Source organism: Zophobas morio, unplaced genomic scaffold (genome assembly GCF_036711695.1).
Source record: "Zophobas morio isolate AGI-343-1 ecotype UQ-CSIRO unplaced genomic scaffold, CSIRO_AGI_Zmor_V1 ptg000033l, whole genome shotgun sequence".
Classification (NCBI taxonomy): domain Eukaryota; kingdom Metazoa; phylum Arthropoda; class Insecta; order Coleoptera; family Tenebrionidae; genus Zophobas; species Zophobas morio.
Genome location: NW_026972138.1, coordinates 2,139,502 through 2,254,389, shown reverse-complemented (window position 1 = coordinate 2,254,389; position 114,888 = coordinate 2,139,502). Strand labels below are relative to the sequence as shown.

The 114,888-nt window shown below is 28.1% G+C and overlaps 4 protein-coding genes across 5 annotated transcripts; 1 reads left to right on the top strand and 3 right to left on the bottom strand.

Annotated features, from left to right (window-relative positions):
- Nucleotides 1-24,042: 24,042 nt before the first annotated feature.
- Nucleotides 24,043-84,273, bottom strand: LOC135139770 (tyrosine kinase receptor Cad96Ca). The gene is made up of 8 exons (XM_064070104.1): nucleotides 83,905-84,273; nucleotides 54,285-54,526; nucleotides 53,675-54,223; nucleotides 53,499-53,624; nucleotides 53,132-53,267; nucleotides 47,145-47,479; nucleotides 41,003-41,284; nucleotides 24,043-24,533 (listed from the first exon to the last, which is right to left on the bottom strand). Exons 1-8 carry the CDS (start codon nucleotides 83,957-83,959, stop codon nucleotides 24,309-24,311), a joined length of 1,950 nt encoding a protein of 649 aa, XP_063926174.1. The 5' UTR covers nucleotides 83,960-84,273; the 3' UTR covers nucleotides 24,043-24,308.
- A 10,516-nt stretch (nucleotides 84,274-94,789) lies between these two features.
- On the bottom strand, nucleotides 94,790-97,892 carry LOC135139769 (nucleolar MIF4G domain-containing protein 1 homolog). The gene is made up of 9 exons (XM_064070103.1): nucleotides 97,496-97,892; nucleotides 97,243-97,444; nucleotides 96,760-97,181; nucleotides 96,072-96,712; nucleotides 95,850-96,025; nucleotides 95,615-95,802; nucleotides 95,400-95,564; nucleotides 95,211-95,342; nucleotides 94,790-95,144 (listed from the first exon to the last, which is right to left on the bottom strand). Exons 1-9 carry the CDS (start codon nucleotides 97,733-97,735, stop codon nucleotides 94,863-94,865), a joined length of 2,448 nt encoding a protein of 815 aa, XP_063926173.1. The 5' UTR covers nucleotides 97,736-97,892; the 3' UTR covers nucleotides 94,790-94,862.
- Nucleotides 97,893-98,141: 249 nt separating this feature from the next.
- On the top strand, nucleotides 98,142-99,456 carry LOC135139705 (uncharacterized). Its single transcript, XM_064070009.1, has 2 exons — nucleotides 98,142-98,356; nucleotides 98,407-99,456. Exon 2 carries the CDS (start codon nucleotides 98,419-98,421, stop codon nucleotides 99,208-99,210), a length of 792 nt encoding a protein of 263 aa, XP_063926079.1. The 5' UTR covers nucleotides 98,142-98,356; nucleotides 98,407-98,418; the 3' UTR covers nucleotides 99,211-99,456.
- A 9-nt stretch (nucleotides 99,457-99,465) lies between these two features.
- Nucleotides 99,466-110,857, bottom strand: LOC135139706 (uncharacterized). 2 transcript variants are annotated; one of them, XM_064070010.1, is made up of 6 exons: nucleotides 110,677-110,857; nucleotides 110,471-110,621; nucleotides 110,313-110,415; nucleotides 104,782-104,873; nucleotides 104,609-104,732; nucleotides 99,466-99,615 (listed from the first exon to the last, which is right to left on the bottom strand). In XM_064070010.1, the coding sequence occupies exons 2-6, from the start codon at nucleotides 110,538-110,540 to the stop codon at nucleotides 99,504-99,506; spliced, it is 501 nt and encodes a 166-aa protein (XP_063926080.1). In that variant the 5' UTR covers nucleotides 110,541-110,621; nucleotides 110,677-110,857; the 3' UTR covers nucleotides 99,466-99,503. The 2 variants fall into 2 exon arrangements, with proteins under 2 accessions (XP_063926080.1, XP_063926081.1); XM_064070011.1 differs by having other exon boundaries at nucleotides 110,691-110,857.
- Nucleotides 110,858-114,888: the final 4,031 nt, after the last annotated feature.

Here is a 114,888-nt window from a genome sequence, read left to right as displayed (position 1 = left end):
TATCAATATTTTGATATTTCAATTTTGAAAATTTTTCAATTTCTGTATTTTTCAATGTTTCCGTATTTCACTGTTGGGATTTTCCAATTTTTAGATGTATTGATTTTAAAATTTTTCAGTCATTAGTCTCTTCAATTTTTTTATTTTTCAATTTTTGGCGCCTAAATTTCCATCGATTTCGCAATTTCTCGATCAATCGATTTATTTGTTTTCTCATTTCTCGATTTTTCGAATTTCCAATGTTTCGAATTTTCAGGTTTTCGATTTTTTAAAATTGCGATTTTTGATTTCTCAATTTTGGATATTTCCGTTTTGGGATTTTTCAATTGTTGGTTTGCATTTTTTAATTTTTCATTATTTCAATATTAGAGTTTTCAAATTCTTAATGAATCGGTTTCTCAATCTCTCGTTTTTTCGACTTCCCGGATTTTCGATTTTTAATTTTTAGATTTTTGAATTTTTCGATTTTTTTAATTCTGAATTTTTCAATTTTTCCTTTAATTTTTCGATTTTTAGAATTTGTCCACTTCGATTTCTCAATTTTTCCAATTTCGATTTCTCGGATTTCCGCAATGCCCGAATTTTTCGTCATTTGAATTTTGGAATTTGAAAAGTTTCTCAACTTTAAAACATTAGATTTTTCAATTTTTCGTTTTTTGATTTTTGAAAGTTTTAATTTTATCCTTTTTCGATTTTTGATTTCTCAATTTTATAATTTTGCAATTTTTCCATTTTTTTATTCGAAAACACTATTCAGGGATGTAGATCTCGACTTGCTGATTCCAAAAATATAGAATGTTTAGGGTCACGGAGCAAAATTTTCGCTAGAATCGGTAAAAAATGCAAATTTTTGAAGATTTCTAAAAATTTCGAAATTTCAATTGTCGATTCTGAGAAAACGGTTGCAGCTATCAAAGAAATAAGGCCGAAAGTGAGTTCTGGAGCTCGAAATCTACAAGAAAATGTATTTAGTTGTGTTTCGAAAATGTCAAAATTTCGCCGAAATTTGAAGAAGGGGGGACCATTGGAAAATTTTCACTTTTAAAAACGTCTAATAATTCTAAACAAAATCAGGGATATAGATCTCCACTTGCTGATTCCAAAAATATAGAATGTTTAGGGTCACCGAGCCAAATTTTCGCTAGAATCGGTAAGAAATGCGAATTTTTGAAGATTTCTAAAAATTTCGAAATTTCAATTGTCGATTCTGAGAAAACGGTTGCAACTATCAAAGAAACGAGGCCGGAAGTGAGTTCTGGAGCTCGAAATCTACAAGAAAATGTTTTTAGTTGAGTTTCGAAAATGTTAAAATTTGGCCGAAATTTGAAGAAGAAAAAATTTCACTTTTAAAAAAGTCGTCTAAAAATTCTGAAATAATTCAGGGATATAGATCTCGACTTGCTGATTCCAAAAATATAGAATTTTTGCTGTCACGGAGCCAAATTTTCGCTAGAATCAGTAAGAAATGCGAATTTTTGAAGATTTCCAAAAATTTCGAAATTTCAATTGTCGATTCTGAGAAAACTTTTGCAACTATCAAAGAAACGAGGCCGGAAGTGAGTTCTGGAGCTCGAAATCAACAAGAAAATGTATTTAGTTGAGTTTCGAAAATGTCAAACTTTGGCCGAAATTTGAAGAAGGGGAGACCATTGGAAAAATTTCACTTTTAAAAAAGTCGTCTAAAAATTCTGAAAGAATTCAGGGATGTAGATCTCGACTTGCTGATTCCAAAAATATAGAATGTTTAGGGTCACGTAGCAAAATTTTCGCTAGAATCGGTAAGAAATGCGAAATTTTGAAGATTTCTAAAAATTTCGAAACTTCCGTTGTCGATTCTGAGAAAACGGTTGCAGTCATCAAAGAAACGAGGCTGGAAGCGAGTTCTAGAGCTCGAAATCTACAAGAAAATGTATTTAGTTGAGTTTCGAAAATGTCAAAATTTGGCCGAAATTCGAAGAAGGGGGGACCATTGGAAAAATTTCACTTTTAAAAAAGTCGTCTAAAAATTCTGAAAAAATTCAGGGATGTAGATCTCGAATTGCTGATTCCAAAAATATAGAATGTTTAGGGTCACGTAGCAAAATTTTCGCTAGAATCGGTAAGAAATGCGATTTTTTGAAGATTTCTAAAAATTTCGAAATTTCAATTGCCGATTCTGAGAAATCGGTTGCAGCTATCAAAGAAACGAGGCCGGAAGTGAGTTTTGGAGCTCGAAATCTACAAGAAAATGTGTTTAGTTGAATTTCGAAAATGTCAAAAATTGGCCGAAATTTGAAGAATTTCACTTTTAAAAAAGTCGTCTAAAAATTTTGAAAAAATTCAGGGATTTAGATCTCGACTTGCTGATTCCAAAAATATAAAATGTTTAGGGTCACGGAGCAAAATTTTCTCTAGAATCAGTAAGAAATGCGAATTTTTGAAGATTTCTAGAAATTTCGAAATTTCAATTGTCGATTCCGAGAAAACGGTTGCAGCTAACCTAAACGAAAAATTACAAAGCGAAAATTTGAAGAAATGAAAATTTAAAAATCGATAAATTTCAAAATCAAAATTATAAAGTCGAAAAACTGTAACATTGAAAAAAGTTTAAAAATCCAGTAATTGAAATATGGAAAATGTCTAAAAACGTAAATTCACATCTCACATTGAGAAATGGAAAAATTATAGATTCAGAACATTGAAAAACCGGAAAATTGAAAAAGTAAAGAAAATAAACAAAAATAAATTCGAAAAATTGAAAAATTAAAAATTGAAAACTCGAAGAAATTGAATAAACAAAAAATTATAAAATTGGAACATTGAAAAGTTGTAAAACTGTAGAAATAAAGAAAATATGAAACCTAAACGAAAAATTGCAAACCGAAAATTTGAAGAAGTGAAAATTTAAAAATCGAAAATTTCAAAATCGAAAAGTGAATTGAAGAAGTGAAAAAACGTAAAATTGAAACAATGAAAAACTAAACATCGAAAAAATTAATGAATCGAATAATTGGAAAGAAGAAAATGCGAACCGAATCAAAAGCATGGAAAATTCAAAATACGTAAAATCTGAAAAATTATAGAATTATCAAAATTATCAAGTCGAAAAACAGTAACATTGAAAAATCGAAAAATTAAAATATTAAATATCCAAAAATTCAAAAGTTGGAAAAATTAAATATATAGTTTTAAAATCCAGTAACTGAACAATGGAAAAATTCTAAAAACGTAAAACTGAAAATGTGAAAACAATTTTTAAAATTATTTATATTTCATAAAAAATGAAAACTAAAATAAATTGCAAATCGAAGTATTAAAGAAAGTAAAAATTGAAATTGAAAAATCGAAAAGTGAATCAAAATTATAAAGTGGGAAAACTGTAACATTGAAAGAAGTTTTAAAATCTAATAACTGAAATATGGAAAAGTTCTAAAAACGTAAATTCACATCTCAAATTGAGAAATAAAAAATTATAGACTCAGAACATTAAAAAAACGAAAAATTGAAAAAGTAAAGAAAATAAACAAAAATAAATTCGCAAAATTTAAAACTCATGAAACGGCAAACGGGAAATTGTTAAATCTAAAAATTGAAACATTCAAAAGTTATGAAATCGAAAAATTGGAAAATTTAAAATTGAAAATTCGAAGTAATTGAATACACAAAAAATTATAAAAATGGAACATTGAAAAATTACAAAATCGAAAAGTTAATTGAAGAAGTGAAAGAACGAAACACTGAAACAGTCAAAAACTAAAAATCGAAAAAATTAATGAATTGAATAATTGGAAAGAAGAAAAAGCGAATCGTATCGAAAACTTGGAAAATTCAAAAATGTAAAATCGGAAAAATTATAGAATCATCAAAATTATAAATTCGAAAAACTGTAAAATCGAAAGATCGAACCCAGTAACTGAAAAGTTGAAAGATTTTAAAAACGTAAAATTGAAAAATTGAAATTTTTTTTTTAAAAGTATTAATATTTCTTAAAAAATAAAAACTAAAAAACCTCAAACTGAGAAAAACACAAATTATAGACTCAGAACATTGAAAACCCGAAAAATTGACAAAATAAAGAAAATAAAATAAAAAAATTGAAACATTAAAAATTGAAAACTCAAACTATAAACGTGAAATTGCTAAATTTACAAATTGAAGAATTTTAAAATGAAGACATGAAGAACTGCATGTTGTGAAAACTGAAAAGATAGAAAAATATGAAAACTTGAGAAATTGCAAATCGAAATATTAGAGAAACGAAAAATTGAAAAAAATCGAAATTGAATAGACAAAAATTATAAAATTGTAAAAATAAAGAAAATAAAAACCTTAAACGCAAAATTGCAAACCGAAAGTTTGAAGAAATGAAAATTTAAAAATCTGAAAATTCCAAAACCGAGAAGTTGTGAAAACTTGAAAAATTGAAACATTGAAAAACTAAAAGTCGAAAAAATCAATGAGTCGAAAAATTAGAAAGAAGAAAAAATGAAACGATTCGAAAAATTATAGAATTGTCAAAATTGTATCAAAAAACTGTCACACTGGAAGACTGGAAAACAGAAAAATTAAATATCGAGAAATTGAAATATTAAAAATCGTAAAATTGAAAAAGTGAAAAAAATCAAAAATTATAATTAGATATTACATATTTAAAACGAAAACTAGAAAAATTGTAAAAATCGAGAAACTGAAAATCTAAAAGTTGCAAAATCGAGAAGTTGAAAAATTTTACATAGAAAAAAAAAACAGTGAGCAACCCAAAATTTGAAAAAATAAAGAAAATAAAAAACTGAAACGAAAAATTGCAAATCAACAAATTGAATAAAGGAGAGATTGAAACCCCATGAAATTGAAATTCTAAAAATTGCAAAATCTAAAAATTTTAAACTATTAAATTGAAAACTGGAAGAGTTGGATGTTGTGAAATTTGAAGAAACAAAAAAATATAAATAATTGAAAAATTGCAAAAATTGAAGAAAGAAAAAAATAAAGAAAATAAAATACCTAAACGAAAAATTGCAAACCGCAAATTTGAAGAAATGAATATTTAAAAACCAAAAAAATGAATCGAAGAAGTGAAAAAACGAAATATTCAAACACTGAAAATTAAAAGTCAAAAAAATTAATGAATCGAATAATTGGAAAGAAGGAAAAGCGAATCGAATCAAAAACTTGGAAGATCAAAAAGTTAAATATCGAAAAATTGAAAAAGTGAAAAAAAAATTATAGGTTCAGAACATTGAAAAACCGAAAAATTGAAAAAATATAAGAAATAAACCGAAACGGAAAATTCCAAATCGAAAAATTGAAACATCCAAAAGTTGGAAAATCAAAATACTGAAAACTGGAAGAGTTCTAAAACGTGGAATTGAAGAAAAAAATGAAAAATGGAATAATTGCAATTTGAAATTTAAACAAATGAACAATTGAGAAAATTAAAAATGAAACAATAACTGAAAAAATAAAAAAATTAAAATCCGGATGGAAAAACCAATAATTGAGAAATTAAAAACTGAAAACTCGAGAAACTCAATTCGAAAAATTGCGAAACCTAAAAATTAAAAAATTCGAAAGTTGGAAAATCGAAAGACTGAAGAAACAAAAAATTGAAAAACTTCTGTCGAAATAACCTTCGACCAATTTTGTTTGATCCGTATTTCTTAAAAAATTCAGTAAAAATTGTAGGACGTTTCGAACAGGAAGCGTCATTGGTATATTTTAACTAATACGAAAAATAATAATAGAAAAAATCCAAACTGAGGTCCACGTTTATCGAAGGTAAGCGAATAAGTTCCAAGATAAATAAAAAACTGATCTAATTTTAACGTCGTGTAACTTTTAAGAGCTCTTCCCAGCCCACACACACTTGTATCGGATCCACAGTGCCCTTTGCCATTTCTAGACCTTCTCTTCGATAAATTTTTTGCCAATAATAACCTGAAAAGTAGCAGTTGGCATTCAAGCGAACGCGGGAGCACGTATCAGATTCATAAATTTTTTTAAATAACGCACAGGACCCTATGTTGGGGATTTTTTACGTATGATAATGAGCTGGAAGCCCCATTTAAATAACATTGTTGACGTTATCTCTTATTGCCTTTTTTGCACACAGCAGCCGTCTGTAATTTTGTTCCAACAAGAGATAGAAAATTGTTTCGCACGTTCACCTCAGATTTCACCAGAGTTTTTTTGTCGACAAAAAAATTAAAGTTTTATGGTGGCACCAGCTGATGTTTATCTATATCTGGCGTGTAGTAAACTATCCACGCTGACGCTCAATTCGGTCAATAAAAACGATGGATTGTCTCAGTTTGGTTTAATAAAGACGTTAAATATTTAATTATCTTGGATGTTTTATAGTAGTTTATTGCATATTTGCGTGGCCACTGTCTTAATTATGCTAATGAGTTGGGTAAGTAACGACCCTTGGAGTGTCTCACTGACAACTCTGGAAGTTTCTAAGGTGGATGTTTTACGTTAGTTAATTAATTAAATATAAGCTCGGTTTTGTTAAAGATTCCAATTATAAGAACCTGTGTCTAAGTCGCTATACAATGCAGACAAAAACTCGGCTTGGTTTACATTGGATTACTTATGTAACCGAAAAATTTACATTTAGTGTGACGAGGGTAGAGATTTTTTTTATTATTGTACGTCTAACCCTGTTGCTCGGATCGATATGAAATGAGACCTCACGATTACAACTTCGTGGCTAGTTTACAGCGACATTATGTTACAAAACGTTCGAAATCAAAGTGTAGTGAACTAAGTTTACAGAAAAATGATCTCACTGTTTCTCATTCTTCAAATTTTCGATTTCCCGATTTCTTTATTTTTCAGTTTCTCAATTTTCCGAAACGATTTTTCAATTTATGTCCTCTACGATTTTTAAATATTTCGATTTTTCAATTTTTCAAATTTTGACGTTTCTAAATTTTCAGTTTTCTGAAGTAATTCTTTTTTTTATTTTCGCATTTCTCGACATCCCAGTTTCAATTTTTTTCAATTTTTCAATATTTGAGGTTTTTTGATTTTTCAGTATCTCGATTTTTGAGCTCCTGGAATTTTTAATTTCTTGATTTTTTACTTTTTTGATTTTCTATTTTTCGTTAAACTTGGTTTTTCTATTCGTCGACTGTTTTATACTTCGATTTTCAATTTTGTTTTGAATGTTCAACTTCTCCATTTATCAATTTTTCAATTTTTGATTTTTTTTCTCGGCTTTCCCTCCTCGATTCTCGATCCTCTGATTTTTCGATTCCTCGATGTCTCAGTTTTTAAATTTTCCGATGTTTGGATTTTTCAGTCATCCAATTTTCCAATTTTTTAATTTTTTAAATTCTGAGGTTTCGATTTCTCCATTTGTCGATTTTTCAGATTTTAGATTTTCAAATTTTTATTTTTTGACTTTTTGTTGTTTGGATTTCTCGATTGTTCAATATTTTAAATTTTAGATTTTTCGATTTCTGGATTTTTTGATTTTACAGTTCTTCAGTATTCTATTTTTCAATAATTCAATTACTGACGTCAAATTTTCGGTTTTCCGATTTCTCAATTAATCTATTTTTGATTTTTCGATTTTTCGAGTTTGCCTTTTTGGTTTTTGATTTCTCAATTTTCCAATTTTTTAAGTTCTCAATTTTTAGAATTTCTTTCAGTTTTGGGATTTTCCAATATTTCGATTCTTCGACTTTTCGATTTTTCGAATTCAGAATTTTTTGATTTTTCAGTTCTTCCGTTTTTCTAGTTTTCAGTTCAATTCTTTTTTGGATATTTTTTTCGGTTTTAGATTTTTCAGTATTTTGATTCTTCGACTTTTCGGTTGTTAGATTTCTGGATATTTCGATTTTTCAATTTTTTATTTTTTGTTTTTTTAATTTTTCAGTTTTTAAACATTTCAACTTTCGATTTTTAATTTTTCAATTTTTAAAATTCTAAATTTTTCGATTTCTCGAGTTTTCAGTTCTTAAAGACTAATTTTTTTGATTTTTGACTTTTCGATTTTGGGCCGTTTCGGTTTCTCAATTTTTCGATATTTCGACTCTCCGATTTCTCGATCTTTTGTTTTTTCTATTTTTCGATGTCTCAGTTTTTAAATTTTTCGATGTTTCGATTCCTGAATTATCCGAATTTTCAATTTTCCAATTTTTTAAATGTTCGAATTTCGATTTCTCGATTTGTTGATTGTTTGGTATTTCGATTTTTAAATTTTAGATTTTCGAATATTAATTTTTTCGATTTTTGATGGCCCGATTTCTCCATTTTTCAGTTTTACGATATTTTAATTTTTCGATGTTTTAAAGTTTAGATTTTTCGATTTTTGAGTTCTACAATATTTTTTAATTTTTCAAATTTTGACGTTTCTGAATTTTCAGTTTTCCGATTTCTTAGTTAAGCTATTTTTGATTTTCCCATTTTTCGACTTCCGAAAGTTTCGATTTTTCAGTTCTTCAGTTTTTCAATTCTTCGATTTTTCAGGTTTTTAAATTTTCAGTTTTTTACTTTCTGATTTATCATCCAATTTTGTGATTTTTCAGTTTTTCGGTTCTTGAATTTTTCTTCTATTTTTCAATTTTTCATTATTTCAGTTTTGGGATTTTTTTAGTATTTCGACTTTTCGATTATTTGAGTTCTGGATTTTTCGATTTTTTTTGAGATTTTCAATTTTTCGTTTCTAAAACTTTAGATTCCGATACGATTTTTCAATTTTTGTCCTCTGCGATTTTCCAATTTTTCAAATTTTGACGTTTCTAAAGTTTCAGTTTTCTGAAGTAATTCATTTTTTTTTGCATTTCTCGACTTCCCAGTTTCAATTTTTTTCAATTCTTCAATTTTTGAGGTTTTTTGATTTTTCAATATTTCGATTTTTTACTTTTTTGATTTTCAATTTTTCGTTAAACTTTAGGTTTTTCTATTTTTCGACTGTTTTATAGTTCGATTTTCAATTTTGTTTTGAATGTTCAATTTCTCCATTTATCAATTTTTCAATTTTTAATTTTTCTTCTCGGCCTTCCCTCCTCGATTCTCGATCCTCTGATTTTTCGATTCCTTGAAGTCTCAGTTTTTGAATTTTCCGATGTTTCGATTTCTCCATTTGTCGATTTTTCAGATTTTATATTTTCAAATTTTAATTTTTTGATTTTTTGTTATTTGGATTTATCGATTTTTCAATATTTTAATTGTTCAATATTTTAAATTTTAGATTTTTCTATTTCTTGATTTTTTGATTTTTCAGTTCTTCAGGATTTCTATTTTTCAATATTTTAATTACTGACGTCAAATTTTCGGTTTTCCGATTTCTCAATTAATCTATTTTTGATTTTTGATTTTTCGAGTTTGCTTTTTTGGTTTTTGATTTCTCAATTTTCCAATTTTTTAATTTCTCAATTTTTCAGTTTTAGGATTTCCAAATATTTCGATTCTTCGACTTTTCGATTTTTCGAATTCAGAATTTTTTGATTTTTCAGTTCTTCAATTTTTCTAGTTTTCAATTCTTCAATTCTTTTTTGGATATTTCTTTCGGTTTTGAGATTTCCTAGTATTTTGATTCTTCGACTTTTCGGTTGTTAGATTTCTGGATATTTCGATTTTTCAATTTTTTATTTTTTTGATTTATAATTTGTCGGTTTTTAAACATTAGATTTTTCAACTTTTCGACATTTTAATTTTCCAATTTTTAAAATCCTAAATTTTTCGATTTCTCGAGTTTTCAGTTCATAAAGAGTAATTTTTCCATTTTTGACTTTTCGATTTTGGCCCGTTTCGGTTTCTCAATTTTTCGATTTTTCGACTCTCCGATTTCTCGATCTTTTATTTTTTCTATTTTTCGATGTCTCAGTTTTTAAATTTTTCGATGTTTCGATTCCTGAATTATCCGATTTTTCAATTTTCCAATTTTTTAAATGTTCGAATTTCGATTTCTCGATTTGTTGATTGTTTGGTATTTCGATTTTTAAATTTTAGATTTTCGGATATTTATTTTTTCGATTTTTAATGTCCCGATTTCTCCATTTTTCAGTTTTACAATATTTTTTAATTTTTCAAATTTTGATGTTTCTGAATTTTCAGTTTTCCAATTTCTCAGTTGAGCTATTTTTGATTTTCCCATATCTCGACTTCCCAAAGCTTCGATTTTTCAGTTCTTCAGTTCTTCAATTCTTCGATTTTTCAGATTTTTGACTTTCTGATTTTTCGTCCAATTTTGTGATTTTTCAATTTTTCGGTTCTTGAATTTTTCTTCTATTTTTCAGTTTTTCGATACTTCAGTTTTGGGATTTTTTTAGTATTTCGACTTTTCGATTTTTTGAGTTCTGGATTTTTCGATTTTTTTGGATTTTCAATTTTTCGTTTCTAAAACTTTAGATTTTTCAATTTTTCGGCTGAAAACTTGAAAATACTTCGATTTTCTTTGATATGTTAACTTTTCAATTTTTAAAATTTTAAGTTTTTCGAATTTTTGAGTTTCCAGTTCAATTTTTCAATTTTCAGAATTTTCTAAATCTTCGGTTTTCCAATTTATTCTTTAATTTTTCGAGTTTCAATTTAGGGCGAAATCGAAACATCGAAAAGTTAAAAATGGAAAAATTGATAAATCGAGAGACTGAACAATCAAAACATCCCAGAAAGATCTCAGAAAATTGAAAAATTAAAAATTGAAAAGTTCGGAAAATTGAAAAATTAAAATATAGAAGAACTGAAAATTCGAGCAATCGAAAAATCTAGAATTTTAAAAATTGACAAATTAAAATATCGAAAAGTTGAAAAAGTGAGAAATCAAAGAATTGAAGAACTGAAAAATCGAAACTTTGTGAACTCAAGAAAAGGGAAAATCAAAATTAGGTTAATTGAGAAATCGGAAAATCTAAAATCCAAACATCAAAAAGTCAAAAAATGAAATTTCGAAAATCGAAAATTTAAAAATCGAGAAATCGAAAAAAAAAACAGAATAAAAAAAATTAAAAAATTGAAAACCGAACAACTGAAAAATCGAAACATCGAAAAATTGGAAAATCGAAAAAATGAAAAGCCCAGAAGCAAAAAATCGAAAAGACAAATCAAAAATTGAAAAATCTAAAAAAAAATTTGAAAATCGAAAATTTAAAAATTTTAAAATTGTTAAATATGCAAAATATGCAAAACTATGCATTTTGCATGTTATCCGAGCCTTAGACATAATCATACGATGTACTTATAGTTCTTCTGTGAGTGTGTACCTGTCAAATCAATGCCTCATATGTATTTCTAGGAGGAGATTAACATGTGATGAGACATCGTACAACTAAAAGTGATCAAGGATTTAATAGGAATGTCATTATTAACTCTGAACAACATGATTACTAAAACCTCTTCAGTCGATTCACAAAGATAACTGATTGTCACTGCCTGAAGTTTATTATTTCTTGACAATTTCAAGCGAAATTCCTCTAGTAGCTGCATTTTTGCTCAGCATATTATCTGAAAACTTCGGATTTCAGCTACTTGCACTGCTTTTAGAAAATTGCTCGCATTTTCACAGATAATCCAAATGTTTATTTATCATAACGGCTGCTAATCCTGCTAGTTACAATAACAATTTTCCTGCAGTTTCCGTTCATTATAAAATTTACATACATACATGTGAATAAGCGTATTTATTCCCTTGCGATTTTATCTTTCCCTTTCCGATATATTCCATCCCCAAACAAGACTATTTTTGCGATTTCTTACAACGAAAACATCATAAACCGCTACATTTTCCTGTCCTTGCAAAGAGATCGATTTTCTGTATTTGCGCCCTTCCGTTACCATATCCTCTAAGTATAATTAACCCAGTTCTAGAAATTAATTGGCCATCGAAGGATCCCCAAACCGGGTGGTCGCTTACCATAATCCTAGTTCAACGGAAGGTATCATGTGAGCGTCCCATCTCCACATTCTCGGGTTCACCCTCAGTAATAAAATTACGTTTTATTACTTCATATAACGAGTTTACAACATCAAATAGCGTCCACATATTACCTCGGCTTTATAAAGCTACGAATTAGATTTGTACAGATTTTTTTACTACTTTTTATTTATGATATACTCGAAGGATCGGCTCACTTTTCTGCAGTAATAAGGAATATTTATGTTCCGCTTTTATCGCCTTTGGAAGCGTATTATGTCGGTTTATTGTTATGGATGGTTGTGCAAAATAAGAAAAATTGGGTTTTGCGCGAATTTTGGGGAAGTACACACACATACACAGGTGTGAGTAATCACATGGAGCTTGCTTAGTGTATTATAATAAGGTCCACTTGATGAATGGTTCATTTCAAGTTTTCTTGATGTTCTATAACCCCTAGAGGATGAAAAAGTAGGTTTCGCGTTTGTCTCTCTGTCGTTAGTTAGAGATTTTATTGGACAGAGTACCTCCGAAACTACTGGACTGATTATTATGAAATTATATATTTTAGAAGTTGTCGCAAATTTCTCTTACTATCCACAGGATAAGAGAAAGGTAACTTTTTCGGATCAAATTATCCGTGGGTCGAGAAGGTGTCTTTTTTGGGTCCAGTTTTTGTAATTTTTTGTTACTTTTTTAACACCTGTTTTGTCTCTTTTGTGTGTTTTGGTATTTTTGCTCCCCTTTTTGTTGCCTTTTTGTGTTTTTTTCGCCAACTTTTTTACCTTTTTTGTCCACTTTTTACCCATTTTATTGTCGTTTTTGTCATTCTTGGCGGGGTTTGTTCGTTTGTTTTTTAAAACATCTTTGTTTTCGCTTTTTCAGTCGATATTTTTTTGTAGATTTTTTGGCGCTTTTTTCTTGCGTTTTTTGTTTTTGTTTAGCATTGTTTCTCCTTTTTCTGTCTCTTTTTTCTAATTTTTTTTTTTTTGAGAAGCTTTTTTGTCGCGTTTTTGATATTTTTAGTTCCCGAGCGTAGGCTAAGAAATTATGTAAACGAGTCCATCAGGTGACTAGCTACTTTTATGTTTTCTCGAAGTTTCATGGCTCTTAGAGTACGAAAAAATAGGTCTCCCGTTTCCGTCTGTCTTGTTAATTAAAATTGTAAAATAATTTTTCGATTTTTCCAAATTTTCGATTTTTCTATTTCTCAATTTTTCGATATTTTAGTTTTGAGATGTTCAATGTATTGATTCTTCAATTTTTCTATTTTTGGCATTTCTACGTTTTTGAATTTTCGATTTTTCAATTTTTTGATTTTTCAAATTGAGAAACTAAAAAACTGGAAAACGGAAAAAATTTAATACCGAGACATCAAAAAATAGGGATATTAAAAAATTGAAAAATTCCAAAATTGAAAAATCCAAAAATTTCAGAACTGAAACCTAGAAAAACTGGGAAATCGAAAGATCGAAAATTTAAAAAATCGAAAAACTGAATTGGAAAATCGAAAATTAAAAGATTCAAAAACTGACAAATCGAAAAATTGAGAAGTTGAAAAATCGAAACATTGAAAATTCAAAAAATTAAGAAATAGGAAAATCAAAAAATCGATAAATAGTATTTTTTGATTTTCCCGTTTCTTGATTTCTCGAATTTTTTTTTGACTTTTCGATTTCCAGTTTTTCGAAATTTCAGCTTTGGTATTTTTGCAATTTTTAGATGACTTTCATTTTTTAATTTTGATTTTACGATTTTTCCGTGGTTCGGTTTTTCGATATGTATTTCGATTTTTCGATTTATCGAGATTTCGATATTTCCATTTTTTAATTGTTCAATTTTTCGTTTTATAGATTTTTGAAATATTAAATTTTTCAATTTCAATTCATTTCTCAATGTATATTTCGAATTTTCGGTTTTTCTACTTTCAATTTCTCAATTTTTCGATATTTTAGTTTTGGGATTTTTTAGTGTTTCGATTCTCGAAATTTTCGATTTTTGGCATTTCCAAGTTTTGGATTTTTGATTTATCGATTTTTCAATTTTTCGACTTTTCGATTTGTCGATTTTTTGATTTATCGATTTCTTAATATTTTGAATTTTTGATGTTTCGATTTCTCAACTTCTCAATTTTTTTATTTTCCAATTCAATTTTTCGATTTTTTGATTTCTTGATTTTTCAATTTTTCTATTTGTTGATGTTTCGATTGCTCGATCTTCCGATGTTTTGTCTTCTTAATTTTTGCGGTTTGTCAATTTTTGAATTTTGATTTTATGATTTTTGAGTTTTTCGGTTCTTCCGTATTTCGATATTTCCATTAATTGTTCAATTGTCCGACATTTCAATTTTTCGTTCTACCGATTTTTTAGATATTGAATGTAATTTTTCGATTTTGGACTATTTCGATTCGACTTTCCGATTTCTTGATGTTTCCACTTTCGATTTTTCCGCTTAGGTATTTCACTATTTGAATTTTTCTTTTGATTCTTGAAATTTTCGATTTTTGGCATTTCCCAGTTTTTGACTTTTTGATTTATCGTTTTCTCAATTTCTCAATTTTTCGCCTTTTCGATTTATCGATTTTTTTAATTTCTCATTGCTTGATTTCTTGAATTTTTGATGTTTTGATTTCTCAACTTCTCAATTTTTCCATTTGTCAGTTTTTCAATTTTTGAATTTTCGATTTTCCGATTTATTGATTTTTCGATTTCCAGTTTTTCGAAATTTCAATTTTGGAATTTTTCAATATTTCGAGTTTTTTAACTTTCCGATTTTTTGATTTATCAATTTTTTAATTTATCAATATTTCGATTTTTTGATGTTTTGTCTTCTCGGTTTTAGTTTTTTCGGTTTGTCCATTTTTGAATTTTGATTCTACGATTTTTTAGTTTTTCGATTTTTCAATTTCTGGATTTTATCAATTTCGATTTCTCAAGTTTTCGATATTTTAGTTTTGGGATCTTTCAGTGTTTTGATTCTTAAAATTTTCGATTTTCCAATTCAGTTTTTTGATTTTTTAAATTTTCTTTTTTTTTGACTTTTCGATTTCCAGTTTTTCGAAGTTTCAGTTTTGTAATTTTTAAATATTTCGAATTTTTGAATTTTCGATTTTTCGATTTCTCGATATTTCCACTTTCGATTTGTCAATTTTTCAGTGTTTCAGTTTTGGCATTTTTCGGTGTTTTGATTCTTGAAATTTTCGATTTTTTTTTCCAAGCTTTCAATTTTTCGATTTATCGATTTTTCAATTTATCAATTTTTCGACTTTACGATTTATCGACTTTTTGATTTTCCCATTTCTTAATTTCTTGAATTTTCGATGTTTCGTTTTCGTAACTTCTCAATTTTTCGATTTGTCAATTTTTCAATCTTTCAATTTTCGATTTTCCATTTCAATTTTTCGTATTTTTAAATTTTCTATTTTTTTACATTTTTGAGATTTTTCGATTTTTCAATTTCTCGATTTGCAATTTTACGATATTTCAGTTTTTTGACTTCCAACTTTTTGATTTCTCGATTTTTGAATTTTTCAATTTTTTGACATCTCAGTTTTAATTTTTCGATTTGTCAGTTTTTCAATTTTTTAATTTTCGATTTCCCATTTAATTTTTCGATTTATTGTTTTTTCGATTTCCAGTTTTTCAAAATTTTAATTTTGGAATTTTTCAATATTTCGATTTTTTTAACTTTCCGATTTTTTGATTTCTCAATGCTTTAATTTATCAATATTTCGATTTATTTTGATTTTCCGATTTTTTGATTTCTCGATTATTCAATTTTTATATTTTTTGGTTTTTCGATTTTTCAATTTCTCGATTTTATCAATTTCGATTTCTCAATTTTTCGATATTTTAGTTTTGGGATCTTTCGGTGTTTTGATTCTCAAAATTTTCGACTTTTGCATTTCCAGATTTTTGATTTTTCGATTTATCGCTTTCTCAACTTCTCAATTTTTCGATTTGTCAGATTTTCAGTCTTTTAATTTTCGATTTTACAATTCAATTTTTTCGATTTTTTAAATGTTCTTTTTTGACTTTTCGATTTTTAGTTTTTCGAAGTTTCAGTTTTGCAATTTTTCAATATTTCGATTTTTTTGATATTCCGATTTTTTGATTTCTCGATTTTTCAATTTTTCTGTTTTTTGATGTTTCGAATGCTCGATCTTTCCATGTTTTGTCTTCTCGGTTTTAGTTTTTTTTTTCAATTTTTCAATTTTGATTTCTGGATTTATCGAGATTTCCATGTTTCCATTTTTTAATTGTCCAATTTTCAATTTTTCGTTTAATCGATTTTATAAATATGTATTAAATTTTTCAATTACTCACTTTTTCATTTTTCGATTTTGGACTATTTCTCAATATTTCGAATTTTTTAATTTTCGATTTTTCGATTTCTCGATTTTTCCACTTTCGATTTCTCAATGTTTCAGTATTTCAGTTTTGACATTTTTCGGTGTTTTGATTCTTGAAATCTTCGATTTTTTTCCAAGCTTTCAATTTTTCGATTTATCGATTTTTCAATTTGTCGATTTTTCGACTTTACGGTATATCGATTTTTTGATTTTCCCATTTCTTAATTTCTTTAATTTTCGATGTTTCGATTTCTCAACTTCTCAATTTTTCGAGTTGTCAGTTTTCCAATGTTTTAATTTTCGATTTTCCCATTTTTTTCCGATTTATTGATTTTTCGATTTCCAGTTTTTCGAAATTTTAATTTTGGAATTTTTCAATATTTCGATTTTTTTAACTTTCCGATTTTTTTATTTCTCAATTCTTTAATTTATCAATATTTCGATTTTTTGATTTCTCGATTATTCAATTGTTCTATTTTTTGATGTTCCTTTGCTGAATTTTTCGATGTTTTGTCTTCTCGGTTTTAGTTTTTTTGGTTTGTTCATTTTTGAATTTTGATTTTACGGTTTTTAGTTTTTCGATTTTTCAATTTCCCGATTTTTCCAATTTCGATTTCTCAATTTTTCAGTATTTTAGTTTTGGGATATTTCAGTGTTTTGATTCTTAAAATAAAATTTTCGATTTGTGCATGTCCAGATTTTTGATTTTTCGATTTATCGATTTCTCAACTTCTCAATTTTTCGATTTGTCAGATTTTCGATCTTTTAATTTTCGATTTTCCAATTCAGTTTTCGATTTTTTAAATGTTCTTTTTTGACTTTTCGATTTCCAGTTTTTCGAAGTTTCAGTTTTGCAATTTTTTAAAATTTCGATTTTTTGATATTCTGATTTTTTGATTTCTCGATTTTTCAATTTTTCTGTTTTTTGATGTTTCGAATGCTCATTCTTTCGATGTTTTGTCTTCTCGGTTTTAGTTTTTTTTTTGTTTTTCAATTTTTCACTTTTGGTTTTACGATTTTTCAGTTTTTCGGTTTTTCAATATTTCGATTTCGCGATTTGTCGAGATTTCCATGTTTCCATTTTTTAATGTTTCAATTTTCAATTTTTCGTTTAATGGATTTTTTAAATATGTTTAAATTTTTCAATTATTCACTTTTTAATTTTTCGATTTTGGGCTATTTCTTAATATTTCGAATTGTTCAATTTTCGATTTTTCGATTTCTCGATTTTTCCACTTTCGATTTCTCAATTTTTCAGTATTTCAGTTTTGGCATTTTTCGGTGTTTTGAGTCTTGAAATTTTCGATTTTTTTTCCAAGCTTTCAATTTTTCGATTAATCGACTTTTCAATTTGTCGATTTTTCGACTTTACGATTTATCAATTTTTTGATTTTCCCATTTCTTAATTTCTTGAATTTTCGATCTTTCGTTTTCTCAACTTCTCAATTTTTCGATTTGTCAGTTTTTCAATTTTTTAATTTTCGATTTCCCATTTAATTTTTCGATTTATTGATTTTTCGATTTCCAGTTTTTCGAAATTTTAATTTTGGAATTTTTCAATATTTCGATTTTTTTAACTTTCCTATTTTTTGATTTCTCAGTTCTTTAATTTATCAATATATCGATTTTTTTCATTTTCCGATTTTTTGATTTCTCAATTATTCAATTGTTCTATTTTTTGATGTTTGGTTTGCTCAATCTTTCGATGTTTTGTCTTCTCGGTTTTAGTTTTTTCGGTTTGTCCATTTTTGAATTTTGATTTTACGATTTTTTAGTTTTTCGATTTTTCAATTTCTCGATTTTTCCAATTTCGATTTCTCAAATTTTCAGTATTTTAGTTTTGGGATTTTTCAGTGTTTTGTGATTCTTAAAATTCTCGATTTTTGCATTTCCAGATTTTTGATTTTTCGATTTATCGATTTCTCAACTTCTTAAATTTTCGATTTCTCAAATTTCCAATCTTTAATTTTCGATTTTCCAATTCAGTTTTTAGATTTTTTAAATGTTCTTTTTTGACTTTCCGATTTTCAGTTTCTCGAAGTTTCAGTTTTGCAATTTTTCAATATTTCGATTTTTTTGTTATTCCGATTTTTTGATTTTTCGATTCTTCAATTTTTCTGTTTTTTGATGTTTCGAATGCTCGATCTCTCCATGTTTTGTCTTCTCAATTTTTCAATTTTGATATCTCGATTTATCGAGATTTCCATGTCTCCATTTTTCAATTTTTCAATTATTCACTTTTTAATTTTTCGATTCTGGACTATTTCTCAACATTTCGAATTTTTGAATTTTCGATTTTTCGACTTTCGATTTTTCAATTTTTCAGTATTTCAGTTTTGGCATTTTTCGGTGTTTTGATTCTTGAAATTTTAGATTTTTTTTTCAAGCTTTCAATTTTTCGATTTATCCATTTTTCAATTTGTCAATTTTTGGATTTTTAAATTTTTCGATTTGCAATTTTACGATATTTCAGTTTTTTTGACTTCCGACTTTTTGATTTCTCGATTTTTAAATTTTTCAATTTTTTGATGTTTTGACTTCTCAGTTTAATTTTTCGATTTGTCAGTTTTTCAATCTTTTACCTTTCGATTTTCCACTTCAATTCGTCGACTTTTTTAGTTTTCGATTTTTCGGTTTCCAGTTTTTCGGAGTTTCAGTTTTGAGATTTTTCGATTTTTTTTTGACTTCTTCATTTTTTTGATTTGTCTATTTTTCAATTTTTCTATTTTTTGATGTTTTGACTTCTCGGTTTTAGTTTTCGATTCTGGACTACTTCGATTCAACTTTCCGATTTCTTGATCTTTTCATGTTTCGATTTCTCCATGCTTCAATTTTTCGAGGTCTAGGTTTTTGATTTATCGACTTTTGGCTTTTCGATTTTCAAATTTTTCAATGTTTCGATTTTTCAGTTTTTCGATTTTTTTAATTCTAAATTTTTTGATGTTTTGATTTCCTGAGGTTTTTAATTTTTTAATACATACTTCAATTTTTTGATTTTTCGAGTTTTCATTTCCTGGATTTCGAGATTTTCAATTTTCAATATTTTATTTTTGGGAATTTTGCTATTTCTAGATTTTTCGTTTTTAGATTTTTTAATTTTTGGATTTTTAAATTTTTTTCCTCATTTTTGATGTTTTTTTTTATTTTGTGCTATTTTACGTTCTGTTTTGGCTCCTTTCACCCCGTTTTTTGTTTTTTTTTTCCTTTTTTGTCGACCATGCACGTTATACCTAGTCTTAATCGATTTCTTGAGGTGAAACAGCCTGTATAATATTAATAAATTTTGCAGCTGCTTCGAAATAATGGTCGTATATATGTCTGATGAAGCGAACTTCTTTAGTCGTTGTGGAAGCGCCTCGAACTTAATATTGTGTCATACAACATTACAGAGCTTCCGGGAATGTATATTTTTCCCACGTCTCAAATGTACGTACTTATGTAGAATATGAAACTATGCTTGAAGCTCTCATTCCATTAGGAAATCCGTTGATAAAGTCGAGCTTCATTCATGAGTTCATAACAGTTCCTAAATGGAGAAAGCTGAGCTTTTGGGTCAAAGATGCTTGTTCAGTAAATGAAAATGTTTATTTGAAACTGAATTTCCTGATTTTCATTCGTTTCTTAGCAGCCTCGAAACATTTTCCACTTGCACAAAAGTGCGACTTTTTAATATGTCGTCTCCACCCTTTAATAAAAGACACAAGGTTTCATATCGAATTAGGAGCACCTGGTGTTTTCATAAAATTTTAGCGGTTCGCTACACACCTAGCCAGACTTTCACTTCTCTTAGTCGGATTGTTCCTCTGAATTTAGTGCAGATAAAGGCTGCAAAATGGAGCTCGCCCGAATTGATTAAACACTTCAGGTTTGCACTACTCTTGATTTAATTGCCTGGCGGCGGAAAAATTCAATTAAGAACGTTTTAAATTTTTTCAATTATCACTTAATTTTTTGATTTTGGATTATTCCGAATTAACTCTCTGATTTGTTGATGTTTTTATGTTTCGATTACTCAATATAATTTTCGAATTTTGGCACTTATAAGTTTTCGATTTTTCAATTTCTCGATTTTTAGGTTTTCGATTTATCGATTTTTTGATTTTTCCATTTCTTAATTTCTTGAATTTTCGATGTTTTGATTTTCCAACTTCTCAATTTTTCGATTTGTCAGTCTTTTATTCCTTTAATTTTCAATTTGTCTTTTACGATTTCTCAGTTTTTTAGTTTTCCAATATTTCGATTTCTCGATTTATCGAGATATCCATGTTTCAATTTTATATTTGTTCAATTGCCCGACTTTTCAATTTTTCGTTTGATGGATTTTTTTAAATATTAAAATTTTCGATTATTCACTTTTTAATTTTTCGATTTTGGACTTTTATTCGATTGTCCAATTCAATTTTTCGTTTTTTAAATTTTTTACGATAGTTCAGTTTTGGAATTTGTCAATATTTCGAGTTTCTTGACTTCAGATTTTTTTATTTCTCGATTTTTCTATTTTTTGATGTTTCGATTGCTCGATCTTTTGAGATCTCGGTTTAAATTTTTTGGGTTTCTCAATTTTTCATTTCAGATTTTTCGATTTTGCAGTTTTTCGGTTTTCCAGTATTTCGATTTCTCGATTTTTCAACATCTCGATTATCCGATTTTCTCATTTCTTGATTTCTTGAATTTTTGATGTTTCGATTTCTGAACTTCTCAATTTTTCGATTTGTCAGTTTTTCATTCTCTTAATTTTCGATTTCCCAAATCAATTTTTCAATTTTTTCAATTTTTTGTTTTCCAACTTTTCGATTTTCAGTTTTTCGAAGTTTCAGTTTTGGGATTTTTCGATTATTCAATTTTTCGATTTAATAATAATAATAATAAGTTTTATTACGTTTTTACCATTTTTCAGTTTTGAAATTTTTCAATATTTCGATTTTTTTAACTTTCCGATTTTTTGGTTTCTCCATTTTTTGATATTTCGATTGATCAATCTTTAGATGTTTTGACTTCTCGGTTTGAATTTTTTAATTTTTCGGTTTTTCCATATAAATTGGATTTTTCGATTTTTCAACTTTTCTTATTATCAATTTTTTCATTTCTTCAATTTTTGATGTTTCGATTTCTCAATTTCGGTTTTTTAAATTTTTAGTTTTCGACTTTTCGAATTCCAGTATTTCGTTTATTGGATTTTTCGTTTTTCAATTTTTCCATTTACAATTTCACGATATTTCAGTTTTTTTGACTCTCCGATTTTCGATTTTTATACTTTTCAATTTTTCTATTTTTTGATGTTTTGATTGCTTGATCTTTCGATGTTTTGCCTTCTCGATTTTAACTTTTTGGTGTTTCAATTTTTCAACTTTGATTTTTCGATTTTTCAGTTTTTCGGTTTCTCAATATTTCGATTTTCCGATTTTTGGTTTTTCAACTTTCGGATTTTTCGATTTGTCAAGTTTTTCAAACTCTTAGTTTTCGGTTTCCCAATTCAATTTTTCGATTTTTTAAATTTTCGACTTTCCGATTTTTCAATTTTTCGATTTACAATCTTACTATATTTCTTTTTTGGAATTTTTCAAGATTTAGGTTTTTCTGACTTTCGGATTTTTTGATTTCTTAATTTTTCAATTTTTGTATTTTTTGATGTAACGATTTATAGATCTTTCGATGTTTTGACTTCTCGGTTTTAACGTTTTGATTTTTCAATTTTTCAACTTTGATTTTTCGATTTTTCAGTTTTTCGGTTTGTCAATATTTCGATTTTCCAATTTCTTGATTTTTCGACTCTCGGATTTTTCGACTTTTCGAATTATCGATTTTTTCATTTTCCCATTTCTTGATTTCTTGTTTTTTCGATGTTTCGATTTCTCAACTTCTCAATTTTTCGATCTGTCAGTTTTTCAATCTTTAAATTTTCGATTTTTCGATATTTTCAATTTTTCGGTATTTAAGTTTTGGAATTTTTCAGTGTGAATCTTGAAATTTTCGATTTTTGGTATTTGCAAGTTTTTGATTTTTCGATTTATTGATTTCTCAATTTATTAACTTTTCAGTTTTTCAATTCTGAGTTTCCGATTTTTCAGTTTTTCGGTTATTTCGGTTTCTCGATTTTTTAAATTATCGATTTTTCGATTTTTCAGTTATCAATTTTTTTATTTTTTCATTTCTTGATTTCATGAATTTTCGATGTTTCGATTTCTCAACTCCTCAATTTTTCGATTTGTCAGTTTTTCATTTTTTAATTTTCGATTTTCCAATTCAATTTTTCCATTTTTGAAATCTTCGATTTTTCGACTTTCCGATTTCCAGTTTTTCGAAGTTTCAGTTTTGGGACTTCTCGATTTTTCAATTTTTTTGATGTTTCGATTGCTCGAGCATTCGATGTTTTGACTTCTCGGTTTTAATTTTTTTGGTTTTTCAATTTTTCATTTTTGATTTTTCAGTTTTTTCATATTTCGATTTCCTGAGGTTTTTAATTTTTTAATAATTCAATTTTTCGATTTTTCGTTTTCAGTTTTTTCAATTTTTGGAACTGTAAAATTTTTGACATTGGGATTTTTTAGTTTTTCAATTCCGATTTTCCGATTTTTCAGTTTTTCGGTTATTCAATATTTCGATTTTTCGATTTCTCAACTCCCCAATTTTTCGATTTGTCAGTTTTCAAACTCTTAATTTTCGGTTTCCCAATTTAATTTTTCGGTTTTTTAAATCTTCGATTTTTCGACTTTTCGATTTCCAGTTTTCCTAAGTTTCAGTTTTGGGATTTCTCGGTTTTCAATTTTTCCATTTTTTGATAGTTCGATGTTTTCACTTCTCGGTTTTAACTTTCTGGTTTATCAATTTTTCAACTTTGATTTTTCGATTTTTCAGTTTTGATTTTCCGATTTGTAGTTTTTCGGTTTTTCAATATTTCGATTTCTCAATTTTCCGACTTTCCAAATTATTGAATTAATGATTTTCCCATTTATTTATTTCTTAAATTTTCGATGTTTCAATTTCTCAACTTTTTCAATTTTCCAATTCAATTTTTCCAATTTTTTGATTTCTCGATTTTTCGACTATTCGAGTTATTGATTTTTTGATTATCCCATTTCTTGATTTTTTGAAGTTTCGATGGTTTGCTTTCTCAACTTCTCGATTTTTCGATTTGTCAGTCTTTTATTCCTTTAATTTTCAATTTTTCTTTTACGATTTCTCAGTTTCTTAGTTTTTCAATATTTCGATTTCTCGATTTATCGAGATTTCGATGTTCCTATTTTATATTTCTTCAATTGCCCGACTTTTCAATTTTTCGTTCATGGATTTTTTAAATATTAAATTTTCTGATTATTCACTTTTTAATTTTTCGATTTTGGACTTTTTCGGTTCGGCTTCCCAATTTCTTGATGTCTTCATGTTTCGATTTCTCAATATTTCGAATTTTCGATTTTTCGATTTCTCGATTTTTCCACTTTCAATTTCTCAATTTATCAGTATTTCAGTTTTGGAATTTTCAGTGTTTGGATTTTTGGAATTTTCGATTTTGGACATTTTCAAGTTTTGGATTTTCGAATTATAGATTTTTTAATTTTCCCACTTTTTCATTTCTTGAATTTTCGATAGTTCAATTTCTCAGCTCCCATCATTTTTTTGTTGGGGGAAACGAATAGACGTAACGAAGTGCATTTATTAAATATTTTATTGCACAATGTAATCAAAATAGACATAATTTAATTATAGATTAATAATACCAGCAAGTAATTACAGGTACGTATCGACCTAGCTGTATCCTAAATAAGATTTACACTTAAATACATTTTAGTGCCTACAACGATTTCTAATAAAATTAAAGGGCACGCAACAAAAATAACCGCCTTAATCAACTTACAGTCTTCTTGCTAACTCTAACTACATAAATTACTTAATCGCATTAGCGTGAATTTTCCTAGCGGGCTGAAAACTCCTACTAGCGAAAATTCCATATTTCATAAGTTATCCGGAAGACCGCACTCTTCCGTAACAAATAACAAAACTTTGGTTATTTCTTTGTAACAACCACTGGGAGTGAGCTTACATCTTAACAATAAAACTGGAGAACACCACATGTTAGACTGCGCAAATTATATCCATTTTCCGAGTTTCTTCCACCGTTACAGTTTCTCTCCGCTTAAACTCATCATGTTGTAATAGGAGTGATCGGGAAAGCGCTCTAATTCTATGTAGTCGGTTTCTGTCATCAGGAGCTTCTCGAGCAACTGGACGCATTCGGTGAAGGTGGGCCTCTGCTTCGAATCCTTGTCCCAACAATAGTACATTATGTTGTAGAGTTCGCGTCTGCAGTGCTCGGGTTTGTCCAGTCGATATCCGTCCCTAACCTGGAAAATATAATCAAACTATGTAATTGGATTCGGATTCGGCTATTTCGTTGGACGCAACTACATCGGGATGAAATTTTAGGAAAATAACGAACATTCCTGGTGAATTTGTGAGGAGGAAGTTCATAATTCTCGAGATTTCTTTGACAGGGGAACTCGTTTTGCAACGAAGGCTTTAAGTTTTTGTAAAGGGATGAAGATTAAAGCGAAAGCTAAAGGTGTAGGTGGAAAAAGTGATAATTTCGAGCATTTACAGTGTTTCGGAATATTTTGTAAGGCGTAAGATCGGCCTACGCGGTCATGATTGAACCGTGGTAATCAACGATTATTTAGTGTTACTGGAGCTGTATCTTATAACAATATTTTGAAGGAATGTCTAATTTTCTAATTAATCTGAAAATGTTGTGGAAGATTAATACATTTTTCCCCTGGAAAACATTCTGTGCTCGCATTTGTAAACAACGCAGAAGTTTCCATTTGTGTCGTTGTTTACAGTATGAGATTTTTTTTGCACATTTTTTAGATGCTTTGCCATCTTGTTTCGCTGGTCTGTAATATGTTGCGTTGAAAATACGGATATTTTGTTGATATTTACAATTCGCTATTTATTCGAATGCTGTTTCTACGATAGTCTTCAAAATTTGGAGAAAACTTTTATCTCATAATATGAAAAAAAAAAACATTTTTCACCGTAGCATTTCTATATATTTCGAAAATTACTACTATTTTTCAAAATGAAATTTTATGAAAATTTTGTGTTTTTTCGAACGTCGAATATTACCTAAAGATTTTTTACGGATTTCGATCTCTAGAACTTATTTTTGGTTTCATTTCTAAGAAAATTCATAAATAGTACTTTTCAGGAATTGCTAAATTTTTGATTTTTTGGGTTTTCGATTTTTCCATTTCTCTTTGTCAATTTTTCTCGATTTTTCGATATTCCAGTTTTGGGATTCTTCTGTTTTTTGATCCTTCAATTTTCAATTTTTTAACTTTTTCCTTTCTTAATTTGCAAGTTTTTGCGTTTCTAAGTTTTGGATTTATCGATTTTTAATTTTCGATTATTCGATTTTTAGATTTTTCGGCTTTTCGATTTTTAATATTTTGATTTAACAATTTTTCAATATTTCAATTTTGGGATTCTCGATTCCTCAATGTCTCGATTTTTCAATTTTTCTATTCTTTGACGTTTCGATTGCTCAATCGTTCTCGGTTTTAATTTTTTCTTCAATTTTTCAATATTTCGATTTCTGGATTTTTCAACTTCTCGATTTTTCGACTTTTCGATTTATCTTATTACTACTTTTTACGTATTACTATTATTTTGTTTTCCCATTTTTTGATTTATCGAATTTTTGATGTTTCGATTTTTCAACTTCCCAATTTTTCAAGTTGTCAGTTTTTTAATCTTTTGATTTTCGATTTTCAAATCCAATTTCTAGATTTTTTGAATTTTCGATTTTTCTGAATTTCCGATTTTCTCGATTTGAATTTTTTCGGTATTTCAATTTCTCAATTCTGATTTTACGATTTTTCAGTGTTTTCCTTTTTTTAATTGTTCGATTTTTCGGTTTATCGATTTTTTTCCAATAAATTTTTCAATTAATCACTTTTTAATTTTTCGATTATGGACTATTTTCGAGGTCTCGGTTTTTCGATTTTTCAGCTTTTCGGATCTTTGATTTTACAATTTTTTAATATTTCGATTTTTCGATGTTTTAATTTTCTAATACACATTTCAATTTTTGATTTTTCGAGTTTTCATTTTCTCGATTTCTAGATTTTTCAATTTTCATTATTTCAATTTTGAAAATTTTTCTATTTCTGGATTCGTCAGTTTTCGATTTTTCGTTTTTAGTTAATTTTAGGTTTTTAAAATTTTTCCGATTTCTCCATCTTTTTATTTTTCGTTTTTTCGAGTTTCCGATGTTCCAGTTTTACGATTTTTCAATTTTTGATTCAATTTTCGACTTTTTGATTTTTTTCTTTCCTTAATTTTCAATTTTTGACGTTTCTAAGTTTTCGATTTGTGCGTTTTTCCAATTCTCGATTTTTCGATTTTCCAACTCTTCAGTTTTTGAATTTTCGATTTTCCGGTTTTTCGTTTTTCCGACCTTTTGTTCGATTTTGTATTCGATTTCAGAAGTTTTCAATTTCTCGATGTTTGAGTTTCGGGATTTTTCAATTTTTCTTTTCATCGATTTATCAATTTTTCAATATTTCATTTGCAGGATTTTTCAGTTAATTCAACAATTTTTTAATTTTTCAATTTCTCGGTTTTTCAATTTTTTAATTCGTCAATTTATCGATATTTTAATATTTTGATTTTTTTTTTAATTTTCGACTTTGGATTTTTCGATTTTTCAATTTTTCGATATTTTGGTTTTTCGATACCTTAAATTTCAGATTTTTCGATTTTTGCATTTATCACTTCTTCGATTTTTCTATTTATCAAGTTTTCGAATTTTTAAATTTGAAATTTTTGATTTTTTTCAATATTTTGATGTTCCGATTTATCGATTTTTTCGAATTTTTAAATTTTCAATTTTTAATTTTCCATTTCAGTTTTTCAGTTCTTCAATTTTTCTATTTTTCAATTTTTGCGATTTTTTCAAGTTTTCAAATTTGGATTTTTTAATTTTTGGATTTTTCATTTGTCGATTGTTAGATTTTTCGATTTTTTTACTTTTCAGCTCTTAGTGAAAACTCTAATTTCTAGATTACAGATTTATCAATTTTTTGATGTTTAGATTTCTCAATATTTTGGAATTTTAAAATTTTTGATTTTTCGATTTTTCAATTGTAAGGTTTTTCAATTGCTCGATTTTTGACGTTTCTAAATTTTCAATTTTTAGATTTTTCAATTTCTCATTTAATTCGATTTTTCAGTTTTTCAGTTCTGAAAAGCTGACTATGTATATTACGAAAAAAAAATTTCAAAATTTAGATTTCTCCATCTTTTTATATCTTTACGGTTTGTCCATTTTTCAAATTTTCTCGATTTCTCAATTAATTGATTTTTCGATTTTTCAACTCTTCAATTTTTTGATTTGTCAATTTTTCAATTTCTTAATTTTTTAGTTTTTTAATATTTCGAGTTTTCGGTTTCTAGATTTTTTTAATTCTAGATTTTTTGATGATTTAATTTTTTAATTTTTCGTTTTTAGTTTTCTAATTTTAGGTTTTTCAAATTTTTGACTTTCGGATTTTAGAATTAAAATTTTTCCGATTTCTCCATCTTTTTATTTTTCGCTTTTTCGAGTTTCCGATATTCCAGTTTTACGATTTTTCAATTTTTGATTAAATTTTCGACTTTTTGATTTTTTTCTTTCCTTAATTTTCAATTTTTGACGTTTCTAAGTTTTCAATTTGTCCATTTTTCCAATTCTCGATTTTTCGATTAATCGATTTTTCGATTTTCCAACTCTTCAATTTTTGAATTTTCGATTTTCCGGTTTTTCGTTTTTCCGACTTTTTGTTCGATTTCAGGAGTTTTCAATTTCTCGATGTTTGAGTTTCGGGATTTTTCAATTTTTCTTTTCATCGATTTATCAATTTTTCGATATTTCATTTGCAGGATTTTTCAATTTTTAGATTTTTCAATTTCTCATTTAATTCGATTTTTCAGTTTTTTAGTTTTGAAAAGCTGACTATGTATATTACAATTCTTCAATTTCTTGATTTTTCAGTTTTTGAATTTGCGATTTTCCGGTTTTTCGTTTTTTTCGACTTTTTGTTTGATATCAGGATTTTTCAATTTTTCGATATTTCAGTTGCGGGTTTTTTAAATCGATTCAACAATTTTTTCATTTTCCAATTTCTCGGTTTTTCAATTTTTCGATTTTTTTGATGTTTCGATTTCTGGATTTTTCAGTTTTTTGATATTTTAATTTCTTGATTTTTTTAAATTTTCGACTTTGGGTTTTGGTATTTCTGGATTTTCAATTTTTCGATATTTTGATGGCTCAATTTCTACATTTTTCAATTTTTAGATTTTTTGGTTTTTCGATATTTTCATTTTTCGATACCTTAAATGTTACATTTTTGGATTTCCCGATTTATCATGTCTTCTATTTTTCTATTTTTTAAGTTTTCGAATTTTTAGATTTTAAATTTCTCGATCTTTCCATTTATCAATTTATTAAATTTTAAAATTTTCAATTTTTAATTTTCCGTTCGGGCTATTTCGATTTTTCGACTTCACGATGTATTAATATTTCGATTTCTCGATGTTTCAATTTTTCGATTTTTCAATTTTTTCGTTTTTCACATTTTTCAAATTTAAGATTTTCGGTTTTCGTTTTTTCCATTTTTCGATTTCTGGATTTTTTAATTTTTGAATTTTTCATTTGTCGATATTCAGATTTTCGGTTTTTCAATTTTTGGAATTTTTTAATTTTCGATTTTTCAATTTTACGGTTTTAAAATTTTTCGATTTTACAATTTCTCTATTTTTCGAATACCCAAATTTCCATGTTTCGATTTACTGATTGTTCAATTTTTCTCTTTTTCTATTTCTCAACTTTCAAATGTTTCAATTTCAAGATTTTTCAATTTTTTGACTCTTCAATTTTTCGATTTTTAATTTTTGTCAATAGTTAATTTTTTGACATTTCTAAATTTACAATTTTTAAATTTTTCAATTTCTCATTTAATTGATTTTGAGTTTCTCATTTCTCGATTTTTCGACTTTTCAATATTTCGATTTTTCAGTTTTTCAGTTCTGAAAAGCTGACTACGTATATTACGACAAAAGTAATTCAATTTTCCGAAATCTCCAACTTTTTATTTTTCGTTTTTTCGATTTTCCAATCTTACAGTTTTGCTATTTTCCAGTTTTTGATTCTTCAATTTTCGATTTCTTAATTTTTTTCTTTACTTAGTTTTCAATTTTTGAAGTCTCTAAGTTTTCGATTTGTCCATTTTTCGAATATTCGATTTTTCGATTAATCGATTTTTCGATTTTCCGACGTTTTGTTCGATTCCAGGATTTTTAACTTTTTCGATGTTTCGAGATTTTTCAATTTATCTTTTTATCGATTTATCAATTTTTCGATATTTCAGTTGCGGGATTTTTAAGTTGCTTCAATAATTTTTTGATTTTTCAATTTCTAGGTTTTTCAATTTTTCAATTTTTTTGATTTTTCGATTTCTCGATTTTTCAATTTCTTCGATTTTTCTGTTTTTTAAGTTTTGGAATTTTTAAATTTGAAATTTTCCGGTTTTTTTCGATTTTTTCATGTTTCGATTTTTCGATCTTTCGATTTATCAATTTGTTTTAATCAATTTCTAATTTGCCGTTCGGGCTATTTCGATTTCTCCACTTCAAGATGTATTAATGTTTCGAATTCTCAATGTTTCAATTTCTGGATTTTTCAGTTTTTCAGTTCTTCAGTTTTTCGATTTTACAATTTTTGCGATTTTTTCAATTTTTCAAATTTAAGATTTTCAATTTCAACTTTTCGGTTTTTCATTTCTGGATTTTTTCATTTTTGGATTTTTCATTTTTCGATTGTTAGATTTTTGGATTTTTCGATGTTTTTTTCAAGTCTTCAAACTGTAGATTTTCTTGATTTTTCGATTTTTTGACTTTTCAGTTCTTAAGAGTTTTCAATTTTTCGAAATTCTAGATTACAGATTTATCAATTTTTTGATGTTTAGATTTCTCAATATTTTGAAATTTTAAAATTTTTGATTTTACGATTTTTCAATTTTAAGGTTATTAAAATTTTAGATTTTACAATTTTTCTATTTTTCGATTACCAAGATTTCCATGTTTCGATTTCTTTTATTGTTGAATTTTTCTCTTTTTCGATTTCTCAATTTTCAAATATTTCAATTTCAAGATTTTTGAATTTTTGGGCTCTTCAATTTTCCAATTTTTAATTTTTTCAATTGCTCAATTTTTGACGTTTCTAAATTTTCAATTTTTAGGTTTTTCAATTTCTCGTTTAATTCTGTTTTTCAGTTTCTCAGTTCTGAAAAGCTGACTATGTATATTACGAAAAAAGTATTTCAAAATTTCGATTTCTCCATCTTTTTATATCTTTACGGTTAGTCCATTTTTCAAATTTTCGATTTCTCGATTAATTGATTTTTAGATTTTCCACTCTTCAATTTTTTGATTTGTCAATTTTTCAATTTCTTAATTTTTCAGTTTTTTAATATTTGAATTTGCGATTTTCCGGTTTTTCGTTTTTTCGACTTTGTGTTTGTTGTCAGGATTTTTCAATTTTTCGATATTTCAGTTGCGGGTTTTTTAAATTGAGTCAACAATTTTTCCATTTTTCAATTTTTCGATTTTTTCGATGTTTCGATTTCTGGATTTTTCAATTTTTTGATTCCTTAATTTTTCGATATTTTGATTTCTTGATTTTTTTGAAATTATCGACTTTGGGTTTTCCGATTTCTGGATTTTCAATTTTTCGATATTTTGATGGCTCAATGTCTACATTTTTCATTTTTCGATACCTTAAATTTTATATTTTTCTATTGTTCAAATTTTCGAATTTTTGAAAAAAAAAGAAGTAGGAAATTTCCCGGTGTCCCGTCAGCACAATCCGACACTGGGTTAAACTAAAGCTTGATGAAACACTTATTCAAACTTTTGTAACTTCGGATAACGAAGCTCCGGCATTAAGAAAAGACAAATCCGAAAATAACTCCCGAGTAATTAACGCCGCGATTTCCAATAGCACGATGAAAATTAGAAAACATCGTCGTAAACAGCCATTGTTCCTCCGAAAGATGTAAATTATTAAATTGGACAACTGTTGCGTAGTTGGCTTCTCTGCTAGGTAACATGAAAGACTTTGCGCGCTTTGCTCTCCACATGAAACAATCATTCATTATTAGCGAAATTCCAGTCCACTTATTTCATCTGGAAACCACTTTTGCTAAGCGAAGCGAAAATCACCAGACCGTCCTTCCAAAAGATCATAACAGACGGTCATACGAGTCGGCGAATTTAAATTTTGCTTTGTCGAGTTAAATTTTCATACGACGTGCAACGTTTATGGAAAACTCGGCTCTGATTGATTAATTCAAGCCGGTCCTTGTTGCTTTCGTTTTAAAAAACCGCTCGAGCATATGACGAGTGGATGAAGTGTGTCTCGAGAACGCATCCTTGTGATAAAGTATTCAATAAGTGGAGAAAAAAACTACAGAATGGGAAATTTCGTTTAACGAGGTCTTGACGCACCTTTATGTGTATTTCTGAAAACATATTACGTCTTGGAATATAACTGGTTCTGCGAAACTTTGGCAAAAAAAATAAAATCTCAGGTACAACGAACGTTGCGTGTGCGAAATAATAGAAATTTGACTACCAAGGAAAATGTTTGTGACAGTATGACGAATTAAGGGTAAATTATTTTTCGTTGTTATGTCATTACAGGGCTTTAAAATTTTCACGATTGGCTTAATTTTCTAGATTAGACGCTAGTAAGCTGTAATAAAGTTACAAAAACTGAATAAATTAGGGTTATTATAACTCATTCTAAAAATTTTTATTATGTCGGGACGGAAATATTTTTTTTTGTTTCTACAAAATAACGTAAGACGTCGAAACTTTGCCAAGCAAATTATAAAGTTAATTTTTCGGTGATTACACTGACCATATTTCTGCCAAGCATTTTTTTTTTAACGGAGCTCCAAGTTTATTGAAAAATTAAATTTGTTATTTATTCTAGTGGATTGTTTTCGGGGATTATTTTTATCTCTACGCATGAAAATTTTATGAACTTTAGCTAGGGTAGATAATCGATTCAGTTTTTCGTTTCTCGTTCGAACTTATAATAAACATGAAGAAAATACACATAATTCACTTTAAACTGAAATTTGTGGGTTTTATTCTAATAAATCACAACAAAGTGGCAGACGAAGAAGTTTTCAAAGATAAATAACAAAATATAGTTGGGTTTGTGGTCGAAGTCGAATACCAATAGCACGTAATAAACCCACTTTTTTTGTTTTAGATGGGTGTATTAAAAAAATTGATCGAAGGTTACTTTCACAGAAATTTATAACACTGGATTCTGCTAATTTAATTTTCGAACAAACCAAGCTGAAAGGAAATTTTTCGAGCTGTTTTATAATATTTTGTTTTTTTGATTTCAATTTTTTTCATTTTCCCGTTTCTTCATTTTTCGATTTGCAATTTTTCAATTTTTGTTTTTTTCAGTTTTCAATTTTTCGTTTTTTCAGTTTCGATATTTCAGTTTCTCAATTTTTCAATTTTTCGTTTCTTCAGGTTTGATTTGCAATTTTCCTAGTTTTCATTTTTAATATACAATAATATTTACAATTTTCAGAATTTTTCCATTTCGAATTATTTTTAAACTTTTTTTTCTACTTTTAATTTATCGATTTTTAATATTTCAATTTCTCGATATTTAATTTTTCAATTTTTCGATCTTTCAACTTCACAATTTTGACGATTCTGTAATTTTTCCATTTCATAATTTTTGGGTTTTCCATTTGTTCGATTTTTAAGTTTCATTTGCAATTTTTTGATTTTCCACTTAACAAGTATTAGTCCCGCCGACCCCCCTCTTGTCATTCTAACGACTAATTTTATTTCTGTTTACTATAAAATCATTTATTGCATTCAGATCGGATAAAATTAATCACTGAAAAGGAGACAGGGTGGGTGGGCGGGCCTAAATATGTTCTTTTGTCGAGTGGAAGTGGAAACCAATAATGGAACAATGGAACAAAAATTAATAATAATTTCCTTTTTTATCTACAAAATTTTTATAGAGAGCTATTTTGAAGAAACTCTAAAAATTGGTGTATTTCAATTAGCGATTTTAGAAAAACGGTAGAAATTTCCAAAGAAACGAAGCCGAAAATGATTTCTGGATATCGAAATGTACAAAAAAGTCTTTTGGATATGGTTCAAAATGTCAAAAGTGCTAAAATCTGTCTTATCTTATCAAGATATCACGTTCTTACAAAAAAAAAAATCAAATTGGACTCATTACAGTAAAAATTTTAATAGATATTAAAAAAAAACAAAGAGTAAGCCCCACCCACCCGCCCCAATCTCAGTGGTGATGAGTTTTTAATTCCTAATCAGACTGAAGGGCGGAGCTTGATTGCAATACATCAACATTTCTCTAAAAAAATTGTACCCTTTTAAAAACGTATTTCATATGGTAATTTCTTGTAGAGAAATGAGCATTTTGCAAACTAAACTTCGCCCTTTAGCTCATGATGAATAAAGCATTTATTACAATTGACAACGGGCGGGTGGGCGGGGCTCTTATTTTGTCCATTATTTCTTAATATGCGAAGTCTTCTTTTCCCAACAAGAAACTGAAAATATGTTGTTGGAAGAAAACTTTGACTATAAAAAAAAACAAAGATTAAGCCCATTCGGCTCATTGTGATGACGTCATCAAATTGTTGGTGGGGATGATTACCCAAATTTTGGCTAGCATTTAACCATCTACATGATATTTCTAACATACATACAAAATTTGGCAATGATCGGTCCAGAAGTTTCGGAGATTACGTATCCAATAAGAATGGATACAGACAGACAGACAGACGGAAACGGGGGACTACTTTTTTCGTACTGTAGGGGTCTTGTAACGTCGAGAAAACATAAGAGTGGCAATTCGTCCGATGTACTCGATTACTATACTCTCTTAGCTTACGCTCGGGAAGTAATTGACAGTGACAGATTTAAAAAATGATAAGCGATTTAGTAATTTCAAATAAATAATAATAAACGTATTTTGTACAATGTATTTAAAAAAGAATAGAAGAAAATTTTTAATGGCAAGTACTAGCCCCTCCCACTCACCCTCTATTTTATCAGAGGATATGTCATTTGCCAAAATAAGTCTCATCTTAGCAAGTACTAGCCGCGCTCACCTGCCTTCTATTTTCTTAGAGGGTATGTCATTAGCCAACATATTAGTATTTGCTAAGATAAGACTGATTTTGGCAAATGATACACCCTGTAAGAAAATAGAGGGTGGGTGGGCGGGGCTAGTTCTTGCTAAGATAAAATTGATTTTGGCAAATGCCATACCATGTAACAAAATGAAGGGTATAGGGTATCATTTGGCAAAATCAGTCTTATTTCGGCAAGTATTGACTCCGCTCTTGATTTTCTTCGAGGGCATACCATGTGGTAATATCAGTTTTATCTTAGCCAAGTACTTATAGTTTTTCGATTTTTTAATATTTCCCGATTTTTCAACTTTTCGAATAAAAAAATGAAAACGAAAATGCATAAAATGAAACCTTTGAAAGATCTAAAAACTGGAAGCACTTGAAAAACTGGAGAAATGTGTTACGGCGATACGCAAGAATATTCAGTGCGACAAGATACTTTGCTTTAAAGCGAGGAGAGACAAAACACGTTAAAACTTGTCTGAAACATTATCGGAAATGGTTTTTTGTGTCAAAGGAATTGATTCTATCCCCAAATACTCGATTACAAAGAGTGGGGTGGTGTTTCGTAAAGTGCTAAGTTAACAATTAGTAGCTCGAAGAAATAAGTTTAAATTCGAGACGATGTTTCGACTAAAAATAAATAGAAAAGTTTTATTCGCCTACAGTGTGAGAATATTAACAACTTGTAGGAGTCTTCATCCGTAAAATAGCAACGCTGAACTTTAAGTAAACTGTATAAATGGTATTGTTTGTTTTTAGTGGTTATTTTAACATATTCGGCGGAGAAGTACGAATTTCTCAACACTGTAAATTTTAAACCGGGCAGGATTCGTTTGATTTTGTACTTAGCCACAAAGACCTAATTCGAATATGTGTTTCAATTTCGAAATGAGAAAATCGCTAGACTGTAGATAATGATGATTAAAAAGAGTACGCCTAAATAACCATATAAACCACATCGACAGCAAAAACATGTTTTCTGGGTAGATATGTTTGTTTGTTAATATATATTCATTATTTAGGGTTTACGTTATGTAAATCTTTATTGATTTTGTGTCGTAGGGACAAGTGGGTGAAACGGGGACCGGAAAGTCGAATAAAGTTACGTCAAATGCACAAAATAAAAAAAAAAAGTTATAAATTTCCGCTTCTCGGAAATTTCTTTTCCATAATCTTAATGTATCACGACGAATTATTGATTCAAAATTGTATAGACATAGCAAACACCACTTAGTTTTTTTTTTAATTTCATGCTGTGGTTCGAAGTGCGTATTAATATTTTAGGAAAAACTTCCATAATGGAATTGGTCATGTGTCGAAGCCACAATATCATTAATATCGTCTCGAGAAAAAACCGTACGTCATCACTAACCAGTGACGTAAATAGCACCCCCGCAGATCCCACAATGCGGGGGGGCGCAGCGTCAAAAGGGGCGCAGACCGTGACGTAACCGATATATTTTTTAAAATGTGCAATTTTTAAAGAAGGGGTTTTCATTGGAATTGAAAATGAGATCAGGTAAATTAATAGCTATTTAACGAAAAAGTTTGTTAATAAAGGTGATTAATAATCGAGATATTTGAACACGCGAGGAACGAGTTTTTATGTTTTTTCTTTTTCTCAATTTGAAATTTTTCAGTTTTTGGATTTTTCAACTTTTTTTGTTTTCAATTTTTCGTTTCTTCAATTTTTGATTTGCAGGTTTTCTAATTTTCATTTTAGATATGTAATAATAATTATAATTTTTATTAGAGTTGTTCACTTTTTCAATTTTTCGTTTTTGGATTTTTTTAATTTTTCGATCTTTGAATGTTAGTTTTTGGACTTTACGAACATTTTTCGATTTAATTCGTTCTTTGATTCATTAATTTTTTCTCGATTTCTAGTTTTTCAATGTTTCTACTTTTCGTTTCTTCAGTTCTACAATTTTGTTAAATAAATGTTGCATAAATTAAAAAAAAAAGTAACACTGTACCTATGGTCTATGAATCCGTGTTGAATTTTTATCTTCGACATCGAAATTTTTGTGGAAAAATAAAACAAAATTGAATTACAATTTTTCGATTTCTTGATTTCTCGATTTTTAGTTTACTTAATTTTTCGATATTTCAGTTTTACAATTTTTGCAATTTAAAAAAAAATCATTTTTACATTTCTCAATTTCTCTATTAATCAATTCTTTGATTTTTCGATTTTTCCTCTTTCCAATTTATCGATTTTTCAGTTTTTCGAATTCTCAAGTTTTCGTTGTTCCAATTTTGGAATTTTTCATTATCTCCAATTTTTTAATTTAAAATTTTTCACTTTTTTGATATATCGATTTCTCGATCTTTCGATTTTTAAAATTTCTGAGTTTTCGAATTTTGAATATTTTGATTTATCGTTTTTTTTAAGTTTAAATATGTATTTCAGTTTTAAATTTTCCGGTTTTTCGATTTCGGGCTATTTCGATTTCTCCATTTCTCGGATCTTTTGATGTCTCAATTTTTTAATTTCGATTTCTCGACTTTTCCATTTTTCAATTTTTTATTTCTTCAAGTTTTTAGATTTTTAAAATTCTCCATTTTTCGATTTTATGTTTTGTTATGCTTCGATCTCCCGATTTTAACCTTTTTAAGGTGTATTCCAATTTTTCGATTTTGGAATTTTCGATTTTTTACATCTCGATTTTTCGTTTTTTCGATTTTAAAATGTTTTTACTTTTCGTTCTTTTTTTCGATTCTGGATTTTTCAAGTTTTCGATTTCTCAATTTTTCAACGTTTCAATTTTGAGAATGTCTATATTTTTCAGTTTTTTGATATTTTCATTTTTCAACTTTTTAAATTTTGATTTTTCGACTTATCGGAAATCGATTTTTGGGTTTTTCAATTTTTCGACTTTTCGGTTTTGAGATTTTTCAATTTGTCGATTTTTTGGTTTTTCATTTCTTCAGTTTTTCGGTTTTTCAAGTTTTCGAATTTTTAAATTTAAAATTTTTCAATTTTTCGATTTTATTTTTTTTACGTTCCGAATACCCGATTTAATTTTTTTTTATGCTTTTCAATTTTTGGTTTTTCTAAATTTTCATTTTTTCATTTCTCAATTTCTCGATTTTTCGACTTTTTGATTTTGTGTTTTTTTTAAATGTTAAATTTTTCGTTATAGCAATTTTTCTATTTTTTAAATTTTAGATATTTAGATTTTTCGACATCTTGAATTCTCGATCTTTTTTCAGTTTGAATTCCTCGGTTTTTCGATTTTCCAAAATTTCGATTTTTCAATCTTTCGATTTTTCAATCTTTCGATTTTTGAAAATTTTCGATTTCTCGATTTTTCAGTTTTTGATTTTCCAACTTTTAGATGTTTCAAATTTTAGAGTTTGCAAATTTCACCAGTTTACAGTTTTTAATTTCGTCAATTTTTCGATTTGAAATTTTTCCTGTGGGTTTTTAATTTTCTTTATTTTTTCAATTTTCTGCTTTCAATTTTCCGTTTTTTTAATTTTTCATTTGCAGTTTTTCTAGTTTTCATTTTAATTATGTAACACTCCTAATAATTATAACTTTTAAAGTTTTTCACTTTTTCAGTTTTTCGTTTTTGGAATTTTCAATTTTTCGGTGTTTGAATGTTACAGTTTTTAAACTTGACAATTTTCATGATTCTATAATTTTTCGATTTTACAATTTTTGGATTTTCCAATTTTTCAATTCGAATGGTTTTTCTTCTTTCCCATTCTTCGATTCATTAATTTTTTTTTTAGATTTTTGAGTTATTCGGTTTTTAGTTTTTCATTGTTTCAATTTTTCATTTTTTCGAGTTTTTAACTTTTCGAATAAACAAAATCGAACAATTATAAAATAGAAAAATTGTAAAACTGAAAAAGAACAAAATGAAAGCTTCGAAATATAAAAAAATTGGAAATCAAGAACTTAAAAAATCAAAGATTGAAAATGTAAAAAATTGAATAAACAAAAAATTGTAAAATCCAAAGAATCATTGAAAAAATAAAGATAATGGAAAAATGAAAAATTGTGATATAAAATCAAGAAAATGAAAATTACAAAATCGGGAAAATGAAAATATCGAAAATCTGAAAAACATAGAAATTGAAAAATTCCCAAAATTGCGATGTTTAAAATTGAGATAGCGAAAACTTAAAAATCGAGAAATCGAAAAATTTTTAAAATTGGAAAACTGAGATATGAGAAATCGAAAATTCCAAAAATGGAAAAATTGAAACACATTAAAAAATTAAAATCGGGAAATCGAAACATAAAGATTATAAAAGGGAAGAATGAAAAATTTTAAAAATCGAAAATTTAAAATATATACTAGAAAAATCGAAAATTTTGAAAATCGAAAAACCAAGAAATCGAAATCGAAAACTTGAGACTTCAAAAGATCGAGAAATCGAAATGGCCGAAATCGGAAAATTCAAAATTGAAATATTTACTTAAAAAAAAGATAAACGGAAAAATCGAAAAACTCAAAAAATCGATAAACCTAGATATGAGAAACAGAAAATTCCAAAAATCGAAAAATTGAAATACAGATTAAAACATTTAAAAAATCGTAAAAACAAATTACATTCGATTTTCCGTTTTATCGATTTTGCAATTTTTTGTTTCTTCAATTTTTTCCAATTTTTTAATTTTCCGATTTTTCAATTTTTCGAATTTTCTACTTTCCGAATAAACAAAATGGAAAAGTTATAAAATAGAAAAATTGTAAAATTGAAAACTCAAAATGAAAAAACGCAAAAGTATAAAATGAAGGCTTCGAGAAATCTAAAAACTTGAGAAATTGAAGAAACGGAAAATTCAAAAATCGAAAGATTAAAAATTGAGAAACTTAAAGATCGAAAAATTGCGGTCGAAAACACGAAAATTATTGTAAAATCTAAATATTGAAAATTGGAAAATCGAGGAATTGAAAATGTGAAAAATTGAATAAACGAAAAATTATGATATCAAATCCAGAAAATGAAAATTAAAAAATCGGGAAAATGGTATAAAAAAAATGAAGAACTTGAAACAACATCATTACGCCGAATATGTTCATTGCGCACATTACACATAACCTCAATTTAGTCCTTAATGATTCTGTTAAGAATGTACCAGGAATTTCCGCATTTTATGATTTAATAAATGCTATATACGTCTATTTCAGTGAGAGTTTACCGAGATGGCAACAACAACAACAACATTGAGATGAAAGAAAATGATAAGTGTGTTATAAAAAAAACTTTGAAAAAGTTATGCCCCAACAGATGGTCATCGAGATTTGATTCTCTAATTGCCATTAGATATAATGTCTCAACAGTTATGAGCTGAAATTATTTTAACATCAAAAAAGAAAAGTGAAATAGATGAAGCTGTAGCTCTTCGTAAAAAAATTGATTCATTTGAATTTGTTGCTCTATTAGTATTTCAATGCAAAATTTTAGAAAATGTTAATTTGCTCTCAAAAACTTTACAAAGTTCAAATATTACTTTAGATGAGGCTTGTAAACGGATGGAACATCTAAAAGACAAATTTCAAAGTATACGTGACAATTTTGAACAAATAATGGAGGAATCAAGGAAATGTGTTGATACCTGGAAAATTAGCAATTCTTTTTCAAATAAACGTATAAAAAAAGTAAAACTGTTTCATGACGAATTATGTGAAGATACCGTTTTCAAAGATCCCACTGAAAAATTTAAAACAACCGTTTTCTATCCTGCTCTTGATATTTTAAATATTCAAATTAAAGATAGGTTTGAAAGCATGAAAAACGTCAGAAACTATTTTTCTTTTCTGGAATCACAGGAAATGTTGAATAGTACAGACGAAGAATTTGTGGAGGCAGCATCAAAGTTGGCAAATAAATACGAAGAAGATATTTCTAGTGCAATCTGTGGGCAAATCGTTAGTTTTAAAAACATTGCTGTTGGTGAAATTATTCAGCAAAAAATAACTAAAATTACAGATATTGCTTAGTTTCTGTTTATGGACAATAATTTTTTAACGGCAGAAAGATCTTTTTCTAAATTAAAATTAATTAAATCATCATTTTTAAAAATTATTATGTGTATACATTATTATTATTTGTAAGTCTGTGTTATTCGGCGCCACTACTGGTAAACCAGTAATTTCATATTAATTTTATATTACTTTTTAAATTTGGTGTATGGGGGCGCTTACTATAAACTGTGGGGGAGGGGGGCGCAGTGGAAGTTAGCTACGCCACTGTCACTAACGCAACTAAGCATTAACCAACACCCTCATTCATCCCCATAACACGACCCGACAGAGAAAAATGCCACGAAACAAGCTTCAAAATCAATTTCTTAAACGACCCGTCTCATAAACACACGAGCGAAAGAATGACAAGATTGAGTTACTCAAACAACGTCATTACAAACCGAACGATATAAATACGACGGAATCGACAAATTTTGATACTTATTGCGGGAAACCTGAGAACGCCGCCTCCGCGCACAAAAAGGACTTTTATGATAATTCGTTCCTTTGTGAATTTGGCATTTCAACACTCGGTGGCATGTTCTCGTCCGATCGTTTAATCGTGTGGTTTACCTTCTTCATCACTTCTGCCGCTGATAGTCCGGGGTAGGGGGTGCTTCCCAAGGTGACGATCTCCCACATAAGTACACCGAAGCTCCACACGTCCGATTTGACGGAGAAGATGTTATCATAAAGCGATTCTGGCGCCATCCAGCGAATGGGGAGTCGGCCTTCGCTCTTCCTTTCATAAACATGAGAGACTATAACGTCTCGGGCGAAGCCGAAGTCGGCCACTTTACACGTGTGCTCTTCTGTGATCAGAATATTGCGAGCTGCCAAATCTCGGTGGATGATCTGTGGATGAAATTACAATATTGGTTATATATTCAGAACAACGCTTGCATATTGTGCGACAGATTTTAATCTAACTTGATTTAAAGAAATGGTTTTATTGTTTCGGGGGATGTTGGATGTGGAATATCGGTAAACAGATATGTCGCATAGACGTGACAGGTACATACTCACAAAAAAGTCGTCTAAAAATTGCCACTTTGAATTTTTTAAATCTAGTTCGATTTTGACACAGTAAAATTCAGTCATCACCTAATCAAAAAAAAAATTATTCCTAAAATACTTGCAAAATTTGACAACAATAAGTCCAGTAGTTTCCGATGTCATCAAAATCTCAACCATGTGTTAAAAATCATCAAAATATATCGACATTTTTGGAATAAGTATTTTAAAAGTTTGATTTTGAAATCAAGAGTTTCGAAAATCTTGACCTGGGACTGTAAGGAGGTTATGCTTTTTAAAACAGTTCGTCGATATCTATATCCAAGAATTTTATGTGGATTTTTCGGCAACTATGCCAAATGTTCAATTTTTTAAGAACTTTTTGACCTTTTTCCGAACACTTTCGAAAATTGACCTAGATATTTTTTGTTGGCTGCGATTTGAAGAACTTATTTTTCGCCCACTTTCTCGAAAATTTTAACAATTTGGCCAAAATCATCACAATGAAATGGGAACATTTTTGGTACATTTTAACAATTTCATTTTGAAAAAAAAATTTCGAAAATTTTGACTCGAAATTATAAACAGGCTATGTTTTTTGAAACAGTTCGTCGATATCTACATCCAAAATTTTTATAAATACATTTGTCCAAACGTCAAAATAAAATCCAATTTCTATCTAATCAAATAAGCCAATGAAATTCAAAAACGGAGATGGGTGGGGTTAGTTTTAGCTTTTTGTCTAGATTCCACTGTTGCTCAATATAAAATACATTTTTCATCCAATAAAATGAGGTACCAAAAAGAAAATCGGGTGAGTGGGCGGGGCCACTTTGATTTTGTTAAACCTAGTTCGTCACGTGACGCAGTAAAATTCAGTCTTCTTCTAATCAAAAAAAGCCAGTGAAATTCGTAAGCAGTAGTGGATGGGGTTAGTTTTACTTTTTCGTCTAGATTCCAATCTTTATCAATATCAAACCCCCTCTTTGTCCAATAAAATGAGTGATTTGCAGAAAAACCGGGTGGGGGCGGAGCCACTTTAAATTTCTATAAGTATGTGTAACCTTTTCGGGGCCTTCAGCTGTCCTTGTTTAAGAAGATGAAACCTCGGGAGTCCAAACTGACTTTTTTTTAAACAAAGTTGAAACTTTCTCAGGGGTCCCAACTGTTTTTTTTTTTTTAAGACAGTGAAACCTTCTCACGGGTTCCAACAGTCTTGTTTAAGAAAGTGAAATCTTCTCGGGGACCCCACCTACATTTTTTTCTTCCTGAGGTGTTCAACTGGTTTTCTAAGAGTGTGAAATAACCTTCTCAAGCGCTCCAACTGTATTTTTTAAGAAGGTGAAATTTAGGAGTTCCCAACTACCTTTTTTAAACAAGGTTGAAACGCTCTCAGGGGTTCCAACTGGTTTTATTAATGGTGAAACTTACTCCGTTTCTCAACTTTTTTTTTAAGAAGGTGAAACCTCAGGGGTTCCAAGGGTTATTTTTAAGAATGTGAAACCTTCTCAGAGGACCCAAGTGCATGCTTTTAAAGTAAAACCTTCTTGGGGTTTTCAACTGGTTTTTAAGAATGTGAAATAACCTTCTCAGGCGCTCCAACTGCCTCTTTTTAAAGGTGAAACTTTCTCGGGTCCCAAACTGTTTTTTTAAGAAGGTGAAACTTCAGGGGTTCCAAGGGTAATTTTTAAGAATGTGAAACTTTCTCGGAGGCCTCAACGACCATTTCTTAAAGAATGTGAAACCTCTGGGGACCCAAGTATCTTTTGCGAGAATGTGAAAGCTTCTTAAAACCCCAATTGTCTTTTTTTTAAGAATGTGAAACCTTCTCTGGGGTCCCAATTGTCTTTTTTAAGAATCTAAAACCTTCTCAAAGGTCCCAACTGCATATTTTTAAAGTGAAACCTTCTTGGGCTCTTCAACTGGTTGTTTAAGAATGTGGGGGGGGGGGCAATTGTCTTTTTCAAAAATATAAAACCTTCTCATTGGTCCCAACTCCCGTTTTTAAAGTGAAACCCTCTTGAGGTTCGCAACTGGTTTTTTAATAATGTGAAACCTTCTCAGGGGTTCCAACTTTATTTTTTTAAGAAGGTGAAACCTCGAGGGTCCCAACTGGCTTTTTTTAAACAAAGTGGAAACTTTCTCAGAGGTTTCAACTGTATTTTTTTAAGGTGAAACCTTCTCGGAAGCCCTAACTGCCTTTCTTTAACAATGTGAAACCTTCTCTGGGGTCCCAACTGTCTTTTTAAGAATACGAAATCTCCTCTGGGGTCCCAGATGCCTTTTTTTAAACAAAGTTGGAACCTTCCCAGAGGTCCCAACTACCTTTTTTTAAAAGTGAAACTTTCTTCTCGGGGGTCCTAATTGTCTTTTTTAGAAGCAAGTGAAACCTTCTCGGAAATCTCAATTTTTTTTTAAGAAGTTGAAATCTCGGGGCCTTGAAGTTCTTTTTTTAATAATGGATCCTTCCCGGGGCCCCAAACTGTTTTTTTTTTCAAGAAAGTGAAACGTTCTCAGAGGTTCCCAGAGGTTTTTAAGAATGAGAAGCCTTCTCGCAGGCCCCATCTGTCTTTTTTTTAAGAAGGTGAAACTTTCTCAGATGTCCCAACTGCCTTTTTTTAAAGAACGTGAAACTTTCTCAAGGGTCCCAAGTGTCATTTTTAAGAGTGTGTCCTAACTGTCTTCTTTAAGTATGTAAAATCTTCTCCAGGCTTCCAACTGTTTTTTTTTTTAATGTGAAACCCTCTCTGGGACCCCAGCTGTCCTCCTTTAAGAAAAATGAAACCCTTTCGGGAGTCCAAACTGCCTTTTTTTTAAGAATGTGAAACCTCAGAGCCCCGAGAGCCTTTTTCAAGAATGTGAATCCTCCAGGGTCCCAACTGTTTTTTAAAGGAGAAACCTTCTCTGGGTTCCCAACAGTCTGTTTTCAGAATGTGAAACATGTCCCCAACAGCATTTTTTTAGTAAAACCTTCTTGGGGTCTTCAACTGGTTTTTTTAGGAATGTGAAAATACCTTCTCAGGGGCCCCAACTGCATTTTATTAAAAAGGTGAAACCTCATTGGGGGTCCCAACTGTTTTTTTTTAAAGAAATGAAGCCTCTGGGACCCCAAGTGTCTTTTCCAAAATGTAAAACCTTCTCAAGGGTCCCAACTGCCGTTTTTTAAAGTGAAACCTTCTTTGCGTCCGCAACTGGTTTTTTAAGAATGTGAGAACTTCTCAAAGGCTTCAAGTCTTTTTTTTAAGAAGGTGAAACCTCGAGGATTCCAACCGTTTTTTTTTCAATGTGAAACTTTCTCGGAAGTCCCAACTGCCTTTTTTTAAAGAATGTGAAACCTTGAGGACCCCAAGTGTCTTTTTCAAAAATGTAAAACCTTCTCAAGGGTCCCAACTACCTTTTTTTTAAGTGAAACCTTCTTGGGGTCTTCAATTGGTTTTTTAAGAATGTGAAACTTTCTTGGGGGTCCCAACTGTCTTTATTTAAAGGTGAAACTTTCTCAGGTCCCCAATTTTTTTTTTTTAAGAAGGTGAAACCTCAGGATTTCCAAGGGTCATTTTTAAGAATGTGAAATCTTTACGGGGGCCTCAAGTGCTATTTTTTAAAGAATGTGAAACCGGGGGACCCAAGTGTTTTTTTAAGACGGTGAAACCTTCTCTGAGGTCCCAACTGTCTTTTTTAAGAATATAAAACCTCCGGAGTCCCACCTGCTATTTTTAAAGGAGAAACCTTCTCTGGGGTCCCAACAATCTGTTTTAAGAATGTGAGACCTTCTCGGGGATCTCAACTGCCTTTTTTTTTTAAGAAGGTGAAACCTTCTCGGGGGTCCCAGTTGTTTTTTTAAGAATGTAAAACATTCTCAGTGGTCCCAACTGCATTTTTTTTAGTAAAATCTTCTTGGGGTCTTCAACTGTTTTTTTTAGGAATATGAAAATACCTTCTTAGAGATCCCAACTGAATTTTTTTTAGTAAAACCTCTTGTGATCTTCAACTGGTTTTTTTTAGGAATATGAAAATACCTTCTCAGGGGCCCCAACTGCATTTTAATAAGAAGGTGAAACCTTCTTGGGGGTCCCAACTGTCGTTTTTTAAAGAAAATGAAGCCTCGGGGGTCTCTTTCGAAAATGTAAAACCTTCTCAGGGGTCTCAACTGCCTTTTTTAAAAGTGAAACCTTCTTGGGATCCGCAACTGGTTTTTTTAAGAATTTGAAAACATCTCAGGAGCTCCCAAGTCTCTTTTTTTAATAAGATGAAACCTTCGGGGTTCCAACTGCCTTTTCCTAAACAAGATTCAAACCTTCTCTAGGGTTTCAACTGCCTTTTTTTAAAGATAAAACTTTCTCGAGTCCCCAACTGTTTTTTTTTAAGAAGGTGAAACCTTCTCAGGTGTTCCAAGTGTCATTTTTAGGAATGTGAAACCTTCTCGGAGTCCCTAACTGCTTTTTTTAAAGAAGGTGAAATCTTCTCGGGTGTCCCAACTGTCTTTTTGAAGAATATGAAACCTTATTCAGGGTCCCAACCGTTTTTTTTTAATGTGAAACCTTCTTCGGGAGTCCCAACTGCTTTTGTTTGAGAATGTGAAGCCTCTTGGGGGTCGTAGTTGTCTTTTTTAAGACTGGAAAACCGTTTCAGGGGTCTCAACTGCCTTTTTTTAAGTGAAAGCTTCTTGGGGTCTTCAACTGTTTTTTTTTAAGGATGTGAACTTTCTTGGGGGTCCCAACTGCCTTTTTTAAAACGAAGATGGAACCTTCTCAGAAGTCCCAACTGCCTTCTTTTAAAGGTGAAACTTTCTCGGGACCCCAAGTGTTTTCTTTTTCTTCTATGAAGAAGGAAGAATGTGAAATCTTCTCGAGGGTCTCAATGGTCTTTTTTAAACACAAGTGAAACCTTTTCAGCGGTCCCAATCGTCTTTTTTCAAGAATGTAAAACTTTTTCAGGGGTCCTAACTGTTTTTTTTTTAAGATGAAACCTTATCGAGATTTTTTTATATAGTTTCGGGGGCTGTAGCTATATTTTTTTTTTGTACATATTGGAAAGTTTAATTTTTGAAAAATTGTCTAAGAATTGTCAAAAAATCCAGGGTTAAATCTTGACGTGGTGATTCCAAAAATATATACTTACATAATTGACTAGAATTAAATTTTGTTAGCTCTAAATTTCGCCATCCATATACCTAAGTGGTACATTTAAATGGTGTTATTTTTAGGTTTTTAATATGCCTATTCACATCGCCTGGATCATGTTATTAAAATGTACTGGCAATTATGTTTAAGATGTAATATATATGTAACATGTATGTGAATTTATTATCTCTAGTCTGAAACAATGTCACAGTCAGTACATTACCGGGTAGAGGGAACGCAGATGCGGACAAGTTCGTAAGCATTTTGAAATAACACACCAATCATGACTCAGTTTTCAGACATTTAAACAACTTGCCTGAAATTCTGAACGAGGACTACTGCTAAGAGGCTTACGATGTTTCCGAAGTTTATTCAAGCACGTTTTTAAACTTCATCCCGATCACCCCTTGGCAGCTAATTAACGAGTCCACGTCTCACTTTCGAGGACGCGACTTCCGCATAATGCAGCCCCCAGGAAAATGCATCTTTTATTAGCTGCATTTTCCCGCACAATACTCTGAATAAATCCAGGCCGCTTTCGCAACTTAATAATAATGTATGAAAGGTTTATTTATACTAACCCCATTAGCGGACAGAAATTCCATTCCCTTGGCGACCTGGTACACAAAAGACGTAAGATCTCTCGACGTGAGGGATTTGCTTTGGCCGTGCATGTTATTGTAGTACCTTTCTGCCCTCGAGTTTCGTAAATAGCTCTGCAATTTGCCCTTGCTTATGTACTCCATTATCAAAAATATGGGCTCTTTGTCTGTGCAGCAGCCCAGAAGCCGGACGACGTTGGGATGGGGTTCGAGCATTTTCATCACTTGCAGCTCCGACAGCAAATCTGATTTCTCTTTCTCGTTCGCGTTTTCCTTGAGGGTCTTCACCGCCACGACGGAAATTCCTTCTTTGCCTGGAATAAGAGGATCGGGGATAAGTTGTCTGCGTGATTCGGGTTTACGCGAACTTTGAATGCGGAAAACGTGGGTTTTGAGCATGTTTACTGAGAGACGAGGGATTTTTTTTTTAATTAGAGATAAAAAGGGAAGCTGAACTTGTTTTAACAATGCTTCTAGATACAGGAAATAAACTGAAAAACTTGATAGATAGATATATTAAGAAATTCTGAAATTTCCTATTAAAAAAAAATGGCCAAAGGTTATTTCGACAGAACTTTTTTCGCCCATAAATCGCAGTCCAACAAATCCCACTTCTTTCAAAAGTTATAAAAATTTGTTGCTATTCTTGTGTTCTTATCACCCCTATAAAGTCAAAAACCATTAGCATAAATAACACCCCCGTTTTTTTAATTTGAATTTTTCAATTCTTCAATTTTTCATCTTTTTTTGTTTCTTCAGTTTTTGGATTTGCAATTTTTTTATTCAAGTTTAAATTTTTTAGTTTATCAATTTTCCAACTTTCATCACCTTAACTCATCTATAACTGAATCTATACGGCTGTATAATGTAGTTATCAAAAAATAAGTTCGAATTATAGAACTTATTTTTTGATAACTTTTGCTCCACAATGGGCTCTTGGCCTAAAGGGATAAAGAACTGTTTATTATTATTATTTTAACTTTCAGTTTTTCAATTTTTCGTTTCGATTTTTATTTTCTTTACTTTTTTTGTTTTTTCAGTTTTAATTTTCCCAGTTTTCAGTTTCTTCAATTTTTCATTTTTTTGTTTCTTCAAAATTTCGACTTACAATTTTGAATTTTGGTTTTTTATTTTCTTTATTTTTACAATTTTTCGATTTTTCTATGTTCCGATTTAATTTTTTTTTTTCAACTTCAATTTATTCCATTTTTCGTTTCTTCTTGTAATTTTTCAATTTTCTTTTGTTTCTTCACTTCACAATTTTTCAGTTTTTCGATTTTCCAACATTTGGATGTTTCAGTTTTTAGATTTTGCAATTTTTCGCTTTGCAGTTTCACGTATTTTCAATTTTCAGTTTTTCAAATTTTCGATTTTTCATTTCGTCAATATTTCGATTTGCAAATTATCGTTTCGTTTCTTATTTTCGTTATTTTTCCAATTTTTCGGTTTCTCAATCTTTTCAGTTTTTGAATTTACGAATTTTTCGATTAACAATGTTTCTGTTTTCAATTTTTCGATATTAATATTATAATTTTTGAAAAATTTAAATTTTTTGATTTTTAATTTTTAAATTTTAGATTCTTCAATTTTTCATCTCTTCAAAATTTTTCGTTCTTCTAATTTCAGATTTCCTAGTTTCTTGAGTTTTTGAATTTTTCTTTTCTTCAGTTTTTGACTTGCAATTTTTCTATTTTTCAATTCAAATATATAAAGATAATAATTATATTTAAGTATAATTTTTTTTCAATGTTGATTTTTAATTTTTCGATTATTCAATTTTTCATTTCGGTTTTTTATTTTTTTATTGTTACTGTTTTTCAATTTTTGGATTTTTCGAACCTTGGCTTTTTCAGTTCTTAAATTTCTCGATTAAAAATTTTTCTGTTTTCAATTTTAGATTTTTTAATTTCTCATTTTTGAATTTTAGATTTTTCAGTTTCTTAACTTTTCAACTTACAATTTTATTATTTTTCTTTTTAAATATGTAATAATAGTTAACTGTGATTTTAAAGTTTTCAATTTTTTGAGGTTCAATTTTTAATTTTTCAATTCTTCTACATTTCATTTCTTCAAATTTTTAGTTAGCAATTTCTAGTTTCGGTTCTTTATTTTCTTTAATTTCACAATTTTTCAATGTTTCAATGTTCTAATTTTCTAATTTTTCTTTTTTTCAATGTGAAATTTTTCAATTTTTGGATTTTTCAATCTATGACTTTTTCAGTTTTTGGATTTTTCAATTTTTCGATTAACAATTTTTCGATTTTTCAATCTGAGATTTTTTAATTTTTCCGTTTTTCAATTTTAGATTTTAAATTTCTTGATTTTTTTAATTTTTCGTTTCTACAGTTTTTGAATTGCAACTTTTCTATTTTCATTTTAAATATATAAACATAATTATAATTTTAAAAAATATTTTAATTTTTAATTTTTCAATTCTTCAACTTTTCATTTCTTCAGTTTCTCGTTGTTTCAATGTTCTCATTTTATAGTTTTTCTACTTTCAAAGTGAAATTTTGAAAATTTTTGGATTTTTCAACCTTTGGCTTTTTCAGTTTTTGAATTTTCCAATTTTTCGTGTTTTCAATTTTAGATTTTTCAGTTTCTTGATTTTTTAATTTTTCGTTCCTTCAGTTTTGACTTGCAATTTTACTATTTTTCATTTTAAAAAGTTAGAATGTCTAATTTTAAAAATTTTTCAAAATTTTTTATTTTCAATCTTTAATTTTTCGATTGTTCAATATTTAATTTCTTCAAATTTTCAATTTGTAATTTCTAGTTTCAGTTTTTCGATTTTCCAATTTTTCGATTAGCAATTTTTGCGTTTTCAATTTATAAATATAATTTTTTAAAATTTTCAATTTTTAATTTCTATTTTTTCATTTTTCGATTCTTCAAACAAATTTTCGATTTGGAATGTCTCGTTTCGGTTTTTTATTTTTTTAATTTTTCTTTGTTCAATGTGAAATTTTTCTACATTTGGATATTTCAATCTTTGGGTTTTTCACTCTTTCGTTTTTCCAATTTTTCCATTTACAATTGTTCGCTTTTCCAATTTTTTATTTCGTCAAAATTTCGATTTACAAATTATCGTTTCGGTTTCTTATTTTCTTTGTTTTTCCAATTTTTCGGTTTTTCAATCTTTGGCTTTTTCAGTTTTTGAATTTACGAATTTTTCGATTAACAATGTTTCCATTTTCAATTTTTCGATTTTTCAATTTGAGATTTTTTAATTTTTCGTTTTTTCAATTTTAAATTTTTAAGTTCCTTCAGTTTTTGACTTGCAATATTTCATTTTTTTTTATTTTAAATATACATATTAGGATTACACACATAAGGATTACAATTAAAAAAAAATCAATTTTTTGAGTTTTAATTTTTAAATTTACGATTCTTCAATATTTCAGGTCTTCAAAATTTTTCGTTCTCTTAATTTTTGATTTCCTAGTTTCTTGATTTTTCAATTTTTTGAGTTTCAATTTTTAATTTTTTAATTTTTCAATTCTTCAACATTTCATTTCTTCAAATTTTCAGCTACCACTTTCTAGTTTCGGTTCTTTATTTTCTTTATTTTTTTTTTATTTTCACAATTTTTCAATATTTCAACATTTTATTTTTTTTCTTTTTTTCAATGTAAAATTTTTCAATTTTTCAATTAACAATTTTTCGATTTTGCAATCTGAAATTTTTTAATTTTTCGTTTCTTCAGTTTTTGAATTAGAATTTTTCTATTTCCATTTTAAATATATAAAAATAATTATAATTTTAAAAAATATTTTAATTTTTTGAGTTTTAATTTTTAATTTTTCAATTCTTCAATTTTTCATTCCTTCAAATTTTCGTTTCGGTTTTTTATTTTCTTTATTTTTATAATTTTTCAATTTTTCAATAATCTCATTTTTTAATTTTTCTTTTTTCAATGTGAAATTTTTCAAATTTTTTAATTTTTCAATCTTCGGCATTTTCAGTTTTTGGATTTTCCAATTTTTCGTTTTTTCAATTATAAATTTTTCAGTTTCTTGAGTTTTTAATTTTTTGTTTCTTCAGTTTTTGACTTGCAATTTTACTATTTTTCATTTTAAACATTAAAGAATAATTATATTTAATATTAAAAAAAAATCAATTTTTTGATTTTCAGTTTTTAATTTTTCGATTGTTCAATATTTAATTTCTTTAAATTTTCAGTTTGGTTTCGGTTTTTTATTTTCTTTATTTCCACAATTGTTCAATTTTTCAATGTGAGATTTTTCAATTTTTGGATTTTTCAATTTTTGGTTTTTCAGTTTTTGGATTTTCCAATTTTTCGATTAGCAATTTTTTCTTTTTCAATTTTTTGATTTTTAATTTTTCGTTTTTCATTCCTTCAAATTTTCGATTTGCAGTTTCTCATTTCAGTATTTTATTTTCTTTATTTCTATAATTTTTCCATTTTTCAATAATCTCATGTTATAATTTTCCTTTTTTCTATGTGAAATTTTTCAAATTTTTGAATTTTTCTATCTTCGGCATTTTCAATTTTTGGATTTTCCAATTTTTCGTTTTTTCAATTATAAATTTTTCAGTTTCTTGATTTTTTAATTTTTTGTTTCTTCAGTTTTTGACTTGCAATTTTAGTATTTTTCATTTTAAACAATAAAGAATAATTATATCCAATTTAAAAAAAAATCAATTTTTTGATTTTCAGTTTTTAATTTTTCGATTGTTCAATATTTAATTTCTTTAAATTTTCAGTTTGCAATTTCTGGTTTCGGTTTTATATTTTCTTTATTTCCACAATTGATCAATTTTTCAATTTTTGGATTTTTCAATTTTTGCTTTTTTCAGTTTTTGGATTTTTCAATTTTTGCTTTTTTCAGTTTTTGGATTTTCCAATTTTTCGATTAGCAATTTTTTCTTTTTCAATTTTTTGATTTTTAATTTTTCGTTTTTCAATTCTTCAAATTTTCGATTTGGAGTTTCTCGCTTCGGTTTTTTATTTTCTTCATTTTTAAAAATACTTTAAATTTTTCTTTTTTTCAATGTGAAATTTTTCTATTTTCGGATATTCCAGTCTTTGGCTTTTTCAGTTTTTGGATTTTCAATTTTTCGATTAGCAATTTTTCCATTTTCAATTTTTCAATTTTTCCTTTCTTCAATTTTTCGATTTACAAATTTGGTTCTTCATTTTTCATTTTTTTTAGTGTGAAATTTTTCAGTTTCAGATTTTTTAATATTACTTTTTTTAATTTTATATTTTTCAATTTCTCTATTTTTTAATTTTTCCAATCTTCAATTCTTGATTTGCAATTTTTCTAGTTTTCATTTTAAATATGTATCTAATAATTTTTATTATAAAGTTTAAAATTTTTCACTTTTTCAAATTTACGATTTTAGTAAAATTTTTCCATTTTTCAATTATTGGATTTTAAATTTTAGTTATTTAATTTTTCCATCTTTCAATGTTACAGATTTTCAACTTTATGATTCTAAAATTTTTCGATTTTAAATTTTGGAAAAAAAAAACTAAATTAAAATTGGAAAATCCATTACATCATTGAAAAATTAAAGGTTGAAAATTTGAAAAATTTAATAAACGAAAAATATAAAATCGAGAAAATAAAAACGGGAAAATAAAAAATAAAAATCAAGAACTTGAAAAATTGAGCAAATGAAAAATTGAAAAATCAAGAAACTGTAAATTCGGAAAATAAAAAATTGTAGTACCGAAAAATAAAAAAAATGAAAGTTGGAAAAACGAAAAATTATTAAACCGAAACATTGGAAAATGGAAAGATTGCTTCATTCATTAATTTTGTTAATCACCCTGAATGTCTAGGGTGAAAACTCAAAACGGATTCATGCATCACAAGTACAGGAGTGCTGTAAATTTCGGAGATTAAAAAAATGAAATAAAATTAGTTGGTTCTTTAACCCTCTCTAGATAATTAAATTCTCGTCAAGCTTAATTTCGGTCGTTAAAACCTACTTACCATCGATGTCGATGGCTTCGCACTTCCACACCTGACCGAACGCCCCCTCCCCCAAAATATTGAAAAACTTGAGCCGATGACGAGGAAACTCCCACCTGTCCACGTCCTTAATCGGAGCCGAAATCTGATGACTCGCCTGAAATAAATTCGACGATCTTTATAGCTTTTATCAATCGATCTCTCCCAACCCGCCCGAAAACGAACATCGTTATTTCGCCAACATTTCACCGAAATGCAAATCAAGTCGTAACTCCGCCACCAAACAAGCGCTAACGAAATTACCTTTTCACTTTAATTTCAGATAATCCCGCATAATCACTATTAATTCCCAAATTTACATAAAAAAGACCGTATAATAAATACCCACCTGTGAACGATTAACCTCTCTTTCCCACAGCTCGTAGCGATTGTTGAAGGCAATGGGTCCTCTCCATTGTTGCATTCCAATAGCAGGCTCCTCATGCAGAACGATTCCTCCAGACGAAGGTTTTCTCTGTAAATTCACACATGTTTAATGCATAATTCACAAAGCCAAACACTCACGATATCGTCTTTGGAGCCTTTGGGTTTCCCCAAGTGAATCTTCTTTCTGAACACCACGGCGATGACGCCCACCATCAAAAACACCGCACAAACGGAGATAATCGGCACCACCGTGACCGCGATATCGGGCGGAGATTTAACCGCTTGATCGAACTTGTTTTCGTCGTAGTTTTGTGTCGAGGGAACGTCCGTCGCGTTTTTCACGGTTGTCGTCTCTTGTTCCCTCGTTTCGTCTTCGTTTATGTCGTTCTTCACCTCCTTGGGCTCGAGTTTGACGGGCCGCAGATACGTGGACGTGCTGGGTTTGGGGTGGAAGAGGGGCTCCGGGGGCGGGTAGTTCCTGATCTGGGGCGGCGGGTTGTTGGGGACGAGCGGCGGTCTTTGCTCGTACTCCGGGCGCGGGGGGAAGCCGGGGATTTTGAAGCGATTTTTGTTGTTTTCGGGGGGAGAGTCCGCGGTGGAGGCTTTGAGGATGTAGGCGGCCACTTCGAACTTTGTGGGGAGGTCGCCTTCTGATACTGTCACGTAAAGGCGGAGGTGTTCGCCTCCCTAAAAAACGTAATAGGCAAAACGTGAAAAAAAGTAGAAGTGTCAAAGTATGTTTATTTACCCGTCCTTGGACAGATTCGTTCAGATAAATCGCTCCTGTCCTGGAATCTATTCGAAATGGTAGCTTCTTAGGCGGTTTTTCGTCCCCCTCAGACATTAGAGGCTCGATGCCGTATGTTAGGGTCCTTCCAGGATTTCCCGTGGCGTGGGCTTGGTTGACTTTTGTTCCCACAGGGTCGGATTCGAAAATTTGCCATCTTTGTTCTGTTCGTACGATAGGTGGAGGATAAACTTGACCGTTTACTGAAATAATAAAATGGTCACTAGTTTGCTACAAGTATTTTAAAAGTAAATATAGTTATTATTATTATTGTTTTGTCAGCTATCCGTTCTGTATGACCTACTCCGAAAAAGAGATTTATGTTGTCATTTACGTATTTTTTATTTCTTTAATTTTTTTATTTTTAAAAATTTCAGTTTTTTAATTTTCCAAATTTTCGATGTTTTAATTTTTAGATTTTGCATTTTTTTGATTTGCAGTTCCATGAGATTTCAAATTTTTTCGAGTTTTATATTTTTTAATTTCGCATTTCTTCAATTTTTTGCTTCTGGTTTTATTTTAAATATGTAATAATAATAATTTTTAATAGTTCTAACTTTTTCAATTGTGTGATTTTAGAATTTTTCCATTTTTCGATTATCACAATTCTTTTTTTTTATCTATTCGACTTTTCGATTCATCAATTTTCCATTCCTCAAAGTTTTCGATTTGGAATTTTTCGTTTCGGTTTTTTATTTTTATTATTTATTATTTTATAATTCTTTGTTTTATTAATTTTACAATATGTAACTCTTCGATTTTTCATTTTTAAATTTTTAGATTTTTCGATTTTCCAACTTTTGGATGTTTCAATTTTTAGATTTTGCAAATTTTTGATTTGCAATTTCACGCGTTTTCAATTTTTCATTTCCACAAATTTTCGATTTTTCAATTTTTCATTTCCTCAATTTTTCGATTTGCAGTTCTTTGTTTCGATTTTATATTTTCTTTATTTCAATTTTTCGTATTTTCAGTTTTCTTTTTTTCAATGTGAGATTTCTCAATTTTTGAATTTATTAATTTTCCATTCTTTCAATTTTAGATTTTTCAGTTTTTCAGTTTTTCAAAATTCTAATTTTTCAGTTTTTTGTTTTTTCAATTTTACAATATGCAACACTTCGATTTTCATTTTTAAAAATTTCAATTTTTTAATTTTTGAAATTTTACATTTTCTAATTTTTCCACTACTGCAGTAAAAATTTTTCATTTAATCAATTTTTCAATTTTGGAATTTCAAATTTTCAATTTTTCGATTCTATAATTTATAATTCGTCAAAGTTCTCGGTTTGCAATTACTCGTTTCGGTTTTCAATTTTTCATGCTTTTTGTTTCTTCAATTATTGTATATGCAACTCTTCGATTTTTCATTCTAAAAATTTTTGAGTTTTTCGATTTTCCGACTTTTGCAATTTTTTATTTGCAATTTCACGAGTTTTCAATTTTTTATTTTCACAATTTTCGATTTTTCAATTTTTCGGTTTGCATTTTTCGTTTCGGTTTTTTATTGTCTTTTTTTTAATTTTTCGTATTTTCAATGTTCTGATTTTATCATCTTTCTCTTTTCCAATGTGAAATTGTTCAATGTTTGCGTTTATTAATTTTTCGTTTTTTCTATTTTAGATTTTTCAGTTTCTTGATTTTTTAGTTTTTTAATCTTCCAAATTTCGAATTTTTCAATTTTTCGATTTTCCAGCTCTTGGATGTTTTAATTTTTAGATTTTGCAATTTTTCGATTTCCAGTTTCACTAGATTTCATGTTTTCAGTTTTTCGATTTGCAATTTTTCCTTCCGATTTTTATTTTCTTTATTTTTCACATTTTCGATTTTTCAAATTTTATATTTATTAATTTTTCATTTCTTCAATTTCCCGTTTCTAGTTTTAATTTTAAATAATTATGTAATAATAATTTTTAAAATTTCCACTTTTTCAATTTCATTACTTTACAATTTGTCCATTTTTCAAATATTGCAAATAATCTTTTTTTCAATTTTTCGAATTTTAATTATACAACTTTTCGATTCTTCAATTTTCCATTCCTCAAAGTTTTCGATATGCAACTCTTCGATTTTTCATTTTCAAAATTTTTCAGGCTTTTTCTGGATGTTCCGATTTTTACATTTTGCAATTTTTGGATTTGCATTTTCACGAATTTTCAATTTTTTATTTCTTCAATTTTTCGGTTTGAATTTTTCGTTTCTGTTTTTTATTGTTTATTTTTTAAATTTTTCGGATTTTCAATGTTTGTTTTTATAATGTTTCGTTTTTCAATGTGAAATTTTTCATTTTTTGGATTTTTAATTTTTCATTTTTTCAATTTTAGACTTTTCGTTTCACAATTTTTCACTCCTAGATTTTTTAATTTTTTGTTTCTTCAAGTTTTCATTTTTAGTTTTAATTTTAAATATGTAATAATAATTTTTAAAATTTCTTCCCTTTTCACATTTATGACTTTAGAACTTTTCCACTTTTCAATTATTGCAGTTATTTTTTCCATTTATTCGTGTTCAATTTTTGAAATTTTCAATTTTCAGTTTTTCGATTCTTCAATTTATCATTCGTCAAAATTTTCCAGTTGCAATTTCTTATTTCAGTTTTTCATTTTTTTATTTATTATTTTATAATTTTTTGTTTTCCCAATTTCATTTTTTTTAATTTTTTATGATTTTTGTTTCTGCAGTTTTCGATATGCAACTCGTAGAATTTGCAATTTTTGGATTTTTCATTTTCACAATTTTTTGCTTTTTCAATTTTTCAATTTTTCGATCTCTACAGTTTTTCGATTTTCAATTTTGACGATTTTGATTTCGATTTTAGAATTTTTGGTTTTTGGTTTTTCAGTTTGTCGATTTTTCTTTTCGATTCGTATTTTCCTTTTTCCAACTTTTCGATTATTTAATTTTTTTGGATTATTGAGTTTTTCGACATTTGGTTTTTCAGTGTTTCATTTTTTTAGTTCTTCAATTTGCAATTTTTGGATTTTGCACTTTTTCGTTTCTTCAGATTTTCGATTTTTCAGTTTTTCGTGTCTTCAATTTTTTGTTTCTAGTTTTAATTTTAGATATGTACGAATACGTAATAATAGTACTTTTGAAACATTCTCGCATTTTCAATTTCATGATTTTAGAATTTTTCAATTATAGTTTTTCGAATTTTCATTTTTCAATTTTTCGGATTGCAGTTTCTCGTTCTGGGTTTTCATTTTCTTATTTATTATTTTATAATTTATTTATTTTTTTCAATTTTTCATGCTTTTGTGTATTCAATTTTACAATGTGCAACTCTACGATTTTTCGCTTTAAAATCTTTTAGTTTTTCGATTTTCCGACTTTAGGATGTTTCAATCCTTAGATTTTTCAATTTTTGGATTTGCAATTTCACGGGTTTTCGATTTTTCGTTTCCAAAATTTTTGATTTTTTCAATTTTTCATTTGCTCAATTTTTCGATTTGCTTTTTCGTTTCGTTTTTTTATTGTCTTTATTTTTCAATTTTTAGGATTTTCAGTGTTATGATTAATTATTTTTCTTCTTTACAATATGTAATTTTTCAATTTTTGATTTATTATTTTATAATTCTTTGTTTCTTTAATTTTATAATATGCAACTCTTGGATTTTTTCTTTTTAAATTTTCAGTTTGGTTTTGGTTTTTTATTTTCTTTATTTCCACAATTGTTCAATTTTTCAATGTGAAATTTTTCAATTTTGGATTTTTCAATTTTTGGTTTTTTCAGTTTTTGGATTTTCCAATTTTTCGATTAACAATTTTTTTTTCAATTTTTTGATTTTTAATTTGTCGTTTTTCAATTCTTCAAATTTTCGATTTGGAATTTCTCGTTTCGGTTTTGTATTTTCTTCATTTTTAAAATTTTTAAATTTTTCTTTTTTTCAATGTGAAATTTTTCTATTTTCGGATATTCCAGTCTTTGGCTTTTTCAATTTTTGGTTTTTCAAGTTTTCGATTGGCCAATTTTCCATTTTCAATTTTTCAATTTTTCCTTTCTTCAATTTTTCGATTTACAAATTTGGTTCTTTATTTTTCATTTTTTTCAGTGTGAAATGTTTCAATTTTTAGAGTTTTCAATTTTTCGATTTGCACTTTATTCGTTTTCAATTTTTCAATTTCTGGTTTTTTAATTATTCTTTTTTTCTAATTTTCTATTTTTCAGTTTCTCTATTTTCTAATTTTTCCAATCTTCAGTTCTTGATTTGCAATTTTTCTAGTTTTCACTTTAAATATCATGTATCTAATAATAATTATAGCTTTTAAAATTTTTCACTTTTTCAAATTTACTATTTTAGTAGAATTTTTCCATTTTTCAACTGTTGAATTATAAATTTTAGTTATTTAATGTTTCCATCTTTCAATGTTACAGTTTTTCAATTTTATGATTCCAAAATTTTTTGATTTTACGATTTTTGGTTTTCTAATTTTTCAGTTTTTTCCGATTGTTTAGTTTTTCCATTTTGAATTTTTCGATTTTTCAACTTTTCGAACAAAAAAAATAATGGAAAAATTGAAAAATTGTAAAACTGAAAAATCAAAAATGTAAAAACGAAAACTTGAAAAAACATACACATACTGGTTTTATTTTAAATATGTAATAATAATAATTTTTAAAAGTTCTAACTTTTTCAATTGTGTGATTTTAGAATTTTTCCATTTTTCGATTATTACAATTAATTTTTTTTTCATTTATTCGACTTTTCAATTTTTCGAATTTTAATTTTTCAACTTTTTGATTCTTCAATTTTCCATTCCTAAATGTTTTCGATTTGCAATTTCTCGTTTCAGTTTTTCGTTTTTTGATTTATTATTAATTCTTTGTTTCTTTATTTTTACAATATGCAACTCTTCGATTTTTCATTTTTAAAAATTTCAATTTTTCGATTTTTGGAATTTCAAATTTTCAATTTTTCGATCCTCAAAGTTTTCGATTTGCAATTACTCGTTTCGGTTTTAAATTTTTCATGCTTTTTGTTTCTTCAATTATTTTATTACATGCAACTTCTCAATTTTTCTTTTTAAAAATTTTTCAGTTTTTTGATTTTCCGACTTTTGGATGTTTTAACTTTTAGATTTTGCAATTTCTTATTTACAATTTCACAAGTTTTCAATGTTTTATTTCCACAATTTTCGATTTTTCAATTTTTCATTTCCTCAGTTTTTCGGTTTTTTATGTCTTTTTAATTTTTTGTATTCTCAATGTTCCGATTTTATAGTTTTTCTCTTTTTCAATGTGAAATTATTGAATTTTCGCATTTTTTAATTTTTTATTTTTTCATTGTCTCGATTTTTGAGCTTTTCAATCTTCCAAACTTCGAACTTTTCTATTTTTTATTCTATAATTTTTCGAGTTTTCATTTTTTAAATTTTTAGTTTTTCGATTTTCCAACTTTTGAATGTTTTCAGTTTTTCGATTTGCAATTTTTCCTTCCGATTTTTTTCTTCTATATTTTTCAAATTTTAGGTTTATTAATTTTTCGTTTCTTCAATTTCCCCTTTATAGTTTTAATTTTAAATATGTAATAATAATTTTTAAAAAAATCTCACTTTTTCAATTTTATTATTTTACAATTTTTCGGCCCCCTCGACACCCAATGGATAAAAGAGGGTAACAGATTATATATATATATTTTACAATTTGTTCATTTTTCAAATATTGCAATATTTTTTTTGCAATTTTTCGAATTTTAATTTTTCAATTTTTCGGTTCTTCAATTTTCCATTCCTCAAAGTTTTCTATGTGCAATTTCGGTGTTCCATTTTTTTTATAATCCTTTGTTTCTTCAATTTCAATTTTTTCAATTTGTTTCCTTCAATTTATGTTAATTATTTATGGTGTTTTGTTTTTTTTTTCTCTAGTTTATATATTCATTTTTTACTATTATTATACTATTAATTTTCCGTTGCTTCAATTTTTCGTCTTTAGTTTTAATTTTAAATATGTACGAATACGTAATAATAATAATTTTGAACATTTCTAACTTTTTGAATTTTATGATTTTTGAATTTTTGTATTTTTCAATTATAATTTTTCGAATTTTGATTTTTCAACTTTTTGATTCTTCAATTTTCCGTTCCTAAATGTTTTCAATTTGCAATTTCTCGTTTCGGTTTTTCGTTTTTTGATTTATTATTTTATAATTCTTTGTTTCTTTAATTTTACAATATGCAACTCTTGGATTTTTTCTTTTTAAATTTTCAGTTTGGTTTCGGTTTTTTATTATCTTTATTTCAACAATTGTTCAATTTTTCAATGTGAAATTTTTCAATTTTGGATTTTTCAATTTTTGGTTTTTTCAGTTTTTAGATTTTCCAATTTTTCGATTAGCAATTTTTTCTTTTTCAATTTTTTGATTTTTAATTTTTCGTTTTTCAATTCTTTAAATTTTCGATTTGGAATTTCTCGTTTCGGTTTTTTATTTTCTTCATTTTTAAAATTTTTAAATTTTTCTTTTTTTCAATGTGAAATTTTTCTATTTTCGGATATTCCAGTCTTTGGCTTTTTCAATTTTTGGTTTTTCAAGTTTTCGATTAGCCATTTTTCCATTTTCAATTTTTCAGTTTTTCCTTTCTTCAATTTTTCGATTTACAAATTTGGTTCTTTATTTTTCATTTTTTTTAGTGTGAAATTTTTCAATTGTTAGATTTTTCAATTTTTCGATTTGCACTTCATTCGTTTTCAATTTTTCAATTTCAGGTTTTATAATTTTTCTTTTTTTCTAAATTTCTATTTTTCAGTTTCTCTATTTTTTAATTTTTCCAATCTTCAGTTCTTGATTTGCAATTTTTCTAGTTTTCATTTTAAATATTATATTTTTCGTCTTTACAATATGTAATTTTTCAATTTTTGGATTTCCTAATTTTTTGTTTTTTAATTTTTGATTGGCAATTTTTTTAATTTTAATTTTAAATAAAATATGTAATAATTATTGTTGTTGTAAAATGTTTTCATTTATTCAATTATTCAATTTTTGGATTTATAATTCTTCAATTTCTCCATATTTAATTTTTCAATTTTTCGATCTCTACAATTTTTCGATTTTCAAGTTTGACGATTTCGATTTTACAATGTTTTGGTTTTTCAGTTTGTCGATTTTTCTTTTCGATTCGTCTTTTCTTCTTTCCAACTTTTCGATTAATTAATTTTTTGCATTATTGAGTTTTTCGACTTTTGGTTTTTCAGTGTTTCATTTTTTTTAGTTCTTCGATTTGCAATTTTTCGATTTTGCACTTTGTCGTTTCTTCAGATTTTCGATTTTTCAGTTTTTCGTGTCTTCAGTTTTTCGATTTGCAATTTTTCTTTTCGGTTTTTATGCTCTCAAGTTTTCAATTCTTCGATTTTTTAATTTTTCGTTTCTTCAAGTTTTCGTTTCTAGTTTTAATTTTAGATATGTACGAATACGTAATAATAGTAATTTTGAAACTTTCTCGCATTTTCAATTTCATGATTTTAGAATTTTTCAATTATAATTTTTCGAATTTTCATTTTTCAATTTTTCGAATTGCAATTTCTCGTTCTGGGTTTACATTTTCTTATTTATTATTTTATAATTTATTTATTTTTTTAAATTTTCCATGCTTTTGTTTCTTCAATTTTACAATATGCAACTCTCTTTTTCGTTTTAAAATTTTTTAGTTTTTCGATTTTCCGACTTTTGGATGTTTCAATTCTTAGATTTTGCAATTTTTGGATTTGCAATTTCACGAGTTTTTGATTTTTCGTTTCCACAATTTTTGATTTTTTCAATTTTTCATTTGCTCAATTTTTCGATTTGCTTTTTCGTTTCGGTTTTTTATTGTCATTATTTTTCAATTTTTAGCATTTTCAGTGTTATGATTTTATTTTTCTTCTTTACAATATGCAATTTTTCAATTTTTGGATTTCCTAATTTTTCGTTTTTTTTTTTATTTTTGATTTGCTAGTTTTTTTGTTTTAATTTTAAATAAAATATGTAGTAATTATTGTTGTTTTAAATTTTTTACTTTTTCAATTTTACGATTTTAGATTCTTTCCATCTTTCAATTACATATTGAATTTTAAAATTTCTTCATTTATTCAATTTTTTAATTTTTCGATTTTTAATTTTTCAATTTCTCCATATTTTATTTTTCAATTTTTCGATTTGTCCAGTTTTTCGATGTAAAATTCTGACGATTTTATAATTTTTCTATTTTACAATTTATTCCGATTGTTTAGTTTTCCATTTTGAATTTTTCGATTTTTCAACTTTTCGAATAAAAAAATGGAAAAATTGCAAAATTTTAAAATTGAAAAATCAAAAATGAAAAAGTATAAAATGTAAACTTTGGAAATCAAGAACTCGAAAAATTGAAGAAACGTAAAATCGAGAAATCGAAAATTTGAGAAAAAACGAAATTGCAAAACTGAAAAATTTTAAATTTGGAAAATCAGAGTTGAAAAATCTAACACTGAAAATTTAATAAACGAAAAATTATAAAATCCAAAGAAACATTGAAATGAAATATTGTGCAATAAAATCGAGAAAACGAAAATAAAAAAATCGGGAAAATTTAAGTTTGCGAATTTTTCTGAATTTAATTAATGAAATAAATTGCCTCATTCATTAATTCTGTTAAAAATAAAAAAAAAATGTTTTCGAGCTAAATCTTTGATTTAATCAAGTATTAGAACTCTCTGGTAACTTATAACGACGCATACACAAAAAGACGAATTATTCTTTAGAAACTTTTATCTTTGAAAGGAATAAATTTTCTAACCGAACTACTCCAACAAAAAGATTTATATCGTTGTCATTTATCTTGAAACTTATTGAAATTTAGCCCGAAACTGAAACAAACTGAGGAACGAATTTATTTTTTTAAGAATTATCCCGTTTTGCAAGCTTTAAACCACTTTTATTTTGTAAAAACCTCTGGACATTTAAATTACATAATTCGCTATAAATTCGTAAAGTAACAAAAGCGGTGTTATTAATGTCCGCTTGTCCGTTCCACGCTGTCCGACTTCACAGGCCAGGACTACTAATATTATTTTAGTGTGCAGGAACGTGTCGTTGGACCATACCCTGGACTGAATTCCAAAACATTTTTTTTTGTAGTGGAAATAACGAAATTTGCCCGTTTTAAACACCATTTCCTAGAAGTTAATTCAATTTAATAGTTATCTCAGTCTTGGAGTAATCTGATAAAATTTACTCGCTACGATTTCTTAAGCAGTTCTATTCTTAGATTTAAAGTTACGCTGGATAGCCCGAAGGACTCACAACTTTGCATGCCTAGGAGTTCAACCGAAAGTAAGTTCTCCAAAGTATGTCTCCCTTTACGTGCCTAAACACAATCACTGCACCGCTTCGAAAATAAACAGGATTTTAAGAGTGAATTATTTAAGCCCTTCGATTTTTTGTTATTTATTTATACAGAATTGTAGCAATTATATTTAAAATTTTTGAAGAATTGTTTTGGATTATTTATGCGTCAATATTATTTCAGTTAATACGCTAATTTTATGAAAGAGAAATATTTTTTTTAATTGCTGTGTTATTTTTGTAATCACTCTTTTATTTTTAACTCAACTCTCTGGCCAGTGTTTAATTTCAAACTAATGTAGTTGGTCGTAGTCAAATCCCTTTTGATGCCCTTAACATCACAGTCTTTTAAAATTTTCCTACCAGCATAAAATGTCACGTTTTGCTCACTTGTTGCATAAATTGCGACTTTATTTTATAAGACTTCTGTAATTTAAAAACTTGGAAGGTTTCGCCTTTAATTAATCTTGTTCTTCCGCTTTTGCCGGTTCCGTTTTGTTATTGGAAAAGAAATATAAGAGAAAAATATATCACCATTAAGTAACCAAAAAACATAAATAAGCCTCGACTGAAAATAAAATTTTAGTACAAAAGCAGCATTTAACTAAATTGCTTTGAAGAGTTGGACAATTCACAGTCTGGCGACTTTTGCTGAACAAAAAGACAATAAAAAATTTTTACTAAAATTTTAGAAACAAATTTTATTACATTCCTAGCCATAAAATTTGGCGACAGTTTCTCATTAGTGGTAAAATGAGAACGCTACGCAGAATTAATAAGTGAAAGTTGATGTTCGATTCAAACAGCTTGGTATTCGTATGAAAATACCGCTGACGTCAGCACAACCTTCTCCCGGATTTCCCGCACAACCAGTGTATTGTTTTTCCACTTTATTACATATTTTTTCAATTTCTTTACCCAAGAAACCTCAACCATGACCATTATTTTAGAAAATGGCATACCAAGCTTTAGAATCGTGTCAGTGCTTAATGACGCCGCCATACATGGCTAAGCTGCGCTACATTCAAAAGCAATTGATCACATTCTAGCCTCTTAAAAAACCTGAATTCTCTCGAAACAGATAACGTAACCTTTTATTAAGCGCCACTATCGAGTCCTGACACCATCTATTAGAAAGATCGGAGGAGAAATTCGCCAAAGAAAAGGAACGGAACGGATGTTTATCGGAAACTGGGTTGACTCACAACCTTGGAAACCACGAACTTCGTCTCAGTGAATTGACAGAAAGATCGTTAGCCTAATAAAGGAAGACGTTTTATTGCCGTTTCGTCTAATTTCGAACGTCTAGTCAAAGCGTTAACGAAATAATTGGAAGCCGTGTTAAACGCTCACAAAATCGCGTTTAATTTTTAATTGCACCCACGCAGTTTATAACCCTGGAAGAAAAGTGAAACTGAGAAATGAGTATTCAGAGGCTGTGAAATGTATTAATCAGGCTTAATGCGAAGCGTATTTATTTAGATACATTGCTACGTTTTTCGTTTCTTTATTAAAAATAATCGATAAGTCGGTTACATAATTGCTAATAAGAGTTCAGGAATAGCATCTGCTTGAATTCAAGATTAATTTCAGGCACTTTGCCGAAACGAACGCTGCAACATTATTATTAATTTGAGCGTGACTTCTTTCTACTTAAATCGGGTGATTTATGCTATTTTATCTACATCTGTTACTTAATTCCCATAGAAAAAATTACAACTTTTGCTCGTAGATCAGGTTTATCTTTTCTTCCCCTCATTAGCTAAATTCAAGTTTAAAGTCGTGAGGAAACGGTTTCGAACTTTGTTTTAAACTTATTTGTACAAAGATAGTAAGAATCGTTTGTCGATTGGGTATCGGAGTCCAGGTAATTTAAAATTATTTGATTGTTCGAATTTTATTAATAGAATCACTAGGAATTTTGTCGGTTGTTCATTATTTGCACACTTTTTATTTCCTCAGGAATCGAGTACATTGGACGACTCCTACTTTTATGTTTTTTTGACGTTTCATGAACCCTAGAGTGCGAAAAAAGATCACAATTTTTCGTTTTTCATTTTCTTTAATGTTTCGGTTTGATTTCATTAATTTTCCAAATATAATTTTTTCAATCTTTCAATTTCTCGACTTCCAAATTTGTTCGTTTCCTCAATTTTCCAAATTTTTTAATTTTCATTTTCTGGGTTTTGTCACAATTTTTCGGTTATTCAGTTTTTCAAACCTTCTATCTTTCACTTCGATTTCTATTTTGCAATTTTTAGATTTCTCAATTATCCGATTTTCCGATTTCTTGAATTTTCAATATTTCGATTTTCGATTTTGCGCTTTCGGTTTTTAAGTTTCTCAGTTTTTAATTCAATTTTTCAATGTTTCGGTTTCATTTCACTGATTTTTCGAATTTAATTTCTTCAATATTTTAATTTCCCGACTTCCACCTTTTTTCGTTTCTTCTTTCATCTTTGGATTTTTCAGTTCCTCAATTTTCAGTTTTTCGACTATTCAATTTTCCTTAATCTTCCAAATTCTTGATTTTTTAATTTTCAATTTCTCGATTTTATATGACAATTTTTCCTTTATTCAGTTTTTCATGCTTTCAAACTTTGATTTCGATTTTCCAATTTTTGAATTTTTCTTCAATTTTGCGATTTTTGGATTTCTCAATTATACGATTTTCCGATTTCTTGAATTTTCAATATTTTGATTTTCGATTTTGCACTTTGGATTTTTAAGTTTCTCACTTTTTGATTCAATTTTTCAATGTTTCGGTTTCATTTCATTAATTTTCCGACTTTAATTTCTTAAATATTTTAATTTCCCGACTTCCAAATTTTTTGGTTTCTTCAATTTTTCGATTTGCAATTGTTCAGTTTTGCAATTTTTCGATATTACAATTTTTCATCTTTCAATTTTTCAATTCCTCAATTTTCAATTTTTCGATAAAATTCAATGTTCCTCAATTTTCCAAATTTTTGAATTTTATTTTTCACTTTACCGATTTTTTAATTTTCATTTTCTCGATTTTATATGACAATTTTTCGTTTATTCAGTTTTTCACTTTCAATCTGTGATTTCGATTTTCTAATTTTTGAATTTTTGAGTTTTGCGATTTTTGGATTTTTCGATTATATGATTTTATGATTTTTTTTATTTTCAATATTTCGATTTTCGATTTATCACTTTCAGTTTTTAATCCTTCAACTTTTCAATTTCGTTTCTTCAATTTTTAGAGTTTTCATTTTATACTTTCTCGTTTTGTCATTTTTGATTTTCCAGTTGTACCAACAAAATTTTTTGTTTCTTCAATTTATCAATTTGCAATTGTTCAATTTTGCAATTTCTCGATATTACAATTTTTCTTTTTTAGATTTTTCATTTTCTCGATTTTTTAATTTACTTTTTCTCGATTTTATATGACAATTTTTCGTTTATTCAGTTTTGCAAACTTTCAATCTTTGTCTTCGATTTGCAATTTTTGAACTTTTCAATTCAGCAATTTTTGGATTTCTCAATTATCCGATTTTCCGATTTCTTTAATTTTTAATATTTCGATTTTGCATTTTCTCAATTTTTAATCTTTCAATTTACGTTTCTTCAATTTTTCAAGTTTTTTATTCAAAAAAATCATAAAATCGTCAAAATTGTAAAGTCGAAAAACTGTGGGACAGAAAATTTCGGAAATTTAAATATCGAGGAATTGAAAAATAAAAATCGAAAAATTGAAAAATCGAATAATTTAAAAATCGAATAAATGGTAAAAATAAAGAAAATAAAAACCGAAACCAAAAATTGAAAAATGTAAAATGTGAAAAATTAAAAATTGAAAGTTCGTGAAATTGCAAATTGAAAAATTGAACAAACGAAAAGTTATAAAATCGAAACATTGCAACATCGAATAATTGAAAAAATAAAGAAAATAAAAAGCCCAAATAAAAAATAAAAAATCGAAAAATTGAAAAATTGAAAAAACGAAAAAATGTAAAATGGAAAAATTGCAAATCGAAGCACTGAAGACATTGAACAAATAAAAATCGAGAAACTTAAAAATCGAAAAAAAAAATAACGAATCGAAAATTTGGAAAAACCAAAAATTTTAAAAGCGAAAAATTATAGAATCGTCAAAATTGGAAAGCCGAAAAACTGCAAAATCGAAAAATCGAAAAATTGGAAATTTAAAATCCAAAGAATTGAAAAATTTTAAAATGGAAAAATTGAAAACTCGAACAAACAAAAAAGTTTTTTTTCCGTCCAAAAGAAAGATGGAAAAATTTTAAATCGTAAAATTGAAAAAGTGAAAACTTAAAAATTATAATTACATATTATCACATACAACTAAAAATGAAAACTAGGAATATTGCAAATCAAAAATTGAATGAAACGAAAAGTAGAAAAATCGAGAAATTGAAATATCTAAAACTGAAAAAACGATTAATTAATGAATCTAGAGTTAAAAATCAAAAAATTAAATACCGAAAAACTGAAAAATACAAAAAGTGGAAATTTTCACATTAAAAAAAGAAAAATTAGAAAATTAAAACACTGAAAAAACCGAAAATTAAAAATTTTAAATTTGAAAAATTAATAAATTGAAAACTCGTGAAATTGCAAATCGAAATATAGTAAAATCTGATAATTGAAAGATTCAAAGGTTGGAAAATCGGAAAACTGAAAAAGTTAAAAACTCCTAAAGTTGAAAAAAAAATTCCTAAACTGCAAATCGGAAAATTGAAAAAATTGAAACTGAAAAAACAAAAAATTATAAAATCGAACCATTCGAAAATCGAAAAATTCTAAAAATAATGAGAATAAGAAACCGAACTAAAAATTGCAAATCCAAAATTTGAAGAAAATGAAAAATTAAAGAAACGAAAAATTACTAAATCTAAAAATTTAAGAAACAAATTAAATGAAAAATTGAGTCGAAAAATTGGAAAACGAAAAAATTGTAAAATCGAAGAATCATAGAATCGTCAAAATGGGAAAGTCGAACAACTGTAAAATCGAAAAATCGAAAAACTAAAAATTTAAAATCCAAGGAATTGAAAAATTTTAAAATGGAAAAATTGAAAAATCGAAAAAAGTTTTTTTTCCGTCCAAAAGAAAGATGGAAAAATTTTAAAATCGTAAAATTCAAAAAGTGAAACTTTTAAAAATCATAATTATTATCACATACAATTAAAAATGAAAACTAGGAATATTGCAAATCAAAAATCGAAGAAACGAAATGTAGAAAAATCGAGAAACTAAAAAATCTAAAACTGAAAAAACGAATAATTAATAAATCTAGAGTTAAAAATCGAAAAATTAAAAACCAAAAAACTGAAAAATGCAAAAAATGAAAATGTTCACATTTATAAAAGAAAAATCGAAAAATTCCAAATCGAAAAATTGAAAAATAGAAAAAGTGATAATTTTCACAACAAAAAAACAAAAATTAGAATATTAAAACATTGAAAAAACCGAAAATTGAATAATTTTAAATTTGAAAAATTAATACATTGAAAACTCGTGAAATTACAAATCGAAAAATGTAAAATCTGATAGTTGAAAGATTCAAAGGTTGGAAAATCGGAAAACTGAAAAATTTTAAAACTCCCAAAGTAGTAAAAAATTGCTAAACTGCAAATCCGAAAATTGAAAAAATTGAAACCGAAAAACAAAAAATTATAAAATGGAACCATTCGAAAAATCGTAAAAATAAAGAAATCAAAAACCGAACCAAAAATTGCAAATCCAGACTTTGAAGAAAAATGAAAAATTAAAGAAACGAAAAATTACAAAATCTAAAAATTTAAGAAACAAATTAAATGAAAAATTGAGTCGAAAAATTGGAAAACGAAAAAATTGTAAAATCGAAAAATTATAGAATCGTCAAAATGGGAAAGTCGAAAAACTGTAAAATCAAAAAATCTAAAATTTAAAAATCGAGGACTTGAAAAATTTTAAAATGGAAAAATTGAAAAATCGAACAAAAAAGTTTGTTTTCCGTCCGAAAGAAAGATGGAAAATTTTAAAATCGGTAAATTCAAAAAGTGAAAACTTTTAAAAACCATAATTATTATCACATACAATTAAACATGAAAACTAGGAAAATTGCAAATCAAAAATCGAAGAAACGAAAAGTAGAAAAATCGAGAAACTGAAAAAACGAATAATTAATGAATTTAGAGTTAAAAATCGAAAAACTAAAAACCGAAAAACTGAAAAATGCAAAAAGTGAAAATTTTCACATTTAAAAAAGAAAAATTAGAAAATTAAAACACTGAAAAAAGCGAAAATTGAAAAATTTTAAATTTGAAAAATTAATAAATTGAAAACTCGTGAAATTGCAAATCGAAATACGTAAAATCTAATAATTGAAAGGGTCAAAGGTTGGAAAATCGCAAAACTGAAAAATTTAAAAACTCCTAAAGTAGAAAAAAAATTGCTAAACTGCAAGTCGGAAAATTGTGAAAATTGAAACTGAAAAAACAAAAATTATAAAATCGAACCATTCGAAAATGAAAAATTGTAAATCTAAAAATTTAATTGAGAAATTGAAAAGCTGAAAAATCTAAAATTGAAAAACCGAATAACTGAAAAAATAGGAAAATAAAAACCGAAACGAAAAATTGAAAAAATTTAAATTTGTAAAATTAAAAATTGAAAACTAGTTAAATTACAAATCGAAAAATTACAAACTCTAAAAATTGAAACATCCAGAGATTGAAAAATCGGAAAACTGATTGAGAATTCAAAAATAGCATCTGCTTGTACTCAAGATTAATTCAGGCATTCTGCCGAAACGAACTTTTAACACTTCGCAACGCAGCAACATTATTATTAATTTGAGCTTGACTTCCTCCTACTTAAAACACGTGATTTATGCTATTTTATCCTACATCTGGTACTTAATTCCCAAAAAAAAAATTACAACTTTCGTCGTAGATCATCTTTATCTTCCCTCTTTCCTCATCAGAGAAATACAAGTTTAAGGTCGAGTGGAAACGCGTTCGAACTTTATTTTGAATTTCGTTCGTACGAATAATAAGCATTTCGAGGAATGTGATAAACAAGTACCGAGAACTCGAGAACAGCTGGAGCAAAAGTAATAAGAATCGTCTCTCGAATTGGGTATTGGAGTCTGCTTTAAAATCACTCGTGATTGCTAGAATTTTATCGGGTTATACCGGGGTTTATACATAATTTACACACTTTTTATGGCTTGTTGTAACTTTTGAGAAACTCAATAGGGTTTTCACTGGAATTTGACTCACGACTAATAATCAGGAAAAAACAAAGAACAGGTGGTTGCGGTGTATTAAAATTCATGCATTGGTGGTTTTTTGTAGCGATCTTTTTGCAACGAAAACGGTTTTCGTTTTATAATAGTGGCACCCACGTAAATCCTCAGTAACGAGACTCCTTGTTATTCCCCTCAACCCAACATGTAAATAATCTGCTTCGCCCCAAGCACTGATTATCCTAAAATTAAACAGCTGATTAACACTCTGATAAATCAGCTTTACCATCAAGATAAGATTACAGATAACCCAAACTCGCTATTTTACACAAACTGGAGGGAATCTCGCCTTAATTAAATTAATTATTGGAATCCATTCACCGACAAAATGTTACTTGTTCGGGATGACATCACTGGCAAAAATTCCAAAAATTATCCTCGCATTCCTAGCAGGATTAGCGGACTTTCATGAACACGCTTCACGCAGGATAGAAATGTGCGTTCACATACATACGTTTTCATTATGAAAAATGTCACGATACACAATACATGACAGTGACCGTATCGGCTGGAAATCCTCATTTGCATCACATTTGCGGAAAATCGTTGTGGGAATTCTCGCTGGAAATCAAAAGATGGATTTGCAAACGACCTGCATGCGCATAAAACGAGTGGATAATCGAATATACACTCCGACGTGACGTTAATTGGGAGATTTGTGATCTTAGAATATCAAAGTTCTTATAAAAGTGAACGTTGTTAACCGAAAAAGTGGATGTCGTTAATTTGGTGACTGTGACAGGAGGCAAGACTCAATTTTGATGTAAATGAACACTGATAGGAATCTGATGAAGGTGGTTTGGCCATCACGTCAGGTTTGCTTAATTTGGATTCATTCGATGGAAAAGCTACATATGAAAGGGGAAATACGGGCGAAAATATAAAAAGTGCAACTCGTGCCGATGTCCCCTACATTATACAGACACACTCAAGGTTAATTAATTTCTGCAAAAATATTTTATCAGAGTCAGACCGCACACAAAGTCAAGCTTTAGTTTGTAATGATAATGAAGTAGCAAAAACACATTATAATTATCTCACTTAACGCTGATTGAGGTGTTAGGTTGTTAAGTGTCGCGAGATTATTAATTAGGTGTTCAATGAAACCACCTTGGAGTGCTTTAATCATATTCCAAAATCACGAGAAACGACTACAATTAGAAACCAGTGACGTAGCTAACTTCCACTCCCCCCCTCCCCCCCAGTGGGATCTTTGAAAACGGTATCTTCACATAATTCGTCATGAAACAGTTTTACTTTTTTTATACGTTTATTTGAAAAAGAATTGTTAATTTTCCAGGTATCAGAACATTTCCTTGATTCCTCCATTATTTGTTCAAAATTGTCACGTATACTTTGAAATTTGTCTTTTAGATGTTCCACCCATTTACAAGCCTCATCTAAAGTAATATTTGAACTCTGTAAAGTTTTTGAGACCAAATTAACATTTTCTAAAATTTTGCATTGAAATACTAATAGAGCAACAAATTCAAATGAATCCATTTTTTTACGAAGAGCTACAGCTTCATCTATTACACTTTTCTTTTTTGATGTTAAAATAATTTCAGCTCATAACTGTTGAAAGATTATATCTAATGGCAATTAGAGAATCAAATCTCGATGACCATCTGGTGGGGCATAACTTTTTTAAAGTTTTTTTTTTATAACACACTTATCATTTTCTTTCATCTCAATGTTGTTGTTCTTGTTGTTGCCATCTCGGTAAACTCTCACTGAAATAGACGTACCTATATAGCATTTATTAAATCATAAAATGCGGAAATTCCTGGTACATTCTTAACAGAGTCATTAAGGACTAAATTGAGGTTATGTTTAGCGCAATGAACATATTCAGCGTAATGATGTTGTTTCAAGTTCTTCATTTTTTTTTATATCATTTTCCCGATTTTTTAATTTTCATTTTCTGGATTTGATATCACAATTTTTCGTTTATTCAATTTTTCACATTTTCAATTCCTCGATTTTCCAATTTTCAATATTTAGATTTTACAATAATTTTCGTGTTTTCGACCGCAATTTTTCGATTTTTAAGTTTCTCAATTTTTAATCTTTCGATTTTTGAATTTTCCGTTTCTTCAATTTCTCAAGTTTTTAGATTTCTCGAAGCCTTCATTTTATACTTATTGCGTTTTTTCATTTTGAGTTTTCAATTTTACAATTTTTCTATTTTATAACTTTTCCATTTTGTTTATTCGGAAAGTAGAAAATTCGAAAAATTGAAAAATCGGAAAATTAAAAAATTGGAAATAATTGAAGAAACAAAAAATTGCAAAATCGATAAAACGGAAAATGGAATGGAATTTGTTTTTAGGATTTTTTAACTTCGATTTTTTTAAATTTTTTAATCTATATTTCAATTTTTCGATTTTTGGAATTTTCTGTTTCTCATATCTAGGTTTATCGATTTTTTTGAGTTTTTCGATTTTTCCGTTTATCTTTTTTTTAAGTAAATATTTCAATTTTGAATTTTCCGATTTCGGCCTATTTCGATTTCTCGATCTTTTGAAGTCTCAAGTTTTCGATTTCGATTTCTTGGTTTTTCGATTTTCAAAATTTTCGATTTTTCTCGTATATATTTTAAATTTTCGATTTTTTAAATTTTTCATTTTTCCCTTTTATAATCTTTATGTTTCGATTTCCCGATTTTAATTTTTTAATGTGTTTCAATTTTGCCATTTTTGGAATTTTCGATTTCTCATATCTCAATTTTCCAATTTTAAAAATTTTTCGATTTCTCGATTTTTAAGTTTTCGCCATCTCAATTTTAAACATCGCAATTTTGGGAATTTTTCAATTTCTATATTTTTCAGATTTTCGATATTTTCATTTTCCCGATTTTGTAATTTTCATTTTCTTGATTTTATATCACAATTTTTCATTTTTCCATTATCTTTATTTTTTCAATGTTTCTTTGGATTTTATAATTTTTTGTTTGTTCAATTTTTTACATTTTCAATCTTTGATTTTTTAAGTTCTTGATTTCCAATTTTTTTATATTTCGAAGCTTTCATTTCGTACTTTTTCAGTTTTACAATTTTTCTATTTTATAATTTTTCGATTTTGTTTATTCGAAAAGTTAAAAACTCGAAAAAATGAATAATTGAAACAATGAAAAACTAAAAACCGAGTAACTTAAAAATCTAAAAAAAAATTAATGAATCGAAGAATGGGAAAGAAGAAAAACCATTCGAATTGAAAAATTGGAAAATCCAAAAATTGTAAAATCGAAAAATTATAGAATCTTGAAAATTGTAAAGTCCAAAAACTGTGACATTTAAGCACCGAAAAATTGAAAAATTCCAAAAACGAAAAACTGAAAAAGTGAACAACTTTAAAAATTATAATTATTAGGAGTGTTACATAATTAAAATGAAAACTAGAAAAACTGCAAATGAAAAATTAAAAAAAACGGAAAATTGAAAGCAGAAAATTGAAAAAATTAAGAAAATTAAAAACCCACAGGAAAAATGGCAAATCGAAAAACTGACGAAATTAAAAACTGTAAACTCGTGAAATTTGCAAACTCTAAAATATGAAACATCTAAAAGTTGGAAAATCAAAAACTGAAAAATCGAGAAATCGAAAATTTTCAAAAATCGAAAGATTGAAAAATCGAAATTTTGGAAAATCGAAAAACCGAGGAATTCAAACTGAAAAAGGATCGAGAATTCAAGATGTCGAAAAATCTAAATGTCTAAAATTTAAAAAATAGAAAAATTACAATAACGAAAAATTTAACATTTAAAAAAAAAACACAAAATCAAAAAGTCGAAAACTCGAGAAATTGAGAAATGGAAAAATGAAAATTTAGAAAAACCAAAAATTGAAAAGCATAAAAAAAATTAAAATCGGGAAATCGGAACGTAAAAAAAAATAAAATCGAAAAATTGAAAAATTTTAAATTTAAAAATTCGAAAACTTGAAAAACCGAAAAACTGAAGAAATGAAAAACCAAAAAATCGACAAATTGAAAAATCTCAAAACTCAGAAAAGTCGAAACATTGAAAAACCCAAAAATCGATTTCCGGTAAGTCGAAAAATCAAAATTAAAAAGTTGAAAAATGAAAATATCAAAAAACTGAAAAATATAGACATTCTCAAAATTGAAATGTTGAAAAATTGAGAAATCGAAAACTTGAAAAATCCAGAATCGAAAAAAAGAACGAAAAGTAAAAACATTTTAAAATCGAAAAAACGAAAAATCGAGATGTAAGAAATCGAAAATTCCAAAATCGAAAAATTGGAATGGAATACACGTTAAAAAGGTTAAAATCGGGAGATCGAAGCATAACAAAACATAAAATCGAAAAATGGAGAATTTTAAAAATCTAAAAACTTGAAGAAATAAAAAATTGAAAAATGGAAAAGCCGAGAAATCGAGATTAAAAAATTGAGACATCAAAAGATCCGAGAAATGGAGAAATCGAAATAGCCCGAAATCGAAAAACCGGAAAATTTAAAACTGAAATACATATTTAAACTAAAAAAAAACGATAAATCAAAATATTCAAAATTCGAAAAATCAGAAATTTTAAAAATCGAAAGATCGAGAAATCGATATATCAAAAAAGTGAAAAATTTTAAATTAAAAAATTGGAGATATTGAAAAATCCCAAAATTGGAACAACGAAAACTTGAGAATTCGAAAAACTGAAAAATCGATAAATTGGAAAGAGGAAAAATCGAAAAATCAAAGAATTGATCAATAAAGAAATTGAGAAATGTAAAAATGATTTTTTTTTAAATTGCAAAAATTGTAAAACTGAAATATCGAAAAATTAAGTAAACTAAAAATCGAGAAATCAAGAAATCGAAAAATTGTAATTCAATTTTGTTTTATTTTTCCACAAAAATTTCGATGTCGAAGATAAAAATTCAACACGGATTCATAGACCGTAGGTACACTGTTACTTTTTTTTTAATTTATGCAACATTTATTTGACAAAATTGTAGAACTGAAGAAACGAAAAATAGAAACATTGAAAAACTAGAAATCGAGAAAAAATTAATGAATCAAAAACGAATTAAATCGAAAAATGTTCGTAAAGTTCAAAAACTAACATTCAAAGATCGAAAAATTAAAAAATTCCAAAAACGAAAAATTGAAAAAGTGAACAACTCTAATAAAAATTATAATTATTATTACATATCTAAAATGAAAATTAGAAAACCTTCAAATCAAAAATTGAAGAAACGAAAAATTGAAAACCCCTTTTGACGCTGCGCCCCCCCGCATTGCGGGATCTGCGGGGGTGCTATTTACGCCACTGTTAGAAACTAATTTCCGATGAACTGAGACGAGGATGCGTTTCAACTTTCATCAGCTACTGAATTCGACATTTTACTTGCGTTTAATTCGCTGACCTACTTAAATCCGAAAGTAATCCTGCGAATATTTCGCAACTGTATCTACATCACGTTCGGTTTTGACTCATCTCGAAAATTACAAATCCAAACAAGTTCAAAGCTTTAATAACGGTAAGTATTGTCGCCATCTTTCTCGGGTCGAAAACACATGAAAGTGATTAGGGATTGTACCCTTCATCTACCCTTGATTCAGCTAAGCTGAGGATAATTGCTTTGATTAAGGTTGCAGGTTAGCGTTAATTGGTGGTTTGTCCTTTTTGACAAAATTTACGATGGATTTCTAATATTGCGGAACCTTCACAAATAAAGTTGTTCGGAGTGTAATGATGGTTTATTACTTTTACGTTTTCGTGATTAATGAGGACAAGAAGTGAAGCTTTCGTGGGAAGGATTTGTGACGGATCATTGGGTAAAGAGAATTGTTCGAGTGGATAGGTCCGGTTTTTGTTGTAAAAAGGTATGGGTTTTTCTTGGGTTAACAAAGCGAGTGATTTGGTTAAGCAGATTTTTGTTAGGTAACATGGTAATTTAATTTTGTGTGGTGGATTTTTTACGGGTTTTTTGATTAATTGGATTTAAGGGGAAAATTATTTGCTTGTGGTGCAACGACAAGTAGGAGTAAAGAAATTAATTAATTGGAGAACGAGAAAAAGTAAGAGTTTCTAAAATGTTTGAAAATTTAAATTTGGAAATAAATCAAGGACGAACACGACTATAACGTGCAAACAAAAAGTTGGTGGAAGGTTATTTCCTCCTACAACTTAAAATACAGATCTGTATATAATGTCAAAGTACTCGTATTCTAAAAAATTTACACAAAAAAGTAAAAAAATCATAAGATTTGGAAAAATTGCCTTAAAACTCCGCCAAAAATTCTGGAATATAGATCTCGACAAGTTAATTCAAAAAACATTAGCTTGTTGATGGTCCCACACGAAGATTATTGAGGTATTCATTTTCAAAATAAAATTTTTAAATACATATTCTTAAAATCGTCATATGCAATTTTGGAGATTCTGGAGATTTTTTTGTCTTTTCGACTTTTAGATTCTTCAAATTTTTTATTTTCCCATTTCTCGATTTCTCAACTTTTCGATCGTTCGATGTCTCGATTTCTCTATTATTTTTAGTTTTACAATTTTTCAATTCTTCAATTTTTGGCGTTTCTAAATTTTTAATTTCTCGGTTAATCGATTTTTCAACTTTTCGATTTCTCAATTTTTTTAATTTTCGACTTTTAGTTTTTTTAATTTTCCAATTTTTCCATTTCTCGACTTCAATGTTTCGATTACTCGATTTTTCAGTTTTTCAGTTATTCAGTTCTTCGATTTTTCAGGTTTTTGATTATTCAATTTTTCAGTTTTTAAAATTTTCGATTTTTCGACTTTTCAATTTCTCGATCTTTCAATTTTTCGATTTTTCAGTTTCTTGATTTTTTAAAACTCCAGTTATTGGAATTTTTCACCATTTCGATTTTCAAATTTTTCGATTTTTTGTTTCGATTTATAGATTTTTCAATTTTTTACGTTTTCGATTTTCCAATTTTCCGATTTTTTGATGTTGCGATTCTTCAATTTTTGGACATTTTAATTTTTCGATTTTAACAATTTTTGAATATTTCGATTGAACTATTTTTTATTTTTTAATATATACTTAATTTAATTAAAAATTTAATTAAATTTTTCTATTTTTCGATATCTCGGTTTTCGAATTATTACATTTTTTCAATTTTTCGATTTCTCAATTTTTTAACATTTCAATTTTGGATTTGTCAATTTTTCAATGTTTAGATTTTTTTCCGACTTATCAATATTTTTAATTTTTCGATTTTGACCCATTTCGATTTTCCGATTTTTTAATTTTTAGATTTTTTTGAATTTTTGGTGTTGTGATTTCTAGATTTTTCAATTTTCTTCAATTTGTGGACATTTTAATTTTTCGATTTTAACAATTTTTTAATGTTTCGATTGAACTATTTTTTATTTTTTAATACGTACTTCAATTTTTCGATTTCTCGACATCTTGGTTTCTCGATTATTAAAATTTTTCTATTTTTCGGTTTCTCAATTTTTTAACATTTCAATTTTGTGAATTTTCCAATTTCTGATTTTTCAATTTTTCGTTTTCTGGATGTATAGAAATTTCAAGGTTTCGATTTTTCGATTGCTCAATTTCCAGATTTTTAGATACTTTTATTTTCCGATTTACCGATTTTTTTGATTTTTCAATTTTTGCCCATTTCAATATCCCGATTTTTCAATTTTTCGATTTTCTTTTCGACTTCTAAACTTTTTAATTTTCGACCTTCTGATGTTGCGATTTCTCGATATTTCAATTTTCGATATTCCGATTTCTAGGTTTTTCGATTTTTCGGCTTTTCGATTTATCAATCTTTCAGTTTTTTTATTCTTCAATATTTCGATTTTTCGGTTATTAAAATTTTTCAATTTGTCGATTTCTCAATTTTTCAATTTTTCCCTGGATTTATGGAGATTTCGATGTTTTGATTTTTCCATTGTTCAGTTTCCCTTTCGATCTTTTTATTTTCCGATTTATCGATTTTTTAATTTTTCGATTTTTCGAATTTTTTGATGTTTCGATATAACTATTTTTTATTTTTTAATATGTACTTTAATTTTTCGATTTCTCAACATCTCGGTTTATCGATTATTAGAATTTTTCAATTTTTCGATTTCTCAATTTTTTAACATTTCAATTTTGGGAATTTGTCAATTTTTCGTTGTCTGGGATTATAAAGATTTCGATGTTTCGGACATTCGATTGTTCAATTTCTTGATTTTTCGATCTTTTTATTTTCCAATTTATCGATTTTCCTAATTTTCGATTTTCCAATTTTTTGGTTTTTCAATTTTTTTTATTATTCGATTTACTTACGGAATTTTTAATTTTGAAATTTTCCAATGTTTTAATTTCTAATTTTTTGCTTTTTCGGTTTTATGTTCGATTTTTGGGTTTTTCGATTTTTGATCTTTTGATGATCGATTTCTCCAAATTCAGGTTTCGATTTTCCGATTTCTAGGTTTTTCGATTTTTCGGATTTTCGATTAATCAATCTTCCAATTTTTCGTTTTTCCTATTTTTGATGTTGCTATTTCCAGATTTTTCAGTGTTTAGATTCTTCAGTTTGTCGACATTTTAATATTTCGATTTTAACAACTTTTTAATTTTTAGGTTTTCCAATTTTTTAATTTTTCATTTTTCATTTTTTCGATTTTATGCCCGATTTTTGGGTTTTTCGATTTCTTGACTTTTCGATTTTTGATCTTTCGATGATTCAATTTCTCCATATTTCAATTTTCGATTTTCCGGTTTCTAGATTTTTCGATTTTTAGGTTTTTCAACTTATCGATTTCCCGATTTTTCGAAATTTCAGTGGAATTACTCAATTTCTTGATTTTTCAGTTCTTTTTCTTCAATTTTTCGAAGTTTCGACATCTCGATTTTTCGATTTCTTAATTTTTTAACATTTAAATTTTGGGATTTTTTCAATTTCTAGATTTTTGAACTTTTCCTTTTTTCGATTTCTGAATTTATTGAGATTTCGATGTATCGATTTTTCAAATGTTCAGTGTCCCTTTCGATCTTTTTATTTTCCGATTTTTCGATTTTTTAATTTTTCGACTTTTCAATTTTTCGATTCTTCAATTTTTGGACAATTAAATTTTTCGATTTTAACAATTTTTTGATGTTTAGATTTAACTACTTTTAATTTTTGAATGCGTACTTCAATTTTTCGATTTTTCAACATCTCGGTTTCTCGATTATTAAAATTTTTCAATTTTTCGTTTTCTGGATTTATAGAGATTTCGATGTTTCGCTTTTTCGATTGTTCAATTTTTCGATTCTTTAGTTTTTCGACATTTTAATTTTTCGGTTTTAAGAAGTTTCTTATTTTTCAAATTTCTTATGATTTGATTTTTTATTTTTTTTATATTTCAATTTATTTATCGATTTTTTTACATTTAAAACTTTCCAATTATTCAATTTTTAATTTTTCGCTTTTTCGATTTTATGTAATTTCGAGATCTCACATTTTCGGCTTTTTAGCTTCTGGACTTTTCAATTTTTGATCTTTTGATGAATGATTCAATTTGTCGCTATTTCAGTTTTCGATTTTCCGATTTCTAGCTTTTTCGATTTTTCGGATTTTTTAGCACTTCAGTTTTGAAAATTTTTCAATTTGTGCATTTTCCAATTTTTCGATTTTTTCGTTTCGATTTGTTTAATTTCCCTTTCGAATTTTTTATTTCGGATTTATTGATTTTTTTAATTTTTCGATTTTTCAACTTTTTGATTTTCCAATTTTTCGAGATTTCAGTGGGATTTCTGAATTTCTCGATTTTTCAGTTTTTTTATTCTTCAACTTTTCGATTTTTGGACATCTCGGTTTTTCCATTATTAAAATTTTTCAATTTTTCGCTTTCTCAATTTTCTTAACATTTGAGTTGTGTCAATTTTTCGATTTTTCACTTTTTCGATTTCTGAATTTATTGAGATTTAGATCTTTCGATTTTTCGATTGTTCAGTTTCCTTTTCAATCTTTTTATTTTCCGATGGCTCGATTTTTTTAATTTTTCGATTTAGGTCCATTTCAATTTTCCGGTTTTTCGATTTTCCAATTTTTCGATTTTTTGATGTTGTGATTTCTCGATTTTTCAGTTTTTCGATTCCTCAGTTTTTGGACATTTTAATTTATCGATTTTAACAAGTCTTTGATTTTTTAATTTTTCAATTATTTCATTTTTTGATTTACTTATGAATTTTTTTTAATTTAAAATTCTCCAATTTTTCAATTTTTGCTATTTCGACATTTCGATTTTTCGGTTTTTCGACTTCTTGACTTTTCGATTTTCCTATTTCTAGCTTTTTCGATTTTTCGGTTTTTCGATTTATCAATCTTCCAATTTTTCGATGTTTCGACTTTTTAACTTTTCAATGTCCTAATTTTTCGAGATTTCAGTTTTGGGATTTCTCAATTTCTCGATTTTTCAATTTTTCGATTCCTGGACATCTCGGTTTTTCGGTTATTAAAATTTTTCATTTTTAGATTTCTTAATTTTTTAACATTTTAGTTTTGGGAATTTTTCAATTTCTGCATTTTTCAATTTTGCAATTTTTCTGGATTTTTAAAGATTTCGATGTTTCGATTGATTTTAAATTTTGAGTTTCCTTTTCGATTTTTTTATTTTCTGATTCATCGACTTTTTTAATTTTACAATTTTAACCCGTTTCAATTTTCCAATTTTTCGATTTTCTAAATTTTTGATTTTCCAATTTTTGGTGTTTCGATTTACTTTTAGATTTTTTTAAATTTAAATTTTCCCTATTTTTAATTTTTAATTTTTCGCTTTTTCGATTTTATGCTATTTCGACATCTTGATTTTTCGGATTTTCGACTTCTTGACTTTTCGATTTTTGATTTTTTGATATGTCGATTTCTCGATATTTCAATTTTCGATTTTCCGATTTCTAAGTTTTTCGATTTTTCGATTTATCAATTTTCCGATTTTTTGATATTTCGATTTCTGATTTTTCAGTTTTTCAGTTTCTGGATTTGCAGAGATTTCGATATTTAGATTTTTCGAGTTTTCGATGTTGACATTTTTTGGTTCTTAAGTTTTTGGACATTTTACGAAAAAATATGAAATGAAAACTTCGAAAGATATAAAAATTGGAAATAAAGGAAATTTAAAATATTGAAAATTGAATAAAATCCAAAGAAACATTAGAAAAAATAGTGAAATAAAAACATTTGTGGAAGGTTATTTCGACAGAACTTCCCTCGCTCCTGGAGTACATTTTTCCGAAAAATTAAAAAATTTGATTTTGTGAATTTTATTTTTTTATGACAACCCTTAGGGCCGGTTGCATAAACGCAAATCAAATTTAATCTCTGATTAACTCCATAGTAACGATTGTTATTATCATAGTTACAATTGTTCTTAATCAGAGATTAAATTTGATTTGCGTTTATGCAACCGGCCCTTAAAGTTGGAAGTCCTGTAGCTTGTCACCTGCGAAAACTCCTTTAGATAATTTTCGACGCTGCTCGAAAAAAGTAAAAAATTTTATAAAATCTCGTACTTAAAATTTGAAAAGTTACTTAAAGATTCACAAAAATTCTAGAATAAATATCTCGACATAAGTTAATTAAAAGAACATGGCTTTTTGATAGTCCCGGACAAAGATTATGGAGGTTTTCATTTTCAAAATAAAATTTTAAGTTATTCTAAAAATTGTCATATTTAATTTTAGCGATTTCTGAAAAATAGTAGAAATTTTCGAGGAAATAAATCCGACGGTAAAATTTGAAGCTTGGCATCTGCAAGAACCTCATGAAAAAATAAAAAATTTCAATTTTGTCCTTCTTAATTTAAATTTAGTGTCTTGGTGACTACACACTTTACAATTTTTCAGATATTGACTTTATTACAAAGGAAGTAAACACATGACAACAAAATAAATTAACAGAAACATTTCAGTAATTTATTTTATTAACTTGATCTTTGCATACCGAAACTGATATTTATGCACTTGAAAACAAGTATAAACCGCGCTTATCACAAACAAGTTTGTAGCTCCACCGACAACATAAAAAATGCCACGTGGAAGTGAATTTACGTCACTTCAAAAAGAAATGTTGTGTTCTATTTAAATTAACCATTAGCTCGGAAAAGCCAAGTAGCTAAAAGCCAGACCTGAGCGAGCTTTTATAAAAACACAAATTAAATTTAAGTGTGATTCACAATCACAATATGCGCTTTTAATTCCTAACTGCATTAATTTTAATCTCAGTCTGCGGAATCATGAAACAAGTTTGTATTTTTTTTAAGTAGACAAGCATTTTTCAAATTGTATTTCATGGCCAGACCCAACTTCCCTTGGAAGGTAATCGAGAATGTAATTATCGAAAAGCAATCAGCACAGATTTAATTTCAAGCCTTCCGAAAAGCAATTTATCCATTTCCGGCCGAAATTCCTCGCTCCTCGGATTTGCGTATTTAGACAAAACTGTTTACAACATCTTGATGTTTTGCATATGAAAACGTAATTCGACGTTTATGTAACTCAATACTAAGAAAATTATAAAGCAGACACAGTATTCACGATTTGCAACGAAAATCGTTCTCGGAACAACAACAAATTGAGTGTGTCGTGACGTAGATCATGAATAAACGAAAATGTTGTTCTTGACCTTTTAAATCAAAGCGGAATTACAGCTCTCCTGAATTCGAATCCGCGCTAGCAATTTTCGCAAAGTCCAGTGGCGTAACTGTATTTTGAAACACAATCATTTATTGTTTTACACTTGTCACACGTCGTGTGCACACGAAAACACCTGTTGAATTGCAAAATCGCATAATTCTTGGTTTCAACAGCGACTGGCACACTGACATACCTGCGTTTTTAATGACCCTTTATTATAAACTAAAATAAAAACTGTCGATTTGTCAGGGCTCTTAAGCGGAAATTCGCAAGGTCGATGAAATAACGGCGCTAATTCGAATCGTCCCCGACTTTCTCTTTTACTTTTCTTTCTGCGCCGAAAAAACCACAGAGATGATGCGCTTGAAAATTCAAAAAGAAGCGCTTTCTCTTTTACCTTCTAACACGAACCAGGTGAAAGAAATCAGACCACAACAGATATTCCAAAACATTGTTTTTGGTTTGGTTCACTCGAAATAAGTCCACTGAAACACTACATTTTTTCGCCGGATTTGGAGCATTAGAACCGGATCGGGATGTGCTTTGATCGATCGTCGAAGTCTCCGCGTTATGGTCAGTCGCGTCACATTTTCACTGGGTTTTTCGCGGCAGACACTGCGGAAAATTGTTGCACTGGATGGGTGGGCACGGTTTGAGGGGTCGGGCCGAAATTCAGCCTTTTTCCTTCATTTTGACGAAAATTTAGGCGGCCATACTCGCTCTGCGCTATGGCGAACGCGCTGCAGAACACTGAATGGAGTAGGCCATGTGAGACGGCTACCGTGACAGGTATTTCTTTAGAAAGTTGATTCAACACATTGGTGTGGTGGAATCTAACGGGACGCTGAAACGCGCAAAATTCAAATCGAGAAACTCGCTCCATTGGAATTAAAACAGGCAAAATTTGGACGAGTTCGAAAAAATGTCACCCATTCTCTGGTAAAAGTGGCTTAATTGTTTCTAATTCTTATTACTTAAGTCACAAGTGTCTCCTTCCACCTGCTGTCCGCATTCTTTCTTTCCAACTTTTACCAAATCCGGCAAAAGCGAGAACAAGTTGGAGTTTTTTAAAGGGTGCGGTGAAGTTCGCCAGGTGCGTATTAAGATGCGATTGGTGCAACTGGATGACGTTAGTACAGATCAAATATGTGGAGAACATGTTAAATACACACTCTAATTTACGAGTTAAAACATTCGTCAGCGCAGCACTTTTTTTCTATCGAAAATTGATACGCAAACAAAAATAAAAGAATGCGCGAAATTGGATCAATAAATATAAAAAAGTAAACCAGTGTGTGGCAGACGGAACAAAGGTCGTGTCTGGATCGTCCAATGATGACCGTGAAACTTTTTTGTTAACATACGTTTGTTCTTTGTAATTTTTATAATAATTTACTTAGAACTTGTTTAATTGAGATAGATAAATAACAAGAAATATACGATCTTGGTGTAATTGGTAACCTTTCTGTGACATAAAAGGACAATAGATTTTTTTATGATAAAATTGTTTATCAGCCGCAATGTTAAATGGAAGTCTAGGTGACAAATCAGCAAAAATTACTTACAACTCGACACTATTTTTGATAAGACTTTAGTCACGTAATTGTATAGATTTTTTATCAAATTTATATTTTTTATGATTAAATGATTAATTTATACACCTAAAATGTCAAAGGAAACTTGTTTCATTTTTTTCTAATTAAAAGAAACCTCAGGGTTTGTCTTTTGAAAAAAAAAATAAATAAATAAAAAAAAGAATGTCGAATTCCGAAGTCTGTTTTTTTTTAATTAAAAAGTATCTTGGAAATCTCTGATATTTTCTTTAAAAAAAAAACTGAAAGTATGTTAGGTTCGATTTTTTTTCAACTTTAGGACCCTTGATGCTTTAAAAATAATAATAATAATAATAATAATAAAGAGTCTGGATTTCCCGGTTTTTATAATTAAAAAGAATCTTGGAAACATTGACATTTTTTTTGGAAAAAATTTAATGAATCTTAGACCACGAGTTTTTTTTTAGAATTAAAGATCTCCTTTTTAACTTAAATAAATCTCGAGTTTCTGTTTATTTTTTTCTTTATTAGAATATTCAGGGGTTGCTTATTTATGAAAAAAAGAAAGAGCCCCAGTTTCTAGCTTTTTCTGAAGCATTAAAAAAATATTCAAACCCCTGGTGTTTTTTGAGGGAAAAGGAATGTCGCATTTCCGAGTCTGTGTTTTTTAATTACAAAGAATTTTGGGGATCCCTGATATTTTCTTTTTGAAAAAAATTGAAAGTACCTATATCAGGTTCCATTTTTGTTTGTATTAAACAGAATTTTCAGTTAGATTTTTGTTTTCTGGCAAAAAACACTTTGGGTTAACGAGTTTTCTTTTTTGAAAATTAAATGGCCCTTAGTGTTGTTTTTCTGGAAAAAAGAAAGATTCTTATAAAGAGTGTAAAGTTCCTATTTTTTATAATTAAAAAGAATCTTGGAAAGCCTTGACATTTTTTTTTTTGGAAAAAACTGAAATAATCTCAGATCCTCGAGTGTTTCTTTCTTAAGAATTAAAAAGAATCTCAGGGTTCCGAATGTTTTTTTTAGCTTAAATAAATCTCGAGTTTCCATTTATTTTTTTCTTCAATGGAATCTTCAGGAGCTGTTTTTTTGTGATATGAAAAAAAGAAACCGTCGGTTTCTAGTTTTTTTTTTGAGTCACTAAAAAGAATATTTAGACCCTTGGTGTTTTTTGAGAGAAAAAGAATGTGGAATTTCCGAGTCTGCTTTTTTTTAATTAAAAAGAATTTTGAGATTCCCTGATACTTTCTTTAAAAAAAAAAAATGAAAGTATATCGGGTTCCATTTTTTTTTTTTAATTAAGAAGAATCTTCCCATTTTCTTTCTGACAAAAAAATGACTTTTTTGGCTTCCAAAGTTTTTTTTTTGAAAATTAAATGGTTCCTGATGTTGTTTTTTTTTTTGGAAAAAAAGAAGGATTCTAAGAATTTCAGATTCCCAAGTGGTTTTTTTTAAGAACCATCGGGGACCTTGGTGCTTTTTTAGAAAAAAAAAAAATAATGAAGAATCTGGAGTTCCCGTTCTTTTATCATTAAAAAAAGTCTTGGGAAACCTTGATATTTTGCTTTTAGAAAAAACTGAAAGAAACTCAGAACCTCGAGGGTTTTTTTTTAGAATTAAAAAGAATGTCAGGGTTCTAAATGTTTTTTTTAGCATAAATAAATCTCTAGTTTCCATTTGTTTTTTTCTTTAATTCTTCAGAAGCTGTTTTTTTGTTTTATGAAAAAAAGAAACAGTCTCGGTTTCTAGTTTTTTTTGTCACTAAAAAGAATATCTAGACCCTTGGTGTTTTTTGAGAAAAAGAATGTGGAATTTCCGAGTCTGCTTTTTTTTAATTAAAAAGAATTTTGAGATTTTCTGATACCTTCTTTTTGAAAAAAAAAATGAAAGTATATCGGGTTCCATTTTTTTTTTAATTAAGTAGAATCTTCTCATTGTCTATCTGACAAAACAATCACTTTTTTGGGTTCCTAAGTTTTTTTTTTAAATTAAATGGTTCCTGGTGTTGTTTTTTAATGAAAAAAAGAGATTCTAAGAATTTCAGATTCCCTAGTGTTTTTTAAAGGACCTTCAGGGACCTTGGTGCTTTTTTAGAAAAAAAAAAATAATAGAGAATGTGAAGTTCCCGTTCTTTTATCATTAAAATAAAAATTTTGGCAAACCTTGATACTGTGTTTTTGGAAAAAACTGAAAGAATCTCAGACCGCGAGTGATTTTTTTAAGAATTAAAAAGAATCTCAAGGTTCCGAATGTTTTTTTTTAACTTAAATAAATCTCGAGTTTCCATTTATTTATTTTTTCTTTAATAGAATTTTCATGGGTTGTTTTTTGTTTTATAAAAAAAAATAAAGAGCCTCGGTTTCTACCTTTTTTTTGAAGCGTTAAATTTTGGGTATCCTTGTTATTTTGTTTTTGAAAAAAAAATGAAAGTATATCAGGTTCCATTTTTTTTAAATAATATTCAGGGTCCATTTTTTGTTTTCTGACAAAAAAAATTACTCTTTGGGCTCCCGAGTTTTTTTTTTTTGAAAATTAAATGGTCCTTAGTGCTGTTTTTTTTTTTGGAAAAAAAGGATTCTAAGAATCTTAGATATCCAACTGTTTTTTTTTAAGTCTTCAAATAAATAAAGAGCCTGGAGTTCCTTTTTTTATTTTTATAATTAAAATTAATCTTGGGAAGCCTTGACATTTTGTTTTTGGCAAAAAACTGAAAGAATCTCAGCCAAAGAGTGTTTTCTTTTTAAATTAAAAAGAATCTGAGGCTTCCCAATAACTCAAGTAAATCTCAGGTTTCCATTTTTTTCTTTTATTAAAAGGAATCTTCAGGCCCTGTTTTTTTTTGTTTTCTGAAAAAAAAAGAAAGAACCTCGAGTTCCCGTTTTTTTTTTTTTCTTAAAAAGAATCTCCTAATATTTTGTTTTTGGAAAAAATTGATTGAATCTCAGACCCCGAGTTTTTTTTTTTTTTTGAAAGAATTAAAAAAAATCTCAGGGATCCGAATGTTTTTTTTAACTTGAATTCTGAATCCTTGATATTTTCCCCAAAAATTCACTTTTGGATTTTTAAGTCTTTGTTTGAAAATTAAAGGGGCCAGGGGTTGTTTTTTTTTTTTGAAAAAAAGAAAGAATCACTTTTTATAGATCTCCAAACTGATTTTTTTTTGAGAATATTCAGAAACCTTGGTGCTTTTTTTTGAAAAAAAAAAACATCTTGGGAAGCATTGATACTTTGTTTTTGGAAAAAAAATGAAAGAATCTCAGGCAACGAGTGTTTTTATTTTTTGAAAGAATTAAAATAATCTCAGGCTTCCGAATAACTCAAGTAAATCTCAGGTTTCCATTTTTTTCTTTTATTAAAAGGAATCTTCAGGGCCTGTTTTCTTTTTGTTTTCTGAAAAAAAAGAAAGAACCTCGAGTTCCCGTTTTTTTTTTTTTCTTAAAAAGAATCTCCTAATATTTTGTTTTTGGAAAAAATTGATTGAATCTCAGACCCCGAGTTTTTTTTTGAAAGAATTAAAAAGAATCTCAGGGATCCGAATGTTTTTTCCAACTTGACTTCTGAATCCTTGATATTTTCTCCAAGAAAATCACTTTTGGATTTTTAAGACTTTTTTTGAAAATTAACGGGGCCAGGGGTTGTTTTTTTTTTTTTTTGGAAAAAAGAAAGAATCACTTTTTATAGATCTCCAAACTGATTTTTTTTGAGAATATTCAGAAACCTTGGTGCTTTTTTTGGAAAAAAAAAATCTTGGGAAGCATTGATATTTTGTTTTTGGAAAAAAAAAGAATCTCAGGCAACGAGTGGTTTTATTTTTTGAAAGAATTAAAAAGAATCTCAGGTTCTCAGTGTTTTTTTTAACTTAAGTATCTCGCGTTACAATTTTTTTTTATAAAAAAGAATCTTCAGCGCATGTTTTTTTTTTCTATTTTCTGAGCAAAAAAGAACCTTGGGTTCCAGGTTAAAACAATGTTGAAACTCTGGTGTTTTCCAGGTGTTTTTTTTTTTTTATTTTTAGTTAAAAAGTATCTTCAGGGACTCTGGTCATCTGTTATATTTTAATATCGTCTTCCCTAGATTTTTATTAATTAAAAAGAACTTTGGAAACCCCTGATATTTTGTTCTTGGAAAAAACTGATTGAATTTCAGATCCCGAATCTCAGGGTTCCGAATATTTTTTTAACTTAAACAAATCTCGAGTTTCCATTTATGTATTTTTTTCTTTAGTAGAATCTTTTGGGACTGTTTAAAAAAAAAAGAAAGAGCTTGGGTTTCTAGCTTTTTTTTGAAGCATTAAAAAGACTCAAGTTTTTTTTTTTAATTAAAAGGAATGTTCTGAATCCTTGATATTTTCCCCCAAAAAATTACTTTACGATTTTCGAGTTTTTTTTTAATTAAATGGTCCTGGGGTTGCTTTTTTGGGAAAAAAGAAAGAATCTAATAAGAATCTCAGATTCGCAAGTGCTTTTTTTGAGAATATTCAGGAACCTCGGTACTTAAAAAAAATGGAGTCGCGAGTTCCTTTTTTTTTAAATGAACACAATTTTGGGAAGCATTGATATTTTGTTTTTGGAAAAAAAATGAAAGAATCTCAGGTAACGAGTGTTTTTTTTTTAGAATTAAAAAGAATCTCAGGTTTACAAGTGTTTTTTTTTTAACTTATATATTAAGTACATCTCCGGTTTCAATTTTGTTTGTTAAATAGAATCTTCAAGGCTGCTTTTTCTGTTTTCTGAAAAAAAAAGAACCTCGGGTTACAGGTTAAAAGAATATTGAAACCCTGGTGTTTTTCAAGTGTTTTTTTTATTTTTAGTTAATCTTCAGGGAGTAAAAAATTTTGGGAAGCCTTGATATTTTGTTTTTGAAGAAAATTGAACAAACCTCAGACCCCGAGTGTTTTTCTAAGAATTAAAAAGAATCTCAGGGTTCCGATAGTTTTATTTAACTTAAATAAATCTCGAATTTCCATTTACTTTTTTCTTTAATAGAAGCTTCAGGGGCTGTTGTTATTGTTTTATGAAAAAAGAGCCTCGGTTTCAACCTTTTATGAAGCATTAAAAAGAATATTCAGACCCCTGATGTTTTTTGAGAAAAAAGAATGCCACTTTTTGATTTCCTTTTTTTTTTGAAAATTAAATGGTCTCTGGGGTTGTTTTTTGGAAAAAAAAAGAAAGAATATAAGAATTTCAGATTCCCAAATGTTTTTTTTTTGGGAGTATTCAGGGAGAGCTTGGTGTTTTTTTTGAGAAAAAAATAAAATAAAAGGAGTTTCGAGTTCCCCCTTTTTTTTTAATGAAAAAGAATCTTGGAAGCACTGATAATTTGTTTCAAACTTAAGTAAATCTACGATTTTCATTTTTTTTTTATTAAAAAAATCTTTATGGCAGGTTTTTCTAATTTTCTAAAAAAAAAAGAGATAACCTTGGGTTCCAGGTTAAAAAAAGATTGTAACCCTGGTATTTTCCGAGTGTTTTTTTTTACTTTTAGTAAAAAAGATCTTCAAGGACCGTGGTCGTCTGTTTTTTGAAAAAAAAATCTCGTGTTCTCTAGATTTTTCTAAATTAAAAAAAAATTTGGGAAGTCCTTATATTTTATTTTTGGAGAAAATTGAATGAATCTCAGACTCCTAGCGTTTTTTTTTTAACAATTAAAAAGAATTTCACTGTTTCGAGGTTCCGAGTGTTTTTTTTTTAACACAAATAAATCTCGAGTTTCCATCTGTTTTTTTATCACGCTTTTATTAGCTTGGGTTGTATGTATGTATGTAACGGAATCTTTGAGCTTAATTTTCATCGGTTTCTAAAAGTCTGATCATCTTGAAACTTTGCACACGTCTCAAGGATCGATGACAATGCAATAATTTGATAACAGTTTCCCATTATCCTTATTAGGACCGCCAGGATCCTCGATCCTACGGAGACCACTGAGTGGTTCTTTCTAGAAAAATCTAAATAAGTAATTAATTCCCCAATTTATGAATTTGTCGCAGACTAAAAAATGAAAAATAAATAATAGTTTAAAAAACTAAAAAAACACGCTTTTATTGCTAATCGAACTAAAAACTAGAAAATAATTTTTAATGACAGAGTTTAATATTACAGTAGTAGAAGATCAAACAATCAATCATAATAAATCACCTCAAATTAAAATTATAATAAAATTTAAGTTATTAACAGAATAATTCAATTCAGAGTTAAAAGCGTGGGGTGCATTTTACTGCGGTTCATAACTATCCTCTCATAGATAGTTGCCAATAGAATGATTGTAATATTTAAAATATCAAGCACCCCACGCTTTTTACTCTGAATTGAATTATTCTGTTAATAACTTAAATTTTATTATAATTTTAATTTGAGGTGATTTATTATGATTGATTGTTTGATCTTCTACTGCTGTAATATTAAACTCTGTCATTAAAAATTATTTTCTAGTTTTTAGTTCGATTAGCAATAAAAGCGTGTTTTTTTAGTTTTTTAAACTATTATTTTTCTTTAATATATAGAATTTTCAGAGGATGTTTTTTTATCTTATGAAAAATAGAATGTCGTATTCCCGAGTCCGTTTTTTTAATTTTAATTAAAAAGAATATTCGGAATCCTTGATATTTTCCCCCAAAAAATTCACTTTTTGAGTTTTTGAATTTTCTTTTTTTGAAAATTAAATGAGCCCTGCTGTTGTTTTTTTTTTTTTAGAAGGAATCTAAGAATTTCAGATTCCCAAGTGTTTTTTTTTAGAATATTCAGGAACCTTGGTGCTTTAAAAAAAATAGAGTCGCGAGTTCCTTTTTGTTAACTGAACACAATCTTGGGAAGCATTGATATTTTGTTTTTGGAAAAAAATTGAAAGAATCTCAGGTAACGAGTGTTTTTTTTTTAAGAATTAAAAAGAATCTCAGGTTTCCAAGTGTTTTTTTTTTAACTTATATATTAAGTACTTCTCGGGTTTCAATTTTGTTTGTTAAATAGAATCTTCAGGGCTGTTTTTTCTGTTTTCTGAAAAAAAAAGAAAGAACCTCGGGTTCCAGGTTAAAAAAATATTGAAACCCTGATGTTTTACGAGTGTTTTTTTATTTTTAGTTAATTTTCAGGAAGCAAAGAATTTTGGAAAGCCTTGATATTTTGTTTTTGGAGAAAATTGAATAAATCTTAGACCCCAAGTGTTTTTTTAAGAATTAAAAAGAATCTCAGGTTCCGATAATTTTATTTAACTTAATTACCATTATTTCCATTAATTTTTTTCTTTAATGGAATCTTCAGGGGCTGTTTTTATTGTTTTATGAAAAAAAAAGAACGAGCCTCGGTTTCAAACTTTTTTGAAGCATTAAAAAGAATATTAAGACCCCTGATGTTTTTTGAGAGAAAAAATTGTCACTTTTTGAGTTCCCGATTTTTTTTTTTTTGAAAATTAAATGGTTTCTGGGGTTATTTTTTGGAAAAAAAGGAAGAATCTAAGAATTTCAGATTCCCAAGTGTTTTTTTTTTTAGAATATTTGGGACCTTGATCCTTTTTTCGAAAAAAAAAAAATCAGAAGGAGTCTCGAGTTTCCCCTTTTTTTTTAATTAAAAAGAATCTTGGGAAGCATTGATATGGGTTCCAGGTTAAAAAAAGATTGCAATCCTGGTATTTTCCGAGTGTTTTTTTTTACTTTTAGTTAAAAAGATCTTCAAGGACCGTGGTTGTCTGTTTTTTGAAAAAAATCTCGTGTTCTCTATATTCTTCTTAATTAAAAAAAAATTGGGAAGCCCTCATATTTTGTTTTTGGAGAAAATTGAATGAATCTCAGACTCCTAGTATTTTTTTTAAGAATTAAAAAGAATTTCACTGTTCCGAGGTTCCGAGTGTTTTTTTAACATAAATAAATCTCGAGTTTCCATCTGTTTTTCTCTTTAATATATAGAATTTTCAGAGGATGTTTTTTTATCTTATGAAAAATAGAATGTCGTATTCCCGAGTCCGTTTTTTTAATTTTAATTAAAATGAATATTCGAAATCCTTGATATTTTCCCCCAAAAAATTCACTTTTTGAGTTCTCGAATGTTCTTTTTTTGAAAATTAAATGAGCCCTGGGGTTGTTTTTTTTTTTAGAAGGAATCTAAGAATTTCAGATTCCCGAGTGTTTTTTTTTGAGAATATTTAGGAACCTTGCTGCTTTAAAAAAAATAGAGTCGCGAGTTCCTTTTTTTTAACTGAACACAATCTTGGGAAGCATTGATATTTTGTTTTTTGTTTTAACGAGTGTTTTTTTTTAAGAATTAAAAAGAATCTCAGGTTTCCAAGTGTTTTTTTTTAACTTATATATTAAGTACTTCTCGGGTTTCAATTTTGTTTGTTAAATAGAATCTTCAGGGCTGTTTTTTCTGTTTTCTGAAAAAAAAAGAAAGAACCTCGGGTTCCAGGTTAAAAAAATATTGAAACCCTGATGTTTTACAAGTGTTTTTTTATTTTTAGTTAATCTTCAGGGAGCAAAGAATTTTGGAAAGCCTTGATATTTTGTTTTTGGAGAAAATTGAATAAATTTTAGACCCCGAGTGTTTTCTTTTAAGAATTAAAAAGAATCTCAGGTTCCGATAATTTTATTTAACTTAATTACCATTATTTCCATTAATTTTTTTCGTTAATATAATCTTCAGGGACTGTTTTTATTGTTTTATAAAAAAAAAGAACGAGCCTCGGTTTCAAACATTTTTGAAGCATTAAAAAGAATATTAAGACCCCTGATGTTTTTTAAGAGAAAAAAAAATGTCACTTTTTGAGTTCCCGATTTTTTTTTTTGAAAATTAAATGGTTTCTGGAGTTGTTTTTTTGGAAAAAAAGGAAGAATCTAAGAATTTCAGATTCCCAAGTGGTTTTTTTTAGAATATTCAGGGACCTTGATCCTTTTTTCGAAAAAAAAAAATCAAAAGAAGTCTCGAGTTTCCCCTTTTTTTTTTTAATTAAAAAGAATCTTGGGAAGCATTGATATGGGTTCCAGGTTAAAAAAAGATTGTAATCCTAGTGTTTTTCGAGTGTTTTTTATTTTTAGTTAAAAAGATCTTCGAGGACCGTGGTCGTCTGTTTTTTGAAAAAAATCTCGTGCTCCCTAGATTTTTCTTAATAAAAAAAAAAATTAGGTAGCCCTCATATTTTGTTTTTGGAGAAAATTGAATGAATCTCCTAGTGTTTTTTTTTTAAATTAAAAAGAATTTCAGGTTTTTTTCTTTAATATATAGAATTTTCAGAGGATGTTTTTTTACATTATGAAAAATAAGAAAGAGCCTCGATTTTTAGCTTTTTTTTGAACCATTAAAAAGAATATTATTGAGACTCCTGGTGTTTTGGAGAGAAAAAGAATATCGTATTCCCGAGTCCGCTTTTTAATTTTAATTAAAAAGAATCTTCGAAATCCTTGATATTTTCCCCAAAAATTCACTTTTTGAGTTCCCGAGTTTTCTTTTTTTGAAAATTAAATGGTTTCTGTTGTGACCTAAGTAAATCTCTAATTTCTATTTTGTTTTTATTAAAAAGAATCTTCAAGGACCCTGGTCGTCTGTTTTTTGAAAAAATCTCCTATTTCCTAAATTTTTCTTAATTAAAAAAAATTTTGGGAAGCCTTGATATTTTGTTTTTGAAAAAAGAATATTTAAGCCACTGCATTGCTTTATCAATCGTTGCTGTATGTATGCAACCAGTAATACACTTCTACCGTTACAAAAATCCCACCAATCAAAATCAGTACTCCACGCAGTATAAATTTACAAAAATAGCTTTATTTTCTAAATATTTTTTACAACCCTAAAATTAAATAAAATTTTACAATAACTTAATAACGTATTCGCCCCGTCAACAACTTTTCAACAACTTTCACCCGTTGTTGCAAAAGTTCCTTCTTATCGTCCGCAATTCCTTGCGAATCCAAATTTCTCAACAGAAAATGATGAAGAAACAACCGCAAACTTTCCCGGAACATCTTCAACTTTTCAGACTGACCAACCTTTTCAAACACACCTTGACAAACATCCAAATCCTCGTGCAACAAAATCCCCAACAAAATCTGCCTTATGAATCTTAAAGTGACCTTGTCTAGCTCACCAAATTGCACAATCTTAAACAAAAAAAAAAAAAAAAATAATAATAATCAAACTAGAAACTCCAAAACGCCAATAATTACCTTCAATATTGAAATAGGAAGACCCTTCTCTATAAACAAGTGACTTAACAGTTTCGCTAAGTGAGAAATCTGCGTGGCTGAATGATCTTTCAAAGCTTTGAGTTTATCCCAAATGGAGTATTTTATAGTCATCTAGAACGAAATCAATCAAGATATTTTTACAACTGTTGAGTTTATTATTAAGTTTACTTGGTATTTGCGATCATACTCGCAAAATTTTTGCGCCAAAGTCGCGTAATACGGGTTGTAGGCTTTTTCCTGCAGACAACAGTGAAGAATAACGTGGATGATTTCCCGTTCTTGTTGATTTTTTAAAGCCAAACGTAGCAACTTCTCAAACGCGTCTAGATAATCCTAGAGACAAAACAACTAATTTTGACGAAAATGCATCTAGTTTTTCTTACCTCTGCTGACATAATAATGCAAAATATATTTTTTCGTGCGTCAGTGTTCATTCGCTGTTTTATCGCTAAGTCTAGTAATTTTTGAGAGAAACTGTTTGGTTTTTCAAAAGTGTCTTTGGAAGGGGTGTCACTGTCGGTGTTTCCTGTCCAGGCGGATCCAACCACCCACCACTTACCCTTTTCTTCAGCTACAAAAAATTGTTTAGTACTTTACAACCACAATATTAATTACAACCTTTTAATAAATCCTCCAGCGAAATATTCAACTGTGTCACATAATTCCCCTTTCTAATAAACCCCTTCATAATTTTTTTTAAATGTTCAGAGTAAGTGGTGTCATAATTCGGGATTTTTGTGACATTGTTGTTTTTGATGGCTAACAAAATGTCCAACATGAATTTCACTCTGGAACTGTTTTAAAAAATTATAAAATAGTTTGATAAATAAATTGACCTACTTGTCTTTCAAATCATTTGAAACCCCAGAGGCTTTTTTTTGCAAAGTCAGGATCAGATTTTTCAGCGCCAGTGGATTATCTTTCCTAAGATTAAACCCAACGTTCCTAAGAATGTGTAAAATGCACTCTACATCTTTTTCTTTAAACTTGTCAGCCAACTTGTCAATAATTTCATAAATTAATTTACAATCAAATAATTTAAAATTGTACAACTGAGACAAAATAACCACAATATTGTCAAGTTTCTTGTTTTCAATGTTCAGTGAAGTGTTAACGTTTTCATCAAAGTGTTTAACAATAGTTTGTAGAAAATGGGCACCAACTTCTGTTCCAACATTCGCGTGTAGAACTATAATTAGTAAAATGTGTTCCATTAACAATCTTTCAGGTGCTAAAATATTTGAAACTAGAGCATCAAGAACAAGACTTGTGATTGTGCTATTCATGTCATTTCTACTATTATTCATATAGAGTTCTTCAACTTGTGTGGCAATGCTGTGCATATTGCTTTCAGCCAGTCTGTTTATCAAACCTTTCAACTGTCTTTTTAATTTTTCTAGTTTTTGAAGTCTGGCTTTATCAACATTTGCATCTTCTTTCAAAATTCTGGCACCTGGTGGAATATACTTGTCAGATTTGGCCTGAAAAGAAAGTGTGAGAAACAATTAAAATAGTGTTTAAGTCTAACATCAACAATGGTCCCTTCCTTGGTTCTTAGTCTTCCATAAATGTCTTCCCATGTACCATCATCCCTGTCTTCTTTTTCTGACTCATCTGGAGCCTCTGCATCACTATTTTCATCACTAAAATCTGACTCAATTGATGTTTTTCTTTTTTTGGTTGTTTTCTCTGATTTGTCTTCATCATCATCACTACCAACTTCACTGTCACTCATTAATCTTTTCTGACCAACACTGGTCTCTTCTTCATCTTCAGACAAGTCATTGAAAAAATCGCCTTCATCCTCTGAAACATCTTCACCTTCATCATTTTTATTACTTTCAGTCATCAAAACTAAATCTTCCTCAAACTCATCATTGACTTCTGCTAGCTGTTGTTCCGCCAGACCTGAGGTTTTTAAATTTTCTGGATCACAAACTTCCAATAAATCTAGACTATGTTAAAAAAATACACCCTCTACAAAATTGAAAATGAACAAATATAAGGATACAGTCAAGACCATCATTCGAAAATGACGCAGGCACCGCCTTTGATTTTCTTTTGTTCAGTTTGAGCTGCTTTTCCAGACGCTTTATGTTACGGTCTTCCTCTAAATTAGCTTGAACTAGTTGCTTATTGCGTTGCTTGTTCATCTCTTTTTGTAGCTTCAGCTGCATTTTCTTTTCTTTTTCGAGCACTTCTTCAACAATTGGCTGCCGCAAATCAGATTTAAGTGAACAAAATTAACATAACCTAAAAATTACCTTTTTAGTTTTAACAAGGTGTTCTGCTTTTTCGTGATTTTTGGGTGGCTGCTTCTTTACTTGTGTTTCATTATTAACATTTTTATCACTAGTATTTTTCTTAATAAGCACGAATTGCCCAGGTTTTCGTCGATTTGTGTAATACTCATTGCGCCTAATTTTTTTGTTTTTTCTTTCTTCCTTTCGTAATTGTTTTCGTGTTTTGGGTAAATTTGACTTGGGTTTGGGTTTTTTGGCCATTTTTGTCTTAAATCAGCGTGTTAACTATCTTTAATAAATCAAAACATTGGCACGTGTGTATTATAGGTTAGGACTGCATTTTGACATTTTTGCTAACGAAACGGTTGGCATTACTGTTTCCATATTGCAATAATTTTGGCGTGAATTGTACGCAATTATCGTGTAAATAAAAGCATAAAAGTTATATTTGCTTATTAATTTGTTGCATATTTGTTGCTAACTTATCATACTGTTTCAATGATAAACAAAAAATGATCTAGTTACTTTCCAATTCTGCATTTGGTAACAGATTTCTTTTTCTCCAACTCAGTTTAAAGATTTACACATTAGACGATCTATCCTTGTTGCATACTTAACTTTTGACTTAACCGAGAGAGATGAATATAGTCGTCGTAATCCACACTTTAAATTACTCAAGTTTGACATCTGGTCTGTTTTCTCCTAATTTTATGTCAAAATATAATAAGATTCAAAGTGATCTCATTTTAAAATTGTTGAAAATACAGTGCTTGTGCATTCATTTTTACTAACGTCGAAGATGAATTAGCTTCAGTACGAATCGTCGCTTCTGCAGACGTAAACGTAAACAAAGGCAAGAATCAATACCCCAGCAAAGAACTGGTATGTTGTGTAATTTTCAAAAATCGTGTCACATCACGAGACTTTCGCAGGATTTCCAAGCCATGGGTAATGAGGATTGCGGCGAGTCCTCCCAACAGAACGAAAACGAGGTCGAACGTCCCCTGAAAAAAGCCAAATACGTGTGGCAAGTCAAAGGCAAGTACCACCTGAAAGCCAACTACGAAAACAAAACTGAACCCAAAGTAGAAACGAGTAAAGAAAAACGCTGCGACTGCAGCGAACAAAACATTAGGGAAGAACGCAAGTGTATTGATAAGTTTCTAGCAAAGACTGAATCTTTTCTAGACAGTGACGACGACGAGAGCGTTTCTAGAAATATCGATAAGTCCATATCGAACGAAATTCCTATCACTTTGGTGTCGCCTAACCCCAAAAACCAGGACTATTATTTGAGGAAGTGGCAAGCGCGGCAGATCGCCAGAGGGTACATTGACAACACTATTAATAAAGTGTTGGAGAATTGGTCTTCGGCGCCGTTTGACGCTGAAGATTTCGTGGAAAATTGCGACGACGATGGTCGCATTGAGAATCAAGGGATTTTAATGGCTATAGAGGCGCACGGGCTTCAGTCTAACAAGTCGAAGAAGGAGGCTTCGTTGTCGTTTTTAAGGCCGGATGAGTTGGCTGATAATACTTTAGATAAGATTGATACTGCGAGGAGTCAGTTTCTGAAGGAGGGACTAGGGTTGGAGGTGTCTCCGGAAGAAAATGCGGCTGCTGTTGATACGGAACTAGAGGCTAAACTAGGGATAGGGGTGGAATATCCAGTCAGCGTACTAAATGCGGCCATTCTGGTCGCTATTGAACGGAAAGGGTTGTCTTCAAATAAATAATATCCACAGTATGTATTGGTATTTAATATGATCAAAGACTGTTCACTGATTTTAATATGTAAGTATTATTTTTTTAAGTTCTTGCTAATTCGTAGCTTTACTATATATTTTGTATTTTAATACTGGATAGTCATGTATTTTGTTCGTAGTTGTCTTTTCTGAGTTGAGGGAGAGACGTCAGTCATGTTGAATGTACATACGTGACGCAAATGAAGGGATAAAAGTTAATAAAACTAATTCAGAGTTTTCGCATTTTTATTTCATTGTTGACACATTTAAACTATGTCTTAGTTCTACACAATCGTCGTTGATGTTGAAGGTTTCGGGTCGTCGAACCTCGTGGAACGCCGTCGGGATTCGGCTTCTTTTTTGGCAGCTTTGGTTAGATTAGACAAACTTCGATCCCTTAAAAAATAATACTATGTAATTATAATTTTACACATGTAGTTTTTGACTCCGACTTGAGATTTTACCCGAAACGTCCAGATTTTTGGAAAAAAAATCAAAATTACGAAACTACATTTTGACATTTAATTTGGAATCTGCAAAACCGAATGCTTTGAAATCTTGGAGATGTTGGACAGTTATCATAGGCATGGTAAATTTTTAGTCAAAATATATTTCCTCATCCCCCTTAAAAAATTGATGACGTCACCTCAAAATTTTGCCGAAAAAATCCGTTTGTAAAGAAATCCATCTGTCGAATGACTAATTTTGTTTTCTCGACGTTTTTCGATTTTATATCACAATTTTTGGTTTCTTTATTTTTTTGTTGTTTCTTTCGATTTACAATTTTTTATTTATTCAATTTTTCAAATTTACAGGCTTTGATTTTTCAATTCCATGATTTTCTACGTTTAAAATTTTTCAATTTCTTTAATTTTCAAAATTTTTAATTTAACAATACATATTTCTTTTTTTTAATTTTCATTTTCTCGGTTTTAAGTATGTCACAAATTTTCATTTTTTCAATTCCTTTATTTCTTGTTGTTTCTTTCGGTTTTTCAATTAAAATTTTTCAGTTTGCAGTTTTTGGATTTCCAGTCTTCCAATTTTTCAATTTCTTTAATTTTCAATATTTTGATTTTACAATACATATTTCTTGTTTTTTATTTTTCACTTTTTCGATTTTTAAACTTTTCAATTTTTAATCTTTCGATTTTTCAAATTTTCGTTTCTTCAAATTTTCATGTTTGATATTCACTTTTGACCTTTTTTAAGTTTTCATTATATGCCTTTTCGTTTTTTCATTTTCGATTTTTCAATTTTTCGTTTCCTCAATTTTTCAAGTTCTCGATTTTTATTTTTTATTTTCCCGATTTTTTTAATTTTCATTTTCTCGGTTTTATGTCACAAATTTTCATTTTTTCAATTCCTTTATTTCTTGTTGTTTCTTTCGATTTTTCGATTTGCAGTTTTTGGATTTCCAGTCTTCCAATTTTTCAGTTTCTTTAATTTTCAATATTTTGATTTTACAATACATATTTCTTTTTTTTTTTATTTTTCACTTTTTCAAATTTTAGTTTCTTCAAATTTTCATGTTTGATTTTCACTTTTGACCTTTTTCAAGTTTTCATTACATATATGCTTTTTCGTTTTTTTATTGTTGATTTTTCAATTTTTCGTTTCCTCAATTTTTCGAGTTCTCGATTTTCATTTTTCATTTTCCCGATTTTTTTAATTTTTATTTTCTCGGTTTTGTCACAATTTTCATTTTTTCAATTCCTTTATTTCTTGTTGTTTCTTTCGATTTTACAATTTTTCATTTGTTCAATTTTTCAAATTCAAACATTGAATTTTCAGTTCGCCCATTTTTCAATTTTTAAATTTTTACTGTGCAGTTTTTAGATTTCCAGTCTTTCGATTTTCAATGTCTTTAATTTTCAATATTTCTATTTCATAATACATATTTCTTTTTTTTTTGAAGTTTCACTTTTTCGATTTTAAGATTTTTCAAGAATTTTACAAATTCTCGACTTCCAAAATTTTCAGTTTTTCGTTCCTTCAATTTTTCGGCTTGCATCAGTTTTTCAATTTGGCAATTTTTCCCTTTTCCAATTTTTTGTTTCCGATTTTTATTTTTCATTTTCCCGATTTTTTAATTTTCACTTTTTCGATTTTATATCACAATTTTTCGTTTTTTCATTTCCTCTATTTTTTGTTGTTTCTTTCGATTTTACAATTTTTAGTTTATTCAATTTTTGAAATTTTCAGGTTTTTTTCAATTTTTCTTGGAATTTTCAAGTTTGATTTGCACTTTTTACATTTTTGAAGTTTTTATTATACTTACACTTTTTAATTTTTTTATTTTTGATTTTTTAATTTTACAGTTTGTCGACTTCCAAATTTTCCAATTTTTCAAAATTACAATTTCTCATTTTTCCATTTTTCACATTCTCGATTTTTAATTTTTACCTTTTTCAATTTTTCGTCCCCTAAATTTTTCAACTCCCCGATTTTCATTTTGCATTTTCCTGATTTTTTATTTTTCATTTTCTCGTTTTTATATCACAATTTTTTGTTTTTTCATTTCCGTAATTTTTGTTGTTTCTTTCGATTTTCCTATTTTTCGTTTATTCAGTTTTTCAAATTTTCAGGCCAATCGATTCCATTTCGTCGATTTTCCAATTTTTAAATTTTTCACTTTGCAGTTTTTAGATTTCCAGTCTTCCGATTTTTCAAGTTTTCATTTTGTAATTTTTCGGTTTTTATTTTTGATTTTTCAATTTTACAATTTCTCGACTTCCAAAATTTTCAATTTTTCGTTTCCTCAATTTTTCAAGTTCTCGATATTTATTTTTCATTTTCCCGATTTTTTTAATTTTCATTTTCTTGGTTTTATGACACAAATTTTCATTTTTTCAATTCCTTTATTGCTTGTTGTTTCTTTCGATTTTTCAATTAAAATTTTTCAGTTTGCAGTTTTTGGATTTCCAGTCTTCCAATTTTTCAATTTCTTTCATTTTCAATATTTTGATTTTACAATACATATTTCTTTTTTTTTATTTTTCACTTTTCGAATTTTAATTTTTTCAATTTTTAATCTTTCGATTTTTCAAATTTTCGTTTCTTCAAATTTTCACGTTTGATTTTCACTCTTGACCTTTTTCAAGTTTTCATCATATCCTTTTTCGTTTTTTTATTCTTGATTTTTCAATTTTTCGTTTCCTCAATTTTTCAAGTTCTCTATTTTTATTTTTCATTTTCCCGATTTTTTTAATTTTCATTTTCTCGGTTTCATGTCACAAATTTTCATTTTTTCAATTCCTTTATTGTTGTTTCTTTCGATTTTTCAATTAAAATTTTTCAATTTGCAGTTTTTGGATTTCCAGTCTTCCAATTTTTCAATTTCGTCAATTTTCAATATTTTGATTTTACAATACATATTTCTTTTTTTTTTATTTTTCACTTTTTCGAATTTTAATTTTTTCAATTTTTAATCTTTCGATTTTTCAAATTTTCGTTTCTTCAAATTTTCGTTTCTTCAAATTTTCATGTTTGATTTTCACTTTTGACCTTTTTCAAGTTTTCATTATATGCTTTTTCGGTTTTTTATTTTCGATTTTTCAGTTTTACTGTTTCTTGACTTCCAAATTTTTCAATTTTTCGAGTTGCAATTTTTCGATATTACAGTTTCTAATTTTTCGGTTTTTCACATTCTCAGTTTTTAATTGTTGTCATTTCCAATTTTTCGGTTCCTCAATTTTTCAAGTTCTCGATTTTTATTTTTCATTTTCTCGGCATTATGTTGCAAATTTTCATTTTTTCAATTCCTTTATTTCTTGTTTTTTTCAATTTTTCGTTTCAGTTTTTCGAATTTTCAGTTTCTCAATTTTTCGTGTCCACAATTTTTCATGTTCCCGATTTTTATTTTTCAATCTGGCGAATTTTTAATTTTTATTTTCTCGATTTATATCACAATTGTCCGTTTTTTCATTTCCTTTGTTTTCTGTGTTTTTTTTTCTATTTTACAATTTTTCATTTGTTCAATTTTTCAAATGTTCAGGCTTTGAATTTTCAATTCGTCCATTTTTCAATTTTTAAATTTTTACTTTGCAGTTTTTAGATTTCCAGTCTTCCGATTTTCCAATGTCTTTAATTTTCAATATTTTTATTTCATAATACATATTTCTTTTTTTTGATGCTTCGCTTTTTCGATTCTTAAGATTTTTCAAGTTTTCATTTTGTAATTTTTCGTTTTTTATTTTTGATTTTTCAATTTTACAATTTCTCGACTTGCATCATTTGAATTTGGCAATTTTTCAATATTAGTTTTTCATTTTTCGATTTTTCAGTTTCTCAATTTTTAATTTTTCCTTTTTTCAATTTTTTGTTTCCGATTTTCATTTTTCATTTTCCCGATTTTTTAATTTTCGCTTTTTCGATTTTATATCACAATTTTTCGTTTTTTTTATTTCCTTTATTTTTTGTTGTTTCTTTCAATTTTAGAATTTTTCTTTTGTTCAATTTTTCAAAATTTCAGGTTTTTTCAATTTTTCTTCAAATTTTCAAGTTTGATTTGCATTTTTTACATTTCTCAAGTTTTTATTTAACTTACACTTTTTCGTTTTTTTATTTTTGATTTTTCAATTTTACAGTTTGTCGACTTCTAAATTTTCCAATTTTTCGCCCTCTAAATTTTTCAACTTTCCGATTTTTATTTTTCATTTTCTCGATTTTATATCACAATTTTTTGTTTTTTTATTTCCATAATTTTTGTCGTTTCTTTCGATTTTCCAATTTTTCGTTTATTCAATTTTTCAAATTTTCAGGCCAATCGATTCCAATTCGTCGATTTTCCAATTTTTAAATTTTTCAGTTTTTGGGTTTCCACCCCTTTTTTACTTTATGGATTTTCAATATTTCATTACACTTAAGATTTTTCAAATTTTCGACAGTTTTATACTTCGATTTCTCTTTTTTTTTCAACTTTTCGATGTTTTAATTTTTCTTTTTTTTTTATTTCTCAATTTATCGAATTCAGATGTTTGGATGTTTTGATTGTTCAATTTCTCAATTTTTTCTATTTCTCGATGTTTCGATTTTTAGCTATCCGATTTTTCAATTTTTTTAAATTCTGGAGTTTCGATTTGTCGATTTTTCAGTTTTTCTGTTTTTAAGGTTTAGATTTTCGAATTTTTCTTTTCTGATTCTTTGTGTTGTTGCGATATTTCAATTGTCCAATGTTTTAAATTTTAGATTTTTCGATTTCTGTATTTTTTGATTTTCCAGTTTTTCAATATTTCTATTTTCCAATTTTTCAAATTGTGACGTTGCTAAATTTTCAGTTTTCCGATTGATCACCCCACCCCAAAAGTTTTCCGAAAAAATGCTATCTTAAATGTGCATTGTGCAAAGTAGTAGCTTACGTTCGCGGAGTAAATGTGCGTTTACTTACTTTATGTGGACGTAAACACAAAATCCTGTAACTATAAGCGTTGCGACTATGACCATTCCAAAAACAAAAAGTCCAGCCGCTAACTGAGTTCTCATTACTACATTGACGTGTTCTTCAAGATAACCTAAAACTAGATTTTAGTATAAAAAAATTTAAAGTGGTGGGTAATTTACGAATGTTATCGGTAACGGTTACGGTCATATTTAAAATTTCTGATGCGTTGTATAGTTGGACGCAGCCCTCATCCTCAAACCAAGCATGGAATCTGTAAATTAGCAAAAATTTTTAGAAAGAATGAGCTTTGAAGGAAAGAGCTAAAAGCATGTTAGTTGATCAGCGGGCATCAAGTTTGCCTTTGAAGTTATTCTAAATACAATAAATTTGCTTATATATGGTGCATTGATGTCTAGAAGAGACGATTAAAGTTCCACAATTATGTACCTAATGTGTTAAACATCTGGCTAATAATGTAAATAAATGTTTTCTTATAATTTATGGATATTTGTGCATCTGTTTTCATTCTGACGGCTACAAATTGACATTTTAAATTTCAATGTTTTTGTACCCAAAAATAATTTAATTTTTTTTTGTTTGATCGTGTCTGGTGCGTATTCGTTTAGAGGAGCGGAATAAGATTGTATTTTTCAGATGTGCTGAATTTATTTAATCCTTCGTGCCTCTGCGGAAGTCGTTGATTTGAGTGTAATTTTAACTTGACGGTTTGGTGTTGACATTAATAAAAATAAATTTTAACGGCCGCTATATAAATGTTTGTGAATATTTTTTACTGCAACCGTGAAAAAACTTCAAATATAAATTACTTTTTTGTTAATTAATATTTATGTAAAGTCAAGATAATGTGTTCTGAAAAGTCGAGATAATTAATTTTGTTTTAATCAAAACAAATAAGACAGTGGCGTACCAATTAATAAATCTTTTGGCAAGAGAGAAGCACCTATAAAATTTGCAAAATAAAAACCAACAGAATTTTATTTGTTCGAAAATAAACCTTAGAACAGAAATTTTCAAAAAAAGCTGTAAGAAAAAAAGCAAAACAGGTTACTACTACAGGTGTTGTCAGAAATATTTTTTGCGCTCACAAATTTAACCTGTGACATCCGCTGCAAGCCCACAATCAGTCTTATTTGTGGGCATTGACGCCACCGAACAAATATTTTCGACGAATTGTGCATTTTTGAAATTTTCGGATGTTTTTACGCTGCCACTTACATTTGGTTTTGCGCCAAGCTTTGGTTTACTTTTCTTTGTTGGTGATCCGTCGTTTAACGCTAATTAGCGGAAAGGTAAATACGATGTCGATAGTTTGGCAACACATGGGTTTTAACATGTGTCGACAACTAACTATAAGTAAGTTGCCGTTTATTTTTTGATATTTACAAACAAAAAGGCTTGCATTGGTTCCATTTATTCCAGAAGAATTAATTTATTTCCTGGGATTTTTGGAATTGTGGATTTTTTGATTTTTTAAACTTTTTGGACGTTTTGGATATGTTCGATTTTTTCGATTTTTGAAATTATTGGACTTCCTGACTTTCTTGGGGTTTTTGGATTACATCGTTTGTTTAGATTGTTAAATAGGATTTTTTAATTTTTTTGGGTTTTTTGTTTTTTTATTTATTTTTGGATTTATTCCATTGTTTTAATTAATTGGGTAATTTTAATTTTTTTTAGTTTCTGATTTTTTGGATTTTTGGGATATTTTCAATTATCTACTTGAAATTATTGGAGTTTTTGAGTTTTTTGGGTTTCGTGGATTTTTTATTTTTGGATGTTTTCGATTTTTTGCTTTTTGGATTATTTGTTTTTTTTTGGACTTTTTGTTTTTTTGGATTTTTGGATTATTTCGATTTTTTAGTTTTTGGTTTTTTTTATTATAATTTTAGGTTTTCTATTTGAATAATTCAATTTTTTTTCTAGTTTCTGGTTTTTTGGATTTTTTAGAATTTTGAAAAAGTTTTTATTTTTTGTATTATTGAATTTGTAGAGTTTTTTTTTGAGTTTCTTAGGTTCCTTTGATATTTTGGATTTTTTGGAATTTTTTAATTCATTACTTTTAGGATTTTTTGAATTTGTGGATTTTTTTGGATTTTCACATTTTTATTTTTTGGATTCTTTCGGATTTTTTGAATTTTTTGAGTTTTTCGGATTTGTCGGATTTTTGAGATATTTTGAATTGTTTGGAATCTTGGTATTATTAGAGTTCTTGAGTTTTTTTGAGTTTCTTGGACTTGTTTTATTTTTTGGCTTTTTTAAATTTTTTAGTTTCTTCGATTTTTTGAGATTATTGGAGTTCTTGCATTTCTGGGGCTTTTTGGATTTTTTGGATTTTTTTTATTGTTTGGTTAATTTTTATTATTTTTTATTTTCTGATTTTTTGGATTTTTGGGATATATTTGTTTTTTTGAAATTATTGGATTTCTTGAATTTCTTGAATTTTTTAGATTTTCGGATATTTTCGATTTTTTTTGGATTACGGCATTTCTTGCATTTCTTGGATTTTTTAGATTTTTGCTTTCAGGGTTTTCTGAATATATGGATTTTCTGGGTTTTTGGATTTTTAATTTTTTGGATTTGATTTTTTGGATATTTCGGGTTTTTCGGATTTGTCGGATTTTTGGGATATTTTCGATTTTTTGGAATCTTTTTTTGAATTTTTTGGCTTTAGTCGATTTTTTGGGTTTCTTGCATTTGTTGGATTTTTTAATTATTTTATTTTTGGATGTGTGGATTTTTTTTTGGATTTTTGATTTATGCGGATTTTTTGGATTTTAATGTACTTTTTTTTTATTCTTTTGGATTCCATTGGGTCTATTGATTTTTGATTTTTTGTATTTTTCGAATTGTTTGGATCTTTATTTTTTTATTTTTCGATTTTATGGAATTATTGCAGTTTTTGAGGTTTTTTGATTTTTTATATTCTTTGACTTTTTCGAATTTTCTGGATATTTTTGATCTTTTGGATTATTGGATTTCTTAAATTTCTTGAAAGTATGTCTTTTGGATTTCTTTGGATTTTTAGTTATTTTTTCGGATTTTATTCGGATTGTAGAAATTTTTCAAAATTTCTAATTTTTCGCATTATTTGGGTTTTTAGACTTTTGGGTGTTTTTTTGGTTTTTGTTTGGTTTATTAAATTTTTTTTATATTATTATTTATATATTTTTAACTTTTTTGTTTTTTTACTATTTTTTTTATTTTTGGGAATTTTTGATTTTTTTTTTTTTGGGAATCTATAATACTGGAACTGTTAAGTTTTGTGAGTTGCTTGGATTTTTTCGATGTTTTCGATTTTTGAATTATTAGGATCTTGAATTATTTGGTTTTTTGATTTTTTTGGATATTTCGGGTTTTTCGGATTTGTCGGATTTTTGGGATATTTTCGACTTTATTGGATTCTTATTTTGAATTTTTTGGTTATAGTCGATTTTTTGGTTTCCTGCATTACTTGGAATTTTTGGAATTATTTGACTTTTGGATTTGTGGATTTTTTTGAATTTTTGGATTATGCGGATTTTTTGGATTTTAATGTATTTTTTTGATTTTTTGGATCTCTTTTCGGATTGTTTGGATGTTTATTTTTTTATTTTTCGATTTTTTTTTTGGTTTTTGTGGAATTATTGGGATTTTTGAGGTTTTTTGAACGTTTTGGGTTTGTTTGATTTTTTAAATTTTTTGATATCTTGGATTTTTGTAAATTTTCTGGATAGTTTTGATATTTTGGATTATTGAATTTCTTGGCATTTTCTGTCTTTTGGATTTTTAGTTTTTTTGGATTTGATTCGGATTGTGGGAATTTTTCTAAAAGTCTGATTTTTCGGTTTGTTTGGGTTTTTAGTTTTTTTTTAGATTTTTTTAGATTTTTTGGGCGTTGTTTTTGATTTTTTGAAATCATTTTTTGGTTATGTCGATTTTTTGGATTTTTAAATTATGCGGATTTTTTGGATTTCAATGTATTTTTTTTTATTTTTAGAATTTTATGGATTTTTTTGGATCTCTTAATTTTTATTTTTTGCATTTCTTGGATTGTTTGGATCTTTATTTTTTTTATTTTTCGATTTTTTGGATTGTATAGAATTATTGGAGTTTTTGAATTTCTTGGGTTTGATTGATTTTTTTAAATTCTTTGATATCTTGGATTTTTTTGAATTTTCTAGATATTTTTGATGTTTTGGATTATTGGATTTCTTGAATTTCTTGGATTTTTTCGGATTCTTATTTTTTTTCGGATTTTATTCGGATTGTACGAATTTTTCAAAATTTTCGATTTTTCGGATTATTTGGGTTTTTAGATCTTTTGGGTGTTTTTTTTTTATTTTTTTTGGTTTATTCAATTTTTCGATTGTTTAGATAATTTTAATTTTTTTTTGTGGTTGTGAATAATTTGGATTTCTGATTTTTTCGATATTATGTGTTTTTCGGATTTATCGGGTTTTTAGGATATTTTCAATTTTTCTATATTTTTTTTAATTTTTTGGTTATGTCGATTTTTTGGGTTTCTTGCATTTCTTGAATTTTTTGGAATTATTTGGTTTTTTGCATTTTTCAGAACTTTATTTTTTTATTTTTCGATTTTTTTGGTTTTTGTGGAATTATTGGAGTTTTTGAGGTTTTTTGAGTTTTTTAGGTTTTAAATCCTTCGATATCTTGGATTTTTTAATTTTCTGGATATTTTTGATGTTTTGAATGATATAATTTCTTGGAATTTTCTGCCTTTTGTATTTTTTGAATTTACATATATGGATTTTTTTTCGGATTTTATTCGGAAAGTAGGAATTTTTCAAAATTTTCTTTTTTTTCGGATTATTTGGGTTTCGATTTTTTAAGTGTTCTATTTGATTTTTTGGTTTGTTCAATTTTTTCGATTATATTTAATTATATGTTCTTTTCGGGTATTTATAATATCGAAACTCCTAAGTTTTGTTGAATTTCTTGGATTTTTTCGAAATTGTCGATTTTTGGATTATTGCGTTTCTTGCATTTCTTGGATTTTTGAATATTTTTGGATTTTTGGGATATTTTCGAGTATTGTTTGATTTTTTAGATGTTTTTGGAAATGCTTTGATTTTTTGATGTTTTTGAATATTTTCTATATTATATAGTTATTAATTTAACTACTGTTTGTGATTTTATTTAAAAAAACAGTCACTTTAGTAGTGCAACAACAATAACAATAACACAGTTTATTGCCGTAATTACGGTTTACATCTAGCGAAACAAAAGCATCATTAATATCGTATATGATTGTTTTTTTAATAACGCATATAATAAAAAAAATATGTAAGGCATATTGCAGAAATGTAAGTAGTTATAATTCCTGATTGGACATTTAAAATAATAATTTCAAAAAATAACTAACGATAAAACACACAAAAACTACGTTCCGGTTGATATTCCAATATGATTTTATTTTTAACATTCACCACTTGTTATCTGACAGATGCCGACCTTGTTTTTTAAAATCCACTGATACACTAATTGCGTTTATTCATATGTAGAGTGTTTGGAAAGTTTTAAATACCAACTGCGTGAAGAAAAATAGGTAAGTACGCACAAGAGACAAAAGTTTGCTTTTTGTGTTATTCCAAGTTCTTAATTAGTAATTACAAGCTACATAGCATCATGCAGTCGTCAGTTGCCACATGTGTTACTATTAATAATTACCTAAATTGACGTTAATAACTACCTATCACAAAGACATCTCAGGACATTTTCTTGGTCTAATTGGCACTTATACCGATGGTCCGAACATTCTTCCGTGCTGTTGCACGTCTCGTTGTAGCCGGTTCCTGCGTGTTTTGATCATCAATTAATCGGAACGTTGAGATTTCTTCCGGTACTTACTTTGACCATAACACAAGACAAACTCGAGAAAAAGGATCACAACTTTGACACAAAATTTGTACATTTTCATTTATAAATGGGTTTTGCGGAGAAATTCGCGACTTGTGCCGCAGGAGTATAATATTAAACTGTATGTGACTATAGAGACGATCTATAATTAAAGGCGTTAGTTTATTCCACCGGCTTTCCAAATTAAAAATACTTGCCGATTATGACATACCTGAAATTGCTTCCCGAATTCGAAATTTTGGCACCACGAAATTCAATTTGGTTATCGCGAAGACGCAGCCGAAATGATGCGTGGACGTTTCTAGCTTTTAAAATTTAATTACGAAACAAATGAGTCATTATGCCATGCCAAGTTCCCATTAGACTAAATTTAAAAATGAAAATAGAAATATTTATGCTGTGCGGGGTCAATAAAAGCTCGGATGCGGATATAAAGAAAAAGCTGATTCACGTTCAACATCACACCTTGAATCATTCATCAGCTAGTAGATGTAGTGCCCGGAACTTTGAACTATTTTCAACTATTGTCAGAATTAGGTGACTTTTGTGACTAAAAAATTGCTCGACGTGAAACTAAAATTCGCTTGACCGCACACGAATTTTTTTCAATTTATAACACTCGACTTATTACTAATGAGCCGTCCAATCACCTGTCGCAACATTATTTTCTCAAAATTATAAAAACAAAACGTCCGCAGGTATCAAAATAGGCGACCTGGAAGCTAAAAATAATTAAATAAAGTCGGAATAAAGCGACTTAAACAGTTTAAGTGCAGTCGAGTGCAAGAGTCCAAAATGGACAAACCGCGATTCGGAAAGTGTATTTAAAGCGCGATAACGAGCATCACTGCCAGATTTAAAATGCGATATATTTTTTTTCAAATCTACTTTGAAATTTATTAAGTCGTTCGGCGAAATTTACAACCGCGTTAAATTAGCGTAAATTATGTATCTGGATTAAAGAAGTCGTAAAGGAGCATCTGAAACAAATTGCGTTTTTTTGATATGTTTATTCTACATCAGAAGTGGGACACCTAATAGTTTCAGACGTTGTAGTAACCCGACGTGAGTAGTAAAACTTGAGGAACGTTTTACATATTTTAATGTTATGACAACTATTTTTGACCACAACTTGTCTACGAAATTTGCTAAGTATTCAGACACTTTTTATCCACGTTCCATTAATTTCGTAGATACGACAAAAACATAAACTGCCACATTATTGGACGAGTCGTACATAAATCTAAAATAATCTTGTTCTGCGAAAATTTATGGTCGCACTGCGTTGTAAATCTGATTTTCTGAGATAACTGGGAAGATACTAAATTTTTAGACAATGCATGTTTGTATTTTTTGCAATAAGCAAATCGCGATTCATTTCGCATTTTCTATTATTAGGTGGGGTTCTGGCCGATTTTCGTGATAAATCGCTCTTTAACACCTACCGGTTTCATTGCAAGTCGATGATGAAAGGTAAATATATATCTGAGGATTTAACTTATTGCCGCCGTAAAACGTTGTTTTGGTTGTTATGAGGTTATTTATTCGTCGGTGCATGTGGTCTGGGTTGTGAGGTTTCAGCAGGTGTTTTCCTGTTTTTTGGCGCCTCTGGTTTGATATTTATTGGAATGTTTTGAGGAAATCTGCTTCAAAGAGCGAATTGGGTTTAATTGAAAAATGGATGGTTTCGATGAAAACTGTCGCATTATTTGTTTATTTATAGTAAACAAATGTTAGTCTGGACCAACGTAATGTCGATGAAAGAGGGTTAAAGTTCATCTAAAATCTCTGTTTCCTTAAGATCACTAAAAATTCAACAAATATTTGGTGACCAAACTTTGGAATTGTTGAAATACTTGATTTTTTGGGTTCCTTGGGTTTTTTTTAATATTTTGGATATTTTCAACTTTTTGGATTTCTTGCGTTTCTTGAGTTTCTTGCATTTCTTGGATTTTTTTTGATATTTATGGATTTTTTGGATATTTCAGAGTTTTCGGATTTTGGAATTATTTGACTTTTTTTTGAGTTTATTGGGTTGTTTGATTTTTCAAATTTTTTTGGATATTTTAAATTCTTCGATTTTTTGTTTTTTTCTTTTTAATATTTTGTATATTTTCGATTTTTTGTTTTTTTTCCATTTCTTGGGTTTTTGAATTTTTTGGATGTTTGGCATAAGATTTTTTGGATCGTTGGAATTATTGGAGTAGTTGATTTTGATTTTTTTTGGGTTTCTTGGGTTGTTTGATTTTCAGATTTTTTTTGATATTTTAAATCCTTTTTTTTTAATATTTTGGATATCTTTGATATTTTCGATTTTTGGATATTGTGTTTCTTGATTTTCTTGGATTTCTTGGAATTTTCATTTTTTTGATTATTTTTGGATATTTCAGATCATTCGGATTTTTCGAATTTTTCGGATTTCCCGGATTTTTCGGATTTTTTGGAGTTTGGAATTACTTGAGTTCTTGATTTTTTTTAATTTATTAAATTGTTTGATTTTGCATTTTTTTTTATATTTTGGATATTCTCAATTTTTTTGATTTTTTGCATTTCTTGGGTTTTTTGGATTTTATTGCTTTTCGGATTTGTTGGAATTCTGGATTTTTTTTGGATTCTTTGGATATTTAAGATTTTTCGGATTTATCGAATTTTTCGGATTTTTTGGATTTTTCAGATTTCTCGGATTTTTCGGATTTTTTGCATTTTGGAATTATTGGAGTTCTTGATTTTTTTTGTGTTTCTTGGGTTGTTTAATTTTTCAGATTTTTTTTGGACATTTTAAACTCTGATTTTTTGTAGTTTTTTTTAATGTTTTGCATATTTTCGATTTTTTCGATTTCTTGCGCTTCTTGGGTTACTTGCATTTCTTGGGTTTTTGAATTTTTAAAATTTTTGGGATATTTGGATTTTTTGGATTATAATGTATTTTTCGGATTCCTTTAGATTCCATAGATTTTTTTTGTTTTCTGATTCTTGATTTTTAACATTTTCCGGCTTTTTTGATTTTTCGGAGGTTTAGGATTTTTGGGATGTTTTCAGTTTTTTTGGATGTTATGGAATGATTGGAATTCTAGAGATTTTTTTTGAGTTTCTTGAGTTTCCTTGATTTTTAAGTTCTTTGATTTCTTTGATTTTTTTTTTATTTTGTGGATATTTTCGATGCTTTGGATTATTCGATTTCTTGAGTTTCTTGGGTTTCTTCCATTCTTGGGATTTTTGGATTTTTTGGAATTTTTTGCTTGTTGGATTCTTTGGTTTTTTGAAATTTTTGTTATTGTACTTCTTGATATTTTTTGATTTTTGAGTTTCTCAGGTTGATTTTTCAGATTTTTTTGGATATTTTAAATTATTCGATTTTTCGGATTTTTTTTTAATATGGATACTTTCGAATTTTTGGATTTCTTGCGTTTCTTGGATTTCTTTTATGTTTTTAGATTTTTCTTGTATTTCTTGGAATTCTGGATATTTTTGGATTTTTTTGGAATCTTTGGATATTTCAGATTTTTCGGATTTTTCAAATTTTTCGGATTTCTCGGATTTTTTGGATTTTGGAAATAATGGAGTTCTTGATTTTATTTGAATTTTTTACGATCTTGTTGTTTTTTTTTTTGGATTTTTAAATATTTTGGATTTTTCGAACTTTTCGGAAATTTTAGATTTTTCAATTTTTTGGATTTATTCCAGTTTTGCGATTATTTGGATAATTGTAATTTTTAAAGATGGATTTTTTGGATTTTTTGGATATTTTGGATTTCTTGCATTGTTTGAGTTATTCAAGTTTTTGAATTTTCGAGTTTCTTTGGTTTCCTTGATTTTTATTTTTTTGATTTTTTTTAAATTCTTTGATTTTTTTGTATTATTGGTTTTCTTCAGTTTCTGAGATTTCTTAGATTTGGTTTTTAGATTTTTTGGAATTCTTTATTTTTTGATTTTTTTTGGATTTATTGCAAATTTTCGGGTTTGTGGATTATTGGGTTTCTGTTATTTCTTGGGTTTGTTTTGGAATTTTTTGGAAATTCTTTGTTTTTGGATTTTTTTGGGGTTTTTTGGAATTTCTAGATTGTTTAAATTTTTTAGATTTTTTGGGTATTTTATTCGGATTAATTCAATTTGTTTACGATTATTATTTGAATAATTTTATTTTTTTTGTTTTTTTGGATTTATTTGATTCTTTAAATATTTTGGATTTTTTTTAGTTGTTGAGTTTTGGAATTTTTTGGATATTTTCGATTTTGTGGATTTTTGGTGTTATTCGAGTTCTTTAGATTTTTTTGAATTTCTTGGGTTTCTTCGATTTTAACATTTTTTGGCAATTTTTGTATATATTCGATTTTTTGGATTATTGGATTTCTTCACTTTCTTGAGTTTTTTGGATTTTTTGCTTTTTGGATTGTTGTTTTTTTTTGGAA

Bases quoted from the DNA above. Each gene is read 5' to 3' on its own strand.
- LOC135139706 (XM_064070010.1), bottom strand. From the start codon at position 110,540: ATGAAAATGTACAAATTTTGTGTCAAAGTTGTGATCCTTTTTCTCGAG. The intron at 110,416-110,470 runs GTAAGTACCGGA...CAAAACACGCAG, and splicing joins TGTCTTGTGTTATGGTCAAA to GAACCGGCTACAACGAGACG. The intron at 104,874-110,312 runs GTAGTTATTAAC...GCTAATTTACAG, and splicing joins CTGAGATGTCTTTGTGATAG to ATTCCATGCTTGGTTTGAGG.
- LOC135139769 (XM_064070103.1), bottom strand. From the start codon at position 97,735: ATGGCCAAAAAACCCAAACCCAAGTCAAATTTACCCAAAACACGAAAA. The intron at 97,182-97,242 runs GTATCCTTATAT...AACATAGTCTAG, and splicing joins TTCGAATGATGGTCTTGACT to ATTTATTGGAAGTTTGTGAT. The intron at 95,565-95,614 runs GTAAGAAAAACT...TTTTGTCTCTAG, and splicing joins GCATTATTATGTCAGCAGAG to GATTATCTAGACGCGTTTGA.
- LOC135139705 (XM_064070009.1), top strand. From the start codon at position 98,419: ATGGGTAATGAGGATTGCGGCGAGTCCTCCCAACAGAACGAAAACGAG.
- LOC135139770 (XM_064070104.1), bottom strand. From the start codon at position 83,959: ATGTTTTGGAATATCTGTTGTGGTCTGATTTCTTTCACCTGGTTCGTG. The intron at 53,625-53,674 runs GTGAGTGTTTGG...GTGAATTTACAG, and splicing joins AAGGCTCCAAAGACGATATC to AGAAAACCTTCGTCTGGAGG. The intron at 41,285-47,144 runs GTTAGTATAAAT...TTTCATCCACAG, and splicing joins AATTTCTGTCCGCTAATGGG to ATCATCCACCGAGATTTGGC.